At 38.6% G+C, this 144,179-nt stretch overlaps 1 long non-coding RNA gene across 1 annotated transcript; it reads right to left on the reverse strand.

Moving 5' to 3' along the window:
- Nucleotides 1-7,744: 7,744 nt before the first annotated feature.
- LOC147600567 (uncharacterized) lies at nucleotides 7,745-95,449 on the reverse strand. The gene is made up of 2 exons (XR_015258789.1): nucleotides 95,369-95,449; nucleotides 7,745-7,813 (listed from the first exon to the last, which is right to left on the reverse strand). It is a non-coding gene; the product is annotated as an uncharacterized LOC147600567 (long non-coding RNA).
- Nucleotides 95,450-144,179: the final 48,730 nt, after the last annotated feature.

Genomic DNA, 144,179 nt, shown 5'->3' on the forward strand with positions numbered 1-144,179 from the left:
TAAATTCAGCCAAACTGTATACAGAATCATTGGGAAAATAGAGATTCATAATGTTGTTTTTATGGATTAGCTTTTATAACTGGGCTTGCACTTAAAGTACATAAAGTATGTAGTGTATTCAGGATACTGAAAAAGCGTTAACTTTTGCAAAAACTTCCTAGCTCAGGTTAAACCTAACTTAAACCATTTTGGCTTTAGTACCATCATTTTAAACTGATGTAATTAAGTATTTTTGAAAGTAAAATACATGCCGATGTCTCTGAGTGGTATTAAATATTTAAAATGGGCATCAGTGCTGCAGATTTTGTGCTGGAAAATAATTTTACCAAAGCAGATCAAACAAGCACATCACATCTCCCTTGCAGTAAGTGTATCCTGCTCTTTGAATTATTCACCACTATATATCTATATATACATAAAATATACATGTAGTAACTGTACAAAGCAGAGCCTGTGTGAGTCTGTTGAAAGCATGCCTGGAATATGTTCTGTAATATCCCAAATCTCAGATCAAGCATAAAGCATGCTTAGCTCTGTGTCCTCCATGGAAAGGATTTTCCTGAAAATGACGGAGTGCTCCAAGCTGTGGTGAGAGGTGTAATGTCATGGTGTATATGACTGCCTCTTGGTGACAACTCAATTGACCTAGTACAAAGGGAGCAAAGGAATATTGTGCATTGCTTGCCTTATCCTTATTATCATGTCTCAATTTTGTTATGTAAAGCATTGAAGCAAAAAATAGTAAAACACAAATTTAGCTGGACTTGCAAAAACCCACCAAGCATTGTTGGCAGACAGGTAATTTTAGTCACTGAGACAACCAAATTGGTTTAAGATAATTACATATGTATTGATTTTTACCCTATTTTACCTCTTTTTTTTTTAATTTGTCCTATGTTTGAAGTTTGCACTGTGAGCACTCTCATTTCCTTTACTCCCTCTTGCCTTCATTACTGCATCTTCCTTTCACCTTCAAAATTCTAGCTCTCCAGACTTCCATATGTACACAATGCTATTGCTAGCTTCATTCAGGATCTCCTTTTCCACTCTGGTGCAAGAAATGTTGAGGTCATTAATTTCTATGTGAATGTACTTAGAAAACTGGAAGGAGTGGAAACAAGGGAAGCCACAGCCAAAGAATACAATGCGGATGGCAGTTATGGGAGGTTAGTGTGCTGTGGAAACCTGTTTTGTGGTCTCTGACTTGTATTTCTAAAACTCCTCTAAGCATTGCTTAAAGTCTTTAGGTGAACCATTACTTAGTCTGCCTCAAATGTCCTGGATAAACATATGCAAGTATCTAATCTTCCTGGTGTAGAATCACCTCTGTAAAATAGGGATGATAATATTTCTTTATCTTGTAATGAAATTGCAAAGTTTATTAACATCTTTGAGGTGGTTGTGTGCTTCATTAATAGGAGCTATCTAAGCGTGACATGAACAATTATGTTGCTTTGCAGCTTGCTTCTTTTTAACATGTTTCATCTGATTATTTTAACACTCTATACCATTTAAAATTGTCTAAAATATGGCTTATATGAAACAAATCATACAAAATAGTCATAGTGAAAGTACTTTCCATGCCCTTCTCTGCTAGCATTCAGAAACAGTTAGGATAGACTTGTAGCTAGAAGGTGTATGTTCCAGGCATTGCAGAAGGAAGTGTGTTACTCTTGGGGAGTAACACAATTTTTCCTGAAACCACAAGGTTTGCCCATGTTTTAGATAGCTGTCCTGATGCTGATATTCTTATATTTTTTGTCTTTGAAGCCTGAGGTTTTTCAACCAATGTACATTGAGTACTGGAAAAACAATGCTGAATGGTTATGGTAGTTCACTGAGTCTAAGGGTGTAATCTCTTCTTTGTTGTGTCAATAATCCTACTAAAGATGACTTTTCTGTGCCTCAGTTTCAACACTGTAGAAAAAAGAACAACGGGAATAACTTTACAAATTACTTTGAACAGTACTAAACAGAACTAGGAGGTTTTACTATTGTTGCAGTCTACTATGATAAGTAGAAACACAAAGTTGCTTTTACTTTGATACTGTTTCTTCTAGATGAGAAGTCTATATTGCACATAGATAGTAATTAGCTAGTTTGTTTTCAGCAGCCTTATACAGCCATAGCTTAAGCAGACAGCACCGTCAGGAAACAACTCTGTTGACTTGTTGAAACAATTGACAGCCTTTTTCTATGCATAGAATACATTTATTCTTGGCTTTGCCTAGCAAATCTAATCTCTGAAAGAAAGATGGATAAACTCTCCTGGCTTGTGTAATCTCTTGTAAATATGCTTTAAATTGAGCAGATGTCAAATTGTCATGCTTGTAATGCCATATGTGTATGAAACTTTATGGCATGCATGACAGTATGCTCCAGCAGCAGAGCTAATAGCATTAGTAGTGCAGTAGTCAAACAGCCCTAGAGTGGAAATAACAAAATTGCTAACAGGGATGTGCAAAAGGCCCATCATTTTAAATCAATCCCATCTCACATGACACGACAGGGCTACACAGTTCTAGCCGTCTTAGTTTCCTGCTTTTCTAGGTCTTACCAGTAAAAGGGTGCATCATAAGAAGCAGGATATGTCTTGAGGTCTTAAGTAAGGAAGAAAGGTCTTGTTCCTTCCAGACCTACAAGATAACAGGAAGATGCTGACCTTGGTAGCTGTGAAAAGGAGTCTGGGCAATGCCACAGTTACCCAGTTTGAGAAATTCTAAACTAACTGACTATAAGCCAGGACATGTGAGACCACAAATAGAACTATGATGGTCTGTCAGATGTGGGTATAGAGGGAAAAGTTTCTTCTGTGCCATCAGGGACACTGGTTAGTGACATGTAATGGTCAGAAATGTATTAATGGCAAAATGTGCTTTTTGTACTTAATTCTTTTTCTATCTACATAAGTTTTGCAGTCAGCTGGAAAGGATGGTGTCAGACTGTGGGAATACCAAAGGAAAGCAGAAAAACTCTAAACCATTTAAATGTAGCCTATTAATTCTGACTTAGTAGGCTTAAAACCAGCAGTATTTCTGTCTCTGCTAACTTGCCTGTTCTAGCCACAACATTCATCACACACATGCCTTCCTGATGTCCCCATTGTGGATAAATCAACCTAACTCAAACCTGCTGGCACATACTCATTGACAGCTTGACAATTGGTAGGAGGCAGTGTTGTGACTTGGCAGCTGTTATATCTGCCACTGAATTGAATAGAGCTAGTTTGTAAGGTTTTGTCAGTGACCTTTACAGATTGCTTTCTCAAAGAGAAGGACAATGAGGTTTATACTTTGATGTTTTTTCAGTCCAAGACCTTTGTTTTAGTATGAATCTGCAAAGGATTTAAAACCTTTCCCTTAGACTTCCTACAGCTGTGTGGATAATCAGAAGCAAAACTTGTCTCTGGGAAGGTGTACTGGCAATTTTGTTCTTTTCAGCCTATGCTTGGATACTGGCTGTCTGCTATGAGAGGTGTCAAAGTTGAGCATTAGAAACATCTCATGCTGGCCATAGGTGTGATAGGCAGATCCCACATGTCACATTCACTTTCCTTGATTCAAGGAGACAATGTCATGAGGAGTGTCAGTGAAGATTTACAGCCCATTGAGATCCCTTTTTCCCTTTCCCAGGAGCTAATCTAAGCAATAAAGTACACAAGCTTGTGGAGCTACATAACTCTTTTTGTCAGCTGTGTCACTTGGATTCAATATATCCCATACTAGGTGACAGGAGTGCCTACTATTGTGTGGTGGATGTTACAAAAAACCAAGCATAGCTCTCACCTGCTCCATTACCACAGAATCAAATCTTTGCACATTAGCAAAACAAGTCTCGCAAGTATATTAATCTGTTTGTCTTACCTCTTGATTTCAGAGTTTTGCTAGCTAGTTCAACTTCTTTTTCTTTCTTGCATACTTTCTATTTTTTCCATCTTTACCTTCTCCACTCTCCAGGTACAGAAGAGGCAAAGTGCTGCCAAGTCATCCATAATTCTTGACAGCATAATTTCCTTAGGCCAAAAATAAAGCAGTGTAAGAAAGGGGCATTCCCTCCTTTCCATAATGGGAAAGTGAAAGTCACAAAGAGATTTGTCACTTTCAGGAAATAAAAATTTGTGATGAGTGTTTATATAACTTTTGATTTAACATATTTCAGTGGTTTTTAATATTTGTCAGCACTATTGCTACTATAGACACCGTTTTAATCTTCATGTAGATTGCAGGGTTGCACATGTGAGATTAATGGGGATGGGAGAAAAGCCATTCAGTCATCCACTACTGAAAGTTGGGGCAAATTGGCAAGTGTGTATGTATTCTGCTTCTTTTTTTTTTGCTGAATTGGAGTGTGGTGCTGCCTATCGTAAATCTATTTCACTGAAAATTAGGAGAGAGCCTGTTTACTTGTGGGGAGTTGTGAAGGAGGAGAATTATGCTGGGGAAAAAATAGTTACAATGTGACAACTGTTAGCATTGCCACAGGTAAAATAGTTTGGGAGAGTTCATTTCTATCCTAGTAGTTGCTGCAGAGGTTTGAGTAGCTATGTAGGTGACTAGAGTTTTGTCACAATTTTGCACAGGCTGACAGATGATATTGTGCAAGAAAGGCTTTCCGCGTCCTTGGTGATATTTCAGGTGACATTTGTTAGTAAGGAACAATACAATGCATTTATACAAGAAATACCATCTGTGAGAAATTATTCATAGAGCTGCATGGCAGAATCAGTGATCCATTCCAACAGAATCCACACTCATTACATTGTCCAGAAGTTAGGCATCTTTGTTTATATCTAAAGGGGACGAAGCAGAGCAAAAAAGTACGTCGTTGACCATAGACAATGGGTGGGTGAAGGAGCAAGTGTACCGTGGCATATGGATGGATGTTATCATAATATAAGAGACTGATGTAACTGGTCACATCTGTTGTCTGGAAAAAGTGCCTAATTTTGATTTTGATAACAATCTGTGCTTAAGAAATTCAACAAGAATAAGATGCTTCAAGGCTCTTTTCTCTAGATCCAGAAGACTTGTGATAATATTCAATTAGCCAAGCCTGTTTGCTGGCCTTTTAAACTATACCAAACTAATAAACACTTGTAAAATATTTTCATCCTGTAATATCTCCTCTTCAATTTCTCTGTTTGTATACAGGCCTTTTGCATCTCATTGCTTGAAGCAAGACTGACATTTTCAGCAAGGGTTGCTGTGTGACATTTTTTTGGATAATGAAATCTGTATCCAAAAAAAACCCAAAGCAACTAGAAAAGGTTTAAATTAGAAAAATTAATGTTCTGTATGCTTAGCTAATTATGTCAGGATTTTTGTATGACTTCTTTTTAACCAGGCAGCAGCTAGGAAGCTGTGAGCTACTGCATTATTTTTCCTTCTCCATTTAGCACTTGAAGGAAAGGAAATTACAGTTCTAATTTTACTTTAATTTTATTGGTTTTCTTCTTGTACTCATAATTAATATGTTCTGTACTGCAGGAGGGTAAAATTATATGCTCATTATAGAATTAATTAAAGTCAGATTAAATCAGTTGATTTTCCCCCACCATCCCTGTTGTGATACACTTTTGGGGGTCTTTGCCACTAAGGCATCATTACACTGTCTTGTTTCCTCTGGAACTAGGTAGGAACTTCTCCCTCTTCCTAAAAGAAGAAATGCAGTTGCACCTCTTTGTGTTCAGTTCCATTAGACCTACTCAGTGTTTCAGTTTCGCTTGAGATTTGGAAAATTGCATGAGTCAACCTGAAAGCCAACTGTTTTCTTGTTTGGTTGTTTTCTGTTGTTGTTGTTTTTTTTATTATTATTTTTCCTGACAGAATTTTCCCAGGTGCTGTATCAGATCTCTCTGAGCCTACTGAGAGGGATACCTATGTGTACTATAAATGAATCATGTAACGCTATGAAGAGCTTCTCCAGGGATTCCACGAACTCTGCTCCCCTCAACCTTTCTGCTCATCTGTCCCTTTTGTAATAACTCGGTGAAGTTTAAGAGCCTACATCAATGCGATAACTCAGCCATTTCATTGAAAGGTGAATATTTGGACTATTCACTGTAGGGAGGTAATAGTCTTGATTTCATTGTTTTACTGCAAGCACAAACAGAATCTACTGTGGATAAGCAGAGTCATTTGTATTGTAGTAAATGTTTACAGTTTAAAAGACATCAAAATAACACACACACAAAAAGGGAAAATAATATTAACATCTCCTACAGAAATATAAATCAAAGCAGTAGAGTTCTTAGTTGGCTTCAAAACTGGGGAGAGCAAAGACTAAAAACAGAATGTGTAAGTAATGCATCCATTTTTAGAGTGTGAAGTTCAAAAAGCAAGTGAATAAGCACTTCTCATGATGTGATGCTGTAGGCAGAAAAGGCAAGGCCAAAGTCTTAAAACTGGTGTGCCTCCGTTGGTAAGCAAGTTCCATACTGAAATGAAGTCAGTGAGTTATGGCTACTCTGTGCCTTCTGGAACCGGAGCTGTTTAGTACATATGTGTAGCTTGTACTTTCCCAAGCAGAATGATGTTTCCACTGTGACAAAATCATAAGGAAAGACACTAAGAATAAAGATAATAAACTAAGAATTCTTAGAGTATTGAATTACATCCCCAGTACAATTACCTGAAGTTCTTAGCAAGTAAAACACTTCTTGCTTTGATAGAGTTCTTTGCAGTTTAAAAAGATTAAAAACCATCTTAAAAATATTTAATGAAATGGATGTCTCTTGCTGCAACATTAGCAAGCACTTCCCAGGTGTGATCCTTCTGGAGTTATTGATGTGGGGAAAGTGTCTGTATTCTCAAAATATTATATTTGTACAATATCCACTTTGTAGTTTACTTGAACATTTTGTTGAGAATGCATTTCTTATGCTTTTTGTCTATGTCTTTTTTGTCTGTGCTGAGCTTTATATCCTTTTTCTAATAAGAAAGTTATTCTGCTCTGCATTTGTCCAAGGGAGTCATGCAGGTTCATTCTATTTTGTTGAAGTGTCTTTTCTGTTGGAACAGCAGATAGCCACCTACTAATGGCACACATTAATGTCTCCATAGTGCTTTGTTTATTTCAGATTAATATTTCTTGTGCAGCTGTTTCTCCGTTTTGACAAGGAAGCTGTTTGTGCCCTTCATTTACTTGTGTAGCATATAATGTTTATTCTGTTTTATAGTATGTGACTAGACTGTGGTGAGATGGGTGACCTTTCAATTGTTTTCTCGTTTCTGACACTAGTTTGCAATGTGACCTGTGCAAGTCAGTGAAAAATAATTGCTACTTGAATTGGTGGTTTTGGATATTCCATATTGCTAAAAAAGCTACTGAGATGGAATTTTAAGATGTTTACATATTTTAGTGCAAATTGTACTAAAATCACTAGGATAGTTGACCATCCTACATTAAGCTTGCTCAGCTACATTATAAAATAAACACTATTAGAAACAATGCTTTGGTGCTGCTTTCCAGCTACTGAGTTGTAAAAGTAATTCTCCTATTGAAATTATTTTTCCAGTGAGGTTACTAAGGTGATGAGCTACTTTGGAATAGCCAACTTCATCTTCATAATTTTAATACTGTCGTAGTTCAGCCCCGATCAGGACCAGACTACGCAGTATCTCTCTCGCTCCCCCCACCCTCCGAGAGAATAGGGGAAGATGATATAAGGAAAAACAGATCAAGGTTTGAGGTAAGGACAGGGAGAAATCCTTAAAGATACCGTCACAGGCAAAACAGACTTGACTTTGGGAAAAACTATTCATTTATTACTAAATCTAGCAGGATAATGAGACAGGGAACAAGATAACCTCCCCTCACCCCTCCCTCTTACCAGGCTTAACATTATCTCGACTACCTTCCCCCCTCCCCGAGCGGCACAGGGGGGAAGAGGGAATGGGGGTCGCGGTCAGTTCATCACGTGTTGTTTCATGCCGCTGCTTCATCGTCAGGGGAAGAACTCCTCGCATTCCTCCCCTGCTCCTTCGTGGGGTCCCTCCCACGGGCCACAGTCCCTCGTGGAACTGCTCCAGCGTGGGTCATCTCTTCCACGAGGTGCTTATCCCTCCAGAACAGCTGCCCCAGCGGGCCCTCCATGGGCCACAGCCTCCTTCAGGCCTCCACCTGCTCCGGTGTGGGGTCCTCCACGGGCTGCAGGTGAATCTCTGCTCCTCTGTGGACCTCCATGGGCTGCAGGGGGACAACCTGCTCCACCATGGTCATCACCACAGGCTGCAGGGGAATCTTGGCCAGGAGCTGCATTACTCCTCCCCCTCCTTCTTCACTGACTTTGGCGTCTGCAGCCATTCTTCACAACAGGCTGGCAGACGCCTCTCAGGATCCTTTTTACATCTTATTCACTTCTCATCTCCTCTCCACTTCTTGCAGCCAGGCCAGGCTGAGTTGGGCCCAGTCGGCTGCCCGGCGGGAGGCCAGAGGGTTGAGGCCTGCAAGGCCCACAAGGCTTGTGCCTCCCCTTCTCTGCCCCCACTCAGCTGCTTCACATCTTCTCTTCTCTTTTTTTTTTTTCTGTTTTCCCCTTCTTAAATACATTATCGCAGAGGCGTTATCACAGGACATTCTGCTACCAATCAGCTCAGCCTTGGCCAGCAGCAGGTCCGCCCTAGGCCCGGCTGAGTCCACTAAACAAAGGGGAGCGACTTCTAGCAGTTTCCTACAGAAGCTACCACCATAGGCCCCCCCCTCACTAAACAAAACCAGAACAAATACTTACTGCATTGATGATCAGAGGGCTGGAGCACCTCTCCGACGAGGACAGGCTGAGAGAGTTGGCGCCTGGAGAAGAGAAGGCTTCAGGGAGACCTCATAGCAGTCATACCTAAAGGGGACCTACAGGAAAGACGGGGAGAAACTTTTCAACAGGGCCTGTTGTGATAGGATGAGGGGTAATGGTTTTAAAACAGGAGGAGATAGATTCAGGCCTAGATATAAGGAAGACTTTTTTTATAATGAGGGTGATGGAACACTGGAACAGGTTGCCCAGAGAGGTGGTTGATGCCCTATCCTTGGAAACATTCAAGGCCAGGTTGGATTACGCTCTGAGCAACCTGATCTGGTTGGAGATGTCCCTGCTCCTTGCAGGGGGATTGGACTATGATTCTATTATTGCAATTTCAGAGGCAAATATGATGGAAAGTGTTGTAATTTTAATATGCATTTCATGGAAACTGTTAGTCAGAGTTGGCAAGGTAGATGTATTATTAGTCTGTCAGTAAGTACTACAGACCTATTAATAAGTAAGTTTACTTCAAAGGTAAATTTAGTATTTGTTTCATGACATTAAAGAACTGTTATGAATCTGACATATTTGGCAAAATAACTTTAGCCTATCGTTCTAAATCTTATTCTGGATGACCACAGGAGTTTTGCACCGACATGACTGCAACTAGAATACTGAGATTTCTCATTTCTCACTAGCTTTCAATGTCCTCACTTTGCAGACAGGCAACTGAAGTTCAAAGGGATTTGCTCATTCTTACAGGAAGTCTGTGGTGAACAACTTCAACGTAGATTGCCTAACACTTTCTTACCTCAATGTCTCACATCAGTAAGTGCAGGTGCCCTTAAAAAAATTGCCACTTCCATTAAGTGTCTTTCCATTTATTAGTCTACACTTAACTGGGTGTGATGCATAAGTGACTAAGTTTTTAATTGCTACAGGATAAGTTGTATCTTGGAAATGCTGAGACTGATTTTCTATTCCTGACCATTGTGTTTCAGAAAGGGAGGAAAATCTGGAGGCTCGTAAGATTCATGAATAACAGACTTTCTTAAATGATCTCAGCTCTGTCAGGTCCTGATTGAAATTGTTTCTCTTCAGAGTACTTGCATTTCCCCCGGCCCCTTGCTAGAACACTGCTTTACTGTAGTGAGTTCCTTTTCTACTATCACTAGGCTGGGAGACACCTAGCTGCAAAAAAAAAAAACCAAACCAAAAAACCTGGCTAGATTCCAGAACTGTAAGAAGTAACTCCATACCAGCAACTCATCACAGTGTAAAATGAAAGGAAAATACAACACTGTCAAGGCATGAAAGTCTAAGAAGTCTTCTAAACTTACATATTGAGATTTATATTCTCTTTTGATATGGATACAAATGTGTCTGACACGCTGTTCCTTGTTCAGGTGATCTTGATGAATGTAGCTAATTGTTCTACTGTAGTTGTCTGTTGCAGGTTGCCTAATAAGTCTTCATAAAATGCCTGTGCCGTTACCCTTTTAGTCTTTGAAAGGATGCTATAAAGTGAAACTATTAGACTCACCCTTTGAGGTGCCACACTAAAGATTGATATCTAACAATACAGTATTAGGTGAAAGAAGCATTAGAGCTCATAGCAAGAATGGTATCAAGAATTGGGGAGATTTTATTCTTTATACTTTAAAACACATCAAACTCTTTGGGTCATGCGGGACGTATAAAGTTTTTCTCTTTTCCTCTTTTTCCTCTATCAGTATTTCTAGCTGATTTTGCAAGGCCTGGATAGTTTAATGGGGAGTCAAAGGAAAGTAGTCTAAACAGGCTGAGGACGAAAGGTAGGGTTTGCATTTTGTTTATACTTTTATGATGCTAAGGCACAGCTGAGCCTTTGGGTTTGATTTAGCCCTTTGGATACAGTCAGAAAGTTCTCTCAATTAAGGTGCACTAAGGAGATTACTGAGATTAAAAGTAGTTCTCTGAGTGGGTGCTGGTACCAAAAATTAAAATGTGGATCTCTGAAGAATTGGGCTCTGCTCTTTAGAGGATTGATGATGCCTTCTCTTCATAGAAGAGCTCTTTTATTCAGCGGTTACAAGGCAGATGTGAATCAAGTCAACAAAAGACTGCAGAAGCAAATTACTGCTAGTATGCTGGTCGGTAGATTAAGAAACTACAATATGCACAACAGTTAAATGGATTCTCTGAGGCCTTTGGTCTATGAAGAATTCAGGAGACGTGGTGTAGTTAATCAATTACCTGGGAAGGAAACTAGTGACTACACAGATACTATCAGTATATTTCAATAACAAACCAGGGCTTTCAAGTAAGCCCTAAAATTTTTCAAGGAAAAAGCACCTATAAGTAAGGGACTTCATTTGACAGGTACGTGAAGGCTACGTGAGCCTGTCAATATTTCCTCAGAAAATTTAATAATAACAGCAGTAATTAGCTCAGAGTAAGTATTTTTTTCCTCAAGTTGCTTTCTTTTACAACTAAGTTGATCTCCTGACATAAAAAGGATTGTTTTAAAAACTAATAATTGCATTTGGTCTTTCTGGATTTTCTGTAGCTAAAATGAGCTCGATTTTTAAATAAATATTTTGTATGCACCCATGGCTTCTGGGCGTTAGCCTCTGCATGTTTATAGCTGAACAGTTAGTCATCTCTAAATAGTTCAAACTTTGCCTCTTCAAGGTCATCATGAAAGTATTTTCAGTACCACTACTCTCCAGTGTAAAATTTTGTCATCTAAGAGGCTTAGAGCTTATCTTTTCAGTTAATTTAAGTATATGCTTTTTGGTCTTATCTAGGAATTGACCTTGGTGATTTAACTTTCTGGGAAAACTGAAATGTATTGTCTTTGCTGTGCTTTTACTTCACATATGTCAGTTCCAGAGCTTAAAAAAAACCAGAAAACAAAAACCAAACAAACAAACAAAACTCCACAAAACCACTTTTTAAGGTAACAAAGCCTTGCATTTGCTAAAGAAACTCTTCAAGAATAGCTCATTAACTGACTTTGACTTTGTAGAAGTCATATTTGGACAGATTTTGGCTTCAGATACTGAGATCTCAGAAACTTTCAGATAAAGAAATTTAAGAGCCTGCAGGTATATATAACTAACAGGGTGGCTTTATCTAGACTGCAGCATCCCACATAATATTTGACATTTCCATAGCACATTCTTGATGTATAAAGCCTGAGAACACCTCAGGAAGGTATGAGGATGTTAATCTCTCCATTTTTATACACTTAGAAACTAGGTCATGTTATTCAGTCATTTCATGAAAAGATTTTCCTTCTCTTTTGTTCCGCAATGATGCACTTTTTTTTTTAACTGTCAGTCAAAACAAGGTGTAAAGACCACATTGCAGGACAAATGGTGTATAAAAGGATTTTGTGAGTTCTGTCATATCTATGCAAACAAGACGAAAAAAGGCTTGCAAGTGTGGATGGTTTAAATGCAGCACGGTTCACAAACTGACAGAAGATCAACTTTGTAAATGCCTCTCTGTTGCAGCCATCCTCAGTATATTGTTTTTGGAAGTTACAGCACATGAGAGCTTTTCTTACACTGGAAGTTAACCTCATTTCGCTACAGAATGGGCCAGAACTTGGGAGTATGGTAAGTCAAGACATGTGCAAATAGGTGCTTTTAGCACTGTTTCACAGCTCTAATTCCAGTGCTGCTCTGTGCCAGAGAGTGTAACTGTTAGAGAAGCCCAAGGGCTACCATGGTCACAGGAAGGAATACATATCAACTGGGTGTGAAATAGCTGGCAAGTTCTTATGTTAGCCCCATATATGCAAAGTTAGCTCCTCGGAATGGATTAAGGTGACAACTCTTCTAGGCCTTTAAACACTTATTTCAATTCTAATTTATATTTTATCTTAATCAGTGAGAGACTTATGTGGGCATGCAACCATTTCTACTAGCTTAGCAAGAAGCCAACAAAAGTGTAGCAGAGTCATTTTGGATTTTCTAGTCTTATTTCAGACTGTCCTTAAACGCCATTTCACTTCAACAAAATTCAAGCCATGTGTATAGCCTCTTTCTTCTATTAAAAAGACTGCCTTGACAAAACACATACTGTCACTGTTTTGTCAGGCTTAATCACTGATTTAACACCAGTGTGGCCAACTGACCATGGTAATAGGATTTATGCATTCTTTGAAGAAATTGTGTACTTTTCTATGTTCTCACTGAAGAGGATCTGAGCACAGCTGCCGATGCAACAGCTCGTGACCTCTGGTTGCACAGACACAGATCCAGGATACTGGCATCTTGAAAGAATCCTAATATGCACAGTAAAATTTCATGTTACAACAATGACTAGAAATAACTGTCCTTTTTGTTCCTCCCTCTTCCACAGAGCATAAGTTAATAGGTCTGGAGTGCTGAAGCATCTATCTAAAAAGGAAGTCCTTGACCAGAAAAGTCAAGGAGAGAAAAAGCCAGATTTTTTTTAATATTTAGCTTTGAGAAATCCTATCATTTCAAAGTAAAAGATTAGCAAGGACATAAGCCATCAACTAATCAAGTTGATAAGATGCCTAGTGGATATCACAGATAAACAGCTTTATGGTGTATTTATCTTGTAGAGAGACTAAATTTCATCCTTACTGTCTTCTCTTTCTACATTTATCTTGGAGTTTCTTTACAGATCAAAAGTTTATTGAAAGCTGCATAAGAAGGCACAGTTTCATATCCTGCTGGGAACTTTTTGACATATCTTTAAAACAGGTGGACATACAAAGATTAGAGACAGGATCTGAACAAAATCAATGAAATTCAGTCCAAGAGGAGCCAGAGAAGAACTGTGCAGATTCTAACATTTGAAAGAGAAATGACACTGAGTGCCACCACTGGTGGATGGTTTCAGGAAGCTTTTCTCACTAGGGCTCCGGGAAAATTACTTTGAGCCCTGGAACAGTGCTGCTTATGGTATAAGGGACTATAATTTAAATCGTCTTGCTGGGGAGAGAAATTGAACCATCAAGAGACAAAAAGCTTGTCTTTTTATACCCACCCTCAAGATTTTGAGCAAACTGAAAACTGTGTAACTAGGGTTTACATCCTGTTATACGACTCTATCATTAATAGTTGAGGCAGATTAATTGGAATGGTAAGGCAGCATCTGGGGAAATCTAAAAGCAACAATTAATGTGCCCTAAAGCTGTTCAACATCAGAGAGAGAAAACTCTTTGGCAGTTTTTAGTTTATTGCCTTTTCACTCTCCTTTCATTAGAGCAGGGACAGCTACCTTAGGCATCTCAATGTATGACTGCCTATTCTAACATGGCTTTTATCACCAGCATTTGGAGCCTCATGAGGGCGTGGAATCATTTCTCATGATGGGTTGCGGGGCAGTCATAACCACCTTGAGGTGGCTCAGAGGGCTGAAACAGAGGTAATGTGACAAGGCAGGCCCATTTTCACCAGAGTTCAGGGAGTGGAAGTTTAATTAGTTGGAACAGTCTCCCCTTGGACTTCGCTTTAAAAGGCAAAATATGTTGAAATAAATTATTTCAACTCTACCCTTTAGTCTCTGTGGCTGTGTGTATTAAGCAAGTAAGTGTTATTTTCCTCATTAATCAAATAAGTAAAACCAAGATATACAGACTATGTAGGGTTAGATTATGTGTTTTGGAGGGATCAGGGTTTAGACTTACCATTATGACTCATAATGACCCATATTTCTTGTGTTGTTTCTGCTGTAGTGAAATGACAGCACCATGGTGACATTTGTGCCATGCTGACCATGCTATTCAAGCAGGATGGATCTTGCTTGTTTTCCCAGTAGATGCAAAATTTTTCCACCTCCTGTCTCATGAAGACTTGGTCAGCAGCTGCACTTCAGATTCAAGCTCAGCAGTGAAATTCTTGCAGGGTATGCAGAAAAACTCATAGCTGAAGTTATGCTATTAATATTTATACTTTGGGTTTTACATCTCTTACTAATTTTTTCCCCCTCTGTTGAAGGCCTATCTTTTCGCTATGCCACGTGCAGCTCTGCTTCTCAGTTTGCAGTGCCTTCACAGACCCTGGTGCGGGTGGAGATAGTGCTAACTCACAGTAAGCTGAACAGAGTAACCACTTAAAGGAGTTGAGATGCAGAGGCATCCTTTGTTCAATTAAGTATTTCCTCCTATTTGAGCTGTGTTGAATTCCTGAGAACTTATTTGCTTTCTCATTAACTTCTTAATTCAGTTTCATGGCCTGAAATTTTATTTTGTGGCATGAGAAGGCTCTTACTTACATGCCCCTTTGAGCTCTGGGGACTCTACCAGTTTGTTTACTGCTGGTAGCAGCAGCAAGCTTCACTCTTGTTCTTCCCAATTAAAATACACAATGCTTTTTCATTTCTTTCACTGCTCCGTACAACGGATTTCTCTTCTGATTCTAGTGCTTCACATTTTTATTCTTAAATCTGCATTACTCTTATGTTTTACTTTATAAAAAAAAAAGTCCAGCAAATGATAGAATCATTTAAGTTGGAAAAGACCTTTAAGATCAAGACCACTGTAAATCTAACACTGCCAAATCCAACACTAAAGTATGTCCCTAAGTGCTACATCTATACATCTTCTAAATACCTCCAGAGATGGTGACTCAAACGCTTCCCTGAGCAACCTGTTCCCATGCTTGACAACCCTTTCAGTGAAGAAATTTTTCCTTATGTCCTATCTAAACCTCTCCTGCTGCAGCTTGAAGTAATTTCCTCTCATCCTGTCACTTGTTACTTGGGAAAAGAGACCGACAATCACCTCCCTACAACCTCCTTTCAGATAGTTGTAAAGAACAATAAGGTCTCCCTGAACCTTCTTTTCTCCAGCCTAAAGAATCCTGATTCCCTCAGCTACTCCTCATAAGACTTGTGCTCCAGACCCTTCACCAGCTTCATTGCTCTTCTTTGGACATGCTCCAACACCTCAATGTCTCTGTCTTGTAGTGAGGGGGCCAGAATTCAAGGTGCAGCCTCACCAGTGCAAATTACAGAGGACAATCACTTCTATAGTCCTGCTTGCCACACTATTTCTGAAACAAGCCAAGATGTTTATGTTTGAGATTCTGTGAATTCCATTTACTGGATGGATGATTGGTTTTCCTGGCATAGACGAAATTTTGATAGGAGATAAAATGAGAATATTTATCACTTGCTCCTTCTGAACTACTAAATTATATGTATGCTTAAATAAGCTGTTAAATTCCTTTGGGAGTGCCATATTGTAATTTATCTCTGAAAATTTCTTCTCTGAACAGAAAGTTTCTGTATTACTAGCCAAATTTAAGTCATTAGTAACTAAAAGACAAGCTAACTGCTACTGGGTTATAATACTTTTGTGCCACTGCAACTTTCATAATTCTGTATTAACCTATTTGTTGAGGGAATATTTAGGATGAGAATCTTGATCCACATTAGCACTCCTAAACCCCCCAAAAATCCTGGATATATTTAAAACCTTTGAGTTTTGAGTTGTCCCTCTAAGATATGAAAGTCTTCCAAATCTTCAAAACTAAGTCAAGTCAGCATTCTTCCCTCTGTAGATCTGCTATTCCATGTTTTGTATGCAGATCTACAACATATACAGGCTCCTTCACAAATTACACTTTCCATTGAGGTTTAGCTTCTTCATTGTGCTCTTTGGCAATGCACACGGTTGCCCTCCACAGCACTCAGAATAAGCTGAAGAACAGTCTGTATAGCTGTAACATATAGATTGTTCTTATCGGAGCTGTAATGCCTAACTTGATTAATAAGCTGATGATGGCAACAAAAGCAAGGGGTAAAGGCAGCACGTTGTATTTAGTTTTAAAAACGTCTAGGGAATCTGTATGAGATTTTTCTGTTTTCTGAGCTTACTGGAGACCATATGACCTCCAAACATCTTTTGTAATCTAAACTTTTGTGTTTCAAAACTAATCTGATGCTCCAGCTGTTGGTCTGACATAAGTATTCATGTAAAATACCTTGAATCCATTTTCATATGCAATTAGAACTTCAATTTTAAGTTCTTGGGGTGTTTTTCTGAGCTTAGCATGGTACTTTTCCATGTTAAATGGTAATAACCAGAACTATAAAGTATAGGGTACAACTGGTGTTACTACACCCACAACAAACAGAATAGCCACTTGAATCCTGCCTGTCCAAACAGTCCTGAAAGCAATCATAAGTGCCAGAGCTGCTCTGCTGCGTGTCATCCCTCAATATTCGCATTCCACAGCATGTGATAAGCTTCAGAGATTTTTTTATTTGGTAGATTCTCTTAAGTCTTTCCATTAAGATAAATCATACTTGTATCTAGGAACAATTCACAATAAGTTATTAAAGTTGTGGTGATGAGAATACTCATGCTTCTTTGGCTTCTCTGGTAACTACTGCTCTGAGGTATTAAAACAGCTTTCTAAGCAAAATCGAGTCTTTAGTAAGCTGCAGCTTTTCAGTAGTCAAAGTTGTCATGTGTGGAATGTTCTAAACAAACTCCACACAGTGGCTTAGCACCTTTTTTGAAACATTTTGCTCTTTCCTTGACTTTTAGTCCTTGATACGGACTGATGGATTCATGTGCTGAGCAGGAAGTGCAAGAGGATCCCTTGAGCCCTTGCCATGAAAAACCAGTGAGCTCTCAATATGATCTCCTGCAGTAATGAGCTGTTTCTAACTTTATCCACCACATCACAGACTCTGTACACTATGGAATTTAACATCTCAGCCTATTAGCTGATACCCTGAGCAAGTCAATATGTCAAAAGACTACCATATGTAATTCTTGATTTCCTACCAGCTGTATCCCAAGATTATTGAATCATCAAGCACATGAACTGTAGTTTGTGATCCTTTGGTATGATTCCAGATACTGTAACAGCTGAGATGATTTGTGAGGCATTTGAACATTTCAAATAGGGGGAAAAATTCTCCAAACAACTCCAAATTAGCTGAAGAACAGAAGGAAAAAATGCATGAATTATTTATAAAAGAACATATGCTCCTTCCTATTCTTTTTTTGCACATGACTTGTCAAACACCTTTTTTTTTAGACATTTGGAAGCCCTAGGGAAAATAGTATTGCTGCAAATGCACATACATCTAGATGTATGTAGGCAGAGCCAGGTGCAGTACAGTAAAACCTCCAAAAAGATGCATCACAGAGAGAATGTGCACATTGTGATTGCGTGCTTAGGAGTGATGTTTTTCTAATGGTACTTAATCATGTGTCGGAATCTGTGAGTGTATACTGTGGGAGCTGTAAATAAGTATCAAGTTTTGCACGTAAGGTTTTGGTCAGAGTCATTATTTGTGAGTATTAAAGAGGTTTTTCCATTTCCCATTCCATTTTGTGAGGGAATAACATTTTGTGGTTTCTTTTGTCATCTGAGTAACAGTTTTTGATAAGTGTTAAATAATCTGAAGTTCCTTAAGGACTTAGTCCTAAAATTCAGTGCATTTCAAATAATATTTAAAGGGATACTGTAAAAAGTCACAAATTTTCCTGGAGAACCGATAGCCTCGCTTCCTCTTGTGCAGAAGTTCTTAACTTTTTTTTTTTTTCTGTTGTTGACAAAGTTAGTCTCAAAAGATGTATCCTGAAATATGTCCACATAGCACAATGTACCAGGGTCACCTGGGACAAGCAAGATGAAGCAAGCCACGACACAGGATCATACAGAGAAACTGCCTTGCATCCTTGAAGCAGTATAGTTCCATGTTAATTAGCTCTGTCTCCTAGCAGGGTGGTTTTTAGCCCTATGTGACTAGTTAGAGTTCCTAAACCAGCTCATTTGGCACCAATGTAGAGTCTCCGGTTGATGCTCAGCTCATGCTCTAGACATTCCTGTTAGGTATCTTTGAGAATTTTACTTTTCATCTCTTGTGCTGCAGGTTCCCTGTCTGTGAAACGGAGAAGGTAAAAATACAATAGCACATCTTATCCTTTTGTTAACTGCTCTTTCATCTATTAATGCAGAATTTAAGTAAATAAAGGGCATTGTTATATAAAAAAAGAAAACTTCCAGAAAACCAGTTGAAGGCATTGTAGCCATATTAATCTGTAGCAAGTTCCTTTACAGCTGCCCAAGACCTGTCATTGTTTTTCAACATATTTGCCTTAAGCAAAGCACTTATATTTTTTGGCTTCTTTTCTGAAGGCTTTGTTGTGTGTGGCAGTAATTACAATTATTCTAGTAATGACAGCTCTGTAAGTGTCATCCTAGTTCTCAAAGCTTGCTATCATAGCCAACAGCCATCACAGCATAAGTGCCACATGTTAGCTTTCCCAAGTGAAATGTCAGACAAGTTCCCCTCTTGCTGTTTACTGTTCCGTCTCAGGTGTGTGCATGCACACGTGCACACACAACTTCTGGGAACCGACAAAACAGACCCTTTGTTAGATGCCCCAGAAGAATTTCACAGCAGAGTCCCAGCACAGATATCAAAACAAGTCCCCGATTTCTCTCTCTCTGGAGGCTACCTACTCCACCTGTTTATTGTTGCCTGCATCAGGCTTGGGGAAATGCAGGGACCTGGTTATCAGTCAGAATCGCGCATGCTGCAGCTGGTTTCCCAAAACTTGGAGAGCTGTCTCCAATTTATTGTTAAGCATTTGTTAGGATAAAAGTGCAGACATAATTGCAACATGAAGCAAATTTAAAGTGTGAAATTATATCAAGAACGTGAGTCAAAAGCTCTTGGAAAAAAAAAAGGAACAAAAAAATCTTTGTGCTGCTTTGATTCTTCCCGTCTTGTATTAAACAGAAACAGTAACTGGTCCTTGGGTAAAGCGGGTTTCAGATTCATTGCACAGCATAAATATCCTGTAATCTTTGCAATAACATTGCAATTTCATAGATTTTTTTCAAAGTAAATATCAGAATATAAAATCATTAATTTTCAAGTTTCTGTGGATCACTATAGATAAAAAGTAATTACTAACCTTGTTCTACAGAGGAGTTGCCATAAATAATGATGTATCTTTTCACAAGTAAGATTGCTTGTATGAAGTAATTGTTATGTAGCAACCTAACTTCTGCATGAAAATAATGGCCATCTTATTAAAGTATGACTAATGCTTATATGAAGTAAATAACTCAATCTAAGAAAATTTTTCAGAACTGTTCCATGGAATACTACCTTACCATATTTGTGTGTAGAATTAGTAAGCTTTATTGTTTATCTGCAGCTTAGGTTAATGTTAATGCTTTATAATCATACCTTTCAATAGCCACTGAAGAAAACAGATATGTATTTCTACAGTACTAAATTTTTATAGAACACCTCCTACAGAAATCTTTAATGGAAGTTTATTCATTTATTCATAACACTTACAACTGTGCAAATCCAGAGCAAAATGGTTAAAGAAAACCTATACAGAGGTTATGTGACTGTTCCTGTTTAGAGAACTCTTTTGGACTCTGCAGACCTTCATGATTCTCAGAAGTGTAAAACATTGGCAGCGGTAAAAGAATTCCGGCAAGTTCTAAAAAATTCACTTTAGGAAATCCCAGGTTAAAGAAAAAAAAAAAAAGTAGAAACTTCCATATACTAGAAATGGTATAAGTGACTTGTTCAAAAATATACAAGACAATTGATTTAAACTGAGAATAGTTCCTAAGTCCTCTGACTCCTTTTTGTATACCTTGAATAAAACCAGTTAGAATTTTCCTTCCTCTATCTTCCTTAATGTTTCAGTGAAGTAGGAGAACGAGAAGCATGTTAACTGAGAAAAGGAGGAAGACTAAGACTTACCATGGTTAGACTTTGTGATCTTAGAGGTCTTTTCCAACCTTAATGATTCCGTTCTATTCTACCAATGAAAGCCACCTGCAGTCATGTTGCGCAGAGTGTGAACTTAAAAGATGTTTTAACTTTCAGGGCTTCAATGAATGATAGATATTGCCCCTAGCTCCCTTTTATTATATCTTATCCTAATCTACATTGGTAGATTGCTGTGCTTTCCACCAGTACTTTCAAGTAGATAAAATTTATTTATTAGGACAAGAGGAAATGGCCTCAAGTTGTGGCAGGGGAGGGTTAGATTGGATATTAGGAAAAAATTCTTTACTGAAAGAGTGGTCAGGCACTGGAACAGGCTGCCCAAGGAAGTGGTGGAGTCACCAGCCCTGGAGGTGTTCAAAAAACACGTAGATGTGGCACTCCAGGACACGGTTTAGTGGACATGGTGGTGTTACATTGATGGTTGGACTTGGTGATCTTGGAGGTCTTTTCCAATGTTAAAGAGTCTGTTATTCTGTTTCATATTAATGACTACTAGTGAAACAATGGCAAAGGTAAAAATCTGTGTGAGATAATGCAGAGGCCTGTGTTGCTTCTGGAGGAATGTGCAGCATTCTTGAATACAAAGTACCATCCAGCTTTGGAGGAGAGTAGACAGTTTCATAAGATCAAAACCATACTGGTTTGCATAAGCTGTATATGCTTACCATGGACATGTGATGAGAATCACTCTAAGCATAAAATTAAGCAGATATGTTGGGCCTAAATGTTTTGGGGAGTTTTAACAATGCTGAAATAGCTTGCAAATTCATCTTGATTTTTACAAGCTCTTCATGTCACACTTACAGAAACATACATAAACAGATTTTATCCATTTTATTTAAGGAATAACAGGAAAAAATTTAGTGAAGGGTCAAATCTTTAACTAAATGGTCTCAAATAGTTTTTCACTTTCTTGATTTGTCAGAATGACCTGGGAAAGGTAGATTTTATGCCAGATGAAGAAAAGAATCAGAATTGACAGAAGATTAGAAAAATTTAATTGTGTAGTTTTAGATAAAGTCTAAGATTTAGTACATACTGTCTTGTCACAAGTTGTAAGATAGAGCTGTAAGATTTGGTCACAACAGCAACACTGAACAGGAAGGAAAAAAGAGATTACTTCAGACTGTACAAAACAAAGTAATTTAAGACCTTTCAGTCATCACAGGCTGCTTTGGATTGCTCCAGTGTAACTGCTGTGATTTTCTTCATTTTTGTAAGGCAGAACTTCCACAGCTAGATAATTAAGTTTGTAAATGATGCAGAAGACAGCTTAATGTCAGTCAGCACATCCAGGTGGAATCAGATTTGTCGTTCTAAACAAGGAGCTTAAACTCAAAGTACTAATTAGCCACCTTTTGGTTATGTAAGTCTCTCTAGTGTTTATTTATTTAGCAATGTTAGGTAGGTAGCTGGTATAAGCAGAAAAGTGCAGAGACATGAGTCTTGTCCAAGGATGTCCTAGACAGCTTGACTCTTTTCTTTCCTCTCATTTAAAATTATGCAAGACTGAACTAAGAAACAGAAGATAAAAACAGCTCTTCTGAAAGCTAGAGATATCTGAGGAAGTGAGTTAAAACAAAAGTAACTTAGTTTACTCTGGAGCAGCTATCAGCTAAAATAAAAAGGACTGGATCTTCCACTAAGGAGGATCTGAGATTATTAGAAACTGAGAAGACTGGGTGCTCACTCAGTCATTTTGGTTACATCTGCGCTGCTGTCTCAGAACACAATCAAAGTCAAATTATCAGCCAGCTTGTATTAGTATTTGCAGAAGTGTCCTCCTGGCCAGTCCTGGGGCATCTGATTTCAAATTCCTGGAAGGAAACTCAAGCTGTATGCTGTACAGCTATCTTGTGTTGATGCCAGGCAGAAAATATAAGCTGAGACCCCTTCTCAGAGCAGACTAGGTTCTTCACAGAAGGTAGTTGGCATAGTTGATTATACTGGTGAGTGGGACTCTTGGGCAGTCTGAATGGAGGGTGTCTACAACAGCAGTTTTTGATGCCTGGAGTGATTTTTTTTTTTTTCTGAGTTCTTCTATATTGCCAGAAAGGTTATTTCTATTATTGTTATCTAAAGTGATGTTACTACTGTTTCTCTCCATCAATCAGAATCTGAGGAAGAAGGAAGAGGAAATCTGTGGTAGAACCTCTAACGCAAGGCAATCTTTACCTAGGAGTGAGTTCTTACCTTTCCCAGTATTTGAGAGGTCATTGTAAAGGTTGGTTTGGGTTTTTTTTTGTGAAGGAGCAGTATCTTATAACAGAATGAGTTTTCAATTTATGCCGTGACAGTGCAGTATTCCCATTGGAAGACCCCAGAATAATACAAATAATTGGTATTATGCAATTGTTTCCATTCTTTGATCCTTTTGTTTGGGTTTTTCAGCATTCTGACCCATTGGCTTTCCATTTGGTTCCTGCTTTGCTTCTTGGACTTGATACACATTGATTCCCTGGCTTGCGGGGCCTTAGTCTGGCTTCTAATGCCACTCATGCTATGCCTCTCAGAATTGTGTATTCCTGCTTCCTTCCACTTCTGGCCAAGGATAGTGACCGTGACTGTTGTTTCCTGCTTCTTCCTCCAACAAATATGAGAGCAATAGGGATTACAGTCATGATCCCAGAGACAGTAAAGACTTAATTCCTATATTGCCTTTCATGCTTTTTGAATAATATTCGTTGCATTAATAATTCCACTAAGAGCTTCCAGATCATAGGCAAGTGACTCTTGGAGTTTTATCAGTTGCTTTCTTTCTTATGTTCTTTTAACGTCTACCATCCAGTCGAGTACCTATTCTGCCATTTTTGTCAATTTATTCTAAGATGAGTATGAAATCTTGCTAAATGCTTTAATCAGTAATTGTGAATTCTTATATTTTCTCGTGTTTTCCAGTTAGGTATTTTTCTCAGTTTTGCTCATAGATCTCCATATACATTTCTAATTACTTCACTCTAAGCTTCATACTAGACTCAAACTTATTTTTTTTTTTCAATTCATGTTGCAAAAGGACTATATGGTGTCTTTTTATCACAGTTCTTTCAAAAAAAAAATCAGTAAAATTTATTCATTTGTCACTGTATTTTTCTTATCCTTATGCTCCAATTCTCTGAAAAAAAACCTCTTGATTTTCTGCTTTGGTTGTAGTATTATTGCATCTGTATGTACGTCTTAAGATTTTTTGATTGAACTTAAAGTTTCTGCTTAGTTTCCTTTTAAAGTGCTGCAATAAAATCTTACACTAAGATTTTTTTTTTTACTTCATGCAACTCTTATTACTTGTTTCCTTCATAGTTTCCCATTCTTCTCCAGTAATTAAGCTTCATTGTTTTGCCTATAGTGTTTTGCACTGATGCCTTCTTGTCTCATTCCTTTTTCATTCCTTTTTTACATATTTTCCCAATTTTGTTGTTATCAAATTTGTACACCAGTACAGATTTCACACACCTGTGAAGTACTTAATTATCTCAGAAATATTCAATAATATTTCTGTGACTTAATAATTTTTATATTTGTACAACTCCAGATAATCTTACCAATTTAATCAGCATGTCTTGTTGTCTATATGCTTCCATTCTCTTCCTGTAGGTCAGTATTTTCCAGTTTGTTTACATCAGCAGTGTATTTTCATCAATTAATGCATTTCACATCAGTGTATTTTAAAGTGAAATACATCTTTTGGCATTGCTGACACTGTACTTGCAGAACTGGTCTTCAGTTACAAATTTTATTTTATTGTTATGCTTTGAAGTTGTATATGTTAAAAATGTCACCTCTTATAAAGCCAAATTGGATCAATTAACTGTATTTCAAAAAGTTATCCCATTTCCTTAGGCAATCTCTTCCTCTAACTACCATCTTTTTGGGATATAACTTTTCCCACCCATCATTATGTTGGATTCTTCTGCCTCATTTCATTGCCACTTGCATGTACATGTACAAAGTGGTACCGGTCTAGTAGGGAGTCCAGCTGTAGAGATGTGCTGCTGAATTTAAGTACAACACTGCTCTTAATTTCAGGATATTTTATTTGTTTGTGAATCAGCTGTAGTTAGGCTGGTTCCTACTGGAGTACTAGCTTTAAGTTTTGTTATTCATATACTAAATAAGGATGACTTTGGTTGTTCTGTTGTTTTCGTTTTTTTTTCATGCAATGCTTCTACTCATACCTTTCCTGGTGACTCTGATAACTGAGGCAAAGTGCACTAAATATCAGAAAGAATATAGCGGGACTTCAGGATAAATAAGCCAACAAGTATTATTGTGAGTAATGAAGAAGAAGAAAACATTAGCATCAGTAAATATAAACACTAATGCTTTGAAACTTGCCCACATATCTTAGGGAGGAGACTGAAAAGACACTGAGGAGGCTGTTTTGACAGATATGGGGGTTTCAAGAGATTGACTGACAGGATATTATGAAGGATCCTGATTGAGCTTAATGGTGTAGCAAATGGGAACCAAATGTCGCAAACCATGGGGAAAGCACTGAGATAGTTGACTCATTCAATTTCTCTTTGTTTGTCAGGGTAGTTAGCCATCTGATATGAACTCACTCCATGTGTTACTGTCGTGGTTTTGTTGGTGAGGGGGGGCCTAAGGTGGTAGCTTCTGTAGGAAACTGCTAGAAGTTGCTCCCCTTTGTTCAGTGGACTCGGCCTGGCCTAGGGCGGACCTGCTGCTGGCCAAGGCCGAGCCGATTGTAGCAGAATGTTCCGTGATAACGCCTCTGCGATAACGTATTTAAGAAGGGGAAAACAGAAAAAAAAAGAGAGAGAAGAGAAGATGTGAAGCAGCTGAGCGGGGCAGAGGTGCAGAGGGGGAGGCGCAGGCCTCACGGGCCTTGCAGGCCTGACCCTCTGGCCTCTTGCCAGGCAGCCGACTGGGCCCGACTCGGCCCAGCCCGGCTGCAAGAAGTGGAAAGGAGATGAGAAGTGAATAAGATGTAAAAAAGATCCTGAGAGACATCTACCAGCCTGTTGTGAGGAACGGCTGCAGACGCCAAGGTCAGTGAAGAAGGAGGGGGAGGAGTAATGCGGCTCCTGGCCAAGATTCCCCTGCAGCCTGTGGTGACGACCATGGTGGAGCAGGTTGTCCCCCTGCAGCCCATGGAGGTCCACGGAGGAGCAGAGATCCACTTGGAGCCCGTGAAGGACCCCACACTGGGGGAGGTGGATGCCTGAAGGAGGCTGTGGCCCGTGGAGGGCCTGCTGGGACAGCTGTTCTAGAGGGACTGCACCCGTGGAAGAGATGACCCACGCCGGAGCAGTTTCATGAAGGACTGTGGCGTAGGCGTGGGACCCCACACTGGAGCAGGGGAGGAATGTGAGGACTTCTTCCCCCAACCATGAAGCAGTGGCGTGAAACAACATGTGATGAACTGACCGCGACCCCCATTCCCTCTTCCCCGCTGTGCCGCTCAGGGAGGGGAAGGTAGTAGAGATAATGTTAAGCTTGGGAAGAGGGAGGGGTGGATGGAGGTTATCTTGTTCTCTGTCTCATTCTCCTGCTGTTTGTTGTAATAAATGAATAGTTTTCCCCAATTCGAGTCTGTTTTGCCTGTGATGGTAACTTTAAGGATTTCTCCCTGTCCTTATCTCAAACCTCGAGCCGTTTTTCCTTATATTTTCTCTCCCTGTTTTCTCGGAAGGTGGGGGGAGTGAGAGAGAGACTGCATAGTCTGGTCCCGATCGGGGCTTAACTACGACAGTTACTAATCAGAATTAATACCAAAGCCAAATAGTTACCTCCTATAAGGAGATGAACTCTGTCTTCTCTAATACACTTTGTCTGTCTCTATAAGCCAAAAAAGTAAAAAATTCTACATGTGTATGTATGAAAAACAACTAACTAAGTGAACAGTGATTTCTTCTAGGGAATTAAGTTTATTATGCCACTAACAGAAAAAAAATGTGTAGTTCTGAATTTTTAAAAAACAGCAGTCAGAAGGAACAACACATGCTAAAATAACATACCTTGGATCCAGCACTCATGGGATAAAAACTGTGAGGGGATAAAATTCCATTCCACAGCAGACATGTCCCTTTCAGAGTCATACTTCATTATGTGTGAAAGTTAAATCTGTACATTTCAAAATTCTCTTTTTAAAAAAAAAAAGAATCCATTCCTCCTGACCAAAATATTTTAGGCCCTTTGCACCATCATATGACATAATACAATATCAAAGTATTTGAAATAAGTGATTTCAAAATGTGTCATGACCTGTCAGGATAGCCTTTCTCTGGCGCAAAAGTTTTACATCATTGATTCTATTTTGCAGGAACTGGTAGTAGCTTTAAGTAGAAGTATGCTTTCTAACGCCATGTTGTTTCCTCAAGGCAGCAACACTCAGCTCTGCCGTACATTATAGAAACTCAAATACATGACAGGCACCATACAATTGTTGTGAAATTAATGAACTGTAAAGAATAGACAACAGAGATCTGTCAGCATTTTCCTATTAGATGAACCTGTTTGGGAAGACTGTGGGATCAACATTGTGTGTAAGCAGAGGAAGAATGAAATTATAAAAACTGTTCTTAAAACTCTTGTGGTGTTCAGAATCTAGGCTTTCCCTTTTTTTTTTTTTCCAATAAATTGCATATCAAGGGCAGATTTTCCCTAGCTTTTTTTCCATATGGAATCATTGAATATGAACACAGGATTCTGCCCATGTGTTTGTTTCTTTTTGAAGTTTCCGTAAGCCTGAATCCTCCTTCCAACTTTAAATAAATAAAAATGTCAATGAATTCTGAAATATCAAAGTAATAATTTTGAAATAATTTTTGAAAATATTATTTTTGGGGTGATTGATCTAGGAAGAAACAGATGATCAGATGAAAGAAATGTGTTGTGATTTCTCATCTCATAAATTTTTTTAAAAATCAATATTAGGCAACTAGTGTAACAGATATTAGTGTTAGACTCTACACTTGTAAACCTTATCCCTTTCCTCTTCTTCTGGTTTGTATGTGTCGTCTTGGTTTTGATGTTTAATTGAATGTTACGTGAGCTGTAAAATCTTTTGAGTTGTAGGAAAAGGGACCTGATGGGCCAAGTGCCATGGGAGTCGGCCCTGGAGGGAAGAGGGGCCCAGGAAAGTTGGTCCATATTCAAGGAGCACCTCCTCCAAGCTCAGCAGAGGCGCATCCCGATGAAAAACAAGTCAGGCAAAAAGGCCAGGAGGCCGGCGTGGATGAGCAAGGAGCTCCTGGACCGACTGAAAGTGAAAAAGGAAGCCTACAGAGGGTGGAAGTGGGGACAGGTAGCCTGGGAGGACTACAAAGAGGCTGCGTGAGTGGCCAGGGATAAGGTAAGGAAGGCCAAAGCCCTGGCAGAACTGAATCTGGCCAGGGATATAAAATGCAACAAGAAGAGCTTTTATAGGTACGTAGGGGACAAAAGAAAGTCCAGGGTAAATGTAGGCCCCCTCCAGAAGGGAACTGGTATCCTGGTTACCCAGGACATGGAGAAGGCTGAGGTTCTCAATGACTTTTTTGCCTCCGTCTTCACCGACAAGAGTTCCTGTCCCACCGCCCAAGCTGTAGAAGGTGCAAGCAGGGACTGCGAGAATGAAGAACTGCCCATTGTACTCGAAGAGCAGGTTCGGGATCATCTGAGGAACCTGAAGGTGCACAAGTCCATGGGTCCTGATGAGATCCATCCGCGGGTCCTGAGGGAAGTGGCAGATGAAGTTGCCAAGCCACTGGCCATCATATTTGAGAAGTCGTGGCGGTCTGGTGAGGTCCCCGATGACTGGAAGAGGGGGAACATAACCCCCATTTTTAAAAAGGGGAATAAGGAAGACCCAGGTAACTACAGGCCGGTCAGCCTCACCTCTGTGCCTGGCAGATTCTCCTGGAAACCATGCTAAGGCACATGGAGAGCAAGGAGGTGGTTGGTGACAGCCAACATGGCTTCCTCAAGAGCAGATTGTGCCTGACCAATTTGGTGGCCTTCTATGACGGGGTGACGGCAACGGTGGACAAGGGACGAGCAACTGACATCATCTACCTGGACTTGTGCAAAGCTTTTGACACTGTCCCACACGACATCCTTCTCTCTAAACTAGAGAGACATGGGTTTGATGGACGGACCACTCGGTGGATAAGGAGTTGGCTGGATGGTCGCACTCAGAGAGTGGTGGTCAACGGCTCAATGTCCAGGTGGAGACCGGTCACGAGTGGCGTCCCTCAGGGGTCCGTGCTGGGCCCGGCCCTGTTCAACATCTTTGTCAGCGACATGGACAGTGGGATAGAGTGCACCCTCAGCAAGTTCGCTGACAACACCAAGTTGTGTGGTGCCGTCGACATGCTGCAAGGGAGGGATGCCATGCAGAGGGACCTTGACAGGCTGGAGAGGTGGGCCCGTGCCAACCTCATGAAGTTCAACCAGGCCAAGTGCAAGGTCCTGCACCTGGGTCATGGCAATCCCAGGCACAAAGACAGGCTGGGCGGAGAATGGATTGAGAGCAGCCCTGAGGAGAAGGACTTGGGAGTGCTGGTGGATGAGAAGCTTAACATGAGCCGTCAATGCGCCCTTGCGGCCCAGAAGGCCAACCGCATCCTGGGCTGCATCAAGAGGAGCATGGCCAGCAGGTCGAGGGAGGTGATTCTCCCCCTCTACTCTGCCCTGGTGAGACCCCACCTGGAGTACTGTGTCCAGTTCTGGAGCCCCCAGCACAAGAAGGACATGGACCAGTTGGAGAAGGCCCAGAGGAGGGCCACGAAGATGATAAAAGGGCTGGAGCACCTCTCTTATGAGGACAGGCTGAGAGAGTTGGGGCTGTTCAGCCTGGAGAAGAGGAGGCTCCGGGGAGACCTGATAGCGGTCTTCCAGTACCTCAAGGGGGCCTACAAGAAAGATGGGGAGAGGCTGTTTAGTAGGGCCTGTTGCAATAGGACGAGAGGTAATGGTTTTAAAATAGAGGGAGGTAGATTTAGATTAGAAATTAGGAAAAAATTTTTTACAATGCGAGTTGTAGAACACTGGAACAGGTTGCCCAGAGAGGTGGTGGAGGCCCCATCTCTGGGAGCGTTCAAGGCCAGGCTGGATGAGGCTCTGAGCAACCTGACCTAGTCAGGGATGTCCCTGCTCCTTGCAGGGGGGTTGGACTAGATGACCTTTGAAGGTCCTTTCCAACCCTAACCATTCTATGATTCTATGATTCTATGAAAAATACAGGAGATAAACATTTGTCATTTAACAGTGTTAACAATGGATGTTAATCATGGCTTCCCCCAGATAAGCCCACATGATGCTTATTTAACTGTGACTTTCAAAATACTAGAAAAGTACCAGGCACTAAGGTTTTATCTTCTATATTCATTTATTAAACTAGTTCATAGCATCCGTATTCATCATTAAGGTTTTAAATGTAGCCAGCTGAAGCTACCAGTTCGGCAAGTTTTCCAGAAATAAATTTTAACTGGTATGAACTGAGAATGAGATGCTATGTGAAGGACGCATGTACTGGTGTTTTTGGTTTTTTGGGTTTGTTGTTGGGTGGGGTTTTTTTGTTTGCTTGTTTTTGGGTTTTTTTTTTGTGCAAACTGGCAACCTTAATATTCTAGTTTATATAAAAATCTGTAACTTTTCTAATATAATAACTATAAGCAAAATCATTTGGGTCCTATGGTTATACCTGCACTGTGTTACCTGATGTATTCTTTAAGTTGCAGGAATCTTCCCTTATTTGTGTCAGTCACATCGGGTTCTGCCCTGTGAATATACAGTTGCATCAATAAAGTCTTTGTTTGGGATGATATATTTAGTCACGGGCAAAAGTAAGGAAGAACGATTTATATGACCATATTTTTATAAGAACAAGCGTATGCAGACCATTTACATTACAACATACACCTAAAAAATGGAATGTGTTTCCAAAGCCTTACCCTCTCAGGTAAATATATGCACCCAAGCAATTGCCTTGTGAATTCTGAGATGGGTCACGGTTTCTTTAAAAAGATTTGGCGTCCCCTGAATCAAAAGTACAAATATCAACTGTATGCAAAATCCTAGCTTTGTTTCAGAAGTCATCGATGCCTGAAAATGAACATGCAGATGGCGGACAATGATAAATGTAGATTTACAGGGGGAGAAAGGGAGAGCGGGTTGCAGTTGTACTTCCCCCTCTGTTAGCACTGGCCGTGTGACTGGGTCTGGGCAGCTTCTCAGCCTAATATACTACAACATCAGGTCTTGATGACAGGTAGTGATTCACTTCTTTTCAGAGCACTAGAGTGGCCTCACTTATAAAACATTGACCAAATTGTTCTTGCTAAGAAATCTTGTTTCTTTTACATGTAAATCTTCTCAAATGCTTGTGCACTCTTCTTTTGCTGTATCTCTACTTAGCAAAATCTAATCCAAAACCAAGTAGAAGTATTATAGCTCTATAAAGCACATACAATAACATAATGCTAATATATGTTTACAACTTATGTTATAGATGTTGCTATGGTTACGCATCATGAAAACTTCTGAATGGTATCATATGGCTTATGCAGGTATTTTTGGGTATTAATTAACAACTAGCCACTTAATTCGTGCAACTGCTAACCAGCTAATATTTTGTCTTCTGATGGAAGATTCTAAATGAGGTAGGATGAAGTGTGCCTGCTCTCTGCTTTTTCTTTCTCTGCAAGTTGTTTAGAAGAAAACAAGTTGGTCTTTTTTTGTTGTTGTTTTTCTTGTCACTTTTGACAAAAATGCAAGAATTCTGATATTTTCATCTTTTTGGAAGTACAGCTTCAAAGCTGTACTTTCCCAGCTGATTTCATGTCTACTCTCCTGAAATGTTCTGTGTGATAATACAGACTACTGCATTTGCATTTACTATGGCATCCTTCAGTGCAGTGTATGTCAACTAGCTTTTTCTCTCCAGTCTGCAAAAAGTAGTATTTTATAGTGTCTGAAATTAACCTCTGTGTGTGGTTGGTGTTTTGGTTTGGTTTGGTTTGGTTTTTTTTTTTAACCTTTGGAAAGGAAGCAGCATAAACCACTGGCTCATCCGTTCATTCCAGATGTTTTGCATGTTTAGATGCAGCACTAGACTGAACACTTGTTTGCTTATTTGCCGATGATGATTATCTAACAGGGTTAACAACTTCCTAATAATTGAATATTGTGCTTTCCCATTTAGTGTATTACTATTCCATATCACTTACTATTTATCAGTTGATTAACTTTTAATTACAGTGTTTAAAGCAAAGGGCAATGTTCATTAAAATAGAGCCTGTCAGACAGAACACACAGTGGAGACATGGAACAGGGCTTTTCTTCTCTGAGGTTGTTTTTGCAGCAGTGTGGGCCAATCATCAAGAACCCAGATACTCTAGTCATAACAAAACATGTTCTTGGAATTTTTAACTTGACTTTAAAAATCCATTTAACTTCAAGGAGCATTACAAAAATGATAGATCTGAAATCAAAGTACACTGTCTAACAATATAACTGTTTAATCATAAATGACAGCTCCATGAATTTCCCCTTCTCTCCCCTCGTAGCTTCAATCTGCTTGGGAGAGAATGCCTCCACTGGTGAAAGTCATTTATTCTCTGATTCTGTCTTTCAGTCCTTAGCTAACCTGCCAAAACCATGAAAGTACACTAACCATATGTTATTCAGAAAAGGATTTTCTTCTGATACAAATGCCATTTCCCTGGAAACTGGTCCAAATCCACCAACTTTTTTCAACACAGTAAACAATAATATTATTGTAATATTTCTGTAGTATTTCAACAGTATTGTACTATTCAGATTAATTCTAATCTGAACCAACCCAAATTTCCAAAACATTTTTCATTATCAAAACCAAAACTTTATGATTTTCAAAAAAATACATGCAAAGAATATATTTTTCCGGGAATTTTTAGTAGAGAACTCCAACCAAAAACGCTTAGACAAACATCTGAGTCTTTTTCATCTTCCAAATCCAAGATTATTAATCATCATTTTGGTCTAACAAAAACTGATTTTGTTGATATTTTTTCACTTTTTTGTTGGCGCTATTAATTTGATATACATTTTTAAAATACCTTTGTATAATGCTTAATACGTTGTTTTCTTTCTGAAGATGTGATAAGCTACAAGACGTATTATCTCCATGGAATCAAACAGTAAGCAAAGCCTGGAGATAATTTAAAAAGAGCCTTACAACATACTCCTTGTGTGTAAGTGAAAATTTTGTCTCTGGTCTCAAGCCAGATGAGCAGAAACTTCACTAGAGATCTAAACAGAGAAAATAATTTCAGAAAAGTGAGCAGTCCAAAATGAATCAATTACAGGGTTGTGATTAGCATTGTTACTTATGTTTGGCAACAAATCAGTAGCTTAAAGATATAAAAACAATTTATAAGTCCAATATTTGACAAATGCTTACAGGTCAAAACTGGTAAAACTTGTCTCTTTTTTTCAGAAACTTGATGACAATAGCAAAAAAATCCCATTATAGACCTGTCAGTTGTCATAAGATGCATTATGCTGAAGTGATGTAAAAACACAAATAACATTCAACAACAGCTACAGAAAATGAAAATGTCTTCTGCCCACATGGAAGCCCTTTCTGCCTCACCCATGTCAGATTTAAGAGGTGGGATATTTATAATGGAAGCAAGTTAAAGAAAAGGACTTGTCAGTTTGATGGAAGACATTATTTGGGAAATAAAACCAGAACATGATAAATTGTGAGTAAGACTGACTCAGGAAGGGCCAGCCCTGCATGGGTAATAGGTATAATTCTTCTAGTTGATGTAAATAACTTGTTACCATTCTGGACTAGAAGGTAACGGAAGATTGAACCAAGGAAATGGCTGTGTGGAACATGTGTCTTTTATAATACTTACCAAATACTGCTTGCTGTGGGTGAGAAATTAAGTTGTTCAGTGTGGCTTAGCTGACATAATCTTAGAAGAAAAAGGGTTTTTTCCTATGTGAAAAGTATTGTGGAGTTTATCCTACCTTTACCACAGAAGAGCAAGTCATTCCGTCATTTGCTGAGGTGTTTGAACATTAGTCATCTATTGTCTCTTTATTGTGTGAAAGTCAGGTCAGGCTGGTCCGCAGCTATGACTTCTATGGTCTCTAGTAATACTTAGATGGATTCCCAAACTTACTTTTCCCAAAACAATACAGGAATCTACAAAACAAGTTATTATATTTTAGAACTGAATCTCAGTTTGTATGCAAGACTGATGTACTGTTCTTTCACTTGTTTACAAGTTTACAGAGAGCTTGCTTCCTGATTAAAAACCTGAAGTCCTGCTAAGCAGATCTATTGATTTTATCATAAAGCTACCCTCTATGAATGCTCTTGATTTAACTGTTAATCAAAATCAATCATAAAGTTTTTGTCAATATGAAAGAACTACGTACAGAGTATAAAAGAAAGGAGGGAAACTATTTGGTAACAGAAGTCATTTTAGAATGGATTTCAATCTGGCTTGGGACAGTATTCGTATATGAATGAAAAACCTTACTAAGAAAGAACATGAAGATGATTAACTGAAATAAAGATGCATCTCTGCTATATTTTTTCCTGTAAGTCAATCAGGAGAAATATAAGTAGGACTCAAATTTTTACCGCAATCATAAAAAATTAATATGTAATTTGCCAGATACTTTCAATCATACGAGGCAAAAAAAAAAACCCAATCAAACAAACAAAAAAAAAACCTGTTTTCTTCAAACCTAACTCAGAAAAGTCACCTAAACCAATACAAAACTGTTAGTGTAAATTACTAGAAATAAACTTTGGTCAGGCATATTTGCAACTTGCAACTACAGATTTAATTTTATATATCCTATCATTGCCATGTTTCAAAAGGCAATAAAAACTTTACTGTGAAGAAAAAAATCCTGTTTTTAAAAAATGTACATTCTATGTGTGAATAATTATTAAAATTACAACTGATCTTTCAGTAACTGTGCTAAAAAACCACCATGAAATACAGGTGAACCTAATAAAAGACAGTTAGACTATATCCCCACTCCTGTCCTTCTCAAAGTCAGCAAAAAAATTCAAGGCAGTTGGCACAAATATTTGAATATAAAATAAATGGTACTGGAAGATAGGAAGTTTTGTTCAGATAAATTCTATTGTTTAACTTGTGAAAAAAAACAACAACCTTACTTTCTAAAGTTATTATGTATCTCATCAAAACTAACATTAATTTTATGTTTTCAGTGGGAATCTGCAGAACTCATGGGACATGAGCCACAGTCCTAAAAAAATCAGAGTAGTCAGACATTAACTTTCAGCTTTAAAATAGGGAGTTAAGTCTTCTGTTTGATTTGCACTGTTGCATAATATTAACTGAAAATTTTAGGCCCTGCTTCTATTTTATATTTGTATATTTAGTATTGATTAACTCTGGCAGAGAGCCTTAGCAGTTGTCATTAAAATTCCTCTCTGTACAAGAAGTGAAGAGGAGGTCTGTGCAAATCTTATTCCACTGGCCATATACAAATACATTCTTTGAGTCTTTTTTAAAAAAAAAATTGTTGTTTTTGTGATTGACCTAGCAACTTCATCAAAAAGTAACATGAGCAGATGGCTATTAGAAAATGAAAGACACCAGGACTAGAAAACTTATCTGAATATAGAAAAGACAACTTGTTTAATTTTTTTAAAAAATACTTACTGGGAGCCAGGTCCAGGGGTGGTGAGCAGAGTGTCAGTTAAAGCTAAGAAAGCACAAGTGCTATGCTAAGTACAGAGATACAGAAGGATGACAAAAATAGTTTACTTAAATATCTACAGTGTTTCACTGCTGACTCAAGTCCAGAGCACAATCCTGCAAAATTTGTTGTATTTCTCATTTATACTTCTTTTAAAATGAACAGAGACATCACAAACATAACATTTTACCTAAACTTTCTCCCAATGTTAGGGATTCATATCATCACAAAACTTACCTGTGAGCAGCTGTGCGCTGAAGAGCAAAAGTACTTTGAGTTTTGTCTGTTATTAAATGTGTGAGGCAATCTCAGCTGAAATCAAAGCAGGGAGACTACAAATATGCCTCCGACCAGCCTGGCGTGAGCTGAAGTGAGAGGAAGGGGACACTGTTTCATCACATAACCGACCAAAGGTGTAAGCAGTCTCCACTCTGGTGCTTTCCCTATACGAAACTCCCTGTGGTCAGGGAGATATAAAGGACTAAACAACTAGAAATCCAGTGACCAAATAAATATCTAGATAAAGCAGATAAAAGTTTTTAAAGATAAACTAAAAAGTTTTGTAGGATAGGACTAGGAGGTTTACTGGAGGAAGATCAGGTAGGTGATTTACGGGTAAATCATGTGGGAGAAAGAATGGAATTCCTGATAAATATTTCATAGAATGAATGCCTAGCAAGAAAGGGTTGCTTACATAAATATGTACACGTTTCTTTGTTTTAAAATATCCTAGTGAGTTGACTTGGTGCGTTCTGTGAGTTACACCTAAAGATACTTAAAAACGCTTCCTGCTGCATGTTAGAGGAAAAGAGTAATAAGTAACTTGAGACAAAGTTTTAACGTTTTTCTCCTCTGCACTTCATTTTCCTCTTTATTGGATTAGATGAATACTTACCACAAAAATAAACCAACAGCAATAATTTTAAAAATACCTGTGATATTTGTGAGTTTTATCTCAGTAAATGGTAGAAATGTAGCAGCTAAATTCAAAGACGACACTAGTACAGGGGAAACCTGTATCCATTTCCCACAAAAGCAGCAAGTCTGACCTCCCAAGAACACTTTGTAACTGAGGTCAACTTTGGATGCAGATTTTTTGTGGGAAAAGCAAGTGCCACGTGAAGTGTTGGTGGATCTGGATGAAATTTCATGAAACCTATCATTCCCTTGAATGAATGTCAGTGAAGGATCAATGCATAAGGTGCATTGGGTTGATGAATATGCCAACTTTAAATTGAAATTGAAAGCTGAAGCCTGGATTGTGCTAAGTCAACTTAATATTTTTGACAAGAGGAAAAAGCATAAGCTTCATGTCTTGGGTTAAATCTCTTTTTGGGGAAACTGCATCCTACTTTCATAGGCAGGATATACCAAAACTAGTAGCTATTCTACTTGCTAAAGTTCAAAATCCTCAACTCACGTTTTTATATTAAATATATGAACTTACCCATTTTAACAAAGATTTTGTAAAGGAAAGAAAATGCCTTGCTGGCAATGAAAAGTATTTCTATCTTTCAAGCACCAAAAGTTCTCATTTTCATTCTGCTCAACAATTTGACATGAATAGGATAGAGATTTAACATAAGGTGATAAAAAGACTGAATTGTCTCCTGCCTCTGGGTAGAAATCAATCATCATCACTAAATATTATAGATCAATTCATTTCAGGCACACATTCTGCATGTTATGAATGGATTCTCCTTTAAAAGGATTTGATGGCCTATGTTTATATCACAAAAGTGGATGTTACTGTTTCAGTTCCATCAATGCTGGCTTGGTGGAGTAGAATCACTGTTCTCATTGATAAATCTGCATCAGGTCAGCATTAATCTAAAACAAAGTAAGGGGGAGCCAAGGTAGGAAGCAAAGAGCCAAACATGCCTCATTCATCCTTGAACTGTTCAGAGTTCAAATAAAAACTTGGACTCAACTCTGTAGCATCCTGCTTACTGGAGGAAGGACTAAAAAAAAGAGTTCAAACCAACATGTTTTTTATTTGCTCACCTTTAAAATAGGGGCTATGTTATATAGGATTGACTTTTGCCAGAAATACACCTGGAGGGACAGGGTCCCGAGTACAGCCCCCCTCTCCTGGGGGTCTGGCTGCGAGGCCCAGGGCCAGTGCACCCCAAAGCTGTTCCCTTGTGCTGATGGCCTTGGGGTGAGGCTTCCCTGGCAGCGCTGTAGGGAGGCCTGTGCCCAGGGAGGCCCCATCCCATGGGGGCTGCTTTAGGCCAAGGATCTAGTGCTGGGCCTCAGTGGACCTCCTGTTCCCACTGCCTAGCACTGGGCTTCTGGTCTGGAACCCAAACCTGATCTGAGATTATTGTAATCTTTAAAGATTAAGACCAACAGAACTGTGCCCAAACTATATGAGGACTCCTATTTGGCAGAGAAAAGAAATTAGGAAATAGCCTTTGTTGTCTGTCTCATATATGTATTTTGGTTATAGGCTTAAATGGCTCTGAACATTTCAGAACTCCTAGATTTACTAAGACATGTAGGTACATTGCAAAGAGGGCTTTAAAGCAATCACTTCAGAGTCCTGATGGGAATACTGTATACATCAGGCTTTTTCATTTTGCCATGTCAGTTTTAATCCCAGTACCTCAATGAAAGTGGTGTGGGGCATCACTTTAGGATTTGGGAATAGTTCTGAAGAGAAACCTAATAAAAACTAGGGTTTTTTTTTTCTGCTGAAACTGGTCAGGACTAGGCTGACATGCCAACTATGTATGGCTACGAATCGCATGTATGTGTCTGGACACCCCAAATGAGCAGCTAAGAGAGGACCTGATCTCCAGCCATAAATTGGGGCTGAAAATTCCAAAGATCAGAAATGTAAAGAGACTTTTAGCTCCAAAGCTGTGCCTTAGATTTGATCCCAAGCAGCGGGAAGGGAGCAGCAGCTATCTGAAGCCATTCTAAAGTTATTCCTAACATAGATTGTGCGGCGCTATAAGCCATTATGTAAGTACAAGTATTAATAGTAGGTGTATCCCAGATGATTCAGAATTAGATTTGTCATGATACATAAAATGGGAAGTGAGAACTGGGATCTAACCTAGCCGCAGTTTAGAAAGCAGGTATGTCCCAGGAGGTCCTTGCCATATGAATGTTCAGTTGATTTCGGTTTACAAAAATTCCCTGTGTTTTCTTACTGACAAAGTCTGTACTAGCTTATATTGCTGTCTTATATATGCAAAGAAGCCAAGTACTGCAATATTATGAATTCAGAGATGGTTTACCCACACTGCCATCTACAGAATGTTATACAGATAAGCAAATTATGAAAGATGTTATGCTAACAGATGCTCCCTTTTTTACTTTCTCTGTTTTTTTTTTTTAAGCGAATGTAGCTAGCTCACACAACTCTGCTTTTTACATTAATTTACAATGGTAAACTACAATGCTGAACACCTTTCCAAGTGTTACTGCCCAGCAGTCCTACAGCTCACTTCATCTTATTAAAGTCTATTTTATGTCTGGTGTGCATTTTACTGCAACTTTCCCAGTTTCATTGTGTGACATAAGGTCATAGTGTGTTACCTTAACACGTAGTCTGTTAGGTCTGTTGTGCAGTAATGTAGTTCAGTGCACAGCTCCAAGCTTCACTGGAGCTCACTCATTGCTGCCTATTTGGTTAGTTATTTCCTGAAGATCTCAAGGAACCCCACTATAGTCAAATTGTGGGAATATAGTACTGACACATGTGGCTCATTTACTGAGCAGAAAAGAAACTCCAGTATCCAGTCCCTTTTTAGTGTTTAGTCACTGCCACATAGATGCAGCTCTGCCGCTGCTCCATTTGGAACCCAGGCAACGTTTAGAGCAGAAGAAAAAGCTTCAAGCTCTTTCCTTTTCCTCCAAAGTACTGCATTAAGAAAGGAATAGCAAAGCGTGCAACCTCATCAGCAAAACTTAGCAGCTATACGGGGGATAAAGAAGGCTGAAAAGTATTGTGTACATTTGTTGTGGTTTTGTTTAGTGAGGGGGGGCCTAAGGTGGTAGTTTCTGTAGGAAACTCCTAGAAGTCGCTCCCCTTTGTTCAGTGGACTCAGCCGGGCCTAGGGCGGACTTGCTGCTGGCCAAGGCCAAGCCGATTGGTAGCAGAATGTTCCCTGATAATGCCTCTGCAATAACGTATTTAAGAAGGGGAAAACAGAAAAAAAAAAGAGAGAGAAGTGAAGATGTGAAGCAGCTGAGCGGGGCAGAGGCGCAGAGGGGGAGGCGCAGGTCTCATGGGCCTTGCAGGCCTCACCCTCTGGCCTCTTGCCAGGCGGCCGACTGGGCGCAACTCGGCCCGGCCTGGCTGCAAGAAGTGGAGAGGAGATGAGATGGATGATGTGAAGAGATTCTGAGAGGCATCTGCCAGCCTGTGGTGAAGAACTTTTCTTGTGAGAGGAATGGCTGCAGACGCCAAGGTCAGTGAAGAAGGAGGGGGAGGAGTAATGTGGCTCCTGGCCAAGATTCCCCTGCAGCCTGTGGTGATGACCATGGTGGAGCAGGTTGTCCCCCTGCAGCCCATGGAGGTCCATGGAGGAGCAGAGATCCACTTGGAGCCCGTGAAGGACCCCACACTGGGGGAGGTGGATGCCTGAAGGATGCTGTGGCCCGTGGAGGGCCCGCTGGGGCAGCAGTTCTAGAGGGACTGCACCCCGTGGAAGAGATGACCCATGCCGGAGCAGTTTCATGAAGGACTGTGGCCCATGGGAGGGACCCCACAACAGAGCAGGGGAGGAATGTGAGGACTTCTTCCCCCGACTATGAAGCAGCAACGTAAAACAATGCGTGATGAACTGACCGCAACCCCCATTCCCTCTTCCCCCCTGTGCCGCTCGGGGCAGGGAAGGTAGTAGAGTTCTCTAAATATACTATAAAAATTCTCCACTTGTTATTCTTAATGATTCTCTGCTGCCGCTTATGGTGATTGGAGCTCCATTTACCATTTTTTTCATTTGAAAGTATTTCAGCCTTGGAACAAATTGAATAGATCACAGAGAGTTCACGTTTCAGAGTGCTGAACAGAAACTTCCCCATTTTGGATGCTTTTTGTAATTCTTTACTTTTGCCAAGACTTTTTCCCAGGCACATAATATGCTGTGCTACTGGTATAAAACACTCTGACTTCTGTAAATAAATGGGCCACAGGAGGAACTGCTATATTCTCCTGTTTGAATGATTCTTGTACATCCAACAGTAGGAAATAACACAGTATACAGAATCTTACAGAAGTAGCCTGTGCTGCTGGCACAACAATGGGATGGGATGCCTAGCATTGAAAGATAACGAGATTTCCTGTGAGCTGAATGTGTATGGTAAGCCCTCAGGATTCAGTAGAAATGTGAAAAGTAGACAGTAGATTATGAAAAGAAAGAAAGATGAAGATAAACTTTTAAGATCATTCTTCAAAAAAGTGCTTAATTTTGAGAATTTACAATACATCCTCCAGAGAACTATTCAGATATTGTTTTTCAAATGCAGGAAGTATTACCTCAGTCTTGATCCATCACTCTCCTCTGATCTTTTCAAAGGCTGCAGGATTTCTTTCTGTTCCCTCAAGAACTAATAAAAGGAATGAAAACAAAATCTTCCTTGACTTTATGCCCATTCTTAGATGCCTTACCAGCAGTCATCGTTTGAAGCATATATTATCAGTGTCTCATTTTAGAACTGAGGGAAGTTTTTCTTGTGGTGATGTTCACATTTTGTCTTGCAAAGAATAGCCACCTTCAAAGATTCAAACAAATCATCTTCTTACAGGGATATATAAGAAAACCCACAGCAGTCGACAGAGAGCCTAACACTGACTTTAGAGTGCCTCATGTGGACCAAGGCCAGTAGTTAATCAGCTGTGAATGGGTGAGAGGGTTTGGGGAGCACGAACTTGTCTGAGCAGTCAACCAAAAGTCAAATCACATTGTTTTTAATTAAATGTGAAATAGTTAAATAACTTTTTCTGTTCCCTGTTTCTCCACTCTTTAGAAGAAGTAGTCCAGGAGTACACTTTGAGAAGAAACTGTTCTTCTCATGTTTTGAGTAGTCGAAGTGCCAGTATTTCCCTCCTGATGTACACATCACAGGCATGCTTGTAGCTACATTTACAGGACTACAGAAAGATCTGTGGCTAAATTGTTTAGAGACAAGAGCAGCATCCTCTGCATGTGTAAGTTGACCTTACACTAATTAGATAATTATTTACCAGCTGAAGATCAGGGAAAGGAAAAAGAATCACTTCTTTATCCAAATACTAATTAATCACAAAAAGACCTTTCAATTGGGAAGTGTTAGGAAAAGTCTATATAATTTCTATAAATGTTTTTTAAAAAATATCCAAAAGCAACTTTTTAAAACTTACATTTTGGAAGTCTTAAAACAAAATGAAAGTGAAACATTTTATCAATTATACTGAAACAAAATTCATTTTTGGCCTCTGCAGGAGGAATTTCTTTTACTATTTTTTATTTGTATTTGGAACTGAAAAATCACAACATCCATATTTTGCAAGCACGCAGAGGGGTCATAATTAAAAAGCATCTTAATGTGTCCCTAGAAAGTTATATGGAAAAGCTCAGATCCCTGGAAAGGCAGTGAAGCCCAGGAATGAGATGTACAGCAAAAATGGGATCAGATCTCTCTATTCTGTCATGTCTTTTCATTTTTATATTTATTCTGAATCCCTCAATTTTTGAAGATTTAAAAGCCTCTTGTAAAAGTTGTTTCCCTGTGTTCTTCGATTTGAAGAATAATAATGGCAATGTTGTTGGAAACTTTTTGGAAACTTTTAGAGTTTGTTTTTTTTTTTTTTTAATGATTACTAGTAGTAATGCATTCAAATGGTAATCCTCTTATAAGCAATAGTAGTTATTTTTAGTTATACATCAGGAAATGAAGGTGCAGGCAAGTGATTTGCCTTTGGATCTGTGAAGAGCTGAGTTACAGACTCATTCTCTAATTTCTGTGTTACAATATGTTGGATCCCCATGTTTGCAGGACAGTGATTTTTCCCATGCTGTGTGCTACAGAATACTTCTGGTTTTGGCAATGAGTGTTTCCCATGTCCTTCTCCTAATAAATATACAATCAATAAAACAATTCAGCTGTTTATTCTGAAGAATCTTAGCTATTTGCTTGAATAAGCACTTCTTCTAGAATATATTTATAACCTCCCACAGTCCAGCCACTCAGTCCATTTCTAAGGAACTTTAAAAAAAAAAGAACAGAAATCTCTTCAGAAAATGATGAAACAGCCTCTATTCCTAAATTCTGCTTCTTCATCTGTAATTTGTGTTACTCAGTTAGGACAGCTGTTTTCAGGGCAAGAGGAAAGAGCTTGTTTATGAGAAATAATTTCTTTTTTTTTCATGATAACAAAGTAATTAATGATTTAGCAATAAGAAGATATTTTGAAATAAAGGATGTCAATCAAGACAGTAATTTTCACATTCTGGAAAGCTGCTCTTTCTCAAGGAGAAAAGATTCTGAAGAATCCAGTACATGGATTTGCCAGGCTTACTGTTCCAGTAAAAATTTTCACCCCAGGTAGTACTGGCGAAAAGGATAAGAAGATGTGTATTTTTCTCGAAGGGCATCTTAAAACTTGTTATATAATTGAAATGCACTTTTTTTTTTTCAGAGAAAAATAATCAATTGAGAAAACTGTTGACTTTTTTCTTTACATAAATTCAGGAGGGCTAGGTGATTTTCTTTCACAAGAAATCTGTCATGAGACTATCAATATCATATAACTGAGAAAGTCTGTTGTACTTAGGAAAGTGTTAGTGGCATTGTACACCCATCAGTTCAAATTATTTTAATAGCATAATTTAAGGCAGAAGCAGAATTAGGCCCTTGGTGTTCAATCATGGTGCTAGATTGTAGCTCATCATTGCTTCTGATCTACATTGCGCACTCCAATCCCACAGTAATTACAGTGACACTTGGTCAACTCCATTCCCCAAACATCACTGAGAAGAGCTTAATGTGTCAGAGTATTCTCCATAATGACAGGCAGAAAACATTGACTGTTACAGCTGAAAGAGCAGAGCCACTTCCAAGAATTTGGAAGGGAAAGCAGGACTTTCCTGTTAGTGCCTTTTCCATTCCTTCCTTCTAAACAAGCTAAAGGAACCGTGATATGTTAGACTGCTGTAACCAATTTCCATCACGGGTTTTGCTTTGCCTAATTCCTTGAAAACAAGCTGATTGCTGGGGGAAACTTTATTAAAAGCACTGTGAGATTTTCTTCTGGCTTTTTCTTCTGACCTAAAAATGTTGTTGAGATGAGATAGAGAAAACTTTTTAAAAAGCTGGTTTATTCTCCCCGCTCCCTTTTCCCATCACATTTATACTTTCCCCCGATGATTCAGATCTATGCTGTGTCTTCAGAACTTGCATTTTTCTGAAGGAAAAGGATGCACATCTGGAGCATACGATCAGCATTTTGATAAGGGTACACAGGATAGATATATAGGCTCGCCCCTGACACTTCTTTGTAGCTTCTTTCTTTTTCTCCACTGTCTAGCATTTCACAGATTCTATTCTAAAAAGAGCTAAGTGATTTGGGGTTTTGTTTTCTTTTCTTATTTTTTTTTCTTTATTTTGCTAATAGTAAACTTGCTGGAATCAGCATACCCAGACTATTTGCAATGTCAAAATGAGTAACCCATGTCATTTGATCTGATTACCAAATAATGTTAATGGAGGATTATGTCATGAAATAGGAAGTGTTGGGCTTTTGGTTATTTTGCCAACACTAAAGATAAAACATTTTTATTTTAAATTGGCTGGAATTCCTAACAGTAGGGAGGGCAGAAGCTGTCTAAGTGAAAACAAGAAAGAAAACATAGTACATTTGGTTCAGATCAGAAGTTGTGAGGTTTTTTTTTTTTAAGTTTGGCTGTTGGACCAAAAACTTAGTTATTTTCACAGCTCTTCCTGAAAAGCAGTACCAAACGGTGCTTTTCTGACTGAACTTTTCCCATCACGGAAAAGCCTTAATAAATCCTTTTAAAAAGTGTTTTTTCAGAGTAACATCAAGACCATCCCTGGAGGTTTTTTGGCAAAGCTGTGAAACTCAATTCCCTGTCTGCTCTCTCAGTGCCCAAAGCTGAATTGGAGACGTTACCATTTTTCAGTGACAGTTGAAAGGATTTCCTGGCAGAGATCAGCTGAGATGGCCACATGCCCAAGAGGGGGCCTGCGGTGGTGGTCATGTCAGGTGTGGGCAGTGAATGGCGAGAGCAGCCCTCAGCCATCTGTAGAAGGAAGCTGATTGCTGTCTCCTGGGCTCCCATCATCTAAGTGACAGATCATGACTAAGGAAGAAACCCTCTCTTTTCCAACCTGTGCTTTGGCTGTGGCTATTGGCTATTTTATCTACATGTTGAGCTACAAGCTGTGTGTAAGCTGATGCTGCTTATAGGTCTGTGTTTCAGGCAGTGGTGTGACAAGACCACTTGATCACAGAACAGCTAGTTATAATTGCAGGGAGACTGGGGAGGAGAGGAAAAGGAGAAGTGATCCAATTTGTGCAAAGTGAGCTTTATTTGGTTTCATTAACAAGCGGTTACCGGTAATTGGCTCTTTGTATCAAGTGTGCTTCACTATGCACTTCATTTAGACCTAAAAAGTTGGTGACTGACTGTTAAGTAAATAGTGAACAAGTATGAAGAATATAAATTTATTAGAGTATCCTGATTATGTAGAGCAGACTTTAGAATCATTTTTTACTGATTTGGAAACTGTCACAAAATTCATTTAGAAACTCCTCATAGTCTTACTGCTTTCCAGTGAGCAATGTATGGCTGGGAGCTTTTTTCCTCTGGCTCCTTCAGTGCAAGAGGTATGAAGAGTAGTCTGTAGAGATCAACAAAACCACGATAGCACTTCTTGCGGAAAGCATGGTCCAGTTTTACATAGATGCTGTCTGATAGCTGTGTGCAGTGCAGACCTGGTAAGGATCTCAGCAAGTCAGAGCAGTACTAATCTCCTATCTGGCAAAAGAGCATCCCCCCATTAAGCCTGTTTTGAGTAACAGCAACTCCTTCCCAGAGAAATATTTCCACAGCTTTAAAAGGAAAATATTCTGAGACAGCCGAATTAAAAAATGAAAGTACTGTATAAAGTACTGAAGACACATCAAAAATCTTATTCCTCCTCTGGTTACACCTGGACCGGTTCATCAGCTGCTGGACACTTGCTGGGTCATTTCATCATTCTTGTCCTTTTCTTGAAAAAGGACTCCCAGTTAATGCGTCTTCAGTTAGTGAATATGCTGCTTTAACACTAAGGTTATTAAAACTATAAGGTATATTTTGAACTGGTCCTTGTTTTAGTGTTAAACAGCTAGCTTTAGGGGAATTCTCCATGAAGCAATTAAGGCTGTTCTAAGGTCTGCCCCAAGCGGGATCAATGCATTTGTCTTGCACAGTAGTTAAGGTACGTGAGTGTTTCTAGGCAACAGCCATTCCTGAAGTGATGCCTCCAGCACCGAAGCAAGCTGCTCTGACCTTCCTTGCCCAACAGCTGGTTGCTAACAGGCTGGCCAAAGCCTTGTCCTCAGTGTGCACCTGGAGTGAGGCTGAATCCAAGGACAGTCACTGCTGCCCCACATAACAACAGCATACAGCATGTGTATTAATACAGTTTCTCACAAGACATCTCTTAAATAGAGCTGTTATAGTCTTATTTTAACTGTTAGGAAATTGGAACATAGAAATTATTTGCCTTAGGTAATCCAAGAATTTTGTAGTGGAAACAAATAAAATCCAGGTGTCCAGACTCAGGAGTACTGTGCTTTACCTATAAGGTAATACATTCTTTTTTCAACCTCTTCTATAAAGAGCGCACTTTGTAAGAATATAGGCCTGGTTTGCATATGAGTCTCAAATGGCAGTGAAGTTTGGATGTCAGATTTGAACTGAGGGCTGCCTAGGGTTGTTAAAGTCCTTCAGCGGTACTGGACTACTGCACGTAGCACTGTTGTGGCCATTAATCACAGCACCCTGTAAACATGTTTTCCATTCAGAATTCAGCATACATTTAATCCATCAGTTCAGAGACATGCTGACAACAAAGAGTTATTTTCATCTGGCAGATTAATGTCTCTTTTATTACCTCTTCAGAAAATCCTACACTAGTATCTCATCTTCTCTCTGAATCATTCAGAGAGTACAGGGAATCAGATATCTCTATGGCCAACAGTTGCAGAAATCTAGTTTATGGCTAATAGACAGCCATCAAAAAAAGTAACTGAATATGTTTATGTAATGTAAGACATTGAGGGAAAAAAATGCACTGGAATGAATAGAGCTGCAGAAGTCTTTTCAGGTCTGTGTTGCCCTCAGTGATATTAGATGAGATGTTAAAATACAATTCCAACTTTTCACAGCATAAGGTAATATTAATGTTGTTTATGGATGTTCTTGAGGGGAGGACAGCAAGCACCATGATTTTAAATTTTACCCAAAAGTAGGAAGTTCTTTTTCAGTGGTTTGTGTTTCTGTCCCTGAGGAACAGGCTACCTCTGAATTGAGGAAGATGCAAAATTCAAGAGTGAGTCTTCCAAGGGTGCTATTTAGTTTCATGAACAGAAATAAAGAAACTACAGGATTAGCAGTACAGTCATCAATACAGTAGTACAAGCAATTAAAGCCATCAACACAGTATAGAGAGCTAGAGACAGCAACACTATAGCATGCGAAATAGCCCAGTCAGGCCTCTTTTTTCTCACAGAGAATGCTATACTTCTCTGAAATCTCCCAATGTACATACTACGTTATGTGTCCTTCAGTTCTTCTTACAGTGCACTGTGGTGCTGTGAACTATTAACTGTTGCCTTTAGCTTCAAAGAAAAACAATGTAGATAGTAGATGAAGTCATAATTTTACATAGCTTTGTTAGCATTATAGGGACCATCAGTAAAAAACATGCAAGTTATGAGCTTCTAAGTCTCTGGCTTCTACTACCACTTAGTGACAAATTTGGCCAAATATCCATGACCATGGCTTTAGGCTGCACTGCAAGATTGCTAAAGCTTTTCACATGCAGTACTGGAGGCATTACTTCACCTAGAAAGTTTCTAATGGATCTGTGAGTGCAGAGAAGCACCGAGAAGTGCTGAAACAAAGCAAAATCTATGCCTAGGCAGCACTCCTGATTCCCGATGGCATGGTGTGCACTAATAGACCAGAATGGGGTGGTAGAGTAGAGAGAGAGAGATGGAGGGAGGAGAACAACTTCATTAAAGATGACTGCCCTTGCTAGAAGAGAAGGAAGAGATTAGTGGAGCTGCTGACTGTGCACAGAGAGAACAGATGTTGGAGGTTAATGGAGCATAAGTAAAAGAAAGAAAATCAAACTCTCCTAATACCTGGTATGGTTATTTAAGTAAGAGGATTCTTTATAGAAATGTACAAAGTTTAATTGTAGTTGAAATATAAAATAAGGCACTGCATGGCCTTGTTTAATATAAAGGGTTTCAGGAGAGCCATACTTGGCCTCAGGATTGCCCTCTGTGAATTTCTCATTTCAAAAGTATTACCTGCTGCCATTGCTATCAACCTTATTTAGCTGTAATCATCGTCTCTCCAAATATGAATGAAGTTTGAAATCCTCCTTCTAAGCAATTATTTTGTGTAATGAGGATAACACATCAAAGAAAGAAAAAGAATACTCTCTTTAAAGAAAAAAAAAAGTCTCTTTAAAGAAAAAAAGTATGTAATACATAAACATATCCTGTATTTATGTTGTACAGTTACAAGGCATAGAATTTATCAGCTTGTTTGTTGTTTTACCAGCAGTACACTACAGAGATGAGTGCTTTCAAACTGGTTTGTGAAAATGACTTTTTCTGGTACTAATAAAGACCCTACCTGACACTGTAAAAATATAACTTACGCCTTCAGGATTCTGTTTTCATTTAATAGAGAGGCACTTAGGGCTGTGAGCTCCCAGACTCTTTGCAAGCATAGTTTAAAAATCGCTATGTGCATTTCATTGCTAGCGAAAGGAACTATGTGCTCACAGTCTTAAAAACTGAAATCGATTGCTTATTGAAAGAAGCCTCAAGGTAGTGGAAAAAGATAGCAAATTATCCTGAGGCTGCTTAACTGAAGTATCTCAAACTTCAGCCTAGCTAAGTGGCCATATATCCTGGCTTTTCAGCTGGTACTTATTTCTTCCAGGAACTGTTTTGGGTACTCTGGAGGTGCTCAGGATTCCAGTTCATTAGTGGAAGAGTTTTGTTTTGTAACCACAAATTGTTGTCTTTTTGGTCCACCAGGTATTAATGATGATTCTTCAGTATCTCATGACAAATTCATTCAGACATCAGGTTAGTCAAAAAAGTCTGTATCCTGAGAAACACGCACGTATCACTATTGACTTACAAACTGTCCGCAGTGATGTTAGGTCATTTGTTTCAAAGATACTTCTTCATGACCATTGCATTTATTTGAAACTTTCACCCAAAGCGGAGTGGGTATTTTTGTTTGTTTGTTCATTTGTTGGTGATTGTTGTTGTTGTTGTTGGTTTTTTTTAATGTCCTGAGTAGTAGAAAAATGAAAAACAGATCAGGCTTATTTTAGTACACGTGTGCAATGGTCTGTCTGCCTGTGAACCATGAGGCTATAGTCTACAAGCTGAATGCATGAAGCTGCAAGCTGGATATAGGCAATGGGCTGTTGGTCTTTAGCTTGTTTTAGAACTAATGCTTGACTCTGATGGTACAGTGATGGAGCCCAGTGTCAAGTAGAAAGAATTTGTTTGTGGTGTCAATGTATTTCTCCCCCCGTTCTCAGTCCAAAGCCTCGATGCCCATATTGTCTCTTCCGCAGATATACCAGACTTCTCTCAGGTTCCTTCTGGAGGGAGCCAGCTTGGCTCCTGCCCGAGAAGATTGTGCTCCACTCACAGGACTGTTTTCTCCAGTGTCAAGTCCAGATAGATTGTACAAACATTGACTATATTGACTTTATCTACCTCTACATAGGACAGTCTTCAGTGTCATCCAAAACACTTGCACACAACACACAGTTTCAGCATGTTTTAAAAATACCACTCTGATGGCTGCAACTAAGCTTTCTCTGTATTTCTGGCACTTGGAAACGGAAATGCACACAAACGCGCAGATGGTAATTATTCTGCCTCAGGGCCCTCAGGATGCCTTATAGGGCCCAGAGTCTCCAGGGCCGAGTGTAACACTGTACGGATATGGGCAATCTACTCTCACTGTGAGAACAAGCCAGGCGTTACCAATGAGCCTCAGTCCAAGAGCTCACTTTCTGGAGAGACAGATCAGCAGAAACAGCTTGTGCCCCTCTGTGCTTCTCCTGTCTCCTACACTGAGAGCGTGTTTGCATGTGATGTATATATATAAAGTTACTGAGGAGATGGACAAATTGATGATAATTTGTCATTTCAATTTTATTTCTTGCTGAATTGGCTCACCTAATAATATCTTCATTCAGAAGTAGCTTCTAAAAAGAAAGTGAAAATATTAATATGATATTTCTGCCTGTTTCTTTTTTCAGTTATGTTTGATTTCATCTGGGATCTTCCATGCAACTTGACTGTCTATCGTAGAAAAGTCTTTTCAGTTCTGCCTTGGTTATTACTAAGCTACCTGATCACTTTTTATTTCTTGTTTTTGATCAATTTTCCAGCAATTTTCTTTTTTTTTCTAATCATAGACGAAAAGAAATAAGTTCTGAGTGACTTCATTTGAAGGCTGTCAACTGATGATACCTGAGGCTCTCACCATTTTGTTCACCATGGCTTGCCTGTAAACTTACTGTTTTTCTGCTCTTAGTTATTATTAAACTCTTTCATTCTTTTTTCTTTTAACTATGTAAATATTTGGGGGATAGAGATTGCAAAAGAAAAGATATAAAAAAAGATGCTGATGTTATATTGATGTAAATTACCTGATACAGTGTGCATGACAAACATTTTTTATAAACCTAGGCTTAAAACATGAATACGAAGCTAAATATCTTATGTTGCTGGTGAACTTCTCTTGTCTGTGAAAAAGCTCCCAGATGGTTTTCCCTTTTTGTTTCTGACGTTTCCTTCTGAGTCTTGAAGTGTTCTTACCTCATGCATTCCTGTTTAAACACTAACTCAGCCAATTATATTCTAAGACCTTGAAAATGAATAGAGAAATTATTTTTTTTTCTTTTTAAATTAGTCTTTGAACTGTAGTCATTCCCCACTCCCATGGAAATTACTATAATTTGTTGAAATCTCTGTCCTAGTATGAGATAGGAAAAGGTATGGCTGCTCAGTTTACATAAACTCCCAACTAAATTGTGATGTGTTGTGAGACAGCAGTCTGCAAGTATTTCAAGAGTATAAAAAACAACAAAGAAAATTACTTATAAATGTCTAGGTGTCTCAGTGTGGATAATAGATTGAGAAAAGAAAAATCTACATTGAATGGTTGCAGAATTTTCCTGAAAGGGAAGCATTCTAGACTGTGAAGGGAAGAAGCAGAAACTGCATCCCTTGGGACACTGAAAGCAAACAAAAGCAGAAAAAATGTTCAGAAATACGTTTTTGTGAAAGACAGATGTATCTCATAAGGCTATTTCAATGAGGAAACACTGGAGAAAAACACTGTATTAGTAGGATAACAAATAGGACTGTTTAGTAGTGTTTTCCATGTGTAATTTCAGGCTATCTTTTACTAACAGACAGTGCTGTAAATGAAATGTTATAGTGTCCTTTATACAAAAGCAATTTATTTTGTTTTGCTGTCATACCCTCCGTGGTAATAATGTAGGTATTGTCACACAAACTAATGGTCCCTGCTGTTTCCATCTCTGCACTAACCAATGTCAAATTCTTCAGAATAGCATAGACTGCCACTCTGGACTACATCAGGATCCTGTCTCAGAGAATGACCAGCAGAACATTGGTTTACAAGTATTTAGGAAACAATGCACAGCACAACAGTATGAGCAGTCCCTTGAGATATGGTTCCAGGCCCCATCTCCTGAGCTGACAGCTGCCTCTAAAAAAGAAGGGGCAGGTGAAAATAATCTTTCAATATCTGACATCAAGTCTCACAGTTGATAAGCATTAGTATTTTCATTCTGTTAATTCTAACTGCAAATATGAATCCTATTCATATAAAAAATTAATGATCCATGTTCAAAACTTTAAGGTAATTTAGCTCTAACTGTGTATTTTGTGTATTATTCCTAGTTTTAGTGCTCAATCTCATGCTAAATCCCAATTATCAACTATAGCACAAAAATATCTTGTATGATTGTGGTTTTTAATATCAGCAATATTTTTCAGAATAAGTTATTATATATAAAAATATATATAGTGTATGTGTGTGAACACATAGTCGATAAATGAAGCAGACCCTGCAAAGAGGCAGGTAGATAGCATGTGAAAACTTGGTGAATCTAAGACTCTAAAGAGTCTTCAGACTCTTTCATACATCAGACTTGATTTTTATTTTTTTTTCCAGTTAATAGTACCCTTTAGCAAAGACAGGAGATAAGAAACTAAGGGGTATATTGTATAAATGATGGAGACCGGTTAATTTTTGCAACTGTTATTTCAATTCAGACTTTGCAGTCCCGTATTTAGTTAATTATTGGTGTTAACAGCTTTGTATCAAAAATGGTACTGAGTGATCAAACAACCCCAGTTGTACGAAATTCCCCAAGAAGACTCAAACATTTTCTCACGCTATTTCTTTTACAAAGAAGTAAAACAGTTCAAAATAAACTGTGCCACCTAATATTCTGCTAACCATTACAAATGGTTACTTGTTAGCATACATGACTTATACTTTCATTTACTTGTAAATTTAAGTGTCCTGGTTATCTCTGCATGCATATCGTGGCTGAAATATCAAAGTGTCAAGCTGGTAACATCTGTGTAATGCAGATAACTTCCCAGTAAATTCCTCCAGTTGCCTTAGGCATTGCTATTTCCCATTTTTAGAAATGATCAATTTTTCACTGAAAGCAGAGCCTCCAGCATCAGCATATAATCTATTATTTACATTTTACAGGATTGTCAATGAAAAGCAACACCAACATTCTCGCTATACAAAAGCTTTAATGACAACAAGAGATTTTTGTACACAAGTAGCAGTGTTAGACCCTCATACGGGCAAACTGTTGGGTAATTATATTCTTTTTACATAAACCTTCTTGCATTTGGCCAGATACACTAGTCTTGGTCACTTCCTGTCCCAATCAGTTGTTCAGAGTGGTTGCAAGAAATTTAACAGCTACTGTTTTCCATCAGCCATATCAAATGGTTGCGTTGCATTAGTGAATGCAGTCATACATTTCACCCACTCACTCTCTCCAGCTTTCTTTTTCCTTGTCTGCTACAGGGGGATTTTCTGTGAGAACAAGAGGGAGAGGTGCACGTTTAATTTTCTGAAGTGCCAGGCTCCCACAAGTTCAAAATGAAGGCCCTATATTTTTATTCTGTGTACTTTGGCTTCCTATCAAGATGGAAGATAGTGTATAAAAGGGAAAGATTAATTTATTATCACATTTCTTTCAGTAAGAAAACAAATAGTTATTAGACCATCTGGGACATAGTCCTGGCAGCTGAAAGGAGGCAGTGTAAGATGAAGAGGAGTTCTCCATCCCTCTTAGTTTAAAATTACTTTTTAGAAAGAAAACTGCAGATTCAGGAAAAAGGTTTAAACTGACTGTTAGTTTTATCATATGAGCTCATACATCAACTGTGATGGAAAGGAGCTGGCTTGGTGGAGCGTGTCATTAGAAGAGTCTCACACATATACCTCACTCCTCCAAAATTCTCAGCTGATTTTCCACCTGGCAGTGGAAAATCACGACATAGGGAGTGATTCCTGAGAAAGTGTGGGAGAAAAGAAGACATGGTGCTGTGCCACTCTTAAATTTGCTAAGAACACCTGTTTTTTGACAGAGTGGAAGGAAATTAAAATAGAGGGCAGTTAAGTAGAATAAAATGTTAAGGAATGAGAAATGGCTGTAAAAAACAGTTTGGATTAAGGAATATCTGAAAGTTGATATCTGTATTGACATTCCATCCATTTCTCACAAAAAGGCTTCACAAAAGCTATGGAGTACAAAGACATTTGTTCTACATATGACTGTCTCTAATGAAGATTATAGCTCAAAGTATACTCCATCACAATTCCTCCAAAGTCAAGAGACTTCAATAAACTTCCTTACTGTGGACTATAGCCTTATTCCTTCTACATACACCCTCTTGATATGAGTGTAATTAAAAGTAAAGAACAAACACAAATGTGGCTTATGTCAAGATAGGTGAACTTCACACGGTGCCCTCACCACAATCATCAGTTATGTGTTACCTGTTCTGTGGTCATGCCTAGGACAGTTTTGCTCAGTGTGGAAATTAATATTCCTCCTTGAAAGTAATTCTGGTAAATTATGCTACAAATTACACAGCCTGGTACAGCTACTGTGGTTCTTCAGGGGAAAAACAAAGCCATGTTCACAACAGGGTCATCTTGCTGGAAGTATCTATTACAAGATGTGACAACACATCAGCGCCTGTAGGATGGATAGCATAATAAAGAAGAGAAAGAGGGCACTTCTCCATTCAAATCAACACAGTGAATCCCAGAAAGCCTATTTTAACAAGATTCAATGACTCCAGGACAGAACTGTTATGACTACATTTCTAACTTTCTCTCACTTTCCATCCAGTCATCAATACCTGCAGTATTTATATGCCTACACAGTGGGTAGGAGCTGATAACTTGGGAACTCCATGTGGGCTTCAGTCTAAGTCAGGCCTGCTGAAAGTCTGTGTCTGTGACCTGAAAGCAGTGCTCAAATAATCTGGGCACATGTTGCCCACAGCAAGCTCTGCTTCCACATCAGAAATTTGTGTTTCTTGTTGAAGCCCGCATGTATTTTAGATTCAACAGTTACAGCTGGCTGATGAAGCACCACTAAGTGAAAAGCTACAGAAAAGCAAAAAGCTTAGGAGCAGAGTCACAGGAGGAGACAGGGTGGCTGTCAGCACAATTACAATAACATTTTTATTGAAGAAAATCCATAATATTGCAGAATGAGGAGTTTACTCTCACTTTCTGCTTTGCTGCCTCTCCTTTTATCTGCCCTCTATAAATCTCTTCTTACAGACTCCAGTGAACAGGAACAGGAACTAGAGGAACAGACTCACTTTTGCCCTAGCCGTTTAGCAATAAGGCTAGCAATGTGAATTGGCAGTCACATCAGGCTGTTGTAGTAATCCTTTGCAAGAAGAAATTGAATTAGTTTTATAGGTCACATCATTTTTTAAAAAATGTAACCCAAGCAATGCACTGTTTTATGCTAGCATGAAAATACAGATCTAAAGCCATTAAACCAAAATGACAATTTCAGAGATGCAACAGAGTCAGACAGGGTTTGGAAACAAAAGATTATTTCTCCTGTGCTGTCTTTAATTATGAAGCATCAGTATAAAATCCTTTGTAGCAAGTTCAGTAAGAAAATCTAGTGGGATTAGCAATTAGCACCATCAGGGTCCTTTTAAACACTACATCATCCACACAGTGCCTTTGGGGATCAGAGAGGGAAATCTGAGTTCTTGTTCATTGTTGGAGTCCCAAGCAGGGAAATTAGCACATAACACATACTCAGATGCAGTACCAGCAGCTCACAATGAACCAACCTAATAGCCCACTCATGGAGATGGCATAATATGCCAGCAAGAGCTTGCTCCTGAAGGAGACATTGTGGTGGCTGCTGCTGTTGCAGCTATCCTGTCAAAATAACATGCAAGGCTAAGAGCAAAATAATCCAACATGCACAGCAGTAAAGTAGGATGCAAGTTTATACCTTTAGCAAAAGTTTTCTAGAACTTCTTCACTGGTAAAGGCTTTATCCAGCTAGACAAATACATCTTCTGCCGTACAATATCTTATCATATGCAAATGTGAGATCCTAAAATTGACTTTGACTTGGCCTATACATGTGGAAACATGAAATGTTTGGTAATTGGATAACAAAGATGCCATTTAGGACTGGCAAAGTTCTAGTATTTTTCTGCTTTTCTAAGTGGGACTTATCAGAAGCTGAATCCTGCTTAGTCCCGCATTTGGATAGCATAAATTTTAAAGCAGTTTAGGTATTTCACAACTCTTGGGTTTTTTGAGTGTCAAACTGCCAAATAGCTTTTAGGAGTCCAGGATTTTTGTGCTTCAAGGACTGAATACAGGGAAAATCAAGGGGATATTCTAGTGTAGAGACCAGAGAAAGATATAATCTTGATTCCCACCAACTCCAGGGCTGTCAAGGACCAGTTTGACAGCTATGATAGCACCTAAATTGGCAGGAGATATTTTGTAGTGCTGAATCGTAGAACTTACTGCATGAAGACTGTTCTTACTGTGAAGGGTCCTCATCCTGACTTGCCCCTTCTACCCCCTTTCTACCCCACCTACAAAAGCAGTTCTTGGACCTTCTGGTTGGTCTTGGTAGGGAGGGGAGACATTGCATATTTCACATTATCTCAGCCACAAACTGTAGGAAATGATAGGGTTCTGAACACAGCTGCCATCTGTAATTACACTTAGCAATCTTTGACATCAGTTTCTAAATATAGATTATCCTAAACTTTGAATCAAACAGATTAGGGATGGTAGAAATTGCTCCAGTGCAAGTGTTAGTTCTTCGAAATATCATTTTCAGCCATGACATTTGAGTTTGCTTTTACTCTAGGATCATGACACATGCTATGAAAACTTTTTCTGAAGAAGGAGCTATGGAAAGAGGGTGGGAAAATGACAGTTCTTCTGAGTCTATCTGTCTCCCAGGCACACATATTAGAGGCATTTTTTCTTTCATATTTCATAAGCAATGTTGTCTTTTTCATAATTATTTGGTTTTATTTCCCAGCTAAAAACACTCTGGCTGTAGCTACAAGGCAGTGGGATATGAGGAATTCATTAGTGTGGAAAGTGACTGGTGGAGAATAAATGCAGTGACACTGAAATTAAATAAACTGATACAGGAAAGAGAAAATAAAATGAGAGCTAAAAAACCAGCAAGTCTTGCACAGGAAGGGAGCAGAGCCATTGTGAATGGGTCCAAATACTTCCTTATCACTTCTGCAATGGCTGCAGATGGTAACAAGGTGACGTTTTATGGTTGCTCTCCTGACCTAGACATAAGCCAAACATTAAGGAGCTATTCGCAGAAATTGTCTTTCTCTTGAGGCTCTCAGCTGTCTCTCTGAATGGTTTGTCCCTTTCTCCTTCCTTCACTTTCTGTTCCTACAGGCAAAGATGATGCGTTTTATACCCCCTGATGTTCCTCTGTAGAATATCAGCCTCAAAAATTCAACTTGAAAGTTTCTCTCTCCCCATCTGTCTTCTCTCTTCTGTCTCTGGGTGACATCTGGCGTATTGGCTGAGGTCTCCAGGCAGCTTCATGGCAGCTCCAGACTCGCCTAGGGCAGCTGGCTAGAGTGATCAAAGGGGACGACTGGGTTGTTTTGTCCTCGCTGAATGTCGATTTCTTTAAGTCACCTTTGGGTTCTGGGAATTTTCAGAACAGCTTTTTATTTGTGACTCACTTGCACACAGTCTTAACATTGGAGGAATGAAAGCAGATTTCAAAGAAACTTACAGTCTTCTTTAGTTCTTGAAATGTGCGCTCTGTCTTTCCATCCCCCAATAAACAAATAACTAAATGGAAGAGACTTTCATCTTGGAAACAATGGTGCTTCTTTTTAATGACACCTTCTGCTCTGTACTGGAGAGTCAATAAGTGTTCTCCACATTTGGAATGAGGAAGTGTAAAACTGCCCTTGCTGACAGCAAAGAGCATTTTGATGAGAAGTGGAGCAAATTTAGTATACTTCTCATGTGGAAGACCTCAGAAAGAAGAATGTGTATAGATTAAATTTTTGTGATGATGGAGAAGTTCCACTGTCTTGCCAGATAGCCTTAATCTTTTATCTCAGCTTACTATCATATCCTCATCTGCTTGTTTCCTTGACGTAAATACCAGCGGCATCAGTCTCTCCAATACATAGTTTCTAAGATAAATTTTTTTACTCTTTTCATATTCTTCCCTTAACTCCTTTCCTCCTGTATCAAACTCTTCTCTTTTTTTTCCGACTATGAGTTATTGTTGTTTTGCCTTCACTCACAAGATCTTTCCCTATTCATCCACTCTGTCTCTTTGGGCTCCCACAGTTGCTCTGTCCAAGATGTTAAAAAAGCTGCTCCTTATGTCTAGTCTTTAATCCTGCATCTCATGCCTCTTAGCCTGTTCCATTTGAATTGACTTCTGAAGCTAAATCTCCTTGATCCTTTGCTCTGACTGGACAGGAGGCAGAATGGTGACTGTGGTGAGCTAATCCTAGCCTCAAGTACCCTGAGATACAGGCAGCCAGCATTTGTCTTCTACTGAGAGCCTAAATTCCAGAAAAAGACCTTCTCATGCAGAAAATCAAAGTACAGAAGCATTCCACTGACCATCTCATCTCATCTCAGGGGTAACTAGCATAAGAGACAGCTTTGTCACCTCTGCCAGTTTTCTAGGAGCAAAGCATTTCTGTGCCCAGGGAAATTCTTTGGATGGATATGTGTCTCAGACTATTTCAGGGTGTCTTTGTCCTCAAAGACACGTGCTGTTTTGAGACAGACACTCAGTTTATGACTTTCTTATAAACTCAGAGGATGAACTCTGGATTTTGCCAGGGGCTTTAAGTAGGCTTGCATAGTATGGTATACCTCTGCTAAAATGTCCTCGGGTTCTATAGGAATTTGGCCTTTAAGCAGAGCTACAGTTACTTTACTGAACTCCAATAAATGCACAATAAACTTTTTCAGTATTTATAGAGTGCAGGCTTACAACCTACCTTAGGGTTTGTAGCATTTTGAGGACAGGTTAGTAGCAGAAAATCCACCAGCCATGGTGCTCAGTTCTATTTAAAATACATTTGTGCTTTAAAGAGATCCTGATCTCACAGGGTAGATCGATTGTAAAGTTTCAGGTTTCTAACCATTAACTATGGCTTAAACTGGTATTTTTTTCCCAATGGGAACAGTGTTCTTCGTGTGGTAGCTGGAGTCATTTACCTTCATCATCGCTCACATCTGAATATGTCACCTCACCTTTCAGCCTGGCAGCTCCCAGCATTCCTCTGGACACTTCAGATATCCCATGTGCACCAGAAAGTAAACAGATATGGATACAAGAACCTTAAGCTCCACTGAATATCACAACCTCAGATGCAGGACATGCCTGCCAGTTGTATTTTTGTAATTGCGTAAGAGCACAGCACAGTGCTACCATGTGTTCCGAGTGTGCGCGGTCATTAGGGGAGACATGACAAACCACTCAGCCATTCAGTCAGAAGTATTAAGGGAGCTAACGACGGCGTACTTCAAAAGTAGCTAAAATCCTTGAGTGTCTAAGGTTATCTCTCTGTTAACAATGAGAACTTTCCCAAGGAGAGACTGGAGCCTTTGCAGGATGCAAAGGTGAAGGAAAAGAACATTGGTAAAGGCAGTAAAAATATTAACTGGGAATAGGAGTAGAGATTTATATTGAATGAAAAGAAGTTCCAGTAATCAAGTTCACTGGTAACTTGCCTGGTAGTTGAGTTCATCAACAGAAACTGAGATCTGCACTCCTGTTTCAGTCTGGTGAAAACCCAGGCCTCTTGTTTCTACAGAGAGAAAATAATGTTGCTATTTAGGGAGCCCTGCTTTTATTCATTCTTACATACATGCTGTATTTTTAGAGCAGATTATACACCTTTAGTCAAAAGAGCAGCACCCAAAATCCATGTTTGCAAGTGCAGCTGGAAAGATGTTTTTTGTTCTGAAGGGTAATAAAATCTGAGTGAATCCCAAGGAGCTGGTTGTGCTTCCAGGAATAGGCTGTAGCCTGTTTTCACATATCATGCAACAAAAATAAAAGAAGTTAATAAAGCAGCCAGTTGGTGAAGGGAAGAGCAAGGCTTACAAGCATGAGATAATGTGATTTATCAAAGATGACATGTGCAAAACAGAGTCATCTTTAAAAATTTAAAAAAACCAGATGAGAATAACTGAATGTCTAACACATTGTCTTTATAAACAGTATACCCCAGAAAAAAAAAAAAAAAACAAACAGTAGGGTTTTTTTTTTTCCCACACATTAGTCAGTTATACCCTGAGAGGCAAAATTCAAATTTCCTTCCATTTCAGGTACGTCCCACATTTACATTACCATAGAAATTATGATTATTGTTTTCCCCTAACAGAGGCTGATTTATGAATATTTCTAAAGGAAATAAACATTTTTCTTGCCTTGGCAAAAAACGTTGCTCTATCCCATTTCACACTGTTGTTTGCAAATGATTCACAAATGCTAGCTTTTCTGCCTGTTCTAGTTATAAGTGGTTAAATTGAAAAAGTGCTTATTGAACAATTTTAGCAAGTCTACAAATATTTTGTCCATATACCTTGCTCAAATGTGTTCTGTAGGCTTTTTTTATTTAACTTCCACCATACTTTAGGTAGATAATTCTTATGATTAGGAAATGGTCTTTAATGAATCCACTTTTAGCTGCCTAGGCAGTAGGGAAATGGGAACAAGTTGGAGAGCATTTTAGAATTACCTCAGTGTGTACTGCTCCACCTATCACCATATCACTTTCAGTAAAACTAAGGGAGTCCTGCAGTTGTTTGGCACGAAGTGCACTCTCAGTTTTGACCTCCACAAATGCTATCCATTAAAAGTAATTGCCTGGACAGGAAAGTTCCTAGCTGAAATGTACGCAGTCAAATCCCTGTTTAGCTAATTTAATGTTTCCTGGCCAGACTCAGGTGAGGTGTGCTTTTTTTTGTTGTTTTGTGGGAGTTTGGGGGGGGGGGGTGTTTTATTTGGTTGGGTTTTTGTGGTTTTGGGGGGATTTTTTTTGGTGGGTTTTGGGGGTTTTTGTTTGTTTTTTGGGTTTTTTTTTGCACAAAGCAGGAAAAAACCCCACTCTTACAGTTTTGTGTAAATCGCTTCATGCTTTAATGCTCATTATTCTGTTCAGATTCTGATTTCACATGTGCTTCAGAAAATCAGATGCTCAGCTGTGCATAGACAGAGTTGACAAAATAAATTGTATTACTTAAGCAAAATAATTTGTGCTTTTGAGATGTAAGTAGCTTTTTCTCACAAAATATGGTTTCACACAAGAAGTATGACATATTTCAACCATCAGTGAAGTTTCTCCCTCTTCTGTTCAGAATTTTCCCGCATTCTATTCCTACTGCCTTTGACATTACACTATTTCTATAACTCCAAAATACTTAAAAATCCAAGATTTTGAAAGTGTCATGTTAAATCTGTGCTGATCCGTTATTTCATCCATCAGTTGACTAAATACATATGAGACAGGGAAGAGTGTTGGTTTTCTTGTTCCAGGTTGTTCACCAAATGTGAACAAGGAGATTTTCATCAGCTCTCAGTACTGGTAAGAGTTTGCATAATCTCTGCAAGGGTCAAGCTGCTTTCTGACAAAATTACAAATAACTAAGCAGAGCTGTTTTCATGCTGAAGGTGGCAGTATTGGATACAGACATCATCCAGCTCACTGCAAACTTGCTCTAGGTCAGCAATCTTACTGAAACTCAAGGTTTTTGATGGAAAGAGCAGTGGTGCATATTAGAGAAAAATGTCCAGACTTGCTTTAAAATGCTGCTAAACTGAGGATCTGACAAGGGCTACAGTCTAGCTGTGCTGAACTGTAACTACTTCAGGAGCATTAATAAGGTCAAAGCAAACAGCATGAGAAACTAGAGCATGAGCTCCTCCACAATTCCTTGCCTCGCTGAGGTAGAAATTTCCCAAGATGTGGAAGAAATTTAATGTGTTATTAATCCTAAATCATACTAGTAAATGGTGTTAGAGGAACCAAGTAATGCCGATTGAGACAAAGGGGTTTCTGGTGTGGGTGTTTGAATCTGACACACTTTTGTATAGATTAATGAGATAAAGACTGAGTGGTAAGAGTGATCACTAGCATCAGTGACTGTTAAGCACTCTTGTGACAAAAATATGCCCTGTATCATGAATCCAGTTCAAGTATGTGATATTAAATACAATTTTGCTTCTGACTACATTTCTGATAAGGTCCCAGAAGATAACTCCATGGTAAGTGAGGAAATCAAGCCACCTATTTAGGAATTTGGTAGAGAACTAAAGAAAAGTCTGAATTTTCCTGGTGGTACCTTTTATTGCAGTGTTCATCTGTAAGTCTTGTACCTGTGTAAACAGGAGACTTGGTTATTTGACACTTAAACTGTCAGTCTGGTTTACCAAGATTCTTAATACCGCACAGTGAACAGACATAAATTAATCCCTCTGTTGTTGTACGTCAAAGGCACTAGAGAGGCACTGGAGTTTTATGATACATTTCATTAGAGCCAGGATAATGCCAGCCACTGACATTAAAAAAAAAAAAAAATAGAAAGAATACTTTCATCTTGGCAAGAATGGCATTTTGGGAAAGTTATTTTCTTTGCAAGAGAGAAGCCATCAGGTGAACCAACTGAATCTTGTGTCACAGACCTCAAAACCAAAAATCAGCTTTGTGGATAGAAACAGTTGTTAGGATGAACTAATTTGTGGTATATTTGAAGAGATGATCAAACAAGGATTGAGAAATAGATGTGACAAGATAAAGTAGGGATATTTGCCAGGCTTGTAGAAAATATGCGTCTATAAATTCAAGCTGTAGTGTGCTTTGGAGAGAACTCCTAAACATCTGTGCAAAAATCTGCATCTAAACCTATGAAATGAAGTAACATCAGTGGCCAGATTTGCCTACAACAAATACGGAGTCATAACATGTTATGAAGTTTCCAGTAAAAAGGATGTATTGCCATATATACCCTAAGAACATCCGTTTTACTACAGCATGGTTCTCAATACAAGTTACAAAACAGATGTAAAAGTAAGATGCATCTGTAGACACAGAAAATCCAAGATGTGATTTTGGAAATAGTTGACAGACTTGATCACTGAAGGTCTGAATTTATCTCAGAGATTTGAGGATACGTACATTACTAAAGCCAAAGGAGAAACCTACTTTCTTTCCACAAAAGTTGGCATTGCATTCAGGAGCTCTACCAAGTCCTTGATGAGACATTGCTGTAAAATTTAAACATAAATATCCCTGTCCACAAAGAGTAAAGTTAAGAAATATGGTTCTTTTTTCCCCCCGCCAACTGTACTGCAACACCAGGTACAGTAGGAAATATTCTTCATCAATAAATGAAATCATATATAAAGCAGATTTATCAGTTAGTAATTTTTCAACTAAAATATAAGAATCAAACATCTCCAGCTTTAAAAATTTCTTGCATTCATCAGCAACAAGTAGAGCAGCAAGTAATGAGCCAGAAGCACTTACGGTAAATGAAAACATTTAGAATTCAGTACAGTAAAGATCTCATTTAGAAAAACCTAAGTTTCAAAAAATCACCACTGTCCAACCAGATAACTTTGAGGGATAAGAATTACTGCCCTTAATATTGTCTTATCTGTCTCAGAAGCAACAGATGCTTCAAAATTTATTACCTGTTAAGTGGAAAATTACAGACCAGATGGAGCTAATTAATTTGCAATTAAAAAATTGCCACAAACCAAATAATATAATTAATTTTCTGCAAGACGTGGTTATGCGAAAGATGGGTCTGCCACTTTCAAGGCATCCAAAACATTCATAACAGTTATATAAGCTGATGGATGTTATGGAGCTGGATAAGCACCTACAACTTCTGATGTGTAGCAAGCTCAGGTGGAAAATTGCAAATTCGGACAATAAACTTTCAAAAAGCTCTGAAAGCAGCAGCTTTTTGATCTCAGCTGAAACCTCTGCTTTGAAAGAAAAAAAGTAAAAGTTTGTCTTTGGAAAGCTACAAACCAAGTTACAGAATTATTTTTCAACTTGGAATGTGCATTTCTGCAACTTATGTGAAGCTCTGAACCATGCAGGAGTCTGCACTTCCCTGTGAGAATCCTGTTGCTCCTTAATATATTAAAAAACCCCAACCTTTGTTGCTGTACACAGGCATAGCAAATAGTCAAGCAATTAGAGGACTCAACCGCCAAAGTTTCCTTAATAAACCTAGAGCAATTTTGAGTTTTCATGTGTGTTCAAGAGGGCATAGTGATAGATATGTATGCATGTGTACATATATATAAAAGATTCAGGATCAAACATTGCTGTGTAGCTTTAAATACATATATTTTTATCCCCTTGATTTTTGCTCATTTTGGATATTTTCAGTCATGTTTGTGAAGCTGTACAAAACCCTGCTAGCTAATCCCTGTGGGATAGAGAGAGGAAAGACTTAAGCTATTTCTCCTAAGAACAACATGCTCAGGACTTTCATCTTACCCTTTAGTCAACAGCATCATCACTTCCTTAACAAGAAGCAAATAAGGAAACACTTTCCAACCAGCTAATGCACTTCGCACTTGCAGAGAACTCCTCTTGAAGGGAGACAGAAGTCCAGAACTGCTACTGAGTTTCTTACCACTTTTTTTTGCACGGCTGTAGCAGCCTCTTCACTGGAGTGCACCCAGCTACTTTGTGGGCATTGGTGAGTCTCACTGTCACACCATGGGTCTCTGGGCACTCCTGGGAACTGCAGAAATCAAAACTTCCCCAGAGAGTTATTACAAAGCACCACACACATTACATCCATCTAACAGAATATGGGAAGAGATGTGAAAGGCTAACTTGGAAACTCTTCAACTTAACTAGGATCTTTTTTTTTTTTTTATTTAAACATTTCAGCAGAAATCAATGGGACCTGACAAAACGATGTACAGTGGGAGATAATCTGAATAGCAAAAAAAAAAAAAAAAAAACCAAACCAAAACCCCCTAAATCAGCAGAAATTCCTGAATTAGGGTTCCTGTGTTAGCAAAATTAGCAAAACAACGGTCACATATACTCTTAAAGCTGTAAGAACCAGATCTTAGCAAAACAGAGCATAATGAAAGTATGACCACACTGCTATCTGTTATAATTTCTTGTATAAATTTCAATAACTTCATAGATCATTCAATTACTTCCCACTTCTGTGTTCTGAATAGTAGTATGATGAGAGCCTTGTAAGTGCAGAAATGCCTACGCAAGAAATCCTTTGAAACTGCAGCATGCAACACTTCATGTTTCTCTGTTAGCAATTTATTTTGTGCTTTCTTGTCATGGCACATGGCACCACTTAGTAGACAAGAATTCTGTGTTCTGCTGCTTCAGGAGTGTTACAGATTGACACTACTGAAGAGAAAGATCTGTAGGTCACTCTACTGTCCTATGTCCTTTGTAATGTTGTTCTTAAAAAACCCAGTATAGTTAACCTTCACCTTAATCTTTATTTTCTTTAGCATCTTTGAGAATAAGATGCTGTGAGATTCTATCTCACTAAATCCTCACCACAGGCTGTTGACTAATGACACTCTAAATCTTCTTGGGAAATACCAAAAGGTATTTTGCAAGGGTGGAAAAAGACCTGACCCAGCGATTCATATGCAAAATCATTATTTTGTGGAAGTCTTCCTCCAGAAGAGGTACTTCGGGGACTTTTCAAGCACTCCAGTTTGCATAACCTTACTTACAGGGAAGTGGCAAGAAATGGCTAAGAGAAGATTTAAAGTATTAGGGATCACAGGATCTTAGAATCACAGTAAAACTAGGCATAAAGATGTCTCAAATGAAATTCCCCAAATATGAAATGTTTACACTTACTGATTGTTTTTGGAAATGTTGCTATGTCTGAAGTCCTCTCCCTCTGCCTGATCTTTTAATGAAATAATAGAGAGGATATCTGCCGCACAGTGATATGTTCATACACTCAAATGCAGTTTAAATAGATGGGAATTAGTCACAGTGTAACAAGAAAAACCTCTGCAAATTTGATGAGTGCTCTTTATGGCTATTCAGAAGCATTTTTTTACTTGATGTTTTAAAGAACATTTAAAATGTATTAACTATTATTTTAGTCTTAAAAATTAGGTACTGTAACTATTAATTTTCTTATTTAAGAAAAAAGACAACACCATATTTTCAGGTGTTACCCAGTGAATCCAAGTAATAATCCTGGATAGAAACTGATGATTAAGTATCAAAATATCAACATATATAGAAATATTACCATTAACTTTAATAATATATGCTCCTCCCACTTTAAGGTTTGGGGGTTTTTTTCCCATTTAACCCCCACAACATATTATGAATTAGTATATTAAAAGTGTAATGAAAGATGATACACTCAGTAACCAAATACAAGTAGGATGTTTCATCTTACTCTGCTCTCTTGCATTCCTCTATTTCAATACACCTCAGAAATTTTGAATGGACCTACTTACCCAGAATGAACTACAGTGATTGGTTTCCTCCAAGTACCACTTGTATACGTAACCATATATACAGGAATCAATCGTAACAATTCTAAGGACAAACATGTGCCATGCTTATGACAGCTAAGCTTCATAAAGGGGCCTTTCAGATTTTAAAGTCAGAATCATTAACTCCAAAAAATGAAGGATACACTGGAGTGAGCAAAGACATGGTTCTGTTTGAGGACTAAAGTTGTTCTAAATGTTGCCTGGTCAGACATGACAAGAGCTAAACCAGCAACTTGTGACAAAATCAGACCTGTTCTAACACATCCATCTCTTACCTTCCAGAACTCAATTCCGCAAGTAAAAAGGAATATTCTGATCCTGGTTATTGTAGAGGATTTATCCTCTAACACACTCTCAGCTAATGGATCCATCAGGGATGACTTCTGAGTGAAACCGTCATCAGGGAGCTCAATGGTAGAGCAAAATAAACAGATATCTGTACCCACCCTGGTGTTTCTGGTCTCCAGAATAAAAACCCCAGCTCTCTAAAAACTTTTAGGAAATGTTTGAACTATGTATATCCTTTAAAAAACATTCAGAAAAGCCTTGCTACAACTAAGCCCTGATCAGTTTTTCAACATATCCCCTGATGAGATTCTGCATCTTGACTCAAGTTCCCTTATTTTCTCTTTTCATCTTCTAAGTGGCCACTTGCCAGCACGCTTTTGCTGGCAGCCAGTCGTGTGGTGATGAGTAGCTGACACTGATGAGCTATTTCTTTCAGTCCTTTAGCCCAGGACTTCCCAGCTGAAACAGCTTTAAACAGAAATGAAAGAAATAGGTGAATTATTTCACAACGTGGGAAGAGAAAATACATTCCTGAATTTTTTGTTTATGATCTTGTTCTGGTTTTGTTTAGTGAGGGGGGCCTAAGGTGGTAACTTCTCTAGGAAACTGCTAGAAGTCGCTCCGCTTTGTTTAGTGGAGTTGGCTGGGTCTAGGGCGGACCTGCTGCTGGCCAAGGCCAAGCCTATTGGGAGCAGAATGTTCTGTGATAACGCCTCTGCGATAACGTATTTAAGAAGGGGAAAACAGAAAAAAATCGGAGAAGAAGATGTGAAGCAGCTGAGCGGGGGCAGAGAGGGGGAGGTGCGAGCCTTGTGGGCCTTGCAGGCCTCACCCTCTGGCCTCTCGCCAGGCAGCGAACTGGGCCCAACTCGGCCCGGCCTGGCTGCAAGAAGTGGAGAGGAGATGAGAAGTGACCAAGACGTAAAAAGGATCCTGAGAGGTGTCTGCCAGCCTGTTGTGAGGAACAGCTGCAGACGCCAAGTTCAGTGAAGAAGGAGGGGGAGGAGTAATGCTGCTCCTGGCCAAGATTCCCCTGCAGCCTGTGGTTATGACCATGGTGGAGCAGGTTGTCCCCCTGCAGACCACGGAGGTCCACCTGCAGCCCATGGAGGACCCCACGCCGGAGCAGGTGGAGGCCTGAAGGAGGCTGTGGTCCATGGAGGGCCCGCTGGGGCAGCGGTTCTGGAGGGACTGCACCCTGTGGAAGAGATGACCCACGCCGGAGCAGTTTCACGAAGGACTGTGGCCCGTGGGAGCGACCCCACGCTGGAGCAGAGGAGGAATGCGAGGAGTTCTTCCCCCGACGACGAAGTAGCGGTGTAAAACATCGCGTGATGAGCTGACCGCGACCCCCATTCCCTCTTCCTCCCTGTGCTGCTTGGGGAGCGGAAGGTGGCAGAGATAATGTTAAGCCTGGGAAGAGGGAGGGGTGGGGGGAGGTTATCTTGTTCCCTGTCTCATTCTCCTGCTAGTTTTAGAAATAAATGAGTATTTTTCCCCAAGTCGAGTCTGTTTTGCCCATGATGGTAACTTTAAGGATTTCTCCCCGTCCTTATCTCAAACGTTGAGCTGCTTTTCTTATATCATCTCCCCCTATTCTCTCGGAGGGTGGGGGGAATGAGAGAGAGACTGCTTAGTCTGGTCCCGATCGGGGCTGAACTATGACAGATCTTCCTTTTGCAACAATTTTAGTAATTTAGTTCCATTAAATGCATATATTGGAGGTCATGCCTGCTTACTCATGATTTTGACAAGAAAAAATATCCTAGAAAGTCGATGACAGAAATAGAATTGCATCACAGGATCAGGGAAGTACTTGTCAAAAGGGGCCTCTAGAGGTCAATTAGCCCACTAACAATCCACTCAGGGCAGGAATACTGTCAACATAAGATCAGATCATCTTTCACAGGATCTCAGAATCTGTGTTCCCACATTAGCAATACATCAAAAATGGAAGAAAGGAAAGAGGTAAGAGATGGGAAATCCTTCAATCTTATTCTTTCCTATTTTGTACTGTGCAGATATCTGCTCCTTACAGACCTATCTAAAATTTGTAGTCAGAGAAGTGTCATGTATTGATATTCCTGACAGAGGTAGAAGAAAAACTGGAATGTTCATTTTGGTGTCTACCCACCCTTAAATCCGTAAGTCATAGGTACGTACAGTGACATTATCAGTCTGCACTGTTTTTTCTACCACCAGGAGAGTACATTGCGTTTCTCTAGTTAATACATATTCAGGCTCCATGAATTCCAAATTTTCAGTGTGTGATGAGAAAGAAATCATACAACTTAAACAGATTTTTTTTTTTTTGTTAAAATCAAACTTTGCTTTCACTTGCCCAAGACTGACCACTTCATTTATAAAATGTGTATGTTCTCTGGCAGACAGTATCTGGGCTATAGCTAGAGTATTATTACTGAGAAAGCTGCATAAATGACTATAGGAAATTTAAGGCTTGCTGTACTTGTCTACTTGATGGTCTCTCCCTCGGGTTAAGACTGAGTTCTATGTAACTTAAAGGTTAAATTCTTAGATTCTTTCTCTAACTGGAAAAGCAGCCAAATTTGATTTACATTTCAGAAATTAGCAAGAAGAAACACAGGAATAGAACTGCAGCTAAGTAATAATGCATTCTTTTCCTGACTGATGCTGATTTCCCTTATGAATCTCCTTGCCATGCCATAATGATGAAATTAATGTTCTGCTTCACTCTTTAAAAGGTCAGTGTGTCCAGACAAAGAACACTCTAAAGGGAAGCTGTTCTAAATTTATTATCAAGCTTCCTGAGGAGCTCACCAGTAGAATCCAAGAATGATCCTGTAGTCAAAGGCAAACCTGAACTATTTTCTCCTACATATTGCAGACTGTCACTGATTTGCACCTCTGACTGTTTTGTTCCATTCACAAACAGCTCAACGTCTCCATGAGTTACCCCAGTTCACCTGTAACTTCGTATCACCTCTGTGTAAGGACATGCCACCCCAATTACTTTGACTCTATGGGTAGACCTGAGCTCCTTAATTTGGTGAGCCCTCCAGGCTCTGCAAAGAGAACTGAAGCCTTCACTGACATTTTTATATCATCCGGGCATAACATATTTTTACACAAAGCAGCATTTATTGGTCATCTGGACAGAGAAGCAATGGTCCTGAGCAAAATTTCTCTAATGCAACAATTGCTGAATAGATAATGCTTCTATAATTGATTTGGTTATTTCATGTATTTAAACCCAAGTAGTTTTCAGATGTTACAATTTCTGGAGAAGTTGAGGTTATTTTTTTTTAGGAAGCATATAGAATATTTTGGATTATATGGTAAACCAAAAATTTATGTCTCATCTGGTGATTATAAAGAACTACACACTTGAGTCAGGGACAGCGTCACTTGCCCTGTTTTTGAGTAGTTCAAATGGAGAGAATGCTTTAAATGAGCTGCACATGCTATATAGAACATCCATGCAAAATGAAACATTTTTTTTTCTGCAAATAAATACTATTGTAATGCTCAAACAAGTAGAAACTGTCAGAATTTTACTAATACCATTTTTTTTTGTAGTATCTTATAACTTCTTACATATGCATAAGAGGAAACCCAGTTAGGGAATAGCACATTGTTAAAGCAGAGGGTTTTCATTCTCCAGCTTATAAATATGATTGTAATAAGGATAATTCTTTACATGTGGGAGAGTGCAGAGTAGACTTTGATGGCACTGCAAAGCTGAATTGGCTGGTTTTTGGCATGTGGGCTTGTTGAACTGGGAGAAGGAACAGGAAGAGGCATTAATGCTGTACAAAGTATTCCTATGATTTTTGTTGTAATTTATTATTTATCACCTGCTATGTACATAAAGGCTTTTTCCTACTCCATCTGGTTTTGCCCTGTAATAGTCACCAGCCTCCAAGTCTAGAATTGTTCATGCAATATTAACATTCACGATCTTGCCAAGATGTTTAGAACAAGAAGCCAGAATATACTTGCACACTTCTACACACCAGGGATGGCATACTTTCAGATTACAGGGGCATTATCCAAGGCATATGAATGCACTATGTAAGCAGAACTTGAGGGATTAGCAGAGCTGGAGAACTTGGCTGCAATCTACTGTACGAATAAAAGGTTAAGTAAAGCCTTTCCAGTAATTTTTTTTCAGCTTAATTACTCAATGCACTACATTTCACAGGGTAGAATGCTTTGAGCAAGACTGCTTCTGAATTGGACTTGTACTTGTAGTTTAAGGTGAGTTTCCTTTCAGTAGAAGCCAGTATATTTATAGAAGCCACAGAGATGCTATATAAAGTAATGTTTAAAATCTTATATTCTGTTTGGAGGCAGAAGTATAAGCCAGATATTTCAGACCAGGGAGAAACACATCTACTGTTTGCCTGAGAGCAAGCTACAAAAGTATTATCATAATGATAGCAAATATTTTTCTCATGTTTTACTATATAAAATGGAATCATTGGATGAACAGCCTCACTTCAAGCAATCTCTGCTAGCTACTGAGAAATGGCAGAATATATAACCCAGGGAACTGCGAACCATGTAAAAAGCAGTATCCCCGTGAAGGTACAATGAGACTGGATATAATCCTGTAAGTTCCTGGTAAGGCTACATCCATAACACTGAGCATTTCAAATTCATAGAAAGCCAAAAAAACCAAGAGGCTTGGCATGAGAAAGGGTGCTTTATTTTCACTTAAAAAAACCACTGGAAGTTCTAATTGTACTTTTCACTTTTATAAAGTTATAAATCAGATTATCTCAAAAGGCATTACACAATCCCTGATAAAATTAACCTCATAATGCCCAAGAAATAGAAAGCTTAAATTCTATTTTCTAGGCCTTACGGGAAACTGTTAGCTCAGCCAGGCATAAAACCAGGTCTCCTTACCCCTCTACCTATACTTCAATCATTGAAAAAACTAACTAAAGGTCTCATCTTCTCATTTTATTTTCTTAATGTTCTCTTTGGTGAGATAACTCTGATCTTCTTAACAGGTATTAAAAAACCTGTGACCAAACAAAGCCAGCAATTAATTTTCTAGAAAACTAGACTAGTTGTCAGCTATATCTCACTTTTTCAAGTATCTTTATAAAGCCTTTATGCTCTAATTAAAATAAGTAACAATTAATTACAGGAAAATGTTGACTTCTTTTATTTAAGAAGCCAATCATAATGAATTTCATCTTTATTTAGTGAAAATTTGCATGCAAGTAAATCTTGAGTGACTTCACTGAATTTGATTGCTGCGGATCTTATATAAATTGTTAACTAAGTTTAGATTTCTTTCTTCTTTTTCCCTTTTCCTCCCTCTCCCCCCACCCCTGCTCTCACCAGACCTTTAAGGAAAATGTTCTTTCTTACCCTTGCTTTTTGTTTCACAGCAAGAAACAGAAGAAATTACATCTTTTTTTTTTGTTATTATAGGAATATATCTTCTCCTTTGTGTCTCAAATCAGCAGAATTTGAGAGCCATAATGAGAAATAGCAAGAAGAGGTTAAAAGAGAAATGCTCCAGACACAGAAACACACATCCCACTGTCAAAAGCTTTCCATTCGCTGAGCAGCAGAATGGAAGATGAACCTGCTAAGTTCTGAGCTGCAATATAGGTACTTTGTGGAAAATGAGAAAGACAAATAAACAAAATACATAGGCAGATCAGGGAGGTTTAAAGGAAGAGAGAAACTGACTGCACCTAAATGTAAATGCTGAGAAATAAAATCAGAAGAAAACAAATCTCTGAAGGAGGAACAAACAATATTTTTTCTTTCAAGTAAAATAATAAAATAATAGGAATAAGTAAACAAATCTTTTGCCCTTTACAGGTAAGATACAAATACTGTATTTATAATAGAGATACAGTCAATCTGTTGTCCCAAAACAGGGGTTTCTTTTACCCAGTGTGCAAAAGCCAATCAACACACTGAGTCAAGATATTAATATTTATTTTGACTCTGCAGAAGCGGGTGCTAGGCATCTAACACCTCTCAGAAATACAAAGGGTCTTTTATACAAAATAATAACAAGAAAGAAATCACAATAAAATAACTGATTGGTTACCCATACTTTTCCTACATTTATGTTTTAAACATTTAGGGAGGCTCTCTTCATTAGCATACTCCTTGGTCATAAAGGAGTGCAATTTTTAGCATTCAAATTGCCTAAGGGACATTTAGGACATGAATTTTGGTTAGGGTCCAGTGTAGGCTTGTATAACAAACCATAGATCACTACACACAATATAGACTTGACAGGTCTATAAATACACTATTGTCCTTATCCAGGATGCACATCCTAGTTGGTAGGAGGAGTTTCCATCTCTGTCACCAAGGATACTCGGCCTTTGTAACCATTATTTTCTTCCTATCTACAATAAACCTGCTATAGGCTGTGGTGTAGGTCGCAGATGTGATTGCATGATGTACGCTCTTATTTTCATTACATCTTTCATTCTTAAGGAGTGATAAAATTTGAAAATGCATCTAATCAACACATTTTTAAATCTCGTTCAACTTCAGTTGTTTGGGAGCAATGATTGCAATTTAGGTTAGCTGAGTTCTGTTTCTTGTGCAAAAATTCCAAGAAAAATGAAAAAGGTTTAAAAGGGACATCTATCATAATTGCTAGTCCTAATGTCAAGAAAGTACAGATTTTTCCAGTGTGTTTGTCTCATGACTTTCTGTAAGTCATTCATATCACATTGAATAGAAATTAAATGCTGTGGTTACAAAATCTGTGGTGTTTTATCTGAAAACTAAAGGCAAAATCAAAGGCTGGTGTTATTTTGGTAAGCTAGAAAGGATAACATGTAATAGGCTCAAAAGAATGTGCATGCTCAGGGAGAGCAAATCGTTTTGCTGTGAAATCTGGGCCATTACTATTGGTATGTGTTACAAAGATGTTTGATTTCTGACAGATCCTAACTGATAGCTTGCAGCTTTTGGTGTCCATATCTTCATAATACCAGAAACAGTCTGCTGCCTGAACAATTTTCAATACAAAAGGACAAAAAAGAATATGTAACTTGGATAAACACTGCATATCAATAGAGATCAATAAAGGAATTTTAACTTGAACTATTTGGTTGAATCATAGAAGCATAGAATCTTTAAGGTTGGAAAAGACCTCCAAGATCATCAAGTCCAATCATCAATCTAACATCACCACGTCCTGGAGTGCCACATCTACACGTTCTTTGAACACCTCCAGGGATGGTGACTCCACCATTTTCTTGGGCAGCCTGTTCCAGTGCCTGACCTATAAAATAAAGAAATTTTTCCTAATATCCAACCTAAACGTCCCCTGCTGCAACTTGGAATAGCCTGATGGGGCAGTGGTGGATATATATCAGACATTCACAAGTAGCCAGGACAGAGTAGCAGAAATAAAACTATAGGAAGCAGTTCTTGATTTTATAAGGTGATGCGATCTATTTGTTGATTTCTGATTTCTACAAGTGCTCTCAAGGTTCCCTGGAGCTTGAGCTTATGAAGAGTCTTGTCCTATCCACCCTTTACTGCACATGTAGCATCCTGGTTGACTTAAATATTTCGTATTAATCCCACCCCTAGCAGCTCTTCTGCTTCCTATCGCTCTGAATTTTTAGCTCATTGTTTTCAACTGCTGCCCATTTGCTATTGCAATTGCTCTCCTACCTTTGTGACCTTGGCAGGCAGCAAACACTTCTGAGGAGCTAATCAGGCTTTTACAGATTTCCACTGAAGAGACGTTGGAATAGCACCCTGTCAGGGAAAGCTAGGTGGACAACCTTACTATTTTATCATGCTTTTTCTATGCTTTGACATATACAGATCTTTGTCCACAGAGCTGATACAAATACATACAAGTGATTTATGTTTAATTAAAATGCTTTCCACAGATTGACTGAACATAAAAGTCTTTCAAAAATACAGCCCCAAAATAAGGGAAATATTTACAAAATGAGATAAAAACACAAAAAAAGCACAACAAAATTACTTAGCAAACCAAGTTCCAATTTAATAATTCATGCCTTTCATCCATGCCATTAGTTGAGATGAGGAATTGGGGATGGTGACAAAATATTTTGCAAAAGCCTTCTAAGTGTACACTTTGAGCTATAACTTCCGTAATTCATTAGAGCTGTAATTTTATCCATGATTTGTCCCACTACATACTTAAAAGTTTCATTCTTTCCCCCTTCATTCACACTCAGTGTACGCAAAATGTATATACTACTTTATCCACATTTTCCCATAATAAAAACTAAAAGATCTACTCTCTCTATTTTACAGGTGCAGAAGAAATTTGTCAGGTAACAAATCTTGCTAAACTTAGATCCAATTTCCCTATTTTGACTAGTGAACAACACTATTTGTCTTTTAGTATTAAATACACAATGTGCTGTTCCCAACTGACATTACAGATGTGTCTTAATTTGTTGTGAACAAGGGAAGCATGGTAGCTGGTTAAAGTTCTGAGATTACTAACCTACCACGTATAATATTCTGGTGCTGGAAACAGAGCTGATTGATTGTCCTGACTGACTCTTTGTTCCTCATTATATAGTGGGTTAATCATGTGATGTCAAGCAAGATGCAGAAGTAGAGTAGATTCATTTTTACTCCTCATGGAGTATTTTGGTACTTCAAGGAGAAAACATAACCGGAAACCATATTTTTATGTCATTTGAAACAACTATGGACTTAGTAGGGATTTACAGGACAGGAAAACAGTGAATGCTTGTTGTATTTGTGTGAGGAATAAGGCTTCATACAGAGAAAAAATATAAGGAGAACACAACTATTCATTGACAATGCAACTCCTTTTCGCTCATTAAGGAAATCCAAAAAGAAATGAGAAGTTTTGTTATGGTACCATTGTGAGCTGCATTTGTATAAAACTGTAGAGACCTTATGGTAAAGGGATTATACACTGAAACTGTACACACCTATTTATTTTTAAAAAATGCTTTTTATACCATTCCACTGTAGTTATCTATAGCTATTGTATGAGTGGTATGAGCACAAGCAACTCCCATCTTGAGATTGAAGAGGTTACACTTTTGAGATTGCAAAAGGTTTCACCAAGCTTAGTAGCCCTGCCACAATACACCTCACTGTGTCCTAGTTTTCTGATTCATCTAAATAAAACAGTTATTCTCAATGAAATTTAGGATGGATTGACGTTTGTTATGCAGACTTTTCCATCAGCCTTAACACTATAGTGTGTCATTGCCACTCTTTGTCACTGTTTTCTTTGGAAAAGATGTTGGCTGTTGCCTGGTCTGTTGGTCTGTGGGCAGCTGTAATACAAGCATTAGGATAAGTATGAATGGATGTCACCGTTTAATGCCAGTCACCATTCTAATACCACACAGGCACTCGCTCACCCTCCCCAGGACATAGGGGAGAGAATTGAGAAGAAAATCTGTAGGTTGAGACAAAGCCAGTTTACTTGGATAGCAAAGGAAGAGATAATAATATATATATAATGATAATGAGAGGAATAATAAAATATACAAATGAACAATGCGCAGTTGCTCAGCGCCTGACAACCCAATGACCAATACAGCTCATCCCAAGCAGCAATCACAGAATGAAAAAAACAAAAACAATCCTAGAACAATTCCAAACAACAAGAGGAAAAGTAAGCCAGCTCACCAGCCAGCCCCCACTTACATACTGATGCCTTGGTTTAGCCCCACTCAGTGGCTAAAATACCACACAGTCACTCACTCACTCCCTCCCTCCCTCCCTCATGGCCTCACTGCCTCCCCAGGGGGATGGGGAGGAGAATCAGGAAAAAAAAGAAGGCAAAACTCATGAGTTGAGATAAAAACAGTTTAAGAGAACAACAAAGGAAAAGAAAACAGAGATAGAAAACAAAAACAATAACAGAATATGCTTACACGCATAATTTAGAGTACAATAGCTCCCAGCAGATCCTGATTACCCTGCCAGGTAGCAAAACCAGTCTTCAGCACCCTCCTCACTGATATACTGAGCATGACATCACGTAGTGTGGAACAGCTCTTTGTCCAATTTGGATAAACTATCCCAGCTGTTGGCTAATTAGTAAACTGTCTCAACTGTGCCCCCCAGCCACAGGTGCCACCAGCTCCAGTTCCTCTCCCAGCTCAGGTGAAAATTAACTCTATCCTAGCCAGAACCAGGACAACTGAGCATGACATTTATGGCATGCAACTTTCTTTGGCCACTTTGGGTCAACTGTACTGGCTATATCCTTCCCAGCTTCTTGCACCTGCACATTAACAAAACCTGGGAAGCTGAGAAAAGTCCTTGATCTCTTTAGCAATAACTAATAACATCAGCATATTATCAACATTCTTCACATACTAAATCCCATACTAAATCCAAAACACAGCAATTACTTGAAGAAAATTAGCTCCATTCCAGCTGAAACCAGGACAATGGAGAATGGAAAAATCTAGGTGTGAAAGGCATTGAAGAGAATGGTGGCAGGGAAAAGGTAATGAGAATAGCAGGTGTTGATGGTACCAACACTAGCAGATCATCAAGATCTTGGCGGAGGGGAGAAAAAAAAGTGGACAGGGTGGAGAGACTAATCTCCCCTTAATTAGGGAGTAACTAACCTAAAAAAAAGCAGGAGAGATTGTGAAGTCTTAATAGCTGGTATCCCTCGTTGTCTATTCTATCACAAGAAATGCTTTTTAGATCACTTGGATACACTTTTCTTGGCTTCATGATTGCTGGACAGGCTATTTGGATGCATGTCTATCGTGCTGGAAGTATTTGAGTATAAATGTGTGAATGGCAGGTAGTGAAATCAGTTTTGTTTCCAAATGAAATGATCCTCTCCCACTACAATATTGCTTATTGAGCTTTGCTACCTTGTTGCTACAACACTACATCAGTTTCCTATAAGTCAATAGCTGTCAAAATACAATAATATAGCTAGGCAGTACACGTCAGTAAGATGGAGGGCTGGACAAATAAATCTATCCCAGAAAATTAAAGAAAACACCACTAGCAAAGGTGTGAGTTCATCACTTACATTGCAACAGCATCACTAAACTGCTTTCTTTCTCCTCATGTTGAGCTTTCTTCTACCTTTCATTTTCTAATGAGCAGGCACATAATCAAGTTACGTTTTGTGGCTGAATGCCAAACACGCTTTTCCTCCTAGAACTAGTGCAGAATAAGTTAAGAGTCTTAAATATCATATTAATACAAAAGCTTTTCATTCTCACTAAGGTTTGCTCCTCATTTTTCAAATGTCATTTACAACAATTGATTTGTATCTTGCTCATTAGAAATAATTCATCTGAGATTGAAAATAATAATAAAAATAGTGGCATAAATGACACTTATTCTTTAACAGGCTTACTATTACAAGACATTTGTCTAAATGGGCTTCAATGTATCATCGATTTTCAGTCATTGCATTTGCTAAAAATAGAATTATGATTTCTTTCATTTTTCTCATCATTTTGTCTTGTGTTATAGCTCTCTGAAATTGAACGTGTATCATACTATGAATCTCTGTACTTTCTTATATCGCTCTGGTAGCATACAGCTTTCCTCTGCAGCTCAGACTTCTAGCTTGTCTTTTACTGAGCCATATAGAATCGTTACACGGGTTGGCAGAGCCAAGTAGCAGATCCAAATCAGCTAGGAAACAAAGATGGAACAAGGAAAAATAGATGGCAGGAGAGGACAAATGTCAGTGTGTTCCTTAGAGTGAAGAATTACAGCAAGATAGCACAGGAATGAGAAGAATGAGCTAATATCAATGAAGATGAGTCACTTCCCAACAAGGGGGATGGGAGATAAGGGAGTAAGGTTGCCCAAAGGTAACCTAAAGCTAATTAGCATGGTAAAAATCATTCCCATTAAAGGAGTCTCTTACATGTTAATGTCAAACCGAGTCACTAATCAGGACCTGCACAGAAGTGCACCAGTTACATAACTAAAAGCTGATCAGTAACCAAGTCTTGTGCAACTTCTCTTTTGTTGTATAAAAGCCTATGACCTCTCCAAAGAGGTGTGCTATCACCTAGCACCCCTTTCTGTACAGAACTGCATTAAAGGTTAGAAGGTGGACCTTGGCTCTGTGTGCTCATTGGCTTCAGCACTCTGGGCACGAACCTATTCCTGGATTAAGGGACAACAGAAGCACTGAAGAAACATAACATCACCATGTAGCAGTGATACCCTGGGATTCAGAGTCCTGCAATTTCTTATTCTACCACTAATTCGCTGTGTGAATGTCTTAACGTCTAACTGGGTGTTGGTTTAAAAGAATTCCAGATTTTCATTTTACATATCACCCTTACAATTCAGACTGAGAGGCAGGAATGACCAAAATCCATGTGCCAAATGATAGGTGCATTAGCCAGTTATATATAACTCTGTCTTTTTACCTAGTATGAAGAAATAGAAAAGTTAAACTTGATATCCAAGGAGGCTGTAACCATGAATTCCTAAACCAGTGTTGAATATATTGGTCCTACCCTAGTAATTAAATGAGACTGGTCACTGGATCATCTGTACTTAACAGATAGTTTTTAATATTAAAAGTGTAGAAAATATTTACATCTAATGATGCTTATTAAAGTTTTCATAGATACCATAAGCCGAGCTGCACATAATTATTTGGTTTTCTTTTTTTCGTGATATGCATGTAAGCCTTCTCTGACTTTTCATCATCTTCTTGGCTTTTCAGTTTTATTTCAAAATGAGATCTTACTGTCATGCAAACTCAGTTAATAAGCTGGGAAAAACCTCAACTCAGATTTATAATTGTCACAATAAATCTTCTAAATAAACATCTGATAGAAAAAAAAAGGTTAACAGGAAGAAGAAGATTGGAAAGTGAGGAATGAAAAAGTTCCTCTTCAGACAGCGGAAGAACACATCAGTCCTCTTGTGTACTTTCCTCAGGTCTAGTGCACACCACCATCTAGTGGCTCTGAATATAAGTTAGAAAATTACACTTAGCTTTAATATAATTTGTTTTGATGTTTGAAACTTAAAATCCTCAAATAAACATTTAGAGGAACAATTATTGCTAATGTAATGTCCTGCAGAATTACAATCTATCAGAATTACGTGTGAGATTGTAAACTGTCTTGGCATTGACTAATATGGAAGTGCCCTGCCAGAATACAAAGCAATGGAGGCAGGAGATGAATATTCCCTAATCTCATTCTTCTCTCTTCTTGGCACAAAGAGCCACTGAAACAGAATATATAATATCAATCTACAGAGGGGGAGAACCTCAGTCTTTAATAAACAGGATTGCAAACATATCTGAAATTAAATATACTATTATGTGAGTTGTGTAGTCAATTAGAAAAAATGACTTTTTGTCTACCTAAGAATTAATTTTCAAAACTGTTTCAGTGGTATTTAATGGTAGATCTTTCTGCTGTAGTATAAGGCAGTAGGTAAAAGCAGTGTTATAATATAGGGTCTGCAACTATGGACCTGAGGTAAATGCAATTAAGACTTGAGGTAAATGGCAACTCATTGGAATCAAGTTAACCAAAATTGCATACCTGAGCATAATTTAAAGCGTATGAGCTGTGTAGATCCTGAAATTCTTTCATCAGTAAGGTTTTACATAACAGTAATAGATGCCTGCCTGTGTAGAGGCTATTCACCAAAGTCTGATCTTGAATTCAACAATGCAAAAGTAATCCCATTAGACCAGATGCCGAACTGTACGTATGGAAGTCATGGGATAGAAGATGGTGACAGAAAAGACTCAAAGACTAGATGCTGCATTTCTGTTCTATCAGTCAAGTGATAAATTATAATTTCTTCTTGTCAGTTCAGACTACATTGGACACTAGGAATTCTTCGTTCAAGAGAACTGGCTAGAAGAGTGACTGGACACATTGTTCCACTGTTCAGTTAAGCTTTTTATATAGTCCAGACAAAGGAGTCAGCTTGACAGGTGAAATTCCCATATATATTAATAAATAACCCTACATCATCAAGGTGGGCAGAATTTTGAACAGTGGGTAGGGAACAGAAAATAAAGAAAAAGGAAGAGAGAAGAAAAACATACAAAAATAAAATGAAGATCAGATGGCCTCTGTCCTACCTATGTGTGTATCTGTCAACCAGTTAAAGATTGGCTGTTCATAATGCTTCAAACAAGCTCAGGATCTCTTCCATAATGCAGTGAAGTCGCACAAGCTTATTCTGAGACATGTTTGTTACTGATTTTGCTCAAAGAATTGAAGAAAACATTAAAATAAAAGCTATAACCCCCTCTACAAGCATTCTGCATATATTTTATTTTGTGGATGCTGTCAACAACTCTTACCTACAACTGCTTATCTGTGGGAACCATAGGCTACGGCTGGACATTCCAGCCCTTATTTCCATTAGTGGCCAACATTCCCTGTGGTGATAATAGAATAATAAAAAATAATTCTCATTCTTTTGTATGCTTTATCAGTTAGCTTTTCAGAAAGCAATTTTGAGAGAATATTCCTATCAGGATCACATGTAGATTTGTGAAACAAGAGTATTTTACAACAAAACCACTGTTCTGCATTACATTTATCTAACTTTTTTTTTGCAGCTTCCACAGTACAAATCTTCAAAGATGCTTTGAGCAGTGCTAGATATCCTGCTGGTTACTTATAAAAAGCACAGTTTAAGAGAAGTGTTATTATGGCATTTTAGCCAATATTCTGTCTCTCTCTCTCTCTTTCTCAAATTATTTTTCGCCCTTTTAAGCACACTCAAAGAGTTTAATGTGTGGTGGAAGTTGTGACAAATATGTTTAGTACCTAAAGCTGTTCATATTAATAGCAGCCAAAATCAACAACTTAAACTTGTTTGAACTCTTGGAAGTTTCTTACTGTAAGATTACTGCACAAAAGGAAAACACAAAGTTTGGATATGTAACAAACTAATTACTAGACGAAAATGAATTATTTTACTACTGTGCTTATCAGTCGTGAAAGTAATACTAAACATACCTTTTTTAAGAAAGAAGCAATAGGAAAGAGTGAAGAAAATCTAGAACTTGAATGAAAGGAACATATAGAGAGTAAAAGAGCTCATTTGTTTATCTTATTAGGGAAAAATGGAGAGGCGATCAATAATTGCAAAGCATCTTCACTGACAGGAAAATAGTATATATTGAAGAAGGTCTACAGTGCAGGATAGACATATGCAATAAGAAATTATGTCTATAATTCTAAGAATTGAAATTGGATATATAGCCTGCACCTTTAGCTGTGAGCGTAATTAACCATTGCAAAACACTACTTAGGAAAATTGTCCGTTCCTAATCTCTTCAATGAAGACACAAATTATTGGGCTGCAATCAGGAGTGACTAGATGGAATTCAGTGGTCTGTTAGATCGGAGGTCCAATCTAGATGATAAAATTATATTTTATTGACCTTAAAAATCAACAAAAGTTTTTAATTTTAAGCCTTAAGTATCATAAAGAAAACTAATCATGCAGATCTGATTTGTCTGTGTTATAGTGAATCTTCATACTGAGAAAAAGTGTCAGAATAATGTAGTGCAAAAGGAACATTCCCTTTTGCTGCTTCTTCTGCCTGTCTCCATATGGTCACAACTCTGGGGCTTGTCATCATATCCATTTCTTCATTACATGTAACAGTTCTGGGTTAGTCCTGGAAATAGCTGTTTACATCCAAACCTAACACATTGGATTTAAGTGCAGTGTTTCCAGTCCACAGTCTGTGGGCATTTGTTATTACTTCACAGCTATGCTCTGCCAAGATGGGGAGGGGTGGTAAGGAGGTGGGGGTAAAGTGCTGAGTACTTCACTTCATGTGTGCAACCACAGTATTTGCTTCTGATATTGGTTCAGTCTGCATCATCCCACAGAGCACATGGAACTGTGGCGCATTTTCATGCCAGCAGCAAAGCAATTGCTGTCCTCCACTAACCCATCGACAGAGCACTGATCTATTAGATAACTGTTTACAATACAAAAGGACTCTGTATTATAAGTGAATAGAGATTGTCTCCTCCCCCTCTTTCTTCTATTGCTACTTTAGCAACAATATAAGAAGTTCCACATGATAACACAAGTTTGGGGTGGGGGGTGCTGTGCATGGCTGAAATTGTATGATTGCTTCTGTTTAAGCCCCACAGAAATCTACCTGTGATGCTCATAAATAGTCATAGGGGGAGAAAAAGGCATTCCTAATTTCATTCCTCAGAAGAGGGAGAGTGAGATGACTTACAAAGATAATCAAATAGAGAAGGATCAGCCAATATTAGCATCCTGAATAAGAACAAAGAGATTTAAACACTCCAACACACCCTGAAAAAGAAAATCCATTCTTCTGATAACAGTTATTGAAGCTGAGCTATCGCAAAGCACAGTTTACAGAATGTATGACTGACTATAGCACAGGAATGAAAAATACCTTAGTATACAATCTGGAATAGTCAGACGGCCTTTTGGGGAAGGTCTTGTTAGCCAGCAGTTCAATGGATGTGTAATACTAGTTTTAATCACGAAAATCAAGATCTGTTTCCAACCTATTTGCTCTGATAATCAATTAGTTTTTCTTCAGTGACTTGTTTTGTAAACTCCTTTCTCTATTCTAGGCATGAAAAATTGAAAGATCACATTATTCACATTCTACTGTGCAAGTGCTTCATACAAATCTATGTCTAGTGTCTTTTATTCACACAAAATGAATTCTTATTTTTTGGACTTAATTTACCACACCAAACTCAAATAGACTAGGTCAATTCAGGGCACTTTTCTCTGTAGCATAGATAAATGTGTCAGGCATTGATCATCCTTTAAAAAGTCCCACAGAAATGTTAGACATTAAATAACCTGGACCTCCCACTGACAGTTGCACCCATCTCTTAAGCATTCATCCACTTCAAAAGTAAGATATATGGCTGGCTTTGAATTTGAGCAGTACCTTCTCTGCTTTTGGCCCCAGTTACATGCCACAAAGTGAGTCAACCAACAAATCCAAATAAAGAAGATTTTGCACTAGCTGCAAAAAAAAATTTCAAGCAAATATTGCGGCAGTAAAAATGCTTTATATTTAGTCAGGGCAATGGGGCCATAATTACGAAGCAGCCACCAAAGACTAAATGTACTTAAAGTATTACGGCTGATTTCTAGTTGTCAAGCCTGTAAGAATCTTGCCAATTTATATTTGCTTTTAACTCATTATGAGTATCACAAAATATCCCTAAAAATCCTAGCTTCTGATAAGCTGAAACTCACCTCATCAATAGCCAATTTGATATAATACTCTAGAGTGACATGAATCATCCAGAAACAGAGTTTTTAATTGCACAAAACCCATGGCTAATCAGAAATTATTGGTTTGGATTAAATGTTTTCCTTGTATTTATCAGTGGGTTTAGTCAATCCTCATAAACAAATGCCATCACAAGGACCCTCATTTAGGGGACACTTTTACATAAGTTATAGATGTTTAATTTCAGGAAAAGAAGTAATCTCATATTTCTTCAGTTTCTATAGCAATGAGGACAATTTTGGCCATTCATAAACACTTTAGGACTGAAGAAAGGTGTGGAGGTCCATCACCCCACTCTTTATTTGTCTTGAGATAGACACAGCGACACAGGGCAAGTTTTACAGTGTGTTCCTGCAGCTTCCCTCTCTTTTCTCCGATTCATTATCTTTGGTCTTGGCTTTAATTTTGCAATGTCATTTTCGCTTAGTGGCAGTGGAGATTTTTTTCAGCTTTCTAGAGCTTTATTGCCAAATTAATATAGCCTTATGATGTCTTAGTATATTTTGGAGTTTTACCACAGATATTTAAAGAGAGCTTAGGTTAGTTAGGTATGAATCTGTGTATATAAATGTATGTGTGTACAAATAACTAATTAACTGATTAACAGAACTTTTGTAACAATATGATTTTGTTTGTTTTAATGTGATTTTTTCTTGTTCTGGTTGTTGTCTGTCTGGTTACAAATAAAAGAACATGGATAACCTTGCCTTGTCAGAAGTTTAATTATTTTCTCATCCATACTTGGTTTTGAAGCTTACTGGAGCAAAGTATTGTGGGCAGCACAGCTGTCACCATTATCACTGCAGCTCCAAATACAGTAGTCCTGATTCCCATTGTAATGCAATTAATCTTCTGCTTTGCTCTAATGGATGAACAAGCATATTTACTGCAGCATAAAATCCTAATTATTTCCTGAACAGATGTATAAAGGGAATTTAAATTAATGACAAGTGACAAATATGATAAATGTAGATAACATCTTTAAATACTAACATTCTGCATTGCAGACTTTTTTTCAATACTCACAGTTTCTAAACCTCCACAGGATATGTCTTCTCCTTGTAATGAAGCTATCTCACACACAGATGTTTCAGGCACCCAGTAACTCCCCCTGAGGACATCCCTGCCCAGTAGGCATGACTGAGTTGTGTTGCATTCGCCAAGGTTGCAGTCCCTGTTTCTCCAGTAAAGTGTTCGGAGTTCTCCTTTCATCCCAACTCCATTGCTTTATAGTCATGCAGTATTTCCTGTCAAAAACTCATGAGGGAGGTCTTCATCCTCCTCTCATTAAACTGTCTTAAAATTTTGTCTGTTACATAGAAACAAAACATATTTGGGTTTGTTTACAAAATTCTTTAGAAAGTAAGATTGCTAGAAGACCATAGGCAGTGGTCATAACTAGCAATGTGAACTTTAACAACGTAATACCTAATATTTGCCAAGTCTCCAGAGAAAACTAACCTAGAATTTCAGCTGCAAGGCTTCCAAGGACCAGCGCTATGTGACGTACAATTCTGTCTCATTCATAGAGCACAGACATATTCTAGGATCTGGACGCAGAGAAAACGTCTTCTGCTTCTCCAGATCCATTAAGGTCTGACCTGACTCTACAAAGCACCTCTTATTTGTATATCATGTAGGTTATAAATCCTTTTCAGGCCAAACAAGGTTATTTATTCATTACTTTATTTTAGCAAACCAGCCAAAAGCCTATTAATAAATGCATCTTGCAAGCTATGTTACTTGACAAAATAAGGGTAGTATCTGGTCTGTGCAGCTGTACTAAGGCTCTCATAAAAATCACAATTTTTTTTTTGTAGGACTAACAGCTTTCAAATTTTTATACTGTTCCCATTCAGACTTTTCTCTGCAGTTATTCCCATCTTCTTTCATTCAGTCTAAGGCAGCCTTTGAGATATCCATGACCCTAGAGCTTCATATAGGCTTCCTTTTTCTCCAGTATCCATTAATATTTTCCTCACTCTCTTAGCTCCCCTTGTCCTCTTGATATTGCATTTCTGTGGCATCTTTGTCACTTCCTAGTTCTTCTGTCTTCTCTGTGTGGCCACATTACTGCTCCATTTTGCCTGCTGCTGTTATCAGCTCCCGACAACTACTTTCTCAAGTGTGCATTAGATTTAGTTATCAGCATAATGATACAGCAGGGACTCCAAAAGTGCTGCAAATTAGATTTGAAGGAATATATTAAAATGAGCTCTCTCTTTCTCTTCATACCAAGGGGGATATTAGGAGAAACTAGGACAACTAAACGTTTACCGTTCCCTGGAAATAAATGGTATAGGCAGCAGAACAAAAGTGCAGACAAATACAAAGGAAAATCAGTGTAGTGTACCAGTAGAATTAATAAGATAAAAACATGGGTTTTAATCGGAATATATTTAATTATCATAGAACCTTGTTAGAGGCTTTCAGGCTGCTACCTGTTAGCAGTTAACTTCTACCCTTGAGTACAAAGGTTTATACACTAGTAATTTTTTATCATGTCTCATTATCCATGCAAATGTATAATTCTTTATTAATTCTATTTAAGCTCTTAACCTCAATTATATCCTGTGGCAGCAAGTTCCACAGATTAATTACGCATCATGTTTTAAAAATTTCTCCTTTCATCAACTTTATATTTATTCCTTAACAATCCTTTATGACCATATTACAATCTACAGAATTCCCTAGAAATTGCCTTTCTTGTACTCCAATTCTGGGGTTTTTTTTTCTTTTCTCAAGAGCAGAAAAGTTTGACAGCTATCTTTTTTATTTTATTTAAAGCAGTTCTAAAATAATTAAAATATATGAGACCAATATCAATTTTTTTTTTCTTTGACCTCAGGGCCACCTGATAGAACACCTTCTAACATTTTCTTTGAGAAATAGAACTAATCCAGAATGTTCTCATGCAGTAAAATGTAATTTCTGAAACAGGCACTTTGGGTAGAGGAAATAACTCTTCACTCAAACTATTGTGCTTTTTAGCAAACTTGAAATTGCCCTAATTAATTTTTTTCAAGATGAAACTACAAGTAATGAGTAAAATAACAATAAAATCACCTTGTTTCTCAAAAACCTAAACAAATCAAAAGACCATTTATGCTACTAGCAGAGAACTGGACTGCTGCAAACATTTAGGCGGGCCATGGAAATGTATTACTCAGACTGTATTTTCCAAATACAAACACTTAATGCACAAAGGTAAAATCTAGGGATAAAAACTTCATGGAAGTAGTGTCTCTTCTAGCTTTTAAAGTATTAGGTATAGCCATACACAAAACCTACTCTCTTTTGCAGAGTCATTGACTGATACACTCAGTGTAGTGGAAATGTATGTTCTAGATATGAGAAATCAATTTTGCCAAAATATTATTATCTTTCTAGTCCTCTGTTTCATAGAATCATAGAATAGTTAGGGTTGGATGGGGCCTTTAAAGGTCATCTAGTCCAACAGCTCTGCAAGGAGCAGGGACATCTCCAACCAGATCAGGTTGCTGAGAGCCTCATCCAACCTGGCCTTGAATGTTTCCAGGGATGGGGCATCCACCCATCTCTCTGGGCAACCCGTGCCAGTGCTCCACCACCCTCAGTGTAACAAATTTCTTCCTTATATCTAAACTGAATCTACCTCCTTCTATTTTGAAACCATTACCCTTTGTCCTATCACAACAGGCCCTACAACAGGCCCTACAACAGACAAGAACCTCTCCCTGTCTTTCCTGTAGGCCCCCTTGAGGTACTGGAAGGCTGCTATAAGGTCTCCCTGGAGCCTCCTCTTCTCCAGGCTGAACAGCCCCAACTCTCTCAGACTGTCCTCATAGGAGAGGTGCTCCAGCCCTCTGATCATCTTTGTGGCCCACCTCTGGACCTACTCCAACAGGTCCATGTTCTTATGTTGGGGGCTCCAGAGCTGGATGCCATACTCACCAGAGCAGAGTAGAGGTGGAGAATTACCTCTCTCGACCTGCTGGCCATGCTTCTTTTGATGCAGCCCAGGATGCTGTTGGTTTTCTGGGCTGCAAACACACATTGCCTGCTCATGTTGAGCTTCTCATCCACCAGCACACCCAAGTCCTTCTCCTCAGGACTGCTCTCAATCCATTCTCATCTTCAGAAAAGCTTATCAAAGGAAACATTCTGACAGATTTAATGATTTATCTCACTTTTGCCTGTTTTGCATTCAATTTTTTTTTTCTTACAATCTTTCCATAGTATTTCTGCTATGTTAAAGCTGCTGAAAGATTGTGATGGAGCAAGCACAAGACAGGCCACAAAAACATCATTTACAACAGAATTGTTCCTTGTGCTTTTTCAAGCCCATATGCAGTTTCAGTAGACACAATAGGAAAGTTTTTAATATTTATTAGACATGCAGATCCCATACAGGTGTGCAAGAGACATTAAGCTCTTCTTTGTTTTGTTTGCCCTGAGCAGAAAATGGAAGTTCCATTTTGTTTGACTTTGTTCCTTCCTAGCAAAAACCTCTGTAAAAGGGCCAGTGGAATTACACTTTGCCAAGGAAAACAACCAGATCTACTGAATGATTTGGAGGGTGTCTTCAGGATCACACTTCCCTCCATCAAGCCCGCTTCAGTGTATTTAGGGTACTCTAAAAACTTGCAGAGGTAAAGAGAGACAAGTAAGGAGAGGTAGCTTTTGAGGCCTTCATCTTCTACATACAGAAAGGAATAACTCTTCCTGACTTTTGAACTGGCCCCATTTGATCTGGAACTGTGGGAAGAACCAGCCTGGAAGCTCACTGGCCCACCACTTCTGTGATTGACCCAGCAAAGAAGAGTTTCAGTTCAGTTCTTCAGCCTTGTCAGTTCTACATTTACACAATTACAGAAAAATATATCCTTAAAAATGAGCTGAGACTTAAGTTTCATTAATTCATTGGTTTTGGCACAAGTTCAATGGACTGAATTTTATGAAAACTGCAACAATGATGAAAATGGATGGGAAAGTTCATTTTTGATACATCTTTCTGTGTAGCTTTTCCTCGTCTCTGTAGCCTCTGCTACATAAAAATCCTGAACAATTACCAAGGTTTCTGAGAGGTGATGAACTTGTCCCTTTTACCTCTATTACCTCTATTCTGTATAATTACAAGTGAATTCTGGAATGTCCTCAGCCTCATAGCTCATAGTTATTTCAGCACAAATCTTCAAAGAATAATTATCATGCCTTCTGGTATAGTGCTTAATTGTGGACACTTCACTGAATCTCACTTGGTAAAATAATAGGAAGTTGAATGCATCTCATTTGGTAAAATTTACAGTAGACTTAGTAGAATTTAAGCCTGGCCTATGTATAAAGTAAAAATATTTCTTAAAAGTATAGTAATATCAGTAATTCTATGTTGGATTTGTGGAACTATAGGCACAAGGAAGTCATCTGTCCTCCCTGTAGCCAGGCTTAGAGATGATGCCAGACTTGGGAACAGTGTGATCCCTGTGACAATATTGCCTCCTTTCCTTGCATGCTTTGTAGTTTTCTCAGGCTTTCAGTGTTCAAGGAGTGGTGGGTGAGACCTTTAAGACTACAATTATATCTAGAACAGAGTGCTGAAATTATGTGATGCATTTATTTTTTTCTCTTGTTAATCTGTCCTCAGATACTAATTGTAAGGAACAGTGCTGTAAATAAAAAAAAATCAAATTGTAGAAATTTGTCATGATAAAGTTTCTTTTCTTTTTGCTTCTATTAATATAAACTTTGAAACAAAAGGTCTTCAATATTTAAAAAAAAATATATAAATATTCTGTTGCAAAAAGATTAGAATGAAGCAATTTCCCTTATGAGGAAACATTTTTCACCTTTCCTTAAGGAAATGCCAGTCAAATTGACATATTTGTGTTAAAAGTTTTATTTTTTAACAAAACTCTATTTTCTAGAAGAAAAATAAAACAGTTTCACCTGTTCTAATAAAGATTTTGTGTTTGAGACTTGGATAGAAAATTCTATAATTCATGAGGTAAAATAAGATCCAGTTACTTCTAGCTTAGTGGTTATGCTCTTCAAATCTCATGGGAAGAAACTTGTTCAGTCACAAAGTCAGAAGACAATTTAAAGGTGCGTTAGAAAGTATGTACATAGACAAGGAGCAGCTGCTTTGTACACCCTTGTTTTCTGACATAAATTACTCTAAGACTACTCTCCAGTACACTGGGCAGTTACCAGTTACAGCACTCTGATCAGTTGCAGCTGAACACGAAAGGTTGCTATAGACTGGGAGTGTCAGGGTAATCTCATTTGAGAGGGTGATTTTTACACAATTCTAAGATTGTGCTACATGACACTGTAGCATGGTATAAAGGAACAAGCGTATTCATTCCTTGTTATAACCGAGTGAAAGTGACAGCAAGTTACGAATAGACTATATTGCCACATACGAAATCTTTCTTTACTGTAAGTGAAGACTTACCATGGCCCATTGGGGATCAACCTGCATTGAGGCACAGCTGTGCATTGTGGTACAGGTCATAGATAGTGCTGGGCCTTTGGTCATCCGCAGCTGAAGCTGTTGGTCCTGGCTAGAGCACGCAAAAGGTTTTTTCCTTTGGGAGAAGAGGAGGGGCTGTACTAGTGCCAGTGTGGACTTTGAACTTGGTGGTGCCACAGTATGGCTTTGGGACACCAGAGGGATGGGCTGGTGCCGTAGTTCAGCCTCAGTTGGGGCCAGACTACGCAGTCTCTCTCTCACTTCCCTCACCCTCCAAGAGAATAGGGGGAGATGAAATAAGAAAAAGGCTCGAGGTTTGAGGTAAGGACAGGGAGAAAATCCTTAAAGTCACCGTTATGGGCAAAACAGACTCGACTTGGGGAAAACTATTCATTACTTATTAAAAACAGCAGGATAATGAGACAGAGAATAAGATAACCTTTCCCCGCCCCTCCCTCTTCCTGAGCTTAATATTATCTCTATTACCTTCCCCCCACCCAAGCGGCAGGCACAGGGGGAAGAGGGAATGGGGGTTATAGTCAGTTCATCACGCGTTGTTTCATGCCTCTGCTTCATCGTCGGGGGAAGAACTCCTCGCATTCCTCCCCTGCTCCTTCGTGGGGTCCCTCCCACGGGCCACAGTCCTTCGTGAAACTGCTCCGGCATGGGTCATCTCTTCCATTGGGTGCAGTCCCTCCAGAACAGCTGCCCCAGCGGGCCCTCCATGGGCCACAGCCTCCTTCAGGCCTCCACCTGCCCCGATATGGGGCTGCAGGTGGATCTCTGCTCCTCTGTGGGCCTCCATGGGCTGCAGGGGGACAACCTGCTCCACCATGGTTGTCACCACAGGCTGCAGGGGAATCTTGGCCAGGAGCCGTATTACTCCTCCCCCTCCTTCTGAACTGACCTTGGCGTCTGCAGCTGTTCCTCTCACAAGAAAAATTTTTCACAACAGGCTGGCAGACGCCTCTCAGGATCCTTTTTACATCTCATTCACATCTCATCTCCTCTCCACTTCTTGCAGCCGGGCCAGGCCGAGTTGGGCCCAGTCGGCCCCCAGCAAGAGGCCAGAGGGTGAGGCCTGCAAGGCCCACAAGGCTCACGCCTCCCCCTCTCTGCCCCCGCTCAGCTGCTTCACATCTTGTCTTCTTTTTTCTGTTTTCCCCTTGTTAAATACATTATCGCAGAGGCGTTATCATGGAACATTCTGCTCCCAATAGGCTCAGCCTTGGCCAGCAGCGAGTCCGCCCTAGGCCCAGTCGAGTCCACTGAACAAAGGGGAGCAACTTCTAGCAGTTTCCTACAGAAGCTACCACCTTAGGCACCCCCCTCACTAAACAAAACCAGAACAGCTGGTGCAAAAGGTCCATTGGTGTAGATATAGCCAAAGACCACATTGTTCTATTCCAGTAGCACATGGGTGACTTTATAGGCATCAGGGTAGCCAGTACAGGAAAAAACCTTGTTCAGGGGCATTTCTGGTGGTTGCCTTGCTACAGGTAATTTCAGAACTTATGAAATCTTACTGTGAAAAACTCTCTAGGGAACCAGAAGAACTGCAGCCAGTGCAAAAGCTGCAGAAGAAACCTAGCAGCAAAAGCTTTCTCTCAGCTGGCCGGCCAGCTGACCATCAGTTTTTATGGCTCCCAGTGTCTATTTTTCTCTAACAAATATGTATTAGAGTAGAATTTCAGAACCAAAGACTCCACTGAAAGAGAGAGGCTGTAAGACCCCTAGTATCTTGTGAAACAATTATTCTTTCTCAGAGACTGATGGTAGAACCTTTATGTACTAAGTATCCAATATTGGCCTTAATTGACTTTTGTATTCATCTGCCCTATGATGACAGCTATAAAAAGAAGTCATTCATGAGAAAGATGACAGTACTTGACAAGAAAAATCTGTAGCTTATTAATAATTAAAAATTATTTCCATGTTCTGTTACTGATGGAATATTTAATCATTTGTTCAGTCAATACCAATCTCTCATTTATTATTCATTAAAGATAAATACTATGTAATGCTTCTGGATTGAAATGTGTTACACCAAGATTATTGAGAGCACCCAGAGTTGATTTATTATTTAGAAATCGATTAAACTTCTGTACAGAATTTAATGACTTAAATAACCCTCCAGATTTTTAAAGTTAACAATAAGTTTTATTTAAAGATGGGTTATGTGAACACAAGCAGTTATGGAGAAGAAAAGAAGCTCTGAGATCCTTTTGGAGAGAAACACATAATTAATACCAGGCCTGCATCACACACCCACAGTAACTTTCTTCTATATTTAATGTGAAAGTACATCAGTACATGCTGTGCTGTGTCACCATAACTTTGCCACCACTTAGCCCAGTCCTCTGAGAAATCAGCTTGACCCTTCTCCATCCCCTCAATTTTCACTCCTTTCACTTTGGGTTACTGGACGTTTTTGAAGGGATTTGTGTATGATTTATGGACATTGTGCTGTACCTCTTCTTCTTAGTCTGTATCCTGAATAAAGCCAAAGATCAGGAAAGGAGAGATTCATCTCTTCATATCCTGTCAGTGGTAACTTACCACCTGAGGAGTATAAGGAGATGAGATACTTCTTTCTTCTCTGCAAATGGATAGTCAGCCTAACAGCAAAGGTCTACGAGCTCTCTCTCTCTCTAAAAGCATTTCTAACTTGTCTGGTAATGGCTAACTACTAAGTGAAATCAGTTTTGAAAATGAAGAGTCTTTGATTTTTATAGCTCCCTAATTGCTGGGGCAAACCTGGAAGCTGCAGCCCAGGTCAGGAAATTGAATTTACTTGAGGAGACTAAAAGGAGAGTAAGTCATTACCTGAATGGATCAGGTAACAACTGTGGTAGCTATTGTTTATAACTTCAGATTAGAGATCTCCTGCTAGAGTATATTATGCAAAAATTCTGGAAAAATAAAACCTTCCGTTTAGTAGTTTTTAATAAACAAACAAAAAATAACTCGGGTATTGAAGGAAAAATTGATCAGTCTTTCTGTACTGTTTCCTTTTCAAGCTTGTTATTATTCAAGATTTGGAACTCTTTTCCCTCCCTTCATACAATGCAGGACTTCCCAACCTCACTAAAAGAAATTTTTTCTGGTGATTCTTTTATCAAACATGGGGAACAGCTCGAAAGAGTTCAACTACCCAAAAATACGTATTGTAAGGACTTAGAGGCTGTAAGAGTCATTCATGTGAGTGCCATATGCTTTCATTTAGCCTCCAGCAAACTGTTATTCCTGAAGTACCTTTGTTTTCCCATGCTTCTCAGTTAAGCACATGCAGATATTGGTGTTGGACAGGGCATCAGAGGAAAGAACCTTGATAGATCACAGATATCCCCTTTGTGCTCCTCAGAGGAGGGATAACAGTGCAGAGGATAAAGTATTAAAATGCAGATATATTCTCTCCCCTTCTGGCTCATCCACACTCAAGGGGAACAGGGAGTACCTATGCATTTCCTGGTTAGATTTCCTCCTCCCAAAAGCAGATCATAGAATCATAGAATGGTTTAGGTTGGAAGGGACCTTCAAAGGTCATCCAATCCAACCCACCTGCAAGGAGCAGGGACATCTCCAACCAGATCAGATTGCTCAGAGCCCCATCCAATCTGGCCTTGAATGTTTCCAGGAATGGGGCATCCACCACCTCTCTGGGCAACCTGTGCCAGTGTTCTACCACCCTCATTGTAAAAAATTTTTTCCTAATATCTAATCTAAATCTACCTCCCTCTGTTTTAAAACCATTACCCCTCCTCCTGTCACAACAGGCCCTACTGAATAGTCTCTCTCCAAATCTTCCTTTTTGTCTTCTATAGACATTGCTGAGATTACTGACATATGCATTTTCCATGCATTTTTGGGAGAAGAAGGATATTTCTCTGCACATTTAAACCATGCTTTATTCCATGAATAATGCATGTAAATGTCAAACTGCACAGGCAGCAAGGCCTTTGAGTAATCATTGAAAAAGCAGTCCCCTGATTGTTTGTGCAACAAAGCAAAGGGTCCCCTGTTTTCGGTGCAGAGGCAGTTGCAGCAGAGCATCAGGGATGGCGGGAGTGATGGAGGCTGCTTTACTACGGAAAGACTTGGTGGAGAAGGGAGGCTTGAGGAGGAGGGAGTTTTCTTTTAGAAAAAAATGTAGCCTTCGGCTGCATCCTAACAAACTAGACAATTAACAATGGGTGCCCTGTTGTAGGAAGGAGTAACACCTTCTCATCTGTCATACGAGACAAGCAAAAATAACTCCTACTCTGTAGGTGTCCACAAAGGCTTGTCACAGGCTTTACCCTGGGAGCATTTCCTCATTAAAAGTGAAGGGTAGAGACAGAGTGTAAATATCACCACTTTTCTGTAGTTCTACCTGATCTTGGCTTTACTGAATCAGAGTCCTGCTTCTCTTTAAATTCAGATCCCTGGGAAGGGAGGGTTTCTGGGCTGAGAAATGCTGCTTGGCATTGCAGAGACAAAGCATGGGACTGAATAGAGCAAGGTGAAATTCTGGAAGACATGTAACTCAGTGGTGAGCTGAGGATGAAAGTGCTGGTCTGGGGAGGTCTTCAAGGAAGATAAATTTGCTGATTGTTATAAATGCAAAATATCTATCAGGATATTTCTAAAAATATTTTTAATTAAGATAACATTACATATGACAATCCCTATAATTATTTTCTTAATGTTATAATTACAGAAACCAGAATAAAACTGAGTGATTATAATATAATTAACATAAGCAATAACATGACAAAGACACTTCTGAATTCTTCAGGACCAAATATTGGGTTTCGGTAAGGATTTTTTTACTCTTTTAAAATTTCTAATAAAACCTAGAATAGTGTTAACTCTTTAATGACAAAATTATTTCTGTATTCCAAAGCAATCTGATTTGTTTCCAATCTACTGTTGATACAATCAGAAAGAAAAAGCGTCACTAAAGGGAGAGAATTTTGACATTTTAAAGTATGACTTTTAAGTAGCTTTTAGTGAAGAAGATGTAACGAGCTAGAAAGAGGGAAAAAAAAATTAAATAAATAAATCTTTGGAAATGTGGAGTGAATTGTGTTCTGTGTTTGCAGAAAATTCTGGTTACTTGATACCTTTGCACTTACAGAGACCCATCTTAAAAATTAATCACATTAAGAGAAACACTTTCATGTGAAAATGATTTGGTCTATTTATGACACACTTCATGGATCAAAATAATTGAAAATATAGTTAAAGAGATTTCCAGTGGAACTTAGAGTCAGTATAGGACCTGAAACTTATTTGAAATCTTTCACATGTTAGAGCTGGGAACATTTTTTTCCATGTTGTTTTAAAGAGAGATGTGCTTTCTATCAGTTTATAACTAATCAGATCACTAGAAAGAAGACAGAGCTTTAGGGCTTTGTACTGTTTGGCATTTATTATGCCTTTACATATATTTTGAGGAGTGTAATTCCATTAATAGCAAAAATGACTTAAAATGTTTTTTTTTACGTTCTTAGAAATAAGAAAAGAAAGTATTGAAGACATCCTTCTCTTAATATGATGGACTATTGTCGTAGTTAAGCCCCGATCGGGACCAGACTACGCAGTCTCTCTCTCACTCCCCCCACCCTCCAAGAGAATAGGGGGAGATAATACAAGGAAAAACAGCTCGAGGTCTGAGATAAGGACAGGGAGAAATCCTTAAAGTTACCGTTACGGGCAAAACAGACTCGACTTGGGGAAAAATACTCATTTATTACTACAAACAGCAGGATAATGAGACAGAGAACAAGATAACCTCCATCCACCCCTCCCTCTTCCCAAGCTTAACATTATCTCTACTACCTTGCCCCCCACAAGCGGCACAGGGGGGAAGAGGGAATGGGGGTTGTGGTCAGTTCATCACATGTTGTTTTACGCCGCTGCTTCATGGTCGGGGGAAGAACTCCTCACATTCCTCCCCTGCTCCATCATGGGATCCCTCCCACGGGCCACAGTCCTTCGTGAAACTGCTCCAGTGTGGTTCATCTCTTCCACGGAGTGCAGTCTCTCCAGAATGGCTGCCCCAGTAGGCCCTCCATGGGCCACAGCCTCCTTCAGGCATCCACCTCCCCTGAAGGTGCTGTGTTCAGTTTGTGGGTACAGCAAAAACTAACATACTATAATTTATATGTATTTCTCAAAGATGCTCAGAACATGTGATGTGACTAATTTAGTATTGATGTCAGATATCTATTGCAACTTCACCCAGATCTGTAAACTGCTAGTTCTGGGCGCAGTGCTTACACTCCTCACTGGTCCTACTGTCTCTAGGAAATGTTTTTGCTGTTTCTTTATTTTATTTTTTAGTCTGCAAAGTTAACAGTTTGTTAAATATGTTTTTTAATAATTTGCATTATCTCTTTGAATCTTACACTTTGTTACAGAATGAGGAAAATTACTAGAATAGTTTAAATATACTTAAATATTTCAATATAATACAAGCGAATTAGAAGGGGGCATTGAAATAAAGTGGTATTTTTCCTCCACAATTTCTATATTACATCTTACTCAAAGCCACAGTATGGGAATGTGCGTGATATAAATGGGTTTCCTTCCTGTCTTTATTTTAGTTGTAAAAAGCATCTTCCATTGACTGTGAGAGATTTCCATTTGGGGATGGAACATTTTTCTTGCTATAACTGTATTGATCCCTGTGCAGTTCTAAGTCCTAGAAATGATAGTTATAAATTCCATGAGGAAAACACTGGAGGCTGCCAGCATTTCCCTTCTATGGAAGAAAGATAAATGATCAGCAGGAAGTGCAACGTTTGAGGTCTTGATATTTGGTGGGTTTCTTTTACTTGACTCTTTTCTGGCAAGGAAACTCCTATAGACAGGACAACGAAGCAAAGACGGAGATTGTTGCTGGCTTAAGCCATTCGAAGCTCGTTTTCAGCTCTGAGGCAGAGACTTAACGCTCCTAAAAGATGGGGAGACAATGGCTTACATGACCAGTTTATTTAAACATACCAAATGGTTTATACCTACAAATGTTTTATAGCATTATCATCATTTAGATTGGCTGTGTAACAGACCTGTGAAAAATAATCTGCAGAGAGTCTTCATTCTGACTGATAGTGGCCAAAATGGACCACAGTCCTGGATCTCCTTTCAGCTTTACTTATTGGGAATCTGTAAGAAACCAAAAGACAATAGAGCATGCAGAGTCTCATAATTCTGCCAAAGGCAAGCTTCTTCTTTATTTAAGTGCCATAATCCATCAGATATTCTTGACTAGAATATGAAAGGTTCAGACAGTAATCTTTTGAAGGCAGGGGAATGAAGACCTTTACAAATGCATTTTAAAAATAAATCATAAGTTATTTTTTTCTTTTTCTAAATTTGATCACGCACTGTTATGGTATAACAAAATTGCTGGGAGACTATTCTACAGTGGGGAATAATTAGCTTACAGAGTTTTCTGTCTCTAAGATCATGGAAAGGCTTAAATAGGAAACAGATAATCCCATATATATATATATATATGTAATTTCTGGCATCTGAACTGAAAACGCATTTTAACCTCTGAAGGCCTTATGGTTCGTGTCATCCACAGCTGGACCATTGTCAAGTGGAGTGAACATGTGATGAGAAACAAGAGTTTTGCCTGCCTGCCTTTGCTACTGACTTGTTGTTGGACCTTATGTTTAATATGTAGGCCAGTATTTTGAAAATTATTCCCTTATTTTTCTTACTTCAAGTAAGTCTCTGCATGCCCTACTCAAGATATATTTTAAAATTAAATATTTATTGGCTTGTGAGGTTGATTCTTCCCTTTCCAATATAATTGCCTGACACACAGGATATCATTAAAGCAATCTCTGACTCTTTGGTGTCAGTGGACCAGTCCCGGTAGAAAACATGCCTAATGAACAAGTCCAAATGAAATTTTCTCCGGCAGCTTGATATTGAAAGCATTCAGACAAGTAGGGATGTGACTCAGGGTCAAATGTCAAAATTCTCAGTTTTGTGATAATGCCGAAGACTTTCCAGGGAATATCATGCCTCATCTAGCTCCAGACAGTGCTGGCAAAGACTGGCTTTCAATATTTCAGTCGTGCCCGTCTTCACACATGGGATTCATGGGATGAAAGCTCCCTTTAAAGCAATAGCTTTCCATTTTCAAAAGTTTGTGAATAAACACTGTGGTGAGAATGACAATTACATTTCAAGGATATCAGAAGTGCAATAGTTGGATGGAGAAACAGGAGATAACACAACAGAAGTTTATTTTAACAGAAATTGTATTTTAGCAACAAACCTTAATGCCCAGTTGCAGGCTTAAGGACCAGCTGTGGGTATGCCCACCTCAGTTATTATTCACCAGCGTTCAGATGACTGTAGGCAGTCTGACATTTCTCCTCTTTGCCTGAATGCTTTCCATGTGAGATTTTATGGTAAAGTGTTGCCAGTAGCCAGCCTTCCCAAATCCACACAACAGCTTCAGATAGTGCTGACCTCTGTGGTGCTGTGGAAAGCCCATCTGTTCATTCAGTGTTTTGACTGTGGCAGATTAGCTGTGATGAGGTTTTGTTTATAGTCTTCCTAAGGTAATAAGTTGGATGTTACCCTTGTGTTTATGTTGCTATAGCAGGGGGTTGCAGTTTTAAATTTAGGTTTGCTTCCTTTGCAGGCAGTTGTTGGCAGTATGGTGTTAAAAGGAATCTATTGCAAAAATAAATTCACCTAGAGGGATTTTTTTTTTTAATAAATCGAAATATACATTTAGAAATAAATCTTTGTAAAATGTCATTAGTTCACAGAATATCTGCTTATTGAATGTTAATATCACTGAAAAAAAAAGTTATTTGACAGAATTACTTTGTGAACTGTATCTGATGTAATTCTAGATCAGCAACAAATATTCCATTGTTGCCAGATATTTATACATTTGATTGTTTATTTAATTTTATTTTCTGGTGTTCAATCTGTTCTCCTACAAGTTTGACATCAGTAAAACTTGGGCAGATTCAAGAAGGTTACTTGTCATTTCCAACAGTATGAAGTAAGAATTGGATCTTTACTCTCCAAAATATGTACAAGAGTCCTATCAAATTTATCTCTGAAGGGCTGCTATGAATACGAGAGCAGACAAACACACACCTTTAAGGAGAAACCCTGCAGTTATGAGAATTCCATGCCAATTTAACCAAGCTGCTGAGACATTCAAGAAAAATCTGGGATGCTTCCCTAAACCAAGCTGTTGTGAATTATCATCTCATGTCTCTCTATTCATTGCTGATTCACCCTTAAATTTAAATGGAGCTTGTTCCAACCAGCTACTTCAGCTTTTGTTAAGAGTTATCTGAATGCCTGTTATTTTGTTGTGCCCATTTTTGTCTAATAAAAGAATGATAGTTAATTATTTCAGTTGAAATCTCTCTTTATATATCTGTCGTGGTTTTGTTAGTGAGGGGGGGCCTAAGGTGGTAGCTTCTGTAGGAAACTGCTAGAAGTCACTCCCCTTTGTTCAGTGGACTCAGCCGGGCCTAGGGCGGACCTGCTGCTGGCCAAGGCCAAGCCGATTGGTAGCAGAATGTCCCGTGATAACGCCTCTGCGATAACGTATTTAAGAAGGGGAAAACAGGAAAAAAAAAGAGAGAGAAGAGAAGATGTGAAGAAGCTGTGCGGGGGCAGAGGCGCAGAGGGGGAGGCGCAGGCCTCATGGGCCTTGCAGGCCTGACCCTCTGGCCTCTTGCCAGGCAGCCGACTGGGCCCGACTCGGCCTGGCCCAGCTGCAAGAAGTGGAGAGGAGATGAGAAGTGAATAAGATGTAAAAAAGATCCTGAGAGACATCTACCAGCCTGTTGTGAGGAACGGCTGCAGACACCAAGGTCAGTGAAGAAGGAGGGGGAGGAGTAATGCGGCTCCTGGCCAAGATTCCCCTGCAGCCTGTGGTGACGACCATGGTGGAGCAGGTTGTCCCCCTGCAGCCCATGGAGGTCCACGGAGGAGCAGAGATCCACTTGGAGCCCGTGAAGGACCCCGTACTGGGGGAGGTGGATGCCTGAAGGCAGCTGTGGCCCGTGGAGGGCCCGCTGGGACAGCTGTTCTGAAGGGGCTGCACCCGTGGAAGAGATGACCCACGCCGGAGCAGTTCCACGAAGGACTGTGGCGTAGGGGTGGGACCCCACAACGGAGCAGGGGACGAATGCGAGGAGTTCTTCCCCCAACCATGAAGCAGCGGTGTGAAACAACATGTGATGAACTGACCACAACCCCCATTCCCTCTTCCGCCCCAGTGCCGCTCGGGGCGGGGGATGGTAGTAGAGATAATGTTAAGCTTGGGAAGAGGGAGGGGTGGATGGAGGTTATCTTGTTCTCTGTCTCATTATCCTGCTATTTGTAGTAATAAATGAATAGTTTTCCCCAAGTCGAGTCCGTTTTGCCCGTGACGGTAACTTTAAGGATTTCTCCCCGTCCTTATCTCAAACCTTGAGCTGTTTTTTCTTATATCATCTCCTCCTATTCTCTCGGAGGGTGGGGGGAGCGAGAGACAGACTGCGTAGTCTGGTCCTGATCAGGGCTGAACTACGACAATATCCATTTTTTTTTTTTGCTTCCTTCACTTTCTTGGCTTATCACCACTGATATCATTTCATATGACAGCTTCTCTTTATAATTTTGCTAATGCTGCCAAAGTCCAGTGAAAGCACTGGCTAAGTACCAACAGCCATATTTCTTCCACTAGGTGCTACCTTTAACAGTGAAATCCCTATTTGGTGCTTCACACAACCGCTCTGCTTCAAGCATGTTAGCACTTGTCAGGTGGATTAAGTGATGTAAAGGAGCACAGTACAATTCACAGGGAGCCTGATGGTTTTTCCCTTTTTTTTTATTCTTTAGAAGGTGAAGCTCTGGGTTATCTGTGTGAAGAAAATTCATTTCTCTCTTGCACCATCTTGCAGTCAAGTCATAAATTACCTCCACCTGGCATTGTTTGGTCTTGCCCGGCTCCTATTAAAATATCTCTAAAAGGTGCTTATCACTTCATGGCCTAGATTATGCTGAGGTGATTTCACTACCAACTCGGGAGCTACTTTCTTATTACTGCCAATCTGTACCCAGTCTTGTGCTAAGGATCTTATTGAAAGCTCACATCTTGTGGACTGCAGATTGCTGAATGCAATCAGAATGCAACAGGAACGTTCTACATTTGGTTTTAAAAGGCTGCAGTCTGCTGCTCTGATGTTCCATGTGATGTTCATTTTTCTTCCTATTTTGAAAAAAATCAGAAGTTCCAAAATTACAGAAGTAGAGGTTTGGAATAAAGAGTTGTTGACAAGTACTACATTTTTGCAATGCTTTGGGACATAAGCCAACATGAATGAGCAGAAATTCCATATGCACTTCTTCCGAGGTCTCACGAACATTTCTTTGAAACATGGTGTTGCTTCACACTGGGGTCAGAGCTCTTGGGTACGTGGGAAACCGATTCAATTCACTCATGTAGTTTCCATGTTTCAGGCAAATGAAAAGAAATGTTCCTGCTTACTGCAATGAGAGCACAGGCAAGTCAGGTACTAAAATGTCACAACTGTTCCATTCTTTGAAGCAGTTCAGCTATACATGTTTTCACCACAGAAGTACATCTGGGAGGAGTACTGGAGGAAACAGTGAGGTACACAAATTAATTCCACTAAGATTTCTGATTTGGCCACATATAGTTTATTTCTCTACTACTTTACACCTTGAACAACTAAACTCATTTGCAAAGAGCAAATGGAAAGTAGATATAAAATACAGCTATTCTAGCCCTAGCAAAATCTTACAAATTCTGTGCAGAGGTAGATTATAAACAGCAAAACAGCATATAATTTAGCCTATACACTTTGTGAAACTGTGTTTCAAATTGACTATGAGATACATGGTGTTTTCAAAAATCTAGACGTAGCTCTAAAATCTCCTTAGCAAATCCATCAGATTTATAGGCAGGATTCAGAGAAATTGTAATGAAGTATAGAATGACGTATCTGTTTGTCTAACAAGTCTTGCCTGAGTATTAATTCTATCATAGTTTTTTAGTTATGTATCAGCAACTCAAAAAAACCCACAAAGAAGGACTCAAAAAAGAGCTTCCATGTCTCAGTATCAGCTTAGAACTGCTGAGTAACTATACAAGTGTTAGCATCAGCATGAATGCAGACTATTAGGCTTGTGCAGTTGTAAATTTAAATCAACCCAAGACAGAATAGTTTACAGTTGTTTGAAGACTGCTTGTGACAATGAGAAATTGGTATCTTTAGTCGTTTGCTATAAGTGATTTTAAATCCTGATCACTGTGTTGCTATTAATTAAACAATTTCTTGAGGCATTATAATGGATGATACTAAAAATAGAAATACAAATTAGTTTTACCCGTATGTCATTAATTCCTCACCCTTTCCAGGTTGTAATTGAAACTGCCCCTGTCTACCTCAAACTGTCAGTCTGCCTACATTATCTGAGGCCAAGGAACAGCAGCATTAACAGAAAAAGGAATATCCAAATGAGAAACATTTCTTAATTCTTCAACAATTTTTTTGTATCTGCCCTGTAGATTATTAGCAGTGATCATTGTCAGGGCTGAGCAAGTGACTGCAAATGTGGAGGATGTATGTATGTGTCCTGGTTTTGGCTGGGATGGAGCTAATTTTCTTCTCAGTACCTGCTGTGTTTTGGATTTGGTATGGGATTTGGTATGTGAAGAATGTTGATAATACACTGATGTTATTAGTTGTTGCTAAGAAAACAAGGACTTTTTCTAGCTTCCCAGGTTTTCCCAGTGTGCAGGTACAAGAAAATCAGAGGGGTACACACAGTACAATTGACCCAAAGCAGCCAAAGGAAAGATTCCGTACCATAGATGTCATGCTCAGTATATAAGTGGGTGTTGGTCGGTGGGCAACTCCCTCCCTCTCTCCCTCTGAGAATTGTTTTGAGATAGCTCTCAGTTCCGTTCTGTGATTGCTGCTCGGGATGGGCTGTACCAGTCTTCAGGTTGTTGGGCAGTGAAAAAATGTGCATTATTCATTTTGTATATTTTAGTCTCCCTACATTTTATTACTATTATTATCAACATGAGCTGGCAATGAGCTCTTGTGGCCCAGAAGGCCAACTGCATCCTGGGCTGCATCAAGAGAAGCGTGGCCAGCAGGTTGAGGGAGGTGATTCTCCCCCTCTACTCTGCCCTGGTGAGACCCCACCTGGAGTACTGTGTCCAGTTCTGGAGTCCCCAACATAAGAAGGGCATGGACCAGTTGGAGAAGGTCCAGAGGAGGGCCACGAAGATAAGAGGGCTGGAGCACCTCTCCTGTGAGGACAGGCTGAGAGAGTTGGGGCTGTTCAGCCTGGAGAAGAGGAGGCTCCAGAGAGACCTGATAGCAGCCTTCCAGTACCTCAAGGGGACCTACAAGAAAGATGGGGAGAGGCTGTTTAGTAGGGCCGGTTGTGATAGGATGAGGGGTAATGGTTTTAAAATAGAGGGAGGTAGATTTAGATTGGATATTAGGAAAAAATTTTTTACAATGCGAGTTGTAGAACACTGGAACAGGTTGCCCAGAGAAGTGGTGGATGCCCCATCCCTGGAAACATTCAAGGCCAGGCTGGATGAGGCTCTGAACAACCTGATCTAGTCAGGGATGTCCTTGCTCCTTGTGCAGGGGGGTTGGACTAGATGACCTTTGAAGGTCTCTTCAACTGTAACCATTCTATGATTCTATTATTCTATTATTTTTATATATGTATAAAATTAGTATTATCTTCACCTTTGTTGTCCTAGTAAACTGTCTTTATCTCAACCCATGAGTTTTCCTTACTTTCTCATTCTCTGTCCCACCCTACCAGAGATGGTGGGAGGGTGAGCAAGTGACTGAGTTGTACTTAGTTACTGACTGGGGTTAAAGCACAACAGTATGTATTAGGGACTGAATAAAAAAGATGGGTAAAAAGGTGCTTTTATTCTATCACTAATCAAAAAGTACTTCTACACTATCATCAAGTCATCTCTTCAGCTTTGTTTTGATAAGATAAACAGACTGAACTTTAAAAATTTCTCACTGTAAACCATTTTTGTATTTTCTATATAATTTCTAAGGTTCTTTTCTCCACCCTTTTAACTTTCTAAAGATCTTCTAAATATGTGAGAATCTGCATACATCTAATTTGTCATTTTCATCCCATCAGTCACATACAATCATGCTTTACTTGTGCTTAATACAAGCTCTTCATCTGTCCAAGAATTTTAATAGCCCATTTGACAAACCTGCACACTAGAATTCCACCTTGAATTGCTAGCCTGTTATGCCCCTTTTATCTTTATCTGATTCTTAATATAAGGTCCTCCTTCTATGTATTTGGCTGGTTTTGTTGGTTTGGGGTCTCTCTCTGAGATAATGCATAACTTTCGGTGCATGTCCTGGTTCTGGCTAGGATAGAGTTCATTTTCACCTGAGCTGGGAGAGGAGCTGGAGCTGGTGGCACCTGTGGCTGGGGGACACAGCTGGGACAGTTTACCAATTAGCCAACAGCTAATTGGTAAATTAGCCAAAGGGCTGTTCCACACCCTGTGACATCATGCTCAGTTTATAAAGCAAGTATGGAGCTGAGGGGAGGTTCTTGTTACTCAGGAGGGAGCTGGGCACTGGAATCTATTGTGAGCTATTTACTGTAAATTATGTGCTTAAGTATTTTATGTTCTTGGTTTTTTTTTTATTTATCTTCTGTCTCTATTTTATTTTCCTGTGTTGTTCTCTTAAAGTTTTTTTAATCTCAACCCATGAGTTTTGCTTTCTTTTCTTTCCCAATTCTCTTTCCCATCCCACTGTGGAGGTTGGTGAGGTGAGAGTGAGTGAGAAACTGTGTGGTATTTCAGTTGCAGTGCCTTAAAACAATCTCTTTAGGATATTTAGCTTGGCAATTCAAGGAAATTATCAAGTCATTATTATTATTATTTAGCTTTTCCTGCTTTTTTTTTTTCAAATTGCAATTTTCATCCATTATTTCATGCTTTCTCTCATGTCATTGACAGAAACATTAATAGCAGGAGCATAGTAGATGCACAGTGTCAATCCATGATTGAGCCAAGGAGAAACTCCTTTCTTGAATATGAGTATCATACTGATAATTGTTTTTCTAGGTCTTTTAGATAGTCTTTATTCTTAATACTATGTTTGTGATAAATTACAGAAGAAATTTTTAATGGAGTAGTCATTGCAAACACTTTTAACATTTGTTAGATGACTATAGATCTTTCATTGAGTACTTATTGTGTTCTCAATCCCAAATTACTGTAGTTTAGAATTGTGTGACACAAATTCCTCCCTCCTTTCCAAAAAAAAGGCATGGTCATTCTCTGACTTTAGTTATGATTTTATGATTATTTTCTTTTAGAAAACACAGAAAACGACATGAAAAATTCTCCTGAATAGACAGTATCCTTTTCTCTTCAACCTCTCCTAGCTACAAATACTTTATTTTCATTGTTGTAATTCACTATTTCCTCCATATTAGTTATCCCTCCATAAAAAAAAAAATAAGGAAAAAGTCATTTATTGTTGCTTCTAAGTGGTTATCATGTAGAAGGATCACTGTATAACTAAGCTACATATCAAGTTATTTAAAAATATATTTTTTGTCAGTAATATTAAATAATCAAGATTGGGTAGTTACTAAGAGAATTCGGAAAAAAAAAAAATAAACTTCTCTAAATAAAGAATCAGCGTACCCTACTCACTCTGCGAGCAGTTTAAGCTATTGGTAGTTCAACAGATTGCAGTTAATGCTTCAAAAATCTACTCTGCACTTTCTATCTTAACTTCTGTATGGATTATTTTATTCACAGTGAGTAAAAATAAAAAGGGGAACTGACATATATGAACTTGGGATGAAGCAGAACATTTTAATCTCCCCTTTTACTTGGGACAAAGTTTGGATTAAACTTTTTTTTCTAAAAAAAAAAAAAAGCTGACTTCTTTTCACAGATTATAATTCCATTACAATGTTTGTGTGTACTAGCAAAAATATCCCCAACCTTCCCTTGTATGTTGTTTCTGCAGTACCATGATCCGAGCCAAGCTAGCATGGCAGTGCCATCCCCCTGTGTCACCCTTGCTTGGGCACTCCTGGTTTCTCTTTGTGGAGCTCATTTTCTGCCAGTCTCTAAAGTTACGCGCTCATGATTAGACAGGTAGCACTGCTGAAACAAGAGAGGACATGTAACTGAATCCATAGGCTAGAGAAAGAGAGCATGATGCTCTCATTTGATCGAGCTTGAACTGTCATGGTACTTAAAAGTTAGGAGAAAGGGAAGAAAATTTAGGAAAGAGAAGTAAATGCATGGGGAAAAAAAAATTAACGTAATTAATTCTGTCTATACCTGTGTTATTTTTACAAACAAGGAATAAATTGTCCTGCTAAGCATTGAAGCTGAATTATTCACTCCTATTCTGATGCAAACATGCCTTCTAAGTATCACAGAAGGCCTGAACTCCACCAAATAGCATGTCTTCTTACAATCTATGAATTTTGGACAGGACTGGAGCCTGCAATCATTGTTACTTTGTCTCTTTAGTGTATCCTGGAGGTGAAAGTGGCAGAAAAAGTGCAGGATCTATAGGAAAACCTGTAGGTTCTCATAAATTGCCTTCAGCTATTGTTAGACTCTAACTTTCTGGGTGTTTTTTTTTTTGTGTTTGTTTGTTTGTTTGTTTTGGGGTTTTTTGTTGTTTTTTTTTTTTTCAAGGCTGCCATAACTTGAGAATCAAGTTCTCTGCAGTCCCTTTTTCATATCTGGTGCATAACTTGGGATCAAAAACTGCTTACAAACAGATAGTGAACAACTATTGATTTAAGACTATAGAATGTCAAAATTCATAGGGTACATGAGCAAACCACTAAAAGTAATGTAGTTTCAGAAACTAAGTTCTGTTAGGGGATTATTTTCAAACAAAAAAAGGAGCAAAAAAATTATTGTACTGAATTTATTACTTCTATTTTTTAATAATATTCCAGGCATTGTCAATAAGACACAGTGTAAACACTTTCAAGGGAGAGAGACTTGACAGCTGATATGCAGTACTCCAGTGGCAGAAACAGGAATGGAATACATAAAAAATTCAAACGTCTCAGGCATTCCAGGAGAAAAAAAGGAGAAGGGAAAAATACATTTACAAGATCTTGGTGAGGTAAAACTAGAAATGCTGGGGGAAAATGAAAACAAAAAAGCTTTACTTTGAGGTATTTTTCTCTTGGAATATACAGTTAAAAGATTTTGCAAAGGAATCCTAACAATATCACTTCGGCTGTATTACAGTCCTTCAAAATACTTATTACTACCAAAATAATGAATATGATGCTACTTAATTTACAAGTATATGTGTATATATATATATATACAAGTCTATATATTTATTTTAAAGTTTGTGTATGTATATATGTACATTGCACAGACAGAAAGAACTACTTAACTTTGACACTTACTGAAGTTTGTTTTGGACTAGCTCCGCTACAGCGTCTATCCAGCAGGATATCACAAATATTTTCAAAACTTTTTCTCTAGAAACAAAAGTTTCTTCTATACTTACATTATAATGTTTTGATCTTATATATTACTTTTATATGTCATCTATGTAAACATTTATTTTTCTCTGAATATCAGGGATATCAATTCCTTTTCTTTCAAATTTTTATTCTTCTATCTTCAGGATATGTCATTTGACCAGAACTATATGTCTGAGAAGGTAACAAAGTTCTTTCTTTAATAGTAGATATATTCATTACTACTAAGTTTTGTAAATTTATGCTTATTTTTACAAATGTGTTGGTAATACCTCTGAGCTGTCAGTTATCCATATGTTCACCATATCGAAACAAAGAAATATATTGTTTGGCAATGAAGTAGTCATGTCGGATGCTTTTTCCCTTCCTTTTCTACATTTCCAGAAATATTCTAAAACACTTGTGAAACTTTTTTTTTGTCTTAATAATGTTTTATTTTTTAGCTCTTTATTCTTGAACTCTCATCAATAGACTGTGTCCATGCTATTCCAGTCATTAGTCTACACAGCCAACAAACAGCTATTTGTCTGCCCTTTGTTAATTCAAATATATGGCATAAAACCAGCTAATTTTTTAACCCTAATGTTGACACTTTCCATGTTCATGGAACTAGAGAGCCTATGGAACTTCCTCAAGAGTAAACAGTTGGCAAAGAAAAGAGGACAAGTTTAGGATAAAATGACACAAATAATATATATGGGATAGAGTCATATATATAATTTTAAGATGGAAAAAACAAATTTCATTTCAGTTTGAAATAACTGAATTCAAATGAGAGATTTTCTCATACACTCTTACTTGTGTTCCACTTTGTTAACAGGACTTTTACGGTAGATTCCTGATCTTTTCTAACAAAATCTCCTCATACATCCTCAAATAGTTTCTTGCAGGTGTGTAGCTAAGTATTTGAGAAGTATGATCAACCCTTTTTCCTTTGCACAAAGGGAAGGGTCTTGTGTTTGCCATATAGGTCACAACCATGACAGTATTTTATACCAGGTGTGTAACTGGTTTTCAAGAATAAGATAACTGGAGACAATCATAGTAACAGCTTTTTTTTTTTTTTTTCCTCCTTGATTTTGCCATCTTAGTTTAAATAAGCATGTTACTGGCTTGATTTTCGTTAGGGCTATCATCTTTATCTGTATGTTGGATGACTTCCTTTTGCCCCTGAAAATTCATTCCTTCAGCATTCAAAATACTGAGGAAATTGGTCATGTAACACAACTTGTGTGTGCAGTGGTGTGTGGTTTCTCCTAATTTGGGGGCATGTGCTGTCAAGGGATATTTGCTCATATGGAGCCACTAACCAGTTCCTCCCATGAAAGCATGGAAGGATGAGCAGAAAAAAGTAACGTCTTAAACTGTTGTGAACATTAGGCTTCACTGTTAGCGTTAGTAGGAAAACAGAAATTCTACTTGTTTGGAAGTTCTCACACTTTGAAAATAATTTTCATGTTCAACCTAGTGTAAAAGCTGACATTTCAAAATGTTTCATAGAGAAACACTTTGTTAAAAAAAAAAGAAAACATCAAATATTGGGGTATTTTGTTTCACTAGTGTAGGCATGACACAGTAAATAATATTAAAAAAATGAGAAGTCACCATAAAATGAAACAATACTGAATCCAATACTGCATTCTAACTGATTTTTTTTTTAAGAAAATATTTCGTAATAGTGCCAGAATTTGCACAATCTTGTGAAAGTTTTTTACATGAAACACTATTGTTGGAAGAGTTCTATTTTTTTGTAGCGTCTATATAATTTTATTTACCACAGCCGTACAAAAAATTCATTTAATAACTAAAAGAATGAATGCCTCATTTCTTTTAATGGATTTTTTTTTAAAAAGATCATGAAATACCTAAACATGTTTATGTGAAGAAGTTTTTACATTATTTTTTTTATACTGGAAAATAATTTGCTCATTGATGTTCACCGGGTAATTTTGAAAAACAGTTAAATTATAAAAGAAAATGTCAATGAAAACTATAAACTGAATTTGTAATGAATAATGGCTAATATCTTCTTAAGTGTACCCAATTCAAAAATTCATATGGTTGTTTAATTATAGCTACTTGTATAGGATGTTATTCCTCTTTTTTTTTTTCTTGGATGAGTCTCACTGCCATCCAGCATAATATATGTGAACTATTGATTTTTAAATGAGCTTATGAAAGCCTCATTTACATTTTCTTTCATACAAAATGTAATTATTCAGGCTTCAAATGTCTTTTTCATAATATTTGTGATAACAAACATGAGGACCTGATGCACACAGAATATATATCTGCAGGAATTTCAAATGCAATCAAACTGAAATTTATACTGAGATAACAAACAATTGCAGAACATTTGCTAGTTTTCAGCTTGAAAAAATTGCAGGTCAGTTTCTATTTGGATAACAAGTTGCTGACATACAGTCTAGAGAATTTCTAAATTTATATTATTTTTAAAAAGGTGGCCATCAAAAAGCAGATCATTATTTTGTAGTTTCAGACTGAATTCCTGTGTACAGTTTTTCAGAAAAAGAAACCCTTATCCTCATGGTGGACCCTAATAGGAGAGGTTAGGAAAAGGTCAATCCTTCTCTCTTTTCAGTATCTTCCTCATCAAGAAATTGCACTCTAAACTCTGTTATTTTGCAGATTCATAAACTGAATCTCAGGATAGGACAAACATTTCCAAACGGGTATCTGAAGTTTTGGTGACTAAACAAAGTTATTGTTTTCCCCACAGCTCCAAAGTTGTGCTGTGGATTAATACCTACTTACATGGGTACATAGTTTTGGCTCTATTGGTGCATAGTGATGTTTAGTACTTGGATATAAACAGTCTGCACTTCTGTGGTGACTGCATGTCAAAGTAACAGATGAAATGAAATCTGAACTCTGACATTACTTATAGGAATTCATGCCATTGATTTCAAGAAAGCCAGTCTTGACACCATTTTCTTGATCCACTGACAAGAAAAAAAAATACCTTCTGAGTACAAATCAGCTACTGTACATATATTTCTATCATTTTCTTACAGTATTTAAAGACCAAGTCAAGTGAATCCTTTTTTTTTTTTTTTTACTGTATTGAAAATGATGAGCATCAAACAGGTTCACAGAATAAAACACTCCTTTGGGTTGGAAAGGACCTCCTGAGGTCTCTAGTCAAGCCTCCTTGTCAGAGCAGGATCAATACTAGATGTAAACCAGATTACTTAATGTTTTGTCCATTCAGGTCTTGTATACCTCCAAGATGGAGATTGCATTATATCCTCACAGTGATTTCTTTTTTTCCCCTTACATCAGGTTGGAATTTCCCCTGTTTCAATTTATGACTCTAGTCTCTTGTTCTCCCATCATGCACAAAACGTGGCACAGTCACAAAATTAAGTAGTATCAAATATTCTGCTGAGGTGTAAAAGGAACTCCATACTGTGCTGCTCCTGTCCTTTCACAGGACAGACTTTGGCTTGCTGCTCTTAACTAGTGTCAGTGATGATGACATGAGAAGATGAACTTCCAGCAAACTGTGACTGCTGGGATTCTGTTTACTTGTTAGAATTCCTCTATATTTTCATCAACTGTAAATGTATTCTTCATGTAGGGAGAATAACATGAAGAATCTGATACCACAGGTTGAATACCACAGTTCCATTACGATAGTATGATATACCTGATCCTGCAACTTTAAGGAAAAGCCTGTACAATAAGTCCTACATGTGGCAGAGGTCTGGATGTATATTTTAAGTGGGAGGAAAGGCCTACCTCAAATAACAGCAAAGGCATTTATTTTTCTTTTACATTGCTTTTGTACTGTTCCATAAAACATCAATAATATTAGGGCATGTTACATTATGACATAATTAAATGGAATTGTGCTATAAAAAGAGTTGTCTAAAAATGCATAGATTCCCTAGTACCATTTAATATGCTGGCTAAATGTTTAAGACAGCATTTTTATTTTGAGTTTGAGTAACAAATTTTGAAACAGTTATACAGAGGAGTATCTAATCTACTTGGTTGATGTGCTAAAGCTTTCCCTTCTCTTACACCCACAGTATAATGTTACAGTAAGCCAAAATAGCCCAGGATAAAGTTGGTTTTGGAAGCAGCAGGAAATACTATACACTGAAGCTGGACTAGAATAACTGGTCAGACTGTGACAGTTTTATTGAGATTTGAAGTCTTTTAGTTCCATTTACTGACAGGGAAATGAGATGAGGAAAATTAAAAATCGCTAGGCTTCAAGTCTTTGTAAAACTTATTGCAAGACTTAGGGTTTCTAAAACTCTGCCTGCTGAAGTTTAGCTAGTATTTGTTAAACAAGGATGGTTGCTTTTTATTTTTCAGTCACTACATTAAAGTATCTGTGATTTTTCATATCCTGTTAGATAAAAAGAACAGACACAATTTGAAATGATCACTGAGTATTTGGACCACTTGCTTTTTGTGCATGGTCAATGAATGAAGCTGATCCTATTATCTGTCTAGCTCAGTAGCTTACTTGTCTTCAAGTAAGACTGCATGGAGGGTTCATTGGTTGTAGCAAGAGAACGAACCTTTTTCATCTTTCAGAGTATAAAGTAAATATTATCTCAGAACTTCTCTTGCTCCGTGTCAGATTCAGTATGAGATGCAGTTATACTTCTGAAATAACATATAACAATGCCAGTGTAGGAGGTTCTTTGACATCTTTATCTGGTACCAAAATAATATTGCCCACAATGTGTTGCAATTCATGATACAGAAAAGTGTCATAAATCAACATACAAGATACTGGTAAAAATTGAACCTTTTTTTCAGGCAATGTCAGGTTGTACCATATTGATATTTTTTTGTGCCATGTAAGACAATTTTCAGTTTGTTTTACATTGTATGGATGTGAATTAAAACACATGAATATATATTCAGTGAAGGTTACTTCTTTGTATTTCACCTTCACAATTACTGATGCGTCGTCATTTAAACTGCTCAGAAGATCATTGAAATAATCTTTTTATAATGGCTAAGTTGCATTCCTTTTTTTCTCGCTCTCCTATTCAAATGAAATGGCTGAAATATTCCTGCTCAGACATTTCTAGTGTCATGTTGCAGATGCTAAAATTAGGAATATTTCAATCACTAGAGTGAGTATTTGAAGTTTTTGAGTGGTTGAAGCATGGAGCTAGAAAAGAAGCCCTTTACAATTATAATTCTCGTTGACATTGCTCTCCTGTCTTTCTTTTGTAATATATTTATGCATCACTCAGCCTGAAATTTTTCAGATTCAAATCTTAACTATGAGCTTGGGATGTGTTAATACATGCACCTGTCACTGTCTCAGCATGGCTAGCTTTTGTAGATAGACTGGTGATCTAATAGTGGCTCACAGTTTTGTGTGGAAATCCAGTCATCTTTATAATGTGTTTGAAACATAGTGGAATTATATTTTTATCTGAGGAAAGGTTCCCATCTCATTTCCTCTAACTCAACTGAAAAAAAAAAAATGTCTGAAGCTGAATGCAGAAATCAGCATCTTTAATGCCACCAACGAAAAACCAGGGGTCACATTTGTTTACAGAGTGAAGGCTCAGTTAACTAAGGGAGAAAGATTTCAATTTCATCCTTATTTGATACGGGTTTTTTTTCTTTCTTAAGACAACCACTCTTCAAGTAAAAAGTAAAAGGAAAAGCTCTGTCTATACTTGCATGGATATTCATAAGCAGACATAAATAATTTAGCAGGAGCTTAATCCTTTTCATTTTTAAATACATTACATTAATCCATTTATATGAGATCATTATTTCTAGCTCTTCTGATGCAGAGCCTCAGTACCTAACAGTCTTTTCAGTTTAAAAAAAAAAAAGTTACATATTTACATGAATAACGGCAAATACAGGGTTTATTCCTATTGCAGTTTGCATACTGGTAGGTTTTATCCCAGCTCACAGATTAATTCCAGTCCACAATCTGAGCCAAGCTTGGTTTCAGTTTTCACACACAACACTGCTAGCTCAGGTTCTGCTGCTTATGCTTTGCCCTCTGTTCAGTCCCATGCATCTTCGGCTTTTGTTGACTCTTCCCTTCACCCAGACTGTCTGTTAAGGAAGCACCTAATTCCAATCCGCATCCTATAGCTCTCGTTTCAGAAAATGCTTTGCAGACATCTCGTCCCAGATAGTGTACAAGATGGCATTTCTAATCATAAAGAGCTCATCACAGTAAGTTCATCCTCAGTCCTTTCCAAAGGCCAGGCTAACTGTGAAGTCTCTGAGGAGCTAAGTTTGCACTTTGCAGATCAGACTTTCTGTTTTCACACAACACATAATTAAGCTGAAGCATTTCTTGCAACAAGGCACTGTGGATGCTTAAACATTTACATAGTGTCAAAAAGCAATTAGACAAATTAGAGTGGAAGACAGCTCCATGAGGGGGTTATTAACTACAGAGAGAACACTTTTGGTTCAGGAAATCACTAAGCTTCAAACCCCTGGAGCTGGGAAAGTGTATTGGAGGTTTACTGCTGTGTGACCTCTCGGGAGGCACTCGCTCACGGCCATCTCCCATCACAGGATACCAGACTAGATGAACCTTCAGGCTGCTCTGCTACAGCCACTTCTTCAAAGTGTGAGTACTGCAGCATTTTGAATGGTTGCCGCAGATACAAGCCTGTAAAGCTTTCCCTAACAGAAGGTTAATCTGTTTTCTGTAGCTGGTGACAGTTTTGCTGAAGTCGGTGAGCCACTGGTGACACTCCATCTAAGGTCATTCCAGGTCTGACGGTGGTGAAGATACCTGCTATCTGAGTGTGACTAATCTATGAGGAAAGGAGTGATTGTATAGTGGTGCTGATTTCTACAATATTGAATGTATAAATGAAGACATATTGAAAATGAATTAAATCTAATAACAAAAGGGCTGTAGTTGGCTGATGCTTATGTAGCTGAATAAAACTGCTGGAAGGCTGCAGACTGTTTTTAAGAGCTTTACAAGAACAATTGATTCTCAATCATTTTTATTTTCTTTGTCAGTCACATGAAGAGAAAAGAAAGTTTGGCAACCAATAAAGTTTCTGGGATTTATCTTGTCTCTTCCAACACAGCAAAATGTGAAAGGAGGCTGAGTGGGATATAGGAAAATACTCACCTGTTAAGATCTCTGTCTCATGATAAATGCATTAGTTTGTACTTAGATTCATTGCATCAGCTCAACTTCTATAGCTTCTTTTGTCCAAATGTGTATTCCCTAAGTGCTATTCAGGGGCACTCAATGGATATACAAGCTACCTACAGAAAATACTGGTGTTTCTTAAACAGTAGAAAGCAACTCTACCTAAATTTGCAAGGCAGGAAGTGACTTGTTAATATTCATTGTTCACATGCAGAACATCTCCACTGAACCAAATGCTGTCTGTGCATATGTTCTTTGCAGTGAAATTTGGAGTTACATCAGCAGCTACTTCTGCCCACAATCCCAAAAGCCTCTAATGAGAGAGTACAGGTGTTACTGATGCAAAATTTAAGGAATGATTAGAAGATTCCCAAATGACTGGGAAAACAATTACCAAGACCATAAGTCTGCATGCTTAAGGGCATTTAAATTGCCACTAAATAGCTCAGAAAAGATTTACATATGTTATGTTACAAGGCTGCTCCCATTACATTTTCTTCTGCTTTCCACTGAAGCATTGGATAAAGGACAAGCTGTCTGCCAAACGGTCGAATAATTTATTTCACATTTGCTTACAGAATTCATTTATTATACTTACATAGGGTATTCCCATGGACTTGTAGTGTCTAAGTTAATTGGTTTTTCTACACTTATACAAACCTGATAGACAATTGTAAAAATATAATCTTAAATTCTCCCCATAGCTAGTTATGCCGCCTATTTTACTAAATTTATTTGCAGGTTGTTTCCAGCATTAGTTTAGCTTCAAGTGTTGTCAAAGGACACTGTGGACCTGGTTATCCATGAAACAAATGTCATGGCAGTATGCAAAAAGAAAAAAAAAAAGTGGTTTCATCCACTTAATTTCCCCGTTGCAGTTACATTATTAAAAAACAAGAGGTAGTCTCATGACCCATGAATTAAAATAATGTATTATATTTCATCATTTCCATTGCTGTTGGCATGATCACAGTTGGTAGTCTTAAATTTTTTTCTGCACTTAATTTTAAAGGAAGAAAACATTCTATTTAATTCCACCAAAGAAAAATACATTTCAAAATCATAAGGTTCTATTATTAAACTCTTTCATTTAAAAAATCCTATTTATTTAAAGATTATTGTGAAGGATAATGTGTTTTATTACAATTCTAAGCTAATACTATTTGAAACTGTTGTATGAATACTAGCATAATAGCATTTGTTTCACTTGCAGGGTTTAGCTGGAGAAAAAATGTTACATTTGCTAGATGCTTTAGAGAAAGAAATAGGTATTACCAATATTTGCATACCGTATTCCACTAATTGTTCTTGGCTGGCAGCTGGTCCCATTTACAGTAGAGATTATGTGCTGAAAGACAGAGAGCACTGATCCATTGTAAAGATACTGCTTAAACTCCAGACTGTTACAGTCTGTCTCATTATGTTTCTGTTAAACTGTTTTTTTTTTTTTTTTTTTTATATTTCTGAGGACTGATGAAAATCTCTAAAGGGACTAGAGATTATTTGGTTTTGATGAACATCAATTGTCCTCCAAACTGGTGGCCTCTGGATCCTTAGAGAGCCATGCTGGGTTATCAAGAACATCTTTGAACTCGATGCAGCATGGTATTGCTCTGTCTCAAAAGGTGAAAGCCATCCTCAGCCTTGAAGGCCAGGGGCAGGGAACCTCTAGCAAAAGCACGTTTCAGCAATTTAGTACAATATTGGGTGCCTTCTTTAGAAAGGTTGAAATAATGTTACTTAATTGTAATAAAGAAAAACACTTTCAAAGAATCTTAAGTATTTCATGCAATTAAAAACTGTGAAATAGCCTATTTCTTTAAAGACTATGTGAAGAGTATTGAGTTTTAGCACAATTCTATATGTATGGTTTAAGTTAGAAGTACTGAGAGGGAAGAAACTAGGTCTTTTCAGTATTATTTCATCGCTCCTTCCCAAGTGGAACCAGATAGGCCAGATGTCAACGAAAGAGAAAGCTGTTTAAATTTTTAAACTCTGAGGCTAAGATTGCTTATCTTCATCAGATCTGTTTGGTATATAGACTGGGTCAAATTCTGACACTTTGTTTTTCTCCAGTTCTAGTCACACGTAAGTGTTACTGAAGTGTAATAACATCAAAAATACTCAGACGCGGGAGGTTGAAGCTAAGCAGCTAAACTTAGGCAATACAGTTGCATTTAATTGTCTTTGGAAATTCTTTCCAAATTCAATTTACCTGGGTAAGGTGTGTCATGTGTAAGGTGTGTCCACACTGTAGCTTTTAGTTTGTCTTTGTCTGCACTGCACCCGAGGGGAAGCAAATTTGGACAAACTGTATGACCTGCCTTTTGGGCCCCGTTAAGTGGAGTTTTCTAGCACATACACACTGCCCTACCTCACCAGTCTCAAAAGACCTCTCAGTATTATAAGAAGAAACAGCTACTTGAACACCCACAAGGGTGTTTGTAAGACATGGTGCTTGGTGATGCTCCTGCTATTGGACTGGACAATATCTGCAATGCAATCAGAAGGGCCCTTCAGCTTTCTGTGGTGAAGCCACAGATACTGGGAGGTGAAAAGCTACAGCCCTGAAGAGGGAGGTGGTATAGCTCCCAACTATAATATTTATTCCAAGACCCACTTGAAGGTCAACAGAGTTGCTTGTGTGTTGTTTTTATAGGACAGAGACAAAAGCTGCTGATGGGATCTGCAGCTGATGAATGATGATGAATTCTGTAGACCCGGTGGTCCTAATAATGGATACAGGCTTTAGGGAGGGTTAAGTACAACTTTCACTACGTTGCTGGGGCTTACCATTCACCATTTACCTGTGATAGATTATGCATTCAGACCTGCTCTATAGCCTTGTAAGCGAGAATTTAGATTTCTCTTTTCCCAAGTAACCCAGCCTGATGACAGAGAAGTTATCCAGGAAAAAGTTGGAATGATTTCATATGCCAAATGCTCAGTGAGTAGATTGGCACAGGATATCTTAGCACTTGAGTGTATGAGAAAGTGGACAGGGATGCAAACCTACAGAGATTTCCAGTGTGATACTCTGGGATGCTAGGCTTATGCTGTGGTATCCATACCATGGAAATAAATGGTGAAATGAGTTACTCAGAAAGGACAGCAGCAGGATAACTTACCATTTGGATGCAGGCAGATTGGAACAACCAGAAGTTTTTCTGCTTGCTTTTTTGTTTTAGATACATTTGTTCCTTATGATCTCTCCTCTACTGAGTGATCCAAATTAACTGAAGCTAATGGAGCCACCTGATGGCACACCAAAGGCTCTGCCTAGACACAATGGGATATACACATATACTTATAGTTTTGTCTATTTGTGTGTTTATCAGCCACTCTGGGTAAGATCTCGTATCTCATACCTCATAAGCAGAATTCCATGTGCTGTGGTTACCTCCATCCTCTTATAAGTACCACCTGTATGACAGAAGTAGAGCTATATGTAATAACACTAAGAATACTGAGAGGCATCAATTTTTGTGCATTGTTGGCTTTATGTGACAGCATCAGAGATGGAAGGTACTGTATATTGGATCTTCTATGACTGTTTATTGACCTGGCATTTTGAGAGGCTATGGGAAGTCAGAATAGTCACAGCTATCTTCCAATTCCTAGTGAAAATGACGCTGCTGGTTTGCTTTCCAAGTCTGGGAACACGTCTCAGTTGAATACTAAAGAGCCAAAAGCCTTATGAAATGAGGTGAGATATTGCATACTGTCTGAAAAATATGCTGACAAATAAATTTTGCAGAGAATGTCTAAAGAATTTGGGAATACATGTATCCAAAAATGGTACTAGATAGAAACCACTGCAAGAGACTATCTCTTTTCCCCTGAAATGCTTTTGTTTTAAGAAAAAAATATTTTACTTGGGGCATGGACAATTTAGCCATTGATTACTATTGCATGGTCCTAAAGGGAACAGGTTTACAGGGCACAGGCATATCTAGCTGAGCTAGGTAAGAATTGGAATCACAGGACGATAGCCCAGCTACTTGCTTAAGAAAGGAAGAACCTGGTGATTAATCCCCCAGACACAAGTGCTAATCAGAAACTGAAGAAATAGATTCCATTAAAAAATTAGATGAGGTTCTGTTAGAGAGATTAGGAGGGAGATAAAGATGTGGTTTTTTTCTGCTAACCAATAAGTATTTTTAAAAATAAACTAGTTCTGCCTCATATATTTTCATTTTTCTTCATCTTAGAAGAGAGTACTTTTTTTTTTCTTCCCACACTCTGTTTTAGACACTTACTTCACTATGTAAAAAGTTAGTACCCTCATCTGGATGTTGGGAAGATAATAGGTGTTACCATATGTGACAATTGCCTTTTATCAGTATGAGGTCTTGAACTTGCTTGAAGAATAGCAGGAGTGCTGGAAAGGAATGGGGAACCAATTTACCTTTCAGAGTCCCTGGAGTGAGCCCTGCTGCAAACATTAAGAGTGGCTGACTTTTCAGGCTGTGCAGTGTCATGTGCATGTATGTGTTTAAGGTTTTTTTCAGGAGACCAGCACAGAAACAAGAATTTTAGATGTTCAGATGGATGCTACATGGTTATCAAAAATGAAACATTAGTTTAGTGGATACAGGATACCTTGATACCTAAGAAACATTAAAAAGCATGACACATTTTCTGTTGTAGCCTTCTGATTTCAAATCTTCAGATCACACTGAATGTGAATATGATGCTTTTAATCTTGTCATAGGTCAGGATTTGATTGCATTAACCCAGGTGTGTTTAGGAGAGCTTATATGAACGCATATAGTTCATGGTTAAAAAGACAGTCTTATCAGGTTCTGATTGCTAAACACAAATATCGCATCATGTTTTGTGTTTGGAATGATCTTTTGTGCTTATTCAGAGAGTGGGAAAGGAACAATGGAAATTTTGCCACAGTATTTCATATTCAGAGTTAAATCATGGCATAGAGAACACAAGGTAATGATGATTGAGCAAAAAGAAAAGATGAAAATACGAGATATATTTACCTAAAAAGCTAAGAGCACTTTAATTCTCTTGAACACTAAAGGAATGCAGTTATTACAGACCTGGGATCAGGGACATGCTTTTCTTCTGATCAAAACCACTACATAGCTAAAGAACCTCCCTGAATAATTATTCTGGAAGTTTTTGGCACAGGTTCCACTATTTGCTGAGAAAAAACTTTGGGAATTTAAAACCTAAATAACAATGCTTGGGAAAGGGATTAGAAGAACAATATCTTGAAGTATACTGGGCCTGGGAGGAAGTAAGGGATGGCTATTGAAGGACTAATGGATTTGAAAGGAAGAAAATATGAAAGCAATGGATATTATAATTTGATTAGGGTAAAGAAGGATTGTAGTCCAAGACTAAGAAGTTCATATACATGATGCAAGATAATTTTAATTTGAAAAGGGACAAAGAAAAAATCTGGAACTATATTTTCAGGGTAAAATGCATACATGGTTAATGTACTTCTGTGTAACTCAGAGCTAGGTGACTGTTCAGTACTCACAAGCAACTCATTTCTGCCAGTAGCTTTAAAATGCTTAATTCACATTTGTATTATACATACACTTTGAGTCCTCAGTTCCATGCATACTTGACCAAAGTTTTCATATTTTCCTTTCAGCTAAGCCCAATTATATATGGAAAAATGCAAATACAGGAATTTTATGCCCCTGGCCTGAATTTTTATTCTAACCAACACTTTCCTCCCACTACACAGCACCAGATTTTAGATGCAAATGTCTTGCCATGGTGTAGCTTCTTTCTCCCTCTAGTGGGAACGTGCAGAACTGCAGATGCTACAAAATTAATTTCGTAGCTACTTGTCAGCTCAGCTGCCCTGGAAACATACCTTTTTTCCTCTTCTGAGCCCCTACCTGATGCATTTTGTTTTGTGTTAGTCGTGCTTACTCTTTCTTCCCAGGATTATAAAGTTCCTCTGAAAACTGACACCAAATAAAAAAAATGCCTATGGTGTGTAACAAGGATAGAAAAATTGTACTTCTATTAAGTTATTCCAATGACCTATGGAAGGTAATAAAGAACTTTTTCTTCTAATTCATAAATTCAATGGAAAAAGTTAGCGACTTTCTTCATTGTAAGAAAACAAGTCCACAGCAAGGTCAAGCCCAGAGACCATGGCAGAAGGTAAGGGGATGCTGTTCTCCTAGCTGCTTCTTTCACTATTCACCAGCAATTTTTTTGAGAAGAGTTCACAAGCTATTTACACTATCTTACGATAAAGTGAAGACTTCAGTGACCTGATGTTAAACAACAATTATTTACCAAGCTAACAAGTTATGGTAGCTGCCTCAGGTGGTTGTAGATACTTCAAACATATATGAACTAGATATCTTATGGTCTCATGAGTCATATTAATATGAAACAATGAACACTCCTAGGTAGTTTTAGTGAGTCTTCTTTATCATCTCCAATTAAAAATGATATCCCTGAACTTCACCTTTAAAATAACTCTGATAGACATTTATGTATTTGGCTATAGTAAGTACACACATGGATTTTAAAATTTTTAAAAATTTTTAAAATTTTAAAAATATAGGAATTGTTTTTCCTTTTATAAGTTTTCACAGAAAGGTATAATAAAAGAAATGTGATAAGACCCAATTAAAGTTTGCAGATAATTAAAGACTTTCCAGAAAAGAGCAGATAAGGATCTATCCTTACTTTGTGATAACCAAGATTTTAAAGAGGATGTAGACTGAACATCAGAAACACTTGTTCAGCTGGATATTATATAAAAATACTACAATAATAGCACTTGATTTTTGTATATCATATTTTACGGGACCTATATTCCTTATTAGTTTAAAATGATAAGTAATACAAGAGATACCTTTAAATGCAAAGTGAATTTTCAATTATGGTATTATGTAGAGGTTATGCTGAAATTAATGTCTACTTCATTCTTGAATTTTCAAAGTACTTTAGCTTGCCTGTGTCTAGAAGTAAACATTTTAATCTCACATGAAACTAAAATTAAAATTTCATCTTTTCTCTGAAAACAGGATCAAAGCTCTAATCCAAAGTCTTGACAATGAATAATGCTCCATGGATGCCCTAATCACATTGTAGACTTGTGAAAATCAGTGACAGAGCCAAACTTATGAAAAATATGCCCCCTCCATTCAAACTTAACATGTTTTCTACTAATATGCCTTTCAACTTTTCCAAACTCAAAACATCACTTCGATAAAATTTTCAGACTACTGTTAAATCCTAAAAATGCTTGTCTCCCTTTTTCTTTCCCTGTAGCACTCTGTAATCTTATTTGCTCCTATAGTTATTTAAAACTGATCTTAAAAATTGAAGTACTAGTTTAAAGTAAAAAAAGGAAAAGCTTTTTCTTTCAAAGAAGAATGGACTACTAGTAAAATCTTCAAATGGGACCTGCTCCATGGCTAAAGAAACATTGCAAGATTTATATTAACATTGTATTTCCAGGGAACTGGCAGCAGAATATAATTTTTGCAGGAAGGCAAAGAACAGACATACTTAAGAGCAAATTACCATGCAGCCATTGGTGGTAGGTGTTAAAAGTGATGTTAAGAGAAGGTTAAAAATAAAGATTGAATAATAGGTCAGGAAATATTTTGTAAAAGTAATCTTATGTCAGACACTGAATAACAGGAAAAGCTATTTAAGGCAAGTAAATTAACCTAAGTAGTGAGTAGAAATTCTAGTAGATAGAATTAAGTAACAGTGAAAACTTAATTCCTTCTTCAGCATCTAGATATTTTGAATAGGTCCAAATTGGTCACTTAGTTATGAGTCTACACAAGAACTGTAAAATTTTAAAAGCTAGAAAAACATCTGCCTTCTAGGTAGATTTAATGAACAGTAAAATGGAGTTGAATGCAGGTTTAGCACTCTTGAAAACTGAAAATTCAAGAACTTTGTGGCATCTTCATGTGTACATAGACCAAAAGCTTATATAAGAATACCAAGAATATCTATACTTATCTGAAAATAAACTGCACATAAAAGGAGAGTTTTGATGCCCTTTCGTGATGCTGGGTACCAGTCATTGGCTGAAGCAAACAGAAAATGCAGCAGAGAGCCATGGAGAGCTCCATTTTCTCCAAGAAAAAGGAGAGTAATCTTGCTCAGAAAAGGTCAAGTGGGAAAGTAAAAGAACTTCTGAATGTTCCTGCTTTGAAAGACGGAGCAAATAAATTGCCTCTTGTTTGTTTCCTTCTATGGTCTGGTTCATGGTCTGTGCAAATAAACAAGACCACATCAATGAAATACACAGTACTAAATAGGTGTTTTCTCCAAAGGAAAAAGAGTGAATTTTTACTGTGTTGTCTATCAAACAGTAATGATATTTTTCTCAGTGTGGAATAGAATTCATGTAGTTTCTTTTTTTTAATGCAACTGTTATGTCAAAAGCTTCTGCTCTTAGAAGAAATATTCACCACTGAGAATATATGGGGCTTTGGTGTTTATAAACTCTAAAGTAGCAGTTTCTCCAGCAAAAAAAAAAAAAAGAGGAGAGAATATTTCCTAACTGCAAAAATATCACAGCCAGAGAGAAAAGTATGAAGGCACTTGGAAAGCTGTATGTCAGAGATGAATGCTGCTGTAATGCAAATGCAGAGATGGCCATGGCTGTGCAGCTGTACAGCTATTTCTACTTCAAGCAACACGCCAATGCATGTGTAAGGCAATTGCAGAGACAGAGAAGAGGAGTTATAGACTTCTCAGGTGTATCCTGAGTTGTAAGCCCTAAGAGCATGTTCAGCACTCATCCATGATGGGTCATGGACTTCATCTTTTAGGATAGACAAGGAGAAGATGGCCTGGAAATAACCAAGAAGCCCCAAAACATTAGGGAGTGAGGGATAATCTGAGTCAACAAAATAAACCATAAGAATGACTACCTAGTCCTGAATCAAGAAAGAATCACAAACTATTGTGTACTCCTGTTAACGCCCTCTGGCACTGATAACCTTGCATTAGCATTGAGCACACTTGCTTTGGGACTGATGGCCACTTTAGCTGTGGAAGCTGAGAAATCAGTGCTTGCTGTAAAACAATCCAAGCCGAGGTTATGTTTGGACTCTTAGCCCAAGCTAAGCTGCATGCTGCTAGGCCTACTCTGCTTGCAAGAAGCCAGTTTACATGAATTATTTACAATCATCAGCAGATTTTCTCTTTTCACTCTCTTTTCTTAACTAGCTTTAGAGTAGCTCAGATATGCCTACACGAGCTAGAAGCACAGTTGTGCATATGTGGGAAATATATCCCAGGTCAAAAGCTATTTCTTTTCCTGTTGTTGGAACAATTCCACCATCCATGTCACATGGGATGGATTGAACATTGATTCTTGCCTCTCCAATGAGAGTGCTGAGTGCCACGGCTCAGAGGAGATCCATAGGCTTTGATTGCCCTGACCACCTCACCTGCAACCTTCACTCTCTGCTGGTGGTCTTGGGACTTCTCAGGTCTCTGACACTAGGTTATGTGCGATGATACTGTTAAAATATTGGTTTTAAAGAACTGATATAAATTATTCCTGGCCATATTTATCAGTACGTCAGTTTCATCACTGCAAATGCTGTATTATGAAAGTACCAAGAAGAATGATTGTTTTGGGAATTATGCATCTTGGACTACTTACCATGTGAGACAGTATACTTTCCCCTCAATATTTTCCCAGTTGTCCTGGTTCTGGCTAGGATAGAGTTAATTTTCACCTGAGCTGGGAGAGGAACTGGAGCTGGTGGCACCTGTGGCTAGGGGACACAGCTGAGACAGTTTACTAATCAGTCAACAGCTGGGATAGCTTACCCAAATTAGCCCAAGGGCTGTTCCATCCCATGTTACTTCATATCCAGTGTATAAGTGAGGAGGGTGCTGAGGGGAGCCTCCTGCTACTCAGGAGGGAGCTAGGCATCAGGATCCGCTGTGAGCTCTTGTACTATAAGTTATGTGCTGAAGTATTTTCTGTTATTAGTTTTTCTGTTTGCTTGTTTTCCATCTCTGTTTTCTTTTATTCTGTTGTTCTCTTATTTTTTTTTTTTTTAATCAGTCTCAACCTAGGAGTTTTGCCTTCTTTTCTTTACAAGTTTTCCTCCCCATCCCACTACAGTGGTCAGGGAAGAGTGAGCAATTGTGTGGTAATTTAGCTACTGAGTGGGGCTAAACCATGCCACCATTATTTTTTAATTATGACATAACAAAAATTATTCTGAGCTAGCTGAATATTTACTTGGTATTTAAGAAAATGTTAGACTAGTTCATGAACATGAAAAGAAAACTGTCAAGCTATCAAAATGTTTGTTGTGTAAAAAAAAAATCTATCCTTTGCTAACATAATTTCTATATTTCCTCTGTGATTTAGTGCTGACATATATAGAGAAAGCAATAGATTCTAATCTTCTTCTTGCTTTTTTTTTTTTAAATCCTTTGTTTTGTGAGTTAATTCTTTGATAATATAGCATGAAACATCAATAACAAAGTAAGAGAAAACTAATAAATTTATAACATTTTTTTGTTTAAATGTCACTTGTCAACTAAAGAATCAGAAAGCACTTCAAAAAATAAGTATTAAGTGTCTACTGCATACACACTGAAGCTGATGAGAGTGTTTTCTAGGCTTAAAGAATTAACTCTGTTAGTAACCCACTGGAATACAACAGGGTTGGGAAAAGTTAAAAGTAGAAGAGATAACATAAGAAGTTATAGATACTGAATTAATAATACTAGGAACAGAACTGAAAAATATTTTCAGTCCGAAGTCATGTACCTCAGACACATGTTGCCAATCACTAATAGCAATCATTTTAAGACTTGTAGGTACTATGCAGAAATCAGTAAATGCTTCTGGTATTGGAAAAGTATTGGGAGTACTAAATGCAGCAGGACAGAACACAGTTACCTTACAAGTCTTCTGTTTGTCCCTTCATGTATGTATTCATATGTGTGTAAGAGTGAGTAAGAAAGCAAAATAAAGAGAAGGGTACAAGGGGAATAGCAATGACTCCACCTCTTTCACTAAATGAAACTCATCTTTTTTTTTAATTGATCAACTTGAAAAAGAAAAGTCATTGTTCCTCTTGGAGAAACTACGTATGATAATTTAAATCAGTATACTTAAAAATATCTGTGAAACATTAAGAACAGCCTAAAAAAGAAAGCTTTCAACTCAGTATCCTGTCAGAGTTATCTGATCCAGTGGACAAATAAGTTTAAAATCATGGCCTTCAGAAACATTTTATTTGTTTTACAGTAATTTCCTTCTCTTTTCAACTTGTTAAAAAACAATAATGTATTGATATAGTTCAACATCCCACGGCTCAAAACAGTTCCAGGCATTCTATGAGAGTCCTAATCTATAAAATATGATCTCCTTTCTACAAATCATTACATCCATGAGTAACTTTATGTACATAGAGTTATTCCAGCAGTTTGCTGGGGCTGTTTACACCTTCCGTAATTGTTCGCAGAGTATGTACGTTAAAGGCACACAGATCTCTTTACCTATCACTCTAAGGCAAATGCTTAAGTCTGAATATTGCATCAAATTAACAGATTAACAGTAGCAGAGGAGTGTAAACAAGGTGTTTCAAATTCACCTGCAGTTTTCATAAAGATACTGTGACTTTTTAAAATCAAAGCCATGACACTGGTTACAGGGCACCATAGATTTTGTGCAGCAAGTAGAAATCTGCACTGAAGAGGAAGAACAGAGAAACATACCTTGAAGTTACCAAGATTTGTTGAATGGTATGTGTGATATTTGTTATCAACTGCATGTAATACCTTTAGAAATCAATTGTGTAGTACCAGGGCTATGAAGATCAAGAAGGACAGCTGGAAGTAGCATGCAGGAGTTGTTTAGAAAGAGAAGAGAGGGTTATTTAGTCATATACCTGGCTGCAAGAGGCAGTTCCCCAAGTCAGGGCTGTAAGCTCTCTGGAGGGTAGATAGCTGATGCAGTGATGCTGAACTATGGCAGCGACTGGGAGTGATAGATGCTGGAGTTCTTAGCACCACTGAAAGATAATTAGGGGAATTGGCAGGGCTGGAGGGAAGAAAGCTGAAATCTATTGTGAGCATAAAGATGATGAAAACCTGGTGTTGGAAGGAATAAAGGACTTCTATCTCCTGTAAGTAAGGAGGGAATTGAAAGCTCTCTGATGAAGGTAAGATCCTAGTGTCAGAGGGTGGGGGATAACTTGACGAATGACAATTTGCTGCCTTGTAGAGAGCTTGCTGTTTGCAAATGAGGAGTTTTCAACATGGGAGCAATATAGAGACAAATACATCGTTTGGGATCTGGAAAGGTGGATGTTACAGGGAATCATCGAAAATATTGGCAAAAAATGCAGTGTAAGGCTGAATGCTGTGATCTTTTTTAAGATGACCTGGAACTCGATCTAAGTTAATTGCAACTGTTCAGTGTTAGGTGTGACAACAACAGAAAAAAACCCCAAGACACTATACCTTGGAGTGATTGGGTCAACTTTTTTTCTGGACATTTCATGCCCAGGATGTCTGTCACTGCTGAAATCTGCATTAAGCAAAAATCTCCTTTGGATTTTAGGTCCTTGCACGCTAATGTATAGAGCCTCAAGTGGATGGGAATCTCCATGCAGATTGGAGTATCAAACACTGAAAGAAAATGCAGAACCCAAGAACAGCTGTGCTTGGCAGACAAAAGGTTCCTTTTCATCCAGTATGGTGCCTCTCACGAGTGGAGATAGAGACAGAGTTGCTGGCTGTGTAGGAGAGCCTAGAGATAACTGGTTGCTATTGCAGGGTTAAATCAAGTTGCTTTCAACCCTAGATTAGAAAGGAAAATCTTTATAACCGTGGCCAGGCTTTACTGCTACATATGTGCATTTTCTTCATTCACATAAAGAAAGTGTACTTAAAGGACTTCACTTACACTTCACAAGGCCACATGTTTCTTACCTGGGCATTCATCGTCTGACTGATAACTATAATGACTGTTCCTTGTACTTGGATTTTTTTAGGGAGTGGGCTGTAGGTAAAGTACCTTATACTCCGTAAGTTTTTATATCCTATTAATTTCATTGAGAGTTTGGCAAGTAATTAGAAGGTACATGCCTGAAAACCTTAGATAAGGTAGGCTTTTGTCTCTGCAAGCAGATGCTACGCTGCTGATAGCACTGCAACAGAGTGAAGCTACAGTCTGGGTAGTTTGTACATAAATGAGGAATTGGACCTTAGAAAATTCAAGCTTTTTTCTTGGATGCTCTGCAAAGTACTCTGCGACTTAGTCAAGTTACTCAAGCTCACCAGGCCCCAGTTCTTCACTAACCACTTTCAGTTACCAATGTCTGTCTCTTTTCAAGACACAAGGTTAATATTTTTAAGATGTTTACAGAAAAATAGGACCAGATAATTACAAAATAATAGAGAGGTGAAAAACAGATGCAGAAAGCACTGTATTTTATACATTTTTCAACTGATTTCTATATAGTGTACATATTATACATTATTCTTGACTAGGCAGGGAAACAAAATACTTTCTTGGGATAATGTACAGTAAAGCAGTAAAGATCCATTTTCATGACTATCTGAATGTCTTTGTCTCTTAGTAATGCAAATCTCTCTATATTGTGTTCTAGTATTCCACAAGTGCAGACTGAAAAGAAATCTCTCTGGAATTTTCTTTTTGTCTGTTATTTCTGGCTGCAGATAGCAAGGAGAAGTGTATTTTAAGGGAGAGTTTGGTTCTTTGGGGGTGATTAAAGGTGTAAGTCTGCCAAAACACACTTGATCTAAACTATAATCCCCCAGGAAGCCTGTGAGACTTAGACTTTTATTACTGAAGTGAATCTACAGCTAAAATGGTTTCCTTGCTTCTTACATGTTATTTTCTCACATTTACACTGGAGAGTAGAACCCGATTTTACAATAAAATTTACTTAGCGTGCAAAATTCCACATGTGGAATTAACAAAGATGCTCAAACATAATTTAATGGTGATGATGAGTAACAGATGAAAAATCAGCTCCTTCTAAACCTGGAATAACTCTATGAGGCCATTGAATTATAGGTGTTCACTAATTTCAGAAATGCCAGTAATTGTGAATTAAACAGGCATCAAGGAGGAGTTTGTTTAGGGAAAAAATATTCACCACTAAGAAAAATAGCATTTTTAAAAGTAATTTAAATAGCAGGTTTTAAAAATGCAATACACGAGGGTTTTGGGAAAGAATTACCGTAGTGTTTCTTTTCCAAAGAATATACGGTCTGTATGATTGATGTAGTGGATACACCGTGTGAGCTGTGATCCCAGCGGCTGATTCACAGCAAGGTGCAGATGGGTTAGTACGGATTTGTAGTGAGGTACGTACAGCATTATGGATTCTGTCCAGGGCAGAACAGAATAAACCTGAAGAATTTTTACTGTATCTTATTGCCAGCTAACACAAACTTCTGATTATTGATTTGAGTATTCAGAAAGAAGATAAACATGCACAATGAAACAAACTCTGAGGAAAAGATCTTTCCCTTATATTCCCCAGGCTCAGCTTAAGTCAAATGCCTCTCCTCCCTACTTCTTAGGCTCAGCTTCCTTTGTTTTTTGTTGCCTATTAGACCTAGTCCACCCCAATTCCTTTGGGGAGGCAATGGGTGGTGCAGGTGGCCAGGGTCAGCACAGAACAGCTTCTGTCTGCAGCTCCTCAGATCATTCACAGCTGCAGTCCCTCAGGGGTGTCCCTGCCCCAGTGTGGGTCACCCACTGTTGAACTTTTGGAGCTCGATGAGTTCCTTACACCCATACTGGAGCCTTTAGGAACTGGTTGTGATGGGCCCCAGGGGCAGTTCATGCCCTTCTCCCACACTGAGCACTGCTGCAGCTCCTGCTACTTAAACCAGTTCAGGCTCAATACGCTCTTCTAAACCTTGACAGGAACTGACAACTTTTTCATAACTGTTTGGTTTTGGTTTTTTTTTTTTGTGTTACAGCCATCTGTTAGAATTTCAGAAAACTTAATTAAGAAATTAAATCCCCACTATGAAATGTCACAGGGTAGCTAAACAGCAGCATATAAAAACATTAAAAAGGGATAATGCCATGTCCTAAAAGCTGACTCTGTTGTACCTGAGACAGGAGGGGCAGTGGCTCTGAACTGGTGTGAGTGCTCTTCACACGGCATGTAGATATATCAGCAAAAAGTTTCAATGACTTGCTAATAGTGAGATTCTCTTTCCATCAGTGCTTGGAAGGGGATTTTGGACAGGTGTGCAGTGGGAGGCCCCACCTCTTGGGGTGGTACTGACAGGAAGAGAATCTGTTGCTAGAGATCTCTTGGGGTTTTTTTGTTTGTTTTTTTTTGTTGTTTGTTTGTTTGAGAGTGAGAATGGTGGAAGTCACAGATGTGGCTCAGATGGCAATGTTTACTCCAAAGATTTGGTTCCCTTTACTTCTTCATTTCTTTTCCAAAACTGCTACTTGGGCAGCACAGTCAATTACAAAAATAACTTTGGACATAAATCCTGAAATCCTAATCAAGACAGGGTATTTATATCACTGTAGTTAGTTTAGGTAGATGAGAGGATGTGTGGGGACAAGGCTGATTTTGATTAGTTAACAAGTTTGCTACATCAGTGAATATATGGGAGATTTTTTTTTACTATTAAGATACAATCATTATTGTGCTTGGTTGAACATAGCAGCTTTTATCTTCTAAGGGCTCCATTTTTTTTTAAATTTTTTTTTTAATACTGGGGAAAATAATCTGTCACCTAACTCTCCTTTAGAGTTCAGTTTGTTAATTACTCATAAAGAGCTCAGAAATGTTAGGATCAAGACCAGTATGTGCGAGGCAACAGCTTGCTGAAATGGCTCTTTTAAAAGCCGGAGGTTAAACATATATAACCAGTATTTTTCTTCTATGAAATTACAAGCATATTTCTCCTATTAATGAGAAATGCAGTCTTTCTGAACTTGAATTTTACCAACTGAGTGTTTAGGGCTTCTCTCCCCACCCCCCCACCTCAGCCAGTTGTTACCCCACTTTTAGATATTTTTGTCTTCATTTTGCAACATGTGACAATGAATAAACACCCTTACTTGGTTACAGACCATCAAAAGAAATGCTAATACCTTTGCATTCAGGGTTATTCTTCAATGAAATCCTTTGATTTGTAAAATGAAACATGTTCCTTCCCTCACTACCTGCATAAAACTATCTATCAGCCCCAAGTTTTTCTAAATTACACTGATTTCTACAGTGACATTTTGATTATGAAACTTTTTCTGAAGAGAATTCTTGAACTAAGATGACATCTTTTCAAAGACAATTTGCCCTCAGTGCTTTGCAGACAGCTGAGATACAGGACTCGGGTGTACACAGCTTGTATTACAGCTTAGCAGATGACAAGGATGGCAAAATAAATTCTTTGACCTTGACTCACAGTAGAGGAGATTTAGGCTGAGGTATTTTTACCTCTCATTTGTAAGGGGTTAAAATATTTCTGCTCAGTTGTACTCAGTAACTCATTAAAACACAGTAAAACTCCCACAACTCTAAGCCCTCCCTGACTTGCTGCTCTGAGAATCTCTGTCCAGGTGCTCACGTTTATAGGATAATGATCAAGCCAGTGTAGTCACAGACTTAATCTTATGTGGCTATGTGGGAATGAAGGTGCTCAGTTTATAAATATAATTTTATATTAGTAAGTATTGGAGACCAAAAGAAGAGCTTATGCCAGATAACATTACAACTTTCTTACAGCAGCACATGCCATGTACAGGAAACCAGTGCAGGTTTGTGTGTAAACAGATAGCAGAAACACAGGAGTTCCATAAGGAAACCTCTTAAGGTCAGTAGTAAGAAGATAATTCAAGCATTGATTTCTGAAAAGAACAGAAATACAAATAAATCCTAGGAATGCCTCATTAGGACCAGGTAACATTAGCTATTAATACATATGCATAACTGAAGCACAAAAAAGTTTATATGACTTCTTAAGGCCACATAATGGGTGGAAGCAGTGGGCATAGGAAGCGTGCCCATTAGGCCACAATTGATGTAACTTTGAGTAGCTCTGACACCCCAGAGATGCCCAGGCGCTTAGAGGTTTCCTTGTGGCCTAGTTGGAGCTGTAGCAATAACCTTTGCATGTTTTTATGTGACTGCATGACTCGTGTTTATTCAATATGCTGTTAAACTTGTGATTCCACTGTGCTTGACCTTGTGCATTATTTACTGTAAGTACTTCAAGTACTTTCCTGTGAACAGAATTATTAAGCAATAGGCTTTTCCATGAGGTTTATCCTTAGAACATCTGAGAACTTCATGAATATTAATCTTCCACTGTTATTTTCCTCTATTCTTCTTTAATAAGGTGGTAATATGATTCCCACTTCACATATGGAATAGAAGTTCAGAACATCTCAGATATAAAAAAAATTACAGCCATGACGCAAGGAGATCAGAATTTTGGATGTCATGCTCTTTGGTGCAAGCTCTGATGCACACTGACTGCCAGCAGCTGTGAGGGGTCAGGGCCAGGCTGGAGGAGCACAGGTAGTTGGGGGGCTACTTAGAGCAATCAGTGCCCAGCTTGGGTGCATGTGCAGCTTTTCACATGCAGTCTGGGAGGGCTGTTAGGAGTTTGTGGTGATCAAATGGGTTTGAAGTAATGGAGAGGGGTTTTTTGTTGTTTTTTTTTGGTGGTGGTGGTGGGGTTTTTTTGTTTGTGTTTTTTTTTTCCTTCCCTACTCCTCTTTGTAGAGTTCTATTCTATTCAGGTGTGCTTCCTGGAGTTTGAGGGAAAGACTTCTGATTATCATGGAATCATAGAATGGTTAGGGTTGGAAGGGACCTTCAAAGGTTGCCTAGTCCAACCCCCCTGCAAGGAGCAGGGACATCTCCAACTAGATCAGGTTGCTCAGAGCCTCATCCAACCTGGCCTTGAATGTTTCCAGGAACGGGGCAACCACCACCTCTCTGGGCAACCTGTTCCAGTGCACTACAACCCCCACTGTAAAACATTTCTTCCTAATATCTAATCTAAATCTACCTCCCTCTATTTTAAAACCATTACCCCTAGTCATGTCACAACAGGGCCTACTGAACAGCCTCTCCCCATCTTTCTTGTAGGACCCCTTATAGCGCTACTGGAAGACCGCTATCAGGTCTCCCCGGAGCCTCCTCTTCTCCAGGCTGAACAGCCCCAACTCTCTCAGCCCGTCCTCATAGGAGAGGTGCTCCAGCCCTCTGATCATCTTCGTGGCCCTCCTGGACTTGCTCCAACAGGTCCATGTCCTTATGTTGGGGGCTCCAGAGTCAGATGCAGTACTCCAGGTGGTTTCTCACCAGAGTGGACTAAAGGGGCAGAATCACTTCCCTTCACCTGCTGATCATGCTTCTTTTGATGGATATGATTCACCTTCTGAGCTGCAAGCGCACATTGATGGCCCATGTCCAGCTTTTCTTCCACCAGTACCCCAAAGTCCTCTTAGGAAGGCTGTACTCAATCCTTTCATCCCCCAGCCAGGGGGGATTCTGACTCACGTGTAGGACCTTGCACTTGGTCTTACTGATCCTCATGAGGTTCGCATGGGCCCACTTCTCAAGCCTGTCCAGGCTCCTCTGAATGTCCAGGCGTGTTGACTGCACCACTCAGCTTGATGTCATCTGCAAACCTGATGAGGGTGTGCTTGATCCCACTGTCTGTCATTGATGAAGATGTTAAAAAGTCCCGGTACGAACCCTTGAGGGCACACCACTCATCACCAACCTCTATACAAACATTGAGCCGTTGACCACTACCTTCTGGATGCGAGCATACAACCAATTCCTCATCCACTGAACAGTCCATATCTCTCCAAGTTAGAGAGAAGGGTGTTGTGGGAGACCATGTCAAAGGCAACTCTTGGAAATGTACTTTCTGGTAAAACTGACAAGTGCATGCAGAGTCTGCAGCCCTGGTGAGGAATGCATATATGATATTATATTTAAGTTGCTTTTACCCTAGTAATGGGAAATGCTAATTATAGGGTGATGTATGGAAATAAAAAAAAAATTGACAGATAAAATCGTTCCTCTTCTTCAGGAGTTTTAAACTTCTAAACTCGGGGAAACTTTATGTGATGTGGAGCTCTCTTCTGAGGTTAAATATTCTATGTTCAAAGACTCTGTAAGACTATTATATTTGCTGTAATATAGTATCTAAAAACAACTGTGAGGAAATAGGAGGTGGGAAAATGCATGCTCTTTCTGTATGAGGACACCGGCTGGGTTAAGCATGTGGATAGTAGGGGACCTAGGCTCTTTCTTGCTGTGAGGAGCATTTGTCTGCTGCTTCTAATTCCTAGAGGACTACCCTGGTCCCTTTGATTTCCATGCAGTGGATTAGCTGTAACTCTGTCCTTAGCAAATAAAAGTATTTCTACTCTAATGTTTGCTTTCTGAAGTTTCTGAATTATTTTTCTTGAAACACCGAGCCTGAAGGAGATACTTGACAGAAGATGTGTAATTCAAAAGTGCTACAGTTTCATAAAATTCTGAACTGTCAATGGGAACATATTTTTAGGGTTTTTTTTTTGTATTGCTTAGAGTGAACGGTGTAATCAAGAAACGTTGATAATGCATGAACATTATTATATGGAGTAGTGTGCTATGGGAGGAGGCAAGTTCTGGTTGGATTGTTTGGAGTTATTCTAAACCAAGATGTATTCCTAAAAGTTTTTCTCAGAGATGTTTACTTTCTCTCTTGTACTGTAACTTTCAAAGTCTTTGATTGTGCTTTGTGTCTTGTTTAATCCTTCAGCTTTCTGTTCATGCGAAACTTGGATTTGGGTTTTCCGAGTTTTATTTTTAGTCACAATTTTTCAAACTTGCTGATTTGCTATGTGCTTCCCCATCCCTCTCTCCTTCACATCTTCCCCTTTGATTTTTCTGTCCTACCCTACCACTCCAGTCAATGCCCTCTGATGTATTTTGTATTCATTCAGAGATGTCATTACTTTTCTTTCCCAGAACTTGTGGAGAAATTTTTACGTAACAGCTTCTTTGTTCCCACTCTCTTTTCTTTCTTTCTCTCACCCAATAGCAAAAAGAAGCAGCTCACCACAATGGCAGCTAACAAATGCAGCTTATATCCATTTTTGCCAGTTTTCATTACATCTCCAAAACATATTTGGTGAACCTCTTGAGGTTCTCTTAACTGTGCTTTCAGTAATTGCAGCAGACTCAAGGGCACACAGGTGATTGAGGTGGAAATGGGATGTGAGTCTGTGTATTGATCACAGTACAGGGAAACCTTTATCTCTGAATCATCCAGGCCAAGGTAGGTATAGACCAAAAATTGTCAAGCAGTGGAAGACGTCATGTTCCTGCTCCAGGACTGTCAAAAAACATGGAGGTAGTATTACTAAGAACAGGCAATTAACTTTTTCAAACACTATTCTTGAGGGTTAAGCTTTCAGGAAATATTATTTTCTCACGGCTGACAATAACAGTCATTGGACCTCTCAGTCTTTAGAAGCAGCTTCTCTATCTGTGATGCAATGATACTTTCCATATCATTGCAGGATACTTCCCGTAGAGTGATTGCAGATTAACCCTTGTCTACAATCTGCTAACACCAAAACACAAGCACCTTGCATGAAAGAAAACTGACTGAGCTTGTCACTTAAGCACTCCTGAGCCTTGGAGGGTCTGGTCTCCTCCTCCCAAATGTAGATGACAAAAAATGGCACAAATGAATAGTGCCCTAAGGTATCAACTCCTCTTAACAGCAGCTATAAAACAAGCCTGAAAGGACAAGTTTGTATGTAGATCTTGTAATCAGAAGTGAAAGGTGAAGCAGGCTGTCCCCCTGCAGTTCACAGAAGTCCATGGTGGATCAGATATCCACCTGCAGTCCGTGGAGGACTCCATGCTAGAGCAGGTGGATGCCTTTAAGAATAGTTAAATGGTATTCAGATGCATCTGTAGGTATTATAACATTATTAAAATTATTATTGTTAAAGCTCATACTTGGAAGTGCTGCACTGGTTTGAGTGAGGAGGAAAAAGAGACCACCACGCTTAACTTGAAGTCTGAAATGATTTGCTTTTCTATCATCTGTAAGCTTAAAATTTAATACAAGAAAAGCTAATCTTTTGCTGTCTGTTGCCTGTGGTGATATGTAGGTGTTAGTAAGAAAAGCAAAGGAGATTCTTGGATAGAAAATGCTTCACTGGATGTGAGGGACATGGATGTAATGACTGACAAAAAATGTTTAACAGGAAAATAAGTTATCTAAGCCTGTAACAGCCTCTATCAGCATATGCCTTTTTGACATAACAGAACCCAGTGCTTATGCAGTGGCTCCTTACAACATTAACTTTGAGATCTATTAGGCTCTGGAACAGTCTCCCATGAAAAATAATGGAGACTCTTTGCTCAGACTTTTAAAATTAGACTGCGAGACAGTGAACGTAAATTAGAGAGCAGTAACTGAGAGGTGAACTTGATTGAGAGAGAAGTACATAATAGGTCTCTTCCATTTCTGAATTTCATAAGGTAACTGCCAAGGTAACAATCAAATCTAATTAGTTGATCATCCTAAACATGTAACTAATTTTCTTCTTTAGATTTTCCCCATTAACGTGCCAACTTCCGCCTTCATGGAGCACACAACCCTTGAAGCCTTGCAAGTGCAGTTGTGTACAAGGTTTAATTAGTTTCTATCCCAACAAATGTATTAGCATATCCCCCTCTCTGCTTTGAGGCTTAAGTAGCTTTTATTTTGCAACTTCTGCAGTAGCTGTAGATCTCTTAAGCTCTCGCAAGCCCTTGTCCCTGTTGTGAAGTGAAATGTCTTATTTCAGGCCTAGCTTGAGTTAAGCTAGAAAGTATTAAAATATGATATTTCAATATGACTTCGATATGTGAAGGAGCAGGCTCGCTGTCACAGAACTCTTCTGAATATATGTAAAACTCAGAATGGTTCAGGTCTTTTTGTACTTCTTGTGAATCCTGAAATTAGGGATTTTTTAATTGTTTCCCTGGTTTTGATTCACTATAGGTTGTTTTTGCATGCAAGAAAATCTTAATGATTGGTGTGTCTGCTTGAAACTTTGTAAATATTCTAAAACAACTTTCCAAAACACTGCACAGTAAAAAACATATGAGAGAATATTTTTACCTCTCCTGATGACCTTGTTAGTCAGCTAGAGTCAGTCTGCAGTGTTCAGATAAACACAGAAAGCACACCTTTTTGTTAAAATAAAGCCAATTTTACCCTCATTCTGATATTTTTCCTCCTTTAGAGATGCCTATCCCACTGCTGAGGATCAAGCTGGTTTGCTGAATTCCTGTGCACAGAAGTGACGCTTGAAAGGCAACCTGGAGCTGGGGCTGCAAGGAAAATGGCAGTCTCTCAAGAGCGGGAATACTGATGAAACTATCCCTCAGGCATTTTTAATCATAGTTAGTAGGACCTGAGTCAATGTAAATAATAAACTGCTGATGGGCCCAAGGGATACAGAGAGCACAGTCAGAGCTCCTGGAGAATTAAAGCATTTGGGGCTAGAAATATTGGTTTAAGATATATGTAGTAATCACAGCTTCCGATTTTACTTTCTGATTTCTTATTTTTTTTTTTTTACCCGAATGTATTTTAAGTTAAAGGTCATGAAGAGATTTATGACCAACTAAAAAAAAAATCAAATTACAATCTCCTTGCTGCTTAGAAAAGAAAAATCTTCTAGGGAACAGAAATGTAATAGTGTAATACTCCAGGTTTTTTTTTTCTACTAATACTACTTCAGCATAGGATAAATCAATCCAAGGTATTTAGTTTTAGTTTACCAATTCTCACACTGTTTCCTAAGCAGTGATGCAGTATTTAAGGTTGCCTGTGTACTTCACCAATCCAGCTGGTTTTAGTAAGTCCTCAATGATGTGAGACTAAAATCCAAAGCAAACAATTTGACTAATTCTGTTTCTGATAAGAGACGTACTGCACCCTTTAATTCTTGCAACCCATCCCTCTACAGAGAGGAAGAGAGATAATAACTATCACAGATAAATGCAACTAAACGTAAGAAGAACAGTCACATTAGCTCAAGCTGAGGGTCTGTATTGGAGCATTCTGCTCACAGCAGTGGCTGTGAATGGATGCCTCTGCAAGAGGAAAGTCAGGGCAAAACACAGGCAATGTCCCCATCCTTCAAGTATTTTCTCCTGTCTCTTGCCCACAGAGGAAAAAACATAATTTCCTTTGTGGGAGGGGTAGTGGTGAGGGAACAGGTATATCCTATATGGAATATAACATCTATGTAGGATTTGGGGTTTTGGAGTGTGTGGGCATGGTTTTTGATTGGGTTTGTTTTTTTTTTTGTTTACGATAATAAGCTGTAAGCTTTCTCTTTGAATCATTCTAAATAAGGTTTTACATATTCTTTTGTTTTTTCCTTTCCCAAAGGCAAAGGTAAGGAAACATATACAGGTTTTTTGACTTTTGATCAAATTGTTTGGTTTTTTTTTTTCCGTAAGTCAGATATAAAGGTTGGAAAATCTATCTTCAAATAATAGCAGCCGAATAGCTCAAAATCAAGGTGATTATGATTTGTTTTAAGCACTACAGGATTAATTTGAAATCATAGACTTGGGGCACTGGATTAGAGTAAATTTTTAGGCAGAAGATTGGAATCTGATGGTAAGTCTCTGTTGGAACTAAAAATATCTACAATGAAAACTGCTTGATTTGCCAAAGAAGTTGGTTAAAAAAAAAAAAAAGACTGCCACTATATGACATGCCTGCTTATATTTTAGGGCAGTTAATACCTAAATATAATACCTAGTATGTCTCTCTAATTCTGAGGAACTCGCATGTGTTGCTCGCTAGACTATGATTATGGGTTCTAAGATGTAAAGAATATGAAGAATCTGTTTGCTGTAGTTATGCCGTTGTATTTTCTCCTTGGAGAAGAGAGTTTCAGGGTGAAATCATTATTACTATTATTCATAAGCCTATTGCAAAAGGAATGGATAGGCATTGACCCTGTATGTTCTACAAAATGCCCAGCACAGTAGAAATCTGTTTATTTGTCTTGAGTATAAACTTTCCAAACATTTCAGGAGTTTGCCAATAATTTTTTTTAGTATGTTCTCTTGCTTGTCATCTTTTGCATGTTCTTTCACTGTCTCTGAAAATCTTTGTGATAATGAGTAGGCTTCATAAGTCCTGGGAGAAAAGTTTATTGAAAGAGTTGAACTAGTTGTCTTTTTGAGGCGGGGGTGGGGGGGGTGTGGGGGTGGGGAGACTGGTATATCTGCCTGGTTTGTATCGTTTTGTAAACTGCCTTTGTTTTAAGCATCATGTGGGAATATGAACAAAGATGCTTGTAAGACTGCAGTAGTCAGGAGAGTGATGAGGTGTTTTGTCCAAAGTGCCACACGTGCTGCCACCTGGGGGAAAAAACAAAACACAGCCAACCCATGGAATTGCAAAGGATGTTTTTTTCCTTCTGATTAACATGAAAGTAATTAGCAGCTGGTATGGTTTTAACAGGGATGTAAGGACAGATGAGGCAGACAGAGGTCCTTGCCTGTATCATTGGGATTATGGTAAGCAATAGTTGAAAGATACTATTAAAAATAAGTTATTCTTCTACTATACTTAATCATTTTTTCTTCTTCTTTAACGTGTTATCTGTGTCATGGAAGTGGAAATAAGAATGTAAGTTAGTTTCATTTTTTTGCTGTTGTTCTAGTCCCATGGACTGTAAACATTAGATGTGTGAACTCGTTGAACTATCTTTGATGTAAGCTTTTTTTATGTACTCGAGAAAAACAACTTTAAGGTGGTGGAAAAGACTGTCCACAGTGGACTTGGGTGTACAGATGAGGTCTGCTTATGAAAGCTTAGCTGGCTAGTTAGAACTATAAATGTTACATCACTGATAAAGTTAATATTCTGAGAGTAGCCAAATTACTTGTGCCACAGTCTTAGAAAGCAGAACATGAATCGTTAGCTTCATTAGTAAGTGTTCTGGGATGATGCGTTCTCAAAACAGAAAGTAACAACATTGTGCTATAAGCTTGTGGCGTGCCTGTGGCATTTTGGACACTGCATGAGGTGGAAAAGGTTTGTGACAAGAATATTTCCAGTGAACAGAACAAAGTCAATAGGAAGAACAGTAAATGCATCAGGGCTTCTCAGCATGAAGAGATGAGTCCAGGCAGGCTATGACAGAAGACTATGAAGCTGTGAGCAGTGTATCCAAGTGTGCAGAGCATTCCTGACTTTACAACTCTTTATGGCACAGATAATGAAAGGCTAGGAAAGTGTACTTGGGAAGTACCACTATTTGCTTCCCTTGATCTTATGCTGTCTATGACAGTGACCAGCCGAGGCAAAATTCTGGCTAGATGGACCTTCAGTTCAAGCTACTGTGGCTGCTCATGTTCCAGTGTGGATAGTCTCAGTTACGTTTATGGATGAACAAGAATGTGTTTCTGTTCAAGCTCTGTAAATCAACAAAACAGCCAAGTGTCATGCAGTGTTGGGAACAGGATGGGTTGTAGACAAGAGAAATAATTGCAGCAAAGAAGGAAAAAAAAATCAGTTACAGTTTACAGTGTCTCCTGTTAATTCTATGGATTTTCATATAAATAAATCATTTCATATTTAAATTATAATGCAAGTTAAGGTGAAAAAAAATTAACAGAAGCCCAAGTGACTACATGTGATTAGTGGAACAGGGGTGGTCTTCCATCTTGTGAAACTGTTCCCTACAGTGCCCTATATTTCTCTTTCCAGATACCACAGACATCCAGCCTTTTTGTGCTGTGTGGTTTTGTAAGTTCACTGGCTGTCAAAACTGCAGGGTCTGTTTACCAACAGAAGGCTCTTACTTGGTGCTGGTATCAAATCTTGTGGCAGCAGTGCTTATGGACAGTGACATATTAGATTGCAGTCCTCTGTCCTTACTGCTAATGGTAATATTGCCACACTCAGTGCATCCAGGCTTCCGTACCAGGTAGCCTGTGGATGGGCTATCTATAACTACACAGTTTCTGCTACAACATTCCTATCTCTGTGCTTGTTCAATCACAGTTTACTTGGTAGCTCTTTCCATGATAGAAAGCACAAAACTAATTTCATGTAGCTCATTCAATACGGAGCTCTGTCAAATGTATTTGGTTACTCAGACCTATGAACTGGTTCCTTACCACTCCCACATAGTTATAACTCACTATAATAATCCCCAAGCTGCTTCTGAAGAATGGTTTATTTTTGCTTTTAGGTTCCTGAAGGAGTCTCAAAGTGTCATCTGCTGCAAAAAGTTGGAATTATGGATGCCAAGTGAGACAGCAGTGCTTGCGTCCTGAACCTGATGCAGAGGGTCTGAATTACCTATGGGAAAGCAAGGGCAATATGACTGCTTTCATATTTCCTGGGAGTGAATTATAGCTATGACTTACACTCGCCACAACAGAATACCCAGGTTCACGCATCGGTGCAGGTCAGCTACTTAGACAATAAATGGAAAATCAGTTTTGGCTGTTGGACTGAGAACTCTCAACTTATTTCACAAGTGAAAGGTTTGAGCAGAACAATTCTCAGTACAAGATGGAATTTCAAGCACCTTCATAAATGCAGTGCTGGATGTCTGCCTCAGCCTACTTTCTAAATTTCTCTTTTCCTGCCAGAAATCCTTCCTTTTCTAAAAATATTTACTTGAGTCTGCATATTGCTGTTTAATCCAGAGATGGATGATACAGTGCTGATTTTAAAATCCTGACTGGTACAGGATAGAAGAATGACTTCTAAAATAGTGCTGAAATAAGTTGCTTTGGAACAAATTTTCTAACCTAACGGGCTCTTCTCGGTGTAGTGTGGTTTCTACCACCCCCCCCTTTCCCCCCTGTAACTGCCGTCCTAATCTTCTAGACCATTTAGTACCCTCCTCTTATCCTAAGTAAAACACAACTGCTGGCTCTGATATTCATTAAGTGATAATCCAGATCAATTCGGACTTTGATGTAGAAACAGGTCCTGCCTCAATTGCAAAGAAATCCAGATCGCCCCGTGGAAAATGCACACACACGCACACATATGCACGTACACAGGCGCAGACAGTATGCAGAATGCCTTATAGAAACTGTAGCTAACCACCTTATTAGTATTCCTCCCTCCTCTGTGTTTCACTTGCAGCAACAGAGGGCTGAGCAAAATGCAGTAGAACAGGGACAGAGACAGAGCTGGCAATCATCTCGGTGCAGGCTGCTGAATGTAGGGGATGGGGGGGGGGATGCCGCAAAGCAAGATTAATAACCTTGCCATAATCCTGTGCACCCTGGAAGGAGATACCTCTGGTGACTGAGCTGTTCTTGTCGTGATTAATTGGACGGAGCGGACGAGTGGCTGGCAATCCACCTGGCTTGGAGGCGACCCCCCCGGTTTTGCTGCTCCCTGCATCCTCTCCCCGTCTGGGAAGGTGGCGGTGAGACGCACCATCTGCAGCACACGCAGCGGCGATGGCAGGCTACTACTGACAGCTCGCACTACAGTTTTTCGGTGAGCAGGCGAGGCAGGTATCTGGTACAGGAGGATATTTCTCTGCTCAAGCGACAGCATTTCACAATCTGGTCCTTCAGCAACCCCCTCTGCTTCCGTTTCCTATTGCCTTGGAGTTCTGGGCTTACTTTTGGCACAGTCTCCTGGACCCATTTTCCTGGGGTAGGAAAAGCAGCACATGGAACCTCTGAAAACTATTTGTTTTGCCTCTCTGTGACTCGAGAAGGACAAACGCAAAAAGAATCAAAGCCAGCCAGAGGAATGTAAATATATTTCGGAGAAGTTTACAGAAGGACCCTACACAAGGTAAGTCCAGGGGTTTCCCTGCCCCTTTCCTTCTGTTTCCTTGTTTGATTCCTGCTTGCTCCTTTGAGCTGGGGGAAAAAGCTGAACCATGAGTACCAGAGTGTGGTGTTTGTAAAGTCTGTGCTTGTAATTTGTATCCTCTTTTTACTTCATTTTCTTTTTTTTTTTATTCTTCTTTTTTTTTCTTTTCCCCCTGCCATTTGCACAGTAAAAATGCTTGCAAGATAACGATCATAACGATCTATAGTGCTGGAAAATGTTAAATAGCATTAGAAAGCTCCTTTTATTTCAAAGCTATTAGACTTTCTAGGAGGATAATTCTTTTTGTTGAACGAGCTAAAATATTTGGAAAGTATCTAGAATTGGTAAGAAATACAGCTCATAAAATATCTTCAGCAGAAGTCTCCATGTTTTCATAATTCTTGTCTAGTTTTTTCTCTGCATTTCAGTCAGCTCTGGAATGATGAATATGTAAGTAAAAAGCTTCTCCTGGTGCTGTTAGCGGAAGCAGAAGGTAGCAGAATGGAAACTGATGATTGTGCATCACTTATATGAAGTTATCTGTTTGCTTCTCACTAACCTTTTGAATACACCTGCTTGCTTTTTTTTTTATTTTTTTTTTTGCAACAGAATTTATGAAATATGTAGGGTGTAGGATCAAACAGTAATAACTCTCATGGAACAGAGTTCTTGTGGGCCCTTAATTTTATTTGTGATGGAGGTGCTACCAAGCACTCAGGTGACCAAAATAAACGTCTAATTCAGCATGGCTCATGGCACTCCAGTATTTCTGGAGATCGATCAATCATACAGCTCTGGTGCTACTTCATGTTTAAACCTGGCACTTATCCTCCACCCCCCCATGCAGTTTCTGCAGGAACAATATGACTGTTGGCAACCTTTCCCATCTTTCCATTAAATAACAGAAATAAAATACCATTGCATTGCAATAGAATCGGAGCTCTTGTAGTTGAGCTTTTTTTTATTGCTGCACTGATAGTACTTAGCATTCCCAAGGAGGTTAGAAAACCATCTGTAAATACATTTCAAAGATGCTTGGTTCTCCAAATAGAATTGCTAGGTACTCACTCCTTCGTATTATATGAATATGAATGACTAATATCGAAGGATATGGTATCTATTTGAAAGACTGCATAACTGATTATTTAGTGTAAAAAGACATGGATTAAAATACAGTTCTGAATAATCAGATGTTGAGAGGCTTATATTTGTATATATACATATGTAATGTATGTATACATACGTAATGTATGTAAAGAAAAGGGGACTGATGTAAAATTGATAAATACAAGGACACATCAAATAGGATGGCCCTTTGATCCATTTTGTACAAAGAAGTGTAATGACCCTTCTTGTAATAGATCCTGTGTTGTAAAGCTAAAAACTTAATGAAAAGGCTCTGCTTCAGAGTAATCAAATCACTTTATGTTATTGCATCCTGTCAGTCAGTCCCTCTATTTCCCACTGGTTTTTGCATAATAGCTTTAAAGAGGGATTAAGGAAGAAAGGAGAACTGGTTATAGGTGTGTTTCCTCTCATTTTCTGGAAGTGATGCTCTACGTTGCATGTGCCTGTACTCTATATGATTATGACAAACAAATCTCTTCCAGGGCAGGATGCAGTTTGCCATAGTTTTCCCTCATTGTACCTTCCTCAAGCCCCATGGCATGTAGCAAATGCATCTCTTTCACCAAGCAATGAGCTATGCTCTCTTTTAACTATGAGGAACAGTCTGTGTGTAATGAGGGCTAAAAAAAAAAAGAGTGTGTGTGGAGAAATGAGAACTCATGATTTTTAGAGCCTTACCTTGCTTTTAGAATTCAAGTATGTCTCAAAGCAGAGACACTGACTGGATGAAAGCAGGGGGAAAATGTTCTCCCTGAGGATGAAATAGTGTTCATGTTCTGGGGAGAAAGATGACACATCTGCTCCCCTAATATTTATGTGAATTCTGATGTGTAGGATATAATGTAGTAGTGTCGTATGCCCTAAACTGAGTGGGAGGGCAGTAACCGGTATGCTGGAAAAG

This window comes from Chlamydotis macqueenii, chromosome 5 (assembly GCF_036417535.1).
Source record: "Chlamydotis macqueenii isolate bChlMac1 chromosome 5, bChlMac1.mat, whole genome shotgun sequence".
Classification (NCBI taxonomy): domain Eukaryota; kingdom Metazoa; phylum Chordata; class Aves; order Otidiformes; family Otididae; genus Chlamydotis; species Chlamydotis macqueenii.